At 43.0% G+C, this 144,179-nt stretch overlaps 2 protein-coding genes, 1 long non-coding RNA gene and 2 pseudogenes across 7 annotated transcripts; 2 read left to right on the forward strand and 3 right to left on the reverse strand.

The window, feature by feature from the left end:
* The first annotated feature begins 277 nt into the window (after positions 1–277).
* RBL2 (RB transcriptional corepressor like 2) lies at positions 278–56,847 on the forward strand. The gene is made up of 22 exons (XM_043599204.1): positions 278–646; positions 2,827–2,957; positions 5,572–5,772; positions 8,954–9,018; positions 12,554–12,682; positions 17,355–17,515; positions 17,608–17,672; positions 18,309–18,495; positions 22,417–22,583; positions 26,105–26,214; positions 26,913–27,016; positions 29,477–29,614; positions 30,833–30,997; positions 31,519–31,630; positions 34,269–34,538; positions 34,726–35,006; positions 35,097–35,273; positions 43,408–43,479; positions 44,140–44,245; positions 44,847–45,052; positions 46,138–46,302; positions 55,378–56,847. The coding sequence occupies exons 1-22, from the start codon at positions 407–409 to the stop codon at positions 55,546–55,548; spliced, it is 3,423 nt and encodes a 1,140-aa protein (XP_043455139.1). The 5' UTR covers positions 278–406; the 3' UTR covers positions 55,549–56,847.
* Positions 14,507–16,054, reverse strand: LOC122494203 (annotated as a pseudogene).
* Positions 22,962–25,285, forward strand: LOC122495191 (annotated as a pseudogene).
* On the reverse strand, positions 52,084–53,165 carry LOC122494204. Its single transcript, XR_006300120.1, has 2 exons — positions 53,087–53,165; positions 52,084–52,843 (listed from the first exon to the last, which is right to left on the reverse strand). It is a non-coding gene; the product is annotated as an uncharacterized LOC122494204 (long non-coding RNA).
* A 59-nt stretch (positions 56,848–56,906) lies between the features above and the next one.
* Positions 56,907–66,946, reverse strand: LOC122494202 (AKT interacting protein). 5 transcript variants are annotated; one of them, XM_043599208.1, is made up of 10 exons: positions 66,825–66,946; positions 63,888–64,002; positions 62,150–62,355; positions 59,887–59,951; positions 59,699–59,799; positions 59,120–59,208; positions 58,944–59,042; positions 58,744–58,851; positions 57,863–57,923; positions 56,907–57,711 (listed from the first exon to the last, which is right to left on the reverse strand). In XM_043599208.1, the coding sequence occupies exons 2-10, from the start codon at positions 63,927–63,929 to the stop codon at positions 57,604–57,606; spliced, it is 879 nt and encodes a 292-aa protein (XP_043455143.1). In that variant the 5' UTR covers positions 63,930–64,002; positions 66,825–66,946; the 3' UTR covers positions 56,907–57,603. The 5 variants fall into 5 exon arrangements, with proteins under 5 accessions (XP_043455143.1, XP_043455144.1, XP_043455142.1 ...); XM_043599209.1 differs by lacking the exon at positions 66,825–66,946 and adding an exon at positions 66,630–66,768; XM_043599207.1 differs by lacking the exon at positions 66,825–66,946 and adding an exon at positions 66,630–66,768 and having other exon boundaries at positions 56,907–57,714.
* Positions 66,947–144,179: the final 77,233 nt, after the last annotated feature.

Consider the following 144,179-nt stretch of genomic DNA (forward strand, 5'->3'; position numbering starts at 1 on the left):
TCCTTATTTTTGAGATAAGGACACCCAGATATTGAGTATTCATTTTGGAGACACCTTGAACACTAAATCGTCACGAGTCCATTTTTTTTCTCTTCAATACGGTCCTGCTGAATGGCCCCAACATGGGGGCCTACTTAAAACGTAGCGAAGCCTGTTTTATTTTAGCCCAAGGAACACTACAGGAGTTTCTTTTTTAAATATGATTTTTGACCTCCGTGGGCTTCCGGCCCGAACTACATTTCCCAGCAGGCCGTGCTCAGAACTACGGGTGCCTACTTGAGGTCTAGCTTTCCTGGTGGCGGCGCAGTCGCCGTGCGGACGGCCGACGGGCGGGCGCTTCGCGGTTTGAATGGCTGCGGGCCCGGGCCCTCAGCTCACCTGAGGACCGGCCGCCCAGGGGTGCGCTATGCCGTCGGGAGGCGACCAGTCGCCGCCGCCCCCGCCTCCTCCTCCGGCGGCGGCAGCCTCGGATGAGGAGGAGGAAGACGACGGCGAGGCGGAGGACGCCGCGCAGCCGGCCCGCTCGCCGGCCCCTCAAACCCTGCAGCGGTTCGAAGAGCTGTGCAGCCGCCTCAACATGGACGAGGCGGCGCGGGCCGAGGCCTGGGACAGCTACCGGAACATGAGCGAGAGCTACACGCTGGAGGTGCGCCTCGGGGGAGGAGGCGAGGGGCTTCCCGGGCCTAGTCGCCGCGCCCCGCCGCGGGAATGGGCCCCTCCCCTCCCCGGGTCGGGCGCCCGGCGGGGACCCTGGGGCCGGCCCCGGGTCTCCGGTCCCCAGCCTGGAGGGCGGCGGGGATTCTCCCTGCGCGCCTTAGTCCTGGGGACCTGGCTGACGGCCGGCTCCTAGCGGCCCAGAAAGTGAACCCCGTCTCGCAGCTGTTCCCTTTCGGGTTCCGAGTGGGGGCCATTTCTTGCCCTAAAGTGGCATCGCGAGGCCGAGGTCGTGCCGGGGTCACGATCGCAAAGATACAACCACCTCGTCGGCCGAATGAACAGGTGCAGTTGTTACGACCGTCAGGAGAAGGGGAGGGGACTTGGCTGTGCTCCCACGGAGACTAACCCGCGTTTAGCGCCGGGGCCGCTAGGCTTCTCTCTCAGTTCTTTTCCTGCTGTGCCCACTGCCTTTGTCCCGGCATTGCATCCGTGGAGTAAACGCGTTGTTAAGTTTCGGGCTGTGCTTGTGTGTCTGCTGTGTTCCTTTCCCTCGGGCAAATGAAACGGGCTTTCTGCCCCCCTGGATATAGACACACGCCCGCATTTGTCCCTAGGAAGCTGGCACTGCGACGACCTTGAGGACCTTTCGGTCACCCCAGACGTTGCCCAGGACCCCGTAGCCGCTGTGATTTCGGCTTGTTGTGTCCCTTTCTTCGGATGGGGCTTGCAGATGAGAAAAATGGCCATTCCAGCCAGTGAGGCTCAACCCTGTAGGCACCTCCCCTTTATGGACCAATGGGAAGTGACGCGGAAGTCGGGATTGTTTATCAGCTGTTTGCTTGTGTGTGGCGTTGAACTGGAGGCCATAGGATTTTCTTAAGCTGTTTTACGGTTTGTGGAAAGAGTAGGGCAGATAGGCTCAAACTGGGAAGGCCTAACCGAAGTATCTTGAATTATAATAGTAGGGTGTTTCTGAGTACATGTGACTCACTGAGGTTACTTTGTATTCTTGCCTTAACAGGATTGTATTTCAGTTCTTCCCGCGTAGTTATGTGTGCAGGGGCGTGGGGGACAGGCCTAGTAATCTAGTGTCCATAGAACCTGACAGACCTAGGTGACATTGGACAATTTACCTAACCACTCCAGCGCTCGATTTTGTGATACGTGAATTTGAGATTCTTTGTACCTGCGTCACAGAGTTGTCTTGAAGGTTTAATGAGGGAATGTGGAGTTTCTGTTGTGGACAGTGCTTGTGCCCCGGAGTTTGCAGAGCTCTTTCCTATACGTAGGTGATGTGGCCGCACAGGCCACGTTCCTATTTATTTTTCAGTGGTTCTGTGGTCAGTGGTTCCTGTGGTTCTTTGGTTATGGGCAGAAGTGCTTCCAAATAAGCTTTTATTTTATCCTCACGATAATCTTTTAAGTTACATAGAACACGTACTACCACCATTCGGTTGAGGTGTCTCAACTCATGGGATTAAGTTGGATGAAGTCCAGTGTTAGGTAAGCAAGCGGCTAATAATGGTTAGTAAATTGTTTTTGAAAACACGTTTGATTAGCTCAGTTTACCCAGTTAGTGAATGAATATTCATTTATCAATTTTTTTTTTCCGCCTCTTTTTGGCCAGATACTGTTGTAGATGGCAATGAGCAAAACTTAAAAACCCCCACCCTCATGGAGCTTGTTGTCAGGGATGATGTGAAATAATGGAGGATGTCAGGCTCGTGGAAAATAAAGCTCATATGATATTTAATACAGAGTATCGGTTATAGAATTTTATCTTCTGATTTCTTGTGTTTTCTCACAGCCCTCAGATAAGGAAGTTGAGGCTCTCTGTTCATTTGTCCCACATGGGGACCCCCAAAGCACATGTCCTGAGAGAGTGAGGCAGGTGGAATCTTTATTGCCTTTTAGGATCTTACAAGTTACCTAGCATCATCTGCACCTCGGTTGAGATAGTTCAAAACGAGGGCATAGAACACAGATTCCTGTCTCCCAGTGTGAAAATGTCAGTGTCACAGTATGAGAACACTCGGGATGGAGCCATCATTGAAAACACAGCTTCCCACAGACATAAAAAATTAAACTTTGTTTAATCATAAAAGTTTTTTCATATTGAAATGTATATATAGCTCATTAGGTAAAAATCATTATTCCTTTATTTTACAGGGGAATGATCTTCACTGGTTAGCATGTGCCTTATATGTGGCTTGCAGAAAATCTGTGCCGACTGTAAGCAAAGGGACTGTTGAAGGAAACTATGTATCTTTAACTAGAATCCTGCGATGTTCCGAACAGAGGTAACTATGTCAGAGTTGGAAAAGTAGAGTGTGACAAATGTAAAAAGTCAAAAATCATAGTGATAGAATTCTCTGTTTATCATTTCCAGGGCATTTTTGTACCTATAGAGTGCTGAATTTAGAGACTAGGTCATGGCTTTCCTTTACCGCATCTAAGTTGGTAGCCATTATATTTTACTTCTTTTGTGAAAAGTATTGAAATTTTAATGTATTAAGACTCGTATGGGAGCACCTGGGTGGCTCGCTCAGCCGAGCGTCCAACTCTTCATTTCAGCTCAGGTCATGATCTCACAGTTCATGAGTTTGAGCCCCACATCGGGCTCTGTGCTGGCCTGCTTGGCCTGTGTGGTGCCTGCTTGGGATTCTTGCTCTCTTTCCCTCTCTCTCTGCCCCTTCCCTGCTCACTCTCTCTAAAATAAATAAATAAACTAAAAAAAAAAAAAAAAAAAGACTTGTTTGTATGAAGAGTAGTATTAAAGGTTAGGACTTATTATTATGTGATATTGGAGGAATTCTAAATAAGGATATTAGAGAAACTTTAGGAAATACTCTAAATTGTAAAGGTAAATAAAATATGGTATTAAACTTAGAACTACATGCCCAGGATTTGTATCTTTATATATAAATATATGGAATGTGTAAATACTTCTCCATTTGCTGCTTGGGGGGATATGCAACACTATCACAATCAGTTTCTGAAAGGGTCAAATAATGTTTTAAAGAAGAGGCAGAAATTTCTTTTTCTATCTGTTGTGTAATTGAATTGATTATATTTATTTGTGCCTTTTGGGTGAATTTTCTCTTATGGCTTATTAAAGATTGGTGGGAAAAAGGATATTTGGCAGTTTGTAGGGGGAATACCACTGTCAAAATTTATGTACCTAACGGTTTAAAAAATCACTTACTATTAAAATAATTAACAAGAAATGTAATATTCTATCTGTAGCCTATTTATTAACCTTGAACTCCATCCTGAGTTATATTTAGGCCTAAGGACAAGAGGCAGTGCATAAAGAGTTGAAAACCTGCAGAAATGGACTTAAATAAGGTGCAAAAGTAGAATCGTTACGGAAAAGCAAAGTGGAGACAGAGTAATCCAGTTAAGTGACAGACAAGGAACTTTAGAAGCAAAGGTCAAATTATGGAATTACCATAAACCATAGTAAATTGAATTCATCCAACATTTTAATGCAAGTAATCTAGTTCTAGGCTTCAGTTGTGTTTCCATTTCAAAAACTCAGTTTCTATCTTTAAATTTTACCTCTGGGCTCAGATTATTTATTTTATGCCATAATGGGCTAAAAGGGGTAAAAACGAAGAGTATGTTGGGAGAAGATATTTACAACGTGTATAAATAACAAAAGATCAGTGTCCAGAAGTATATAGAGAACGGCTAACAAATGGTTGCATGATTGACAATGGGTCCTAAAAATGGGTAAAGAGTATGATTTCACAAAGCTCAAAACTCACATAGCTAATAGATGTATGTAAAGAAGTTCAGTCTCACTGGTAATAAGGAAGTTCAAAGTAAAAACAAGGTAACTGTCATTCTCATCAGATTGGGGAAGTTTGAAGGCTGATAAAACCTGCTCTAGTCACTAGGTAGGGAAACAGGAAGTCTGTATTGCTGGTGTGCATTGGTGAGAGTATAAATTGACACGGCCACTCGAGTGGCAAATTTGGCAGTCTCTAGTAAAGTTGGAGATGCACCTTCTCTGACTCGGCAATTCTTCATCTTGGCCTAGTCCGTAAAGAAGCTCTTACATACAGGTGCAAGAATGTGTTCATTACAGCCTTTTCGTGTTATAATGTAAAATTGGAAACCTCAGTTTGCACTGGTTGGGGAATGAATGCAAAAAATCATGGTAGTTCATATGCAGGAATATTTTTAACATTAAAATTAATGAATTAGATCTGTACATATTAATGTTAATCTCAGAAACATTGAATGAAAAAGCATGTTGCTGAATGCTACTTACAGTGTGATACTATTAATATAAAATCTTAAAACCACACATAAAGATGATACTACTTACTGTTTATGGATACATATAGATCCATATATGTGTAGATACAAATGTATAGATACATATAGATTCGTATATGTATAGATTCATATAGATGCCATATAGTAAGGGTATTAAGTAGTAAGTATATAAAAGCAAGGATGGGAAGGATTCGGACTCACTTGAGAATGGTGGTCATCTTTGGGGAAGAAGAGGGGGCCATGGGTTTGGGGAGGAGTACAAATGAGAATTTGGCTGTTTCTGTTGTACCTGAAGCAAACATGGCAAAATTTATTTATTTATTTATTCATATTTATTCAATATGTTTATTTATTCAATAAGTCTTGGTTACGTTACTCTGGCTGATTGTTTTATATTTTTATATATTTCATAATTAAAAAAGTCAGGTCATCTCAGAAAAAAGGTAGATTAGGAAAATCAGAGAAATTCACCAATCTGTAAGACAGGAAGCTAGTCAGAGGCATGAGTTGTGATTTTATATCACTGTCTAAAAGTAATTTAACAAGTTCATTTTGATTTAATTATATTTGTGTTCTCTCCCTTTGTGTTAATTTTGAAAATGTCTCATTGTTTATTTTTAATATCAGCTTACTTGAATTTTTTCACAAGATGAAGAAGTGGGAAGACATGGCAAACCTCCCTCCACATTTCAGAGAACGTACTGAGAGACTAGAAAGAAACTTCACTGTGTCGGCAGTAATTTTTAAGAAATATGAACCCATTTTTCAGGACATTTTTAAATATCCTCAAGAGGAGCAGCCTCGTCAACAGAGAGGAAGAAAACAGCGGTATATACATATACATATTTTAAAAATTTTTAGTGTTTTGTTCATTTTCTGAGAGAGAGAGAGAGCAGGGGAGGGGCAGAGAGAGAGGGAGACACAGAATCCGAAGCAGGCTCCGCGGCCCGGAGCCTGATGGGGGCTCAAACTCACGAACCATGAGATCATGACCTGAGCTGTAGTCAGACATTTAACTGACTGAGCCACCCAGGCGCCCCGCAGTATGTTTTTTTTTATATTTGTTAGTCAGGACTACACATTTTTAAAATCTGTGCTGCAGTTTTGATCCCTCGGTTTGTGTCACTTAGCTTATTTTGCTAGTCTTAAAAAAACAAATGTGATTTCATAAGTAATCTTTCTTTCCGATGGCTCTCTCTTAACAATAATTTCTTGCTTTTCATTGTATGTTAGCCATAAAGAATTTGGCTTCCTTCATATTGCAAAGTGTATGGGATTATTGTTTCTGTAAACTTTCCCTTTTTATTTAAGCAACCCAAATGCAAAAGTCAGAACTTATGTATTTTCACCAGTTAGCCACCTGGGTATCGAATTTGACTCCTTAATTTTCTGTTATTGGCTATGTTGACTATTACTATTATTTTCTGTATATTATAATATCAACTATTTCTCTTATTTGACTTCTGTGTCCGACTTAGAAATCGATAATCCCCTCTGAGCTGGCTTCTGTATGTATTTTGATGTTTATAACTAATCAAGAGTAGACAAACTGGATGGAGGGAGAATAAGGGGACAGAAACTATTATGAATTTGTGCTTTCTGATCATGTCTTCAAAATCTGTAACCTGACTCTGGCTCAGTGTTTTCCATCTTTCCTGATAGATAAAGGCAGTCATGGGATACACATTCTCTACCTTTATCATGAACACTTTTTCATAAAGTAGAAATGGAAATTGTTTTTAAGATAGAACTAGAAAAATGTTGACAAGAAAAGTGGGGGGAAAGGAGTTACTACAATTGAATGAATAATGGGTGCTTCTCTTTCAATATAAAAATTTTTCCCAAATTGTGAAGGATGTTTATAGTAAGTGAGCAGCTTTTAAAAATCAAACAAACTATGTATTTTCTTGGATAGTTGACCCCACTGTTATGGAAGCAGCTGGTCCAGTTTGCTTGTAATTTGGGGGGAATTGACTATGTACAATTAAATAAAGTTTGGATAGATGCTTTGTTGTAAGTCTGAGCGAGGCTGATGTGATCATTCACAGGAAGATATAGAATATCTTCTTTCTTTGGAGAGTTGTAGGAAATGATTTTAGGTTGTGCTTGCATTGATATTTATTAGGGTATGTATATTACCTAATATTAAGAAAATTGTAAGATAATTTTAATTTTAAAAGCTTAAAATATACTGTATACTTTTATTAGTACTTTTGGCTAATAGTAATAATCATGTATACCATTTACTGAGCATTGTTATGGAGCAGGAACTGTCCAAGATTTAAACCTGTATAACTTGAATGAATCCCTATGACAACTATATTAAGGTTGATGCTGTTGTTACAGGCGGGGGAACATAACCCCTTGAGAGGTTAAGTAATTTGGTCACAGTCACATAGTAAGCGTGGAGCTATTATTGACACTGGTAGTCTGCTTGCAGAACCCATGTCCCTTACCACTTCTCTGTACTGTACCCCACACGTACCAGTCTCTGAAAGTTTGTCACTGGGTATTTATTGAGAACTTACTGTGTGAAGTATGTTAGGTATTTTATATAGGACACAAATATTAAAAAAAAAAAAAAAAGCCCATAGCCTCTGTCTTTTGAGAGCTTACAGTATAGTTGTGGAGAGGAGGCATGTATAAATGCAAAAGATAACAAAAATATACAACTTCTGAGGCAAAATTAAACCACTGGGCGTGAGCCAGTCAGGTACGGTTCCATGAAGTAAGGAACGATGGGTAGGATTTTGATGGGTGAATTTGGAGATGTAGATAGAGCCTTCTTTGTACAGGATGTGTACGCGAAAGTAGCAAAGAGGCGATTGGCTGAGTAGGTTCAGTAGGTCAAGTTCTAGGGTTCTCAAGTCATAGATTCACTGTTGAGAGTGGCTTGAGTTCTAAGCTAAAAAGCTTGACTTTAAAATAATTAAATAAATTAATTTAAAAAGAGGCATGTCTGGGAGGCACGTTGGTTGAGTGTCTGACTCTTGACTTCGGCTCAGGTCGTGATCTCAGGGTTGGGGAGATGGAACCCCCATCGGGCTCTGTGCTGAGTGTGGAGCCTGCCTGGGATTCTGTCTCTTTCCTTCTGCCCCTTTCCCCAACTCTCGCACTCTCTCTCTCTAAAATTAAGAAAAAAACGTTTAAAAAAAAAAGTTTGACTTTTATCTTGGTAGGCATCAAAACTGGATAGTTATCATGTGCCTAGGGTAGGGAGGCCACTTCTAAAAGCAGGGCACTGACATTTAATCCTTGCCACGGACTGGTGAATTAAGTACAAAACTCTACCCAGGAGACTAATTGTTCAGCAGATAAAGAGACTGGGGCACATGGGGGGCAAGTGTGTGTAGCTAAGGACGGTGGGGGAGCTAAACCCTAGTCTCCCGATCTTCCTTCAGAGCTCCTTGTTGGGATGTGGAGACAACAGATGTCTTATCTGAATATTGGCAGAGGTTTTGGTAGAAAAGCCAAGGGCGTAAAACAGGTCTGAAACTCCCTTTAGCAGACAACTTGGCAAAGTATAATGGATAGTCTTAATGATAAAGAATAAGGAATTATAGCAAACCCAGAATTTACCTTAAGTAGTCCTTTTGTGACTTGATACAATCTGGAATATCTTTGGGGAGGGAGTGTTTACAGTTCCTTAGCTATGATGAAGGGAAAAAAATAGAGAAATACCTGATTGCATACATGGGTCCAAAAGCAGCATGAGCCTTGCTGGTGTCATCAAAACATCTATGGTCACTCATTTTCTACCTTACCTGTCTTGACCTTGAAAGCCTTTTATAGTTCTTCAGAATTTTCTTCTTTCTGAGGTGAACTCTTTCACTGGCTTTGTCCTTGCCAGTGTTTGGTTGGAGCAGAACTTCTTGTACATTTTCCACGTGAAATGAATCTGCTGTCACTCCCTTCAACTGTGGGTTTTGTTTCTCACCTGATTTATAGTCATTTGTGATGTCTTTTTCAAATTCTTCTGTTATCTCATGACTTTCTTTCTCCCCTGAAGGCGACAGCCCTGTACCGTGTCCGAAGTTTTCCATTTTTGTTGGGTGCTTTTTATATATGCAAAAGGTAAGACAGCATTATTTATCTAGATGTTAGCTTATGTAAATGTCCAGGTACTACTTTTGTCAATCTGTATTGTGTATCAGGAAAAGATTCTCAACTGAGAACTTTCTCAATGACTTTAATCTCAGATTCATTTTTAAGTATTGCCTTTTTGTAAGTCTTTTGAATGTCTATAATGTCCAAATCTTATATTAAATGGAAGATCCTTTTATTTTGTTCTTCCATAACATGTTTTCCATCCAGAGCTATTCTTCTGAATTATGGACCAAAAACACATTAGTGGTTTGTATTGGTGTCTTGAGCTGTATTTCTCGTGAGCCGTGTCTTATTTTGTTGAGGGTGACTGCTCATCCTCAGTGTAGTTCAGATGACTTTTTGCATCTTGTTCAGATAAATACATTTGCTCAAATGCCTTTGGATACAATTTATTTTCTCTCCCTTCTCATCTCCCTTAACTTACCCAAGGTCTGTATTCAGGGAAATACGTTACTATTTTTTTGTGTCCTGTCTATATTTCTATGTAGAAATGATTCTTAGTAATCTAAAGAAGAAGAAAAAATACAATTACATTAATTACATAAGCTATGTAGAATGCCTTTGCTATTAAGAAAGCCCAATCAAATGCAAAGTTATCATCAAAGAGTCATAGAGCTGGAAGGAATTTCATAAATGTAAGAGATTTTCATTATTAGATCTAGTAGCCCAAATTATTTACTTTCAAGATTAGGTAACTGAGGCCCTAAAATTAGCTGCTAGAAACAGAGCTAGGATTTGAACCCAGATCTGGCTCTTGGTTTCATGCCAGATGTGAGGGCCCTTTAGCAAGGATGTATCACTCCATTGGTCTCTGGGTTTGGTGTGTCGGATTATAGCTGGTTCTTTCTAGCTGTTTAGGTGAGAACTCATCCTTCCTCCCTGAGCTGTGTGGTTGATTGAAAAGAAAAGTCTTTCTTCTGCCAAAAATAAACTGTTAGTTATTTTGCTGCCCATCACACTGGTGTGTTTCTTTAGTGGAGATAAAGGTAATATGATAAATGGCACAAAATGGAGGTGTAGGAGCATATAAACGGCTCTCATAGTAGCCAGTAACCCCTGCTGCCGCTTTTAGCTTGCTGTGGCTGGTATTATTTATGACACTAATCTTGTCATTGGATTGTGGGCAAGGGTGTCTGACTTCTGGGATTTTATCTGTTCTTATGCTTTTTATGGTGTATATATATCTGGGAATGAATGTGTTTGATACTGTAGAAATTATTTAAAAATTTTATTGTCCTTATTTACATTTTGGTCTCTCGATCAACTGGGTGGCATATTTTTTGTCTCTGCAGTTAACTCGGTGTTGGAGTTGTATTATTAATTCAGTCTGTAATTATTTAATCTGAAGAGTCTTTGTTTCCTGACAGTCCAAAACCGTGATCTTTTATGATTCAGTAAGATCTTTTCTGATAAAGTTGTTTAATTACTTTTATTCAGTTCTTGATTTAGTTATTTGGGGAGAGTTGTATTGTACTCTTTTATAGCCACCTTTGTCATGACTTCCTCTGCAGCATACGGGCATCCCAGATTATGTTGTTCCTGATAGATAAGCCATTTTTTTTGCCTGTTATCTTTGTTGACTTCCTATGGCAAGTACACCCTCGTGACAAGTTTGGGCTTGTCATCCTGAAGGGCTTTGTGGCCCCAAGACCAATTTGGTGCCACTTCCTGTTTTACAATCTCCAGTCTCTTCATTCCTGATAAATCAGCCAATTTTGGAGTTTCAACAAGTTATCTTTGTTGTTGGAAAGATAACCTACCTCACAAAGTGAGATTTCTTTCTAAAGTCAGGATTTGAAACTCGAAGTCTGTCACGTTGGGACAGTCCTGGAGTTTAAATTAGATTCTGACCTGTGGGGCATTTTTTGTTAGAAGTTACTGTGCTGCTCTTCTTTTCCTTTATGGCAAGTACACACCAGTGACAAGTTGAGGCTTGTCAGTGTGATGGGCTTTGTAGCTTGAAGCCGTAGGTGCCACTTCCTGTTTTACATTTGAGAAACCGTCTGCTTTAATATTAAACATCTTTATAGTGGAGCCAGGCAGGTTAGTTTGGTTCTATCAGTGCAGAACTTAACCACCTATTCTCATTCGCCTTTCTGGCAACAGAAAAGCATTTTTTCTCTTTAACTCATTTAAATTGATTTGTTGAATCATCTGTACGAAAAGAGAATTATCCTGCTATGCAGAGGTAAGTGGTAACTTTCTTTGGAGGAAAGGAGAAAAAGGGGGGGAAAAGCCTGAAACAAAGCAGTATGAGAGAGAGAGAGAGAGAGGGAGAGAGAGAGAGAGAGAGAGTGTGTGTGTGTGCGCGTGCGCTTGTGTGTTTGCATGCATTTGGGTAGGCATTAAGTGCAAACATGTTGAGGTTTAGAAATAATTCCTCAGATGTATGTTAGCTGTTTAAATTGAATTCATGTGATATAAAATCACTAGGAAGACTTTACATGCTGTGTTTCATGAGAAAAGAGATATGCTCAAAGTTATTTAAAAAATCTAGAAATATTTCTTAATTTCCAAGAATAAAACTGTTCAACTGCCTATAAAAACTGATTTCAGTGTTAGACTTAAACTAGCATTGCAGAAATGGCATGTTTCTCTAGGTTTGAGCCTGGGTTTCTTTTTTCTTTGTTTACTAAGCATCAACATTATTCCCAGGATATTGGCTCTAGACTTAAATATCTTTCATTGTGGTCCTGTTGTTAATTTGTATGAGTTTATATTATTATTAGAAAATATTTCAAATGTTACCGTTAGCAGCCTGATTATATGTTCTGGTCTTTTTAAACTATATACATGAAAAAATCATTGTTCAGCTATTCCTAAGTATATCTACTAATCTTTTTTTTTTTTTTTTTTAATAAATTTCCCTTCTAGAACTGCTTTTTGTACATCCTAAAGATGTTGGACCACTGTGTTTTCATTTTCATTTGTCTCCATGTATTGTGATTTTTTTATTTTTTTGGTTTTTAATTAATTAAATTTTAACTAATAGTTTAATAGTTTAATTAGTTAAATTTTAATTTCAATATAGTTACCATGCTGTTAATATTAGTTTTTGGTATGTAATATCTACTAATTTTCTTTTTTTATTTAATTTATTTTTTAATTTATCTACTAATTTTCTTAACAGAAAAATATTTTCACATGAAAGAATTTGCTGCAGTTTGAGATAATTTATGAAGTTGTTTAGAATTTTCAAAGAAAAAAAACAGTGATAAAATTTTAGTCAGCTACTGGGGAATTAATGCTTATTTAATGAATATTGATTGAGTGAATGAATGCCATTTTTTGTAAAGTTTTGGTTTTAATTACACTCTCAGAAATTTATAAGACTTTAAGAGTAATATTTCAAAATGTAGGTTTGCCAGAACACTTTATGTAGCTTTTGAGTCAGGTTTGGTACAGTGTTTGTGTAATGTCATTTTAATTAAAAAGAGAAATTATGTCTAAAATATTGTAACATGGATGCAGATTTACTTGATAACTGTTTGTATTCCTGTAGGTAATTTCCCCATGATTAGTGATGATTTGGTCAATTCTTACCATCTTCTGCTGTGTGCTTTGGACTTGGTTTATGGAAATGCGCTTCAATGTTCCAACCGTAAAGAACTTGTAAACCCTAATTTTAAAGGTAAGTGTGTAAATCAAAGATTATTGGACAACTCACATTTCTACCATATGCTTATTCTTGGGAGCTGTACACATGCCACAGGTTTCCTAGCATCAGAGAGCGTTAAGTGCTTTGAAAAGCTCCATCATCATAATCCAGAATACTTGTAATTACTTAAACCCAGGAGTTGAGCTCTCTGTAAAAATATTTATGGAAAGTGCAATCGCAAATATTACAAAGTGTGAAGTCTTACATGACAACTGTAGAAGTTTCTGAAACAACCAGAAGGAATTTAAAAACCTATAGTAGCAAAGTCGCATTAAACTGATGTTGTTTTCTGCGTTGCCAAGCTTTGTGCCTGACACACAGTAGGAGCTCAAAATGGATTTATTGAAATAATCTTCATTCAGGTTTTTTCCTACAGAAGAGGAGTAGTTATGGTTGTAAATAAGTAAAATGAATTTTTAGCTCTTAAACTAAAAGATGGATAGAAATGATTATTTTGGCAATGCATTTAAGCAGGCTTTAAGGCCATGCTATTTCTATGAATGATATACAGTAAGAGACCAAATTATAACTCACAGACAATATTATAAATATTAAACAGTCTTTATAGAGGTAGTATATAAACTGTTGACATTTGAATAATACCATGGTAGGATTCTGAGTGATTTTCAGTTTTGGGGTGGTTATCGTTAAAATTTTAGCTTGTCTGACTCTGAAGTTTTTGTGTTTTTTTTTTTTTTAATTTTTATTAAAAAAAATTTTTTTTTTTCAACGTTTATTTATTTTTGGGACAGAGAGAGACAGAGCATGAACGAGGGAGGGGCAGAGAGAGAGGGAGACACAGAATCGGAAACAGGCTCCAGGCTCTGAGCCATCAGCCCAGAGCCTGACGCGGGGCTCGAACCCGCGGACCGCGAGATCGTGACCTGGCTGAAGTCGGACGCCCAACCGACTGCGCCACCCAGGCGCCCCTGAAGTTTTTTTTTTTAATGTTTATTTATTTTGAGAGAGAGCATAAGCACACGTTTACACGTAAGCGGGGCGGGGTGGGGAAGTGCAGACAGAAAGGTAGAGAGAGAATCCCAAGCAGGCTCCTCACTGTCAGCACAGAACCTGACACTGGGCTTGATCCCACAAACCATGAGACTGTGACTTGAGCCAAGATCAAGAGTCAGAAGCTCAACTGACTGAGCCACCCAGGTGCCCCTCAAGGTAGATTTTTAAAGTTACTGAAGTTACTTAGTTGTTCCTGCTTCAGTACATTTAATGTTCTTCATATTCTCTCCTTTCCTTCCTAACTCCCTTTATATTTCTATGTAGTAGCCGCTTTTCATTTTTCTCCTCTTATTTATTTATCCATTTTGTTTGATTTTAGTTTATTTATTTACTTTTGAGGAAGAGACAGAGAGACAGAGAGAGAGAGAGAGAAAATCCCCAAGCGGGCTCCGTGCTGTCAGTGCAGAGCCTAGCATAGGACTCGAACACACGAACTGTGAGGTCATGACCTGAAGCTGAAATCAAGAGTAGGACGCTTAACCAACTGAGCCACCCAGGCCCCGCTTATTTATTTATTCTTATACTGAGTCTTGGGTAAGAATAAGCTGTAAATCAATATGTTACCTACATCCAGTATGATGAAATGGAAATATATAAACAGTATATACTTTGAATAGTAATTTTTTTCAAAGTTGTATTTTTTATTTGAATGTCAGACTTATTTGCAAAGTTTTATTTTTTTATGTTTTTTAGATCTTATTGCAGTATACTAAAATTGTTACCTCAGCTTTTTTTTCTTTATTTCCAGATAAATAATTAACCGAAATCTTTTGAGTAGTGATGTACTTTATCTGTATTTGCTGTATATTTATTTTATTTAAGTATAATTAACATACAGTGTCATATTAGTCTCAAGTGTGCAACATAGTGAGTTGACGACTCTGTACATTACTCAGCGCTCACCACAGTAAGTGTAGTCACCATCTGTCGCCATGCAGTGTTATGACAATACTATTAACTATGTTCCTTACGTTGTACTTTTCATCTCCTTGCCTTATGTATTTTATTTTATTTTAATTTATTTATTTATGTTAGCTACTTGGTCGATAAGTTTGTTATTGTCTTTGTCTGAAAAATCTTCATAAAAATTGTGGTTTGATTTAGCTCTCAGTGGCCCACTCCTGAGCTCTAAAGAAGCTTGCCTTCTTCTGAGCTGCCCAATCTTTCTTCTGGGCAAGAGACATTTTGGGATAGTTCCACCTCTTTTTAACTTCTTTCTTAGGCTTCTTCTTCTAGACTGGATTCTCTCCTAGAGCAGTGTGAGCTGTGAGCTTTACACATCTCCTCCACCATGTCTGGAGTTATTTTGTTCATTTTTTTTTTTTTTTAATTTTTAAAAATTTTTATTTACTTTTGAGAGAGAAGGAGAGAGACAGAGGTGCAAACAGGGTAGGGGCAGAGAGAAAGGGAGACACAGAATCCGAACCGGGCTCCAGGCTCCAAGCTGTCAGAGCAGAGCCTGACGTGGGGCTTGAACTCATGGGCTGTGAGATCATGACCTGAGCCGAAGTTGGACACTTAACCAGCTGAGCCACCCAGGTGCCCCCTGGAGATACTTTGTTCTCTATGTATTAAGAGAATTGTTTCTTGTAAGCGTCTTCATCTTCTTCCATTAGGTAATGCATACAATCTGCAACTTTTTGACCCATGATGTACTGCCCGTGTCCTTCTGCACTCAATTACTCGCTTTCCAAATCATAACCAGGGAATCATTTGGTACCATTAGGGACAGAGAAGGCACCATCTACCGCTCTCTTGAGGGCCCCCAAAACTTTATTTTGAGGAGTGGTTGCATCCAAATAGTAGGTGAAGGTACCAGGTTGACCCTCAGTGCTTTCCACAGTATTCATCCCCTGTCACCTCCACTTGGCCTTCTTAGATCTTGTCCAGGCCTGCTACAGTACGCTGCAGCATAATTTGTCACGCCAGCCATCACACCTCTCTTTGGGAGTTCATAAGCACGCGCTGCACAAACCGTCGCATTTCCTCTGTACGGGCATTAGCAGTCTGACAGGTGATCTCTCTGGTCTCTCTCTGGACTATCATCCTGTATTTAGATGTGTTCTACTTATTTTTATCCTGAATTACCAAGCGTTCCCAAGCATAGTAATTAGTTTTGCCCTCTTGTCTTCTAAATTTCACTTGGTATCTCTTGATGCAAGCCTTATTCTTGACAAACTTAACAAACCCCATCCTGTAGAACAGAGACTGGTGTCCATGGCTCACCACAGACAAGCAGGCCCAGAAATACTCCATTGGGGGGGCGGGGTGGGGTGGCAACTTACTATTTTATAATTGGAAGTTTGTACCTCTTAATCCCTTTTATCCATATTGCCCATTCCCCCATCCACCTCTCCCCTGGCAACCACCAGTTTGTTTTCCATACTTAAGAGTCTGGTTTTTTTTCATTTGCTTTTTAAATTTCACATGTAAGTGAAATCATATGGTATCTATCAACTGTTTGACTTATTTCACCTGGCATAATACCATCTAAGTCCATCCATGTTGTTGTAAATGGCAAGATTTCATTTTTTTTTTTATGGCTGAATAGTATTCCTGTGTGTGTGTGTGTGTGTGTGTGTGTGTGTGTGTGTGTCTGTGTGTCTGTGTGTGTCTGTGTGAGAGAGAGAGAGAGAGACAGAGAGAGACAGAGAGAGAGAGAGAAAGGGAATATGAGAAAATGAGAGAGAGGTCTATTCATATATTGATGGACACTTGGGTTGCTTCCATATCTTGGCTATTGTAAATAATGCTGCAGTAAACATGGTGGTGTGCAAGTGTTTCCAAATCAGTGTTTTCATTTTCTTTGGGTAAATACCCAGTGGAATTATGGGATCATATGGTATTTCTGTTGTAAATTTTTGGAGGAAATGCCACACTTTTCCAAAGTTGTTGCACCAATTTACCATCCCACCAATAGTGTATGAGGATTCCCTTTTCTCCACAGCCTCCCTAATGCTTGTTATTTCTTGTCTTTTTGATTGATAATGGCCATTCTGACTGGTATGAGGTCATATCTCATGGTTTTGATTTGCATTTCCCTGGTGATTAGTGATGTTGAGCTTCTTTTCATGTGTCTGTTGGACATCTAGATGTCTTCTTTGGGAAAATGTCTATTAAGGTCCTCTGCTCATTTTTTTATTGAACTGCTTGGATTTTTTTGGTGTTGTGTTGTATAAATTCTTTATATATTTTGAATATTAGCCCCTTATTGGATAAATCATTTGCATATATCTTCTCCCATTCATTAGGTTGCCTTTTTGTTTTGTTGATGGTTTCCTTTGCTGTGCAAAAAAGCTTTTTATTTTGGTATAATCCCAGTAGTTGATTTTGTCTTTGTCTCCCTTGCCTGAGGAGACATAGCCATAAATATGTTGCTATTGAATGATAGCAACATTCAATATTGAATGATATTGAAGAGGATGATATTGAAGAGATTACTGCCTATGTTTTCTTTTGTCTTTGCTATCTTAGAGGTATATTTAGAGTCAAATTATGCCCCTCTACACTCTTTCCTATGTGCTTATACACTAACTCATAGGCTGATTAGATTATTTGTATTTTGGTTTATTACAGTTTGATTTATTGAATGCTACCTGATCTCTCTGTTCTGTGATTCTGTTCATTATAGGCCTGTCAGAGGATTTTCATGCTAAGGATTCTAAACCTTCCTCGGACCCGCCTTGTGTCATTGAGAAACTCTGTTCCTTACATGATGGCCTCGTTTTGGAAGCAAAGGGAATAAAGGAACATTTCTGGAAACCCTATATTAGGAAACTTTATGAAAAAAAGGTTTGTAAGTAGTAAAGAAGTAATGTGAAAATATTTTCTGTGGAAAGATTTATTTTAATATGATGACTTAAGGATCTTTTCTTTCATCATAGCTCCTTAAGGGAAAAGAAGAAAATCTTACAGGGTTTTTAGAACCTGGGAACTTTGCAGAGAGTTTGTGAGTATTTGTATTATCAGCCATTTTAATATTTTGTAAACTATGTGCTTAGGAAACCTCAGAGTTTAGTGTCTTTATTGTTTGTACCCTGGAAACTTAGAATATATTTTGTGGGAGAACATCAGAAAGCAATCAAAAGTTGTGTCAGCTGTTACTGTAAGCACACAGGTTAAAATGTATTGGAAATTGTATGGCTGTTCTTTAAAGTTTTAATAGTTAAGCTTTTGGATCATAATTTTTGAGATAAAAGAAGTTCTTTGGGAACTGTATGGGTTCAAATGATGATGTAGAAGTAGCGAGGTCTTCAAAGGTGCCTAGAGCAACTGGGAAAGATAATTAAGCATCTCACCAGAAACTGCACCTCCCAGGTAGATCGGTAGAGGGTTCCTCCCCTCCAATCCCCGCCAAAATACTGTCAGCAAGATACACTCGCTGTATGACGGGTGAGCCTAGTGTAGCAAGCTTGCATTTTATACAGCTCAGATGTAAGTAACCGTGATCTGAAATTTAACTTTCACAAAATTATTAGAACTTGGAGTAAATAAAAAAATGACCTAATTAGGTGGCTTAAAATACTAACAGAAACGGCAGTCCTGTGAGTGTACATTTTGCCTGTCTTTTTTTTTTTTCCTATAGTAAAGCCATCAATAAGGCCTATGAGGAGTATGTTTTATCTGTTGGGAATTTAGATGAAAGGATATTTCTTGGAGAGGATGCTGAAGAGGAAATTGGGACTCTGTCACGGTGTCTGAACACTGGTTCGGGAGCAGAGGCTGCTGACCGGGTGCAGATGAAAGCCATCCTCCAGCAGCATTTCGACAAGGTGAGCTGGCCAGTGCCAGGAAAGCAGACATACCGGAGTCTCTGTGTTATTGTGGTAATTGTGTGTGTTTGTGTGTGTGTGTGTGTGTGTGTGTGTGTGTGTGTGTGTTGTACTTCTTCCAGTATGAAAAGGGAAATTCTTGTCCTACTTAATTGAAAAAATGGTCTCTGTCTTTACTGACTTAATTTTTGTTAACATCAACTTTCCGAGTTTTTGGTTGGATGTGAGAGGAAGAGCCTTTGATATAAATTTAAATGAATGTATCATGCTGATATAACTGTCGGTTTTTAAAAAAAAAATGGGCCAGTAATATACAGTCTTTACATATTGAACGTAGTAAGCATTTTAGAAAATGTCAGTTGACCTGAATGGTACCTTCATCTAGACACTAGAGAAACTGATCATCTGTAGTCTTTAGGAAAATTCCGTTAAATTGACATTCAGGATCATTGAATTTCAGGTGTTATTTCATGCATACAGTTAGGATGATGGAGACTAAGAGTTTCTCTTCTATTGTGTGATGTTCACAGAAAATACACAGCTTCTGACAAGTGCTTCCAAAAGCAGTGTGTATATTTCCAAGGGGTAACTCACCTGTAAGACCAGACTTAAGCCTGGTTTGCTTATTCATTCAGTAAATATTCTAAAGGTATTTCACACGCCAGATTGTGTCCTGCATACTGGTGATACAGCAGTGAACACAATAGCCATGAATACCTTGTTTTATATTTCAGTGTGGGGAGATGGACAATAGATAACCAAACAAGTGAATATATTGGACGTCGGATGATAGTGTATAAAGAGAAGTCAAATAAGGTAGTAGTTCAGAGCGTGGGGGAGAAGGGAGAACGGTGGGCCTTGGGCTGCTATAGATAGGGCGGTGAGGAAAGACATCTCCGAGGGGGTAACATCAACAGAGACCTGAAGTGAGGAAGCAAATCATGTGACTAGCCGAGGAATGTGTTTGAAGCCCAGAGAATAGCATGTGCCAAGGCTTGTGGTAGGAGCTCGACTGGCTTTTTGGAGGAATGATGAGAGAGCACTGTGGTAGGAATTGAGTGAGAGAGTGGTTGAAAAGTGAGGTGGGGGTGAGGGCAGGGCAGACCTTGTAAGGCTTTGGAAGCTCTGGTAAGAATGTTTGCTTTTGCTCTGATAGGAAAGCCATTAGGAAGGTGTTATGGAAAACAGTGACTGAATTAGTTTGATCTGCATTTTTCAAGGTCTTGTAGGGGGTGTTTGGCAGGGGCCAGGGTAGAAGCAGGGAATTAAGAGGCTGTAGCACTGGTTCTGGTGATAGCTCATGGTGGTTTGGATCAGAGCAATGGTGGTATTGGGGCAGTGTTTTGGAGACAGGACCCACAGGATTTCCTGCTGGCTTGGATCCAGGGTGTGAGAGAAAGATAATGGCGATGACTGCAGTTGCATAAATGGTATAAAAGCTGAAGTTCTTCCAAAGGCCTCTGAGGTCTTTAGTGATGTAGCCCGCTGCCTCTCTGAATTCATCTCCTACCACTCTCCTCCTCACCCATTGTGCTCGTCACATTAACCTGTGTTCTCCTTCTTCAGATATGCCGAGCATACCCCAACTCAAAGCCTTTGCTCTTGCTGTTTTCTCTGCCTAGAACATGTTTCTTCAGGATATTCATGTGGTTTATTTCCTCACTACATTCAGGTCTCCGATAGACTGACCACTGCATAGAATGATAACCACTGACATCCTCCCCAACCTTCAGCACTTCCTTCCCCTTTTACTCTGTGATTAGTGTTCCTCTTAGTATTTGTCACTGTCTTAAGGTAAGTGGGTGGGTAGAAAGAATTGTTTGTCTGACAGTAAGTAGATAGATAAATACAAAGATGGGAAAAAAGAATTGTTTGTTATGGGTCTCCTGCATTAAAACATAAACTTCATGAGGGCTGTGACCAGTGCTGTGTTCAGTGCCTGGCACATAGTAGGCATTCCATGAACATTTATTATTGACATTTATTCAGGGAAAAAACTCAGAGATGGGGTTATGATGGTATGTTATTTGAGATACCTTTTTAGGCATCCTCGTAGACAAGTGGAGTCGGCAGTTTGGACGTACAAGATTGGTGTTCATAGCAGAAGTTAGGGCTGTGTGTGTCTACTCTGGAGACATCAGGATATAGATGGCTTTTAAAGCCATGAAGAGTGACTGTGTGAGTTGATAGAGAATGGAAGAGGTCTAAGGACAGAGCTCTGGGGCACTCCAAAGTTTAGAAGTGTTTACTTGGAGAAGGAAAGTTCTCAAGTTTCAAAAATAGCAATATTTATACCTGAGTCAGAGAAAGACTCCTCTTGATCAGAATGCCCGGGAAGCTTTAAGCCAAGAGCTAAACAGTGCTGCCGAGAAGCTGTATGCTGACCTTGAGAACTGTGGGCAGAAAGCTGTTTGTGGCAGTCATACCGCGTTCCCTGTGTGGAAGCATTGATGTCTGTGGGCAGTGGGAGATGCTGCTGTTGCTTTTGCTGTGCACGTGCAAGGTGTTTTTCCCTCCCAGCAAAGCACTGGTTTATATACAGGGAAGAAGCTGGCTGTAGGAGAAGCCGTGTAGATCAGGGAATAGTCTTCTGAATGAAGTTAATCCACCCAGATTGTCTCATTGACCTAAAAAAATTGTAGAATTAATTTCTTTGAAACCAAGTGGAAGTCTTGGCTCTCTCCTGTTTAAGTCACAGAACATATAGATTTATATCTGTATGTGTAGAGTTGTATCTGTATGGCAAATTCCTCTGCATATCTGTATCTCCTTAAACTTGAGTAGTCTGTTTTGCCAGGTGAAAATTTTGCTAGGTGTTTTTATAGCTATCTCTAGAATTAATATACTTAGCTATGTGGGGAAACACAGTTTATCTTAATATTAAAAAACACCCCTGGGGCACCTGGATGGCTTAGTTGGTTAAAGTGTCTGGCTCTTGGTTTCAGCTCTGGTCATGATCTCATGGTTCCTGAGTTTGAGCCCTGCATTGGGCTCTGTGCTGACGGTGCAGAGCTTGCTTGAGATTCTCTGTCTCCCTCTCTCTCTGCCCCTCCCCTGCTTGCGCTCTCTCTCTCTCTCTCTCTCTCTCTCTGTGTCTGTCTGTCTCTCTCTCAAAATAAATAAATAAACATTAAAAAAATAATAAAATAAAAGACACTCTTAAGCTCTCTTAACCTTTCAGAGTTTATTAGAAGAAATAGAAAAGATGTTTTATTAGCATATGTAGTCATGCTTAAATTCTCAGATATTAAGTCCTATCTTTTTCATATTTATATTCAGGAATGTTGACTTAAATTTATTTCCCTGAAGATCTATAGACTTGGGTGCAGGGGGGAACTGATAGATTCTAGTAACTATAGGTAAAGGAGGGGCAAGAAGACTGAAGGCTATTCTGTGTCAGGCTGTTTTCGCATCTAGGAATGTTTGTTTTGTTCCATGTCTCTGAAGCAGATCTGATGATTTAGATGGGCTTTTGTTAAATCATGGAATTCATTTGGGCCAGGGTTAGTTCACAGCTTTCCTTTGTCAATCTTTGAGTAGTTACAAAAAAGTGGTGGGTGGCAGCTGTGAAATTCTGTTTCTCAGCGATGCTCTTTACTGTATATTCCTTGTTTGTGCCTTCAGGTTTAGGCCTAAAGTAGGGATGACAGGGAAGTACGGGAAGTATGCCTTGTCTTAGGGTTTAATTTTTAAGAGACAGACTTTCTAGTTGGCTAAAATACAAATTGTCCTTTCACACGTCTTCACATGGAGGGTGGTGGCTCCTAGTGGTGTTATGTTCAGATTCCAAGAATGGAGATATTTGAATCATTAAAATTTATTGATGAAGTCTGATTGGTTTGAATTCTCATTTGTGAAGTAACTGAAAGTCATTCTAATCTAAAATAGTCTTCTTCCCCCCCCCCCCCCGCCCCCATTTAGTCTAAAGCACTTAGGATCTCCACACCACTGACTGGTGTGAGGTACGTTAAGGATAACAGCCCTTGTGTGACCCCAGTTTCTACAGCAACACACAGCTTGAGTCGTCTTCACACCATGCTCACAGGCCTCAAGAATGCTCCAAGTGAGAAATTGGAACAGATTCTAAGGTGGGTTTGAGCCCTTCTTGCCTTCTAAGATTTGATTGTTGACCATTTTCTATTTAAAATTTTTTTTTTTTACTTTTTAGTGGCTTAATTCACCCATTATTAATTTTATACCAGTTGCATGCTCAGACGTGTTATTAGTCTGTAGAGGACATAGGTCACCGTCTATGTTGGTGATCATTTTTCCTCAGTGTGTTCCTCAGTATCTCAGTGTGTTCCAGCTGTTATCACAGAATACCATAGACTGGTGGCTTATAAACAACAGTAATTAATTTCTTACAGTTCTAGAGGCTGGAAGTCCAAGATCAAGGTTCCAAGATTCAGTGTCTGGTGAGAACTGCTTCCTGGTTCATAGACAGCTGTCTTTTTGCTGTCCTCACAATGAGCGAGGAGGCAAGGAAGCTCTCTAGGGCCTCTTTTATAAGGGCACTAATCCCATTCATGAGGGCTCCACTTCCATGACCTGATCAGCTCCCACATGCCCCACAGCCAAACACCATCACATTGGGCATTAGGTTTCAACATAGGAATTTGGAGGCGGAGCACAAATATTCAGTCCGTAGCACTCAGATTTCTTCTGTGTAGTAGAGGAGACAGTAATTAACAACACTAGACACTGTAGAATAAGGCACCAAACTGTTACCTAATGTTCTATCTTAAGATTTCAGGAAGCAGGGTCGGGGGGCGGGGGGCGGGGATCAATAAAAATAGCAGTTGTCAAAGGACTTCATGAAGAAGATTGGACCTGAGCAAATTTCTGAGGGGTAGGTCAGATTTTAAAAGATAAAACAGTTACATTCATAATCAGTGTCAGACCACCATAACTTTTGTAAGTTGTGTAAAATACCCTTAGTGTGAAAAGGAAGTTAACTGCTTTTAGTCCTTTGATCTGCCGGAGACTGGTAGAAATATCAGTGAGCCCTAGTGAAAAGCCTGATAGACTGGAATTTATTACCTGTGCACATTTTTTTGCAAGTTTATTTGAAAATACTACCTCCAAGGCCCCTCTGTCCTAAAAAGTATCGGATTTGATGACATAGATCCTATAGGAGCCTATTTTATTTCTGGTGGTGTAGTATAAGGAGGCCCAGTATACACTAGTAATTTCCTACTCACAGCTAGACTTATTAAATACCAAGGTTGACTAATTTCCCTTCACATTTTCATGAAGTCTGCTTTATTCATAACTTGACTGTGATTAATACCCAACAGGCTGAGTCTATATGGCCTCTTCCACAGATGGACCTTGTTGGCCTAGAATACAGAAGCATTTTATAAATACATTTTAGAAGGCTGACTTTATAGCGTCTTTCCAGGTGTAGGAGCTTCTTTAATCTTAGACACCATTAGTGGGGTTGAATATTTCCAGTAAACGCTAAGTAAAACCAAAGACTCCTATTTTCTGTAAAAAAGGTACCTGTGAGTGTGTTCATAAATAAAATTCTGTTTGTGTATGGTAGTCAGTAGCTACCTCTAGCAGGATTATAACTGATTTTTATTTTCTTTAGAATTTTCTAAACTTGCTACAATTTTACAATGAATATTTATATTTGTGATCAAAATAAAAGCACAGTTGCTTCTACATAGCACCCACACCTGGAATTGGACCGGGCCACAGCCTCTGGCCTATGGACCCCCTGCAAAGTGAACGAACTTCAGGCCTTCATGAAAATGTGTAAGCAGGACCTGAGTGTTCTGCACACCAAGGAAATGCACTTCCTGAGAATGGGTGGTGAGCGTGGCGGCTTAAATACCACCTGCTACAGTGAAGAAAAAACAGCTAGTAAGAAGGTGGAGGAAAACATAAGACAGATGAACCATCAAGCAAGGAAAGTGGTCTAGAAATTGACAGTGAAGGTGTGATTGAACCAGATAACAATGCCCCTCAAGAAATGGGAGATGAAAATATAGAGATGAGTGGGGAAATGATGGATCCAGCAAATGATGAAATAGTGGCTGTCATTGGATGCCCTAAATGATGATGAGTTGCAAAAGGCCATTGATTTGTACCCAGATGCCATCAAGCTGAATCCTCGCTTGGCCATTCTGTGTGCCAGGAAAGCCAGTGTCTTCATTAAATTACAGATGCCAAACACTGCCATCCAAGACTGTGACAGAGCTATGGAAATAAATCCTGACTCAGCTCAGCATTACAAGTGGCATGGGAAAGCCCAGACTTCTGGGCCATTGAGAAGAAGCAGCACGTGACCTTGCCCTTGCTTGTAAACTGGACTATGATGAAGATGCTAGTGCGATGCTGAGAGAAGATCAGTGAGGGCCCAGAAAATTGCCAAACATCAGAGAAGGTATGAGTGAAAAAGTGGAGAGTGAAAACACGAAGAGCGAGAGATCAAAGAAAGAATAGAAAGTAGGGTTGAGAAGGCTTGGGAAGAACACGAGAGAACCTGGAGAGAGGAAGAAGCTAGATGACAGAAGCTCAAACTGGCTCTTTTCTAGGTGCTTTCCTGGGGGCAAGCCTGGAATGGCAGGAATGCCTGGGCTCAGTGAAGTTCATAGTGATCCAAAGGTTCTTACAGCCGTGCAGGATCCAGAAGCTCCGGTGGCCTTCCAGGATATGGCCCAGAATCCAGCAAATGTGTCAGATATCAGAGCAACCCAAAGGTTATGAATCTCCTCGGTAAATTGTCAAATTTGGAGGTCAAGCATAATGCCTTTCTGACAAGTAAAACCCTTGCTGAAGGAAATGCAACTTAGATCACCTCATGGGCGTCACAGTAGTACAGACCTGTGTACTGACCTCGTGGAGCTGGGGTGCTATGAAGATGGTCTCTACCCCTCTGCCCCACATGCAACCAAAACATTTTATAGTGGTTTGCCACTGGGTATTTATTCAGGTGGGGTTTTCCTAGTAGCAATTACTAGGAATCCCTACTAGGAATTTTACGCCTTAAACATATTTAAAAACAAGTTTTAAAAGGATATGTTAATTCCTAACAACAACAACAAAAAGACAGAAACATAGTTGTTAACAACTGCTGATAATTTGTTTACTGCTTCTGCATTGAATATGTATTGCCTTTCAAGTTAAAAAAAAAAAATCAATGAAATACACCTAGCTTTGGAGGAAAAAATGAAAAGTGCCAGTAATGGTTTCTATGAGTCTGTAGTATAGTTTATACACCCCTTCATTCTGTTTTCTTCCAGGAGTTCCTAATGGGACTTGTATTGCCCTCTGAGGAACCAACTGAAGGCAGTTTTGTTTGTTACCAGTGATTTCAGATGTGTAGGGTAGAGGGGGGCCAGTCAAGAATGCTAAATTTAACTGCATGCAGCTCCACACAAGATACATTTTTTTCATGCAAAACAGTAGGACCAGCACCTGCGATAAGGAAGTATGGCATCTCCTAGAATACTTTGGGAGGTGTAGTTTCTGTTCAAAGTATTTTATATTTATAGGTTAGTAAAACTACAGAATTATACACAGTTTATTTGTGACTCAGCAAGACCTTTAAGTTGGATACTTTTTTTTTTTTTAATTAAAAAAATTTTTTTTTTAATTTTAGGACATGTTCCAGGGATCCAACACAGGCTATTGCCAACAGATTGAAAGAAATGTATGAAATATATTCTCAGCATTCCCAGCCAGATGAGGATTTCAGTAATTCAACTAAAGGTACAGCTTAATATTGTCTGTATTGTTCATTTTTGAAGTTTAACTACAGCGTCCTTTCTTGGTAACTAAATCAGAAAGATGAAGAAAAGATTTATGACTTTAGATTGAGGTTTGAGATATGGATATCCAATTTTTTTTGTCAACCAAGTAGTTTCTGGGCCTTTCTCCATAAGAGAAATTTTAGACTGGTTGGACTTCTGGTACTTTGTTTGCAAAATCTTTAGTTTCACTTGTAGACTAGATACTATTAAATATAGAAGTATAGTGATTCTTTAAAATACTAAGAATAAGTTCAGAAGATATAACTGTTTCATGCTCAGACCTGTTCTAGAAGTTGTTTGATGTTATGAATTAGAACCAAGTATGAGTAGAATAGCAAACCAATTGTATACCTCCTAGCATACAGCTGTTCAATTCAAACTTACAAAAAAAAAATATGACTCTTAATGGAATGCTATTACAGTTTTCTCAGTGCAAATTTCATTTCATAATTTTAGAAAATTTTGAGCGTTAGTATGGTTACCATGAAGAAAATTAAGAAATCTTAGGAATGATGGGAACAGCAGGTGTAAGAAGTGCATGTATATGAAGTAATTGGTTGGTTTTTATATTTTATTTCGTGGGCAGGGGATGGGATAAACTCTCACTTTCTACAATAATTTCTTAGCATGTGACTGTTTCTTTTATTATTTATGCAGAAATTGCCAGCAAACATTTTCGTTTTGCAGAAATGCTCTACTATAAAGTATTAGAATCAGTTATTGAGCAGGAACAGAAAAGACTGGGAGACATGGATTTATCTGTGAGTAAATGACCAGTGTATTGATCAGCACAATAAAATTTAATTCCCTTTTGGCCCTACCCATACAGAACCCAAACTAAACAAAACAAAGACAAAACCATGGCTCTGAGGGAGTGATTGGCACCTAAGGAAACTTGTGTTCTGAGTCTCCTTACCCCACTTAGTGTTTCTCAGTGCAGCAGGCCATGTGCTATAACTCATGGTTTCTATGGGCCGTAAGACTCTGTAGTCAAGGATTAAAACATTCAGGAGCTTCTGGGTGGCTCAGTCAGTTAAGCGTCCCGACTATTGATTTTGGCTCAGCTCATGATTTCACAGTTCGTGGGTTTGAACGCTGTGTTAACCTCTGGGCTGACAGTGGGGAGCCTGCTTGGGATTCTCTCTCTCTCTCTCTCTCTCTCTCTCTCTCTCTCTCTCTCTGCCCCTATTCCCCAGTAAATAAATAAACATTTTTTAAAAAGGATCGAAACATTCAGACTTAACCTGAATTGAGTTTTTAGAATACATGCCTTGTGTAGCAAGAATAAGTTGAGTATTGACTCGATAGGACTTTAGCATCAACATTCAACCAGTGCTCTTTGATGAAGGTGATTACTTTTTGTAGATTTTACTAGCCAAATATAAATTGATTTTGAAATAAGTGGTATTTACTTAAATGACATCAATAAAAATTTTTAAAAACTTTTTTTTTTTCCATAAAGTATTTATTTATTTTGAGGGAGAGAGAGCAGAAGGGGCAGAGAGAGAGGAAGAGAGAGAATCCCAGGCAGGCTCTGCATTATCAGTGCAGAGCCTGAGGCAGGGCTCCATCTCACAAACCTTGAGATCATGACCTGAACCAACATCAAGAGTTGGACACTCAACTGACTGAGCCACCCAGGCGCCCTAAAAACTATTTTTTAAAGTAACATTTTAGGAAAATTTTAAAATTGATAATTGTTCTGATTTCTTGTAACTATTTACATTTCTTTTTTATATGTAAAATTATGACTGTTGGAATTTAAAAGTTGTTAATGACAGAGTTTTAAACTTTGAAATATACAGAAGGGTGTATAAAACATAGCTGCAGTTTAGGGGGTGATAATAATTATTGGATACATGTATACTCAAGAAACTTATTAAAACAACTTTTTTATTGTAAAATATACATAACATTTAACATTTTAAGCATTTTTAAATGTATAATTCAACAGCATTAAGTACATTCATGGTGTTATGCAACCCTTACCACTAGCCATCTTTAAAACTTTTTCATTATTCCAAACTGGAAGTCTGTACCCATTAAACAGTGACTCCCCATTCACTTCTCTCTCCAGCTCCTGGTAATCTCTACTTTGTCTCCACGAATTTACCTATTCTAGGTATAATCATACAATATTTATTCTTTTGTGTCTCATTTATTTTACTTGGCATCATGTTTTCAAGGTTCATCCATGTTTTAATATGTGTCAGAACTTTATTCCTTTTTAAGACTAAATAATATTTAGAATATTATCCATAATATTCAGTAGTATTGTCTGCCTTTTGTCAAGTTGTAGGAGTTCTTTATATAGTCTGGATATTAATCCCTTATCAGATACACGATTTGCAAATATTTTCTCCCGTTCTGTGGGTTGTGTTTTTACTTCATTGATGGTGTCCTTTGATACAAAAAAGGTTTTAATATTTTTAAAAATGTTTATTTTTGAGAGAGCGAGTGAGTGTGCACAAGCAGGGGAGTGGTAGAGAGGGAGAGGGAGACACAGAATCTGAAGCAGGTTCCAGGCTCCATGCTGTTAGCACAGAGCCCAACGTGGGGCTCCAACTCATGAACCATGAGATCATGATCTGAGCTGAGGTTGGATGCTCAACCAATTGAACCACACAGTCACCCCCAAAAGATTTTAATTTTGATGAAGGCCAGTTTATCTGTTTTTTTCTCCTGTTACCTATGTTTTTGGTGTCTAAATAACTTTTTAATTCAAAAATAGTAAATGTTTATGTATAGGGTTGGAAAATTAATAAGCAAAAACAAAAAGGAAAATGTGATTATGTGTCCTGAGATAAACGTGTTGACTTTTGGTCCATGACGATCTAGCCAGTCACCTCCCTTCCTTCTAGCTGTCCTTTTATGAGAGTGGCCTCTAACTATAAATACTGTTTTGTAACATCTTTCCATATTATTATTCCTCTAAGCAGCAGGGTGTATGTATATTTTTATTAGGGATGTAATTTTTTATTACCTATATTTTACAATATGTAAGATTTTTAAAAGTTCATATACATTCTTTTAATACTTGTTTTTGCTAAAACATGGTCTTATTTATAAAGTTAAGAAACGTTTTATAAGGAAGTTAAGCACATACTTCTCACTAACTCAAAAAATGACATGCTTTGGTATTTTTATTTAACTTGACTGGGGAAGAAATGTCTTGTTAGAGTAGGCTTATGTTTCTAAATGTTAATAACTTTGTTTTGTAGGGCATTCTGGAACAAGATGCATTCCATAGATCACTTTTGGCCTGCTGCCTTGAGGTCGTCACTTTTTCTTATAAGCCTCCTGGGAATTTTCCATTTATTACTGAAATATTTGATGTGCCACTTTATCATTTTTATAAGGTATTTAAAAAAATCTGACACTTATGAAGAAATTATAGATGAGATGAACTTCCTGTTGTTCAGCAGCTAATTCATTTTGCTACCTACGTACATTTCTTCTCTTTTCTTTTTTTTTTTCTTCAATTTTTTGAGAGGGAGTTTGAGCAGGGGAGAGCGGTAGAGGGAGAGAGAGGGACAGACAGAGAGAGAGAGGGAGAATCTTAAGTAGGTTCCATGCTCAGCATGGAGCCTGACCCAGGGCTCAATCCCACAATCCTGGGACCATGACCTGAGCTAAAGTCAAGAGTGCAGCACTCAACTGACTGAGCCATCCAGGCACTCCTTTCTCTTCTCTTTTTAATTACATATTTAGTAAGTTCTGCTCTATTTGGAGAGAAGAAGAAATAGAACAGTCTTAAGAGCTATTTAAATTCTTTTAAGATGGTATGAAGACTTGTTTTTGGGCAAAACCTTCATTTGATTCTTCCTTTTATCTGATAAAAGCTTTTAGAACGCTTTCATTTTATTAGCTAAGTAGCCTTCAAAAAAAGTGGCAAACATATCAGTAGCTAATCTTATATAGCAACCTTTTTTATTTTATGGAAATAACAATGAAAGTGTCCTTCAGAAGAAAATAAAAATTATCATTCACATGTTATATACAGGTGCAGAGTGATAGCATTGATTTGGTACTTGTTTCTGTCTTAATACTGATTCAGTATATGAATTTATCTTAATTCTTTCTAATGTAGTAGTCAAAATCAGCTTTTATAATGGTGTGGATTGAATGTTTAGAGTTTTTATTTGGTTATTTTTTTAAGTAATCTCTACCACTCAACGTGGGGCTCGAACTCATAACCCTGAGATCAAGAGTCAGATGGTCTACGACTGAGCCAGCCAGCCAGCCCTAGAGTTTTTAAACATGAAGTTTTGAGAGTAGTATTTTTCAACTTCAATAAATAGGCATCTTTTTTCTTAGAAAATTGTTTAAAATATACTGTTATACCAAAGATTTTATATAATTCCCGCATGCATTTTATATAATAATTATTTATAAAGACAGTGAAAGGAAGACCAGCTATTTCAAAATAGTACTATTCTTTAGGCTTCGAATATTGATGAATTAATGTATCTATAAACATGTATAAAGCAGCATCTGAATAAATATATCCATTTTACTTCACACTTAAGTTTGTGGTGAAAAAAATTATTAAACCAGAACATTTTTTGTTATTTCAGGTGATAGAAGTATTCATTAGAGCTGAAGATGGTCTTTGTAGAGAGGTGGTAAAACACCTTAATCAGATTGAAGAACAGATCTTGGATCATTTGGCATGGAAACCAGAGTCTCCACTCTGGGACAGAATTCGAGACAATGAAAACAGGGTTCCGACTTGCGAAGAGGTTTGTGAAAATACCTTCGCATCTTTCTAGAAGAAAAGGATATCAGTATCTAGTCTATTTATATTCCTGTTTCACCTAGAGCAATTAAACTTAATGTCTTTCTTATTTATGGGAAGTGGGAGGGTGGCATTTAAGTTTGATATGGTATAGTCACCCCTGTATCTAAGAAGAAACTTCTAAAGCTCTATGACTCAGAAATAATTTGTGATTGTGCCAAGGTTTCAGTGACAGAGTAAGAATGCAGTATTCTCTCTTAATTTTCTGTACATTAGAGTGATTGATATTCTAATTCTCTAAATTGGTAATGAAGATGGATTCGTATTTAGTATTGTTATTAGTTTTGAATTTTTTAAGCCTGCCAGAATTTTTGTCCACTTCAGTATGAAAATGAAAAAGACAACTGATTTTATTTAGGTTGAATAACTGATGAGCCAAGTTTTCTTTTGCCTCAGATTGTTACTGTATTCTAATTAAAATGCTTTTTTTGAATAATGATATTCTGTGCATATAATTCTTTATAGGTTATGCCACCTCAGAACCTGGAAAGAGCAGATGATATTTGTATCACTGGCTCTCCTTTGACTCCCAGAAGGGTGAGTGAAGTTCGTGCTGATACTGGAGGACTTGGAAGAAGTAAGTTTAAAATACTAGGGGAGAGGGGTGCCTGGGTGGCTCAGTTGGTCGGTTCGGGTCATGATCTCACAGCTCTGTGAGTTCGAGCCCCACATCGGACTCTGTGCTGACGACTTGGAGCCTGGAGCCTGCTTCGGATTCTGTGTCTCCCTTTCTCTCTGCCCCTAACCCACTTGCATTCTGTCTCTGTCTCTCTCAAAAATGAATGCTAAAAAAAAATTTAAAAATAAAAATAAAATAAAATATTAGGGGGGAGCATTTGGGAGCCTCATATCTGGGAATTGAAATTCTGTAAAACTACAAGTGAAGTTAATAGGGTTTATATAGAAGATAATATTCTGTGCATTATAGTACCACATGGATCACTTAAAAGTTAATGCTCTTGAAGAATATTTAGGAACACAGTAAGATGCATGAAATAACGAATGGCTTTACAAAGAGAATACAGTATATTAATGTGATTACTGTATTTTAAGTGTGTGTTTATATATAAGCATACAAAAGGGCTGAAACGGAAAAACCAAACTATTAAGAATGATTATTATTGGATGATAGAATTCCAGGTGCTTTCTGTAAATTTTTTAAGATGAATATGTATTACTTTCAAAATCAGAAGAAACAGCAAAGCTTCTTAAAGATAGAGCTGTATGGTGCAATTAGGTGTAGGCAAGCCAGTGAGTTAAAAGTACTGAATGGCCCGAGTGTGTTCAGCTTTGACTCTTGTCAGTTGAGCTGTGCTACACTGGTTAATACGACAGCAGTGCTGGCCCAGGAAGTACAGAAAAGAGAAGTTTTGCTATTCATAAGGTTGTATTTAGGCAGCTTTTTTGGTTTTTAAGTAACTTCTTCACCCATTGTGAGGCTTGAACTCACAACCCCAAGATCAAGATTGCATGCTCTACTAACCAAGCCACTCAGGCTGCCCCACCAGGAAGTCCTTTGTAACATCTTCCAGGTGCAAGCTTTAAACTTATGTTCAGAGAGTTCTAAATCCTTGGATGCCATTAGAAGGATATTATTGTTTCTAGGTCAACCTTTTAATATAATTGATAAGAAGAAAGATCAGTTTTAAAATTAGACATCATTGGATGCCTGGGTGGCTCAGTCGGTTAAGCATCTGACTTTAGCTCAGGTCATGATCTCATGGTTCATGAGTTCAGGCCCCATTAGAGCTCTGCACTGACAGGAGCCTGCTTGGGATTCTCTCTCTCCCTCTCTCTCTGCCCCTCCCCCATTTGCTCACATTCTCTCTCTCTGTCTCTCTCTCTCTCTCTCTCTCTCTCTCTCTCTCTTTCTCTCTCTCTCAAGATAAATAAGCTTTAACAGAAAAATAATAAAGAATAAAATCAGGAATAACTTTATATCAGTGCATACTCAATAAATAAGGATGATCTCTATGGAAGTTTCCTTGTGTTTTGGAAGAGGAATCATAATGGCTTAACTGTTTTTCTGCTTCCCTGATCTATGGGTTAGGACTTGCCTTTAAACTTCATTTTCTTTATACTTACCACTTCTCCATTTTCATGACGTTTCTTAATACTTTACAAGATAATGATCATAATGCATTCCTTCCAACTGCACTTTGTTCCAAATACAAATCTGGTAAGTTTGTTCGCTTCTGTGCCATTAGAAATTGAAATGTTAAGCTATGGTCTGTCAGGACTGCTCCTGTCACTCCCCTTATGGCACTCCCTACAATATATTTTTAAATTTAAAAACCCACTGATGTGCAGATTTTATAGCCAGACATGGAAGAGGGTGGGATTGCTGCATAAACATTAAGCCACTAGTGTGAATATTTAACAACAGACTGAGCCATAATAGTTCAAGTTTGTTTCTATTTGGGATGATGAAGCTTCAGAAAGAGACAGTGGTGATGGTTGCACAACATTGTGAATGTAATTAATGCCACTGAATTGTATACTTAAAATGGTTAAAATGGCAAATTATACATTATATATATTTCTGTTAAAAATGAATTAACATAATATACCAAAAACCATTGAATTGTACAGTTTAAGTGATTAAAATGTATGTGAATTACATCTCATTCAAGTTTTAAAAATAAACTAAGCTTGAGTCCAACTCACATATATCTGTTCTTGCTGAAGAACATTATTGAGTCCTAGTAATTTTCTATATGTGGAAAAACACAAAGATGAAAATTTATAAAACTGGGGGAAATGCTCCCAGATGATACCACAGTAATATCAAGTCCATCATGTCCCCTTATCGAGTAGTGGCTTCACAGTGAAATCACAGTGCACTTGAGTGGCAGGTAAACATTGAATATAGTCAAAAGTATCCTAGGAAAATAGAGTAATTCTTTAAACTGCCCCTAAATCATCAAGGCCCTCTAGCAGTGGAGGGCAAAGTTTGGTTTCGATGCAGCAGAAGGTGGAATGTAGGAGGGAGCACTGTGGAACAAATAGAGAAGAATTCCTGTGTTTAAATTTTGTTCTTAATAGTGTTCGGTTGAACTTTCCTTAGTTGAACAGAGCTATGATATGACCCCTGTGATGTTTGTTTATGAAGTATTTCAAACACTGATTAGTTTTGAACATAACAGGTTGGATGTATGTCAGATCTCAGTTTCCTTGAGTTAAACTGTTTGATTTTTTTTTTTTTTTGACTCTAGGCATGACATCTCCAGCCACATTATATGACAGATATAGCTCCCCGACAGCCAGCTCCACCAGAAGGCGGTTATTTGTCGAGAATGATAGCCCCTCTGATGGAGGGACACCTGGGCGCATTCCCCCACAGCCCCTAGTCAATGCTGTCCCTGTGCAGAATGTATCGGGGGAGGCTGTTTCTGTCACTCCAGTTCCTGGGCAGACTTTGGTCACCATGGCAACAGCCACTGTCACAGCCAACAATGGACAAACAGTGACCATTCCTGTACAAGGTGAGGAAGGCAGAGTTGGATGTTGAGTTCTTTGTCGGTGGCCTTTATTGGAAAGTTACCTGAGACTTGGCTGGAATGACCATATGAGATAAGAGTGGAGAGGGGAAGGAGGTTGGGAGGGGAGAAATTGGAAACCCGTGCTTGGAGAACCTTTCATCATCATCATTTTCTTCCTAACAAATTATAGGTATTGCGAATGAAAATGGAGGGATAACATTCTTCCCAGTCCAGGTCAATGTTGGAGGGCAGGCCCAAGCTGTGACTGGCTCCATCCAGCCCCTTAGTGCTCAGGCCCTGACTGGAAGTTTGAGCTCTCCACAGGTGACAGGAACAACTTTGCAAGTCCCTGGTCAGGTGGCCATTCAGCAGATCTCCCCAGGTGGACACCAGCAGAAACAAGGCCCACCTTTAACTGGCAACAGTATTAGGCCCAGGAAGACCAGCTCTTTATCGCTTTTCTTTAGAAAGGTAATTTTTCATGTACCCTTCCCAGGGCAGAGCTTGGTAAATAGAAGTGTTAGGTAAACAAAGTTTGAAATGTTTTTGTTTATCTACCAGGTGTACCACTTGGCAGGTGTCCGCCTTCGGGATCTTTGTGCTAAACTGGATATTTCAGATGAACTGAGGAAAAAAATCTGGACCTGTTTTGAGTTCTCCATAATTCAGTGTCCTGAGCTTATGATGGACAGACATCTGGACCAGTTGTTAATGTGTGCTATTTATGTGATGGCAAAGGTGAGTACCATTTGGAGTATAAGAGGGAAAAGTAAAGAAGCTACTTCCTTACTCTCAGAACACTTTTAACAGTTTTATTGGGATAGAATTCACCTACCATATATTCGCTCATTTAAAATGTACAGCTCAGTGGTTTTTAGTATATTTACAGAAATGCGCAACCATCCCTACAAAATATTCTATTGTATGAATATATGATATTTTGTTTATCCATCAATGGCCACCTGGGTGTTTGCACTTTTTGGCTATTTGAATAATGCTGCTGTGAACATTTGTGTACAAGTTTTTGCATGGACACGTTTTTCATTTCTCTTTGGTATATACCTAAGAGTGGATTGCTGGGTACATACTGTGTTTAACCATTTGAGGAACTGCCAGACTGTTTTTCCAGAGTCACTGCACCATTTTATATTTCCACCTCCAGTATGCAAACATCCTGATTTCTCTACATTTTTGTCAACACTTTTTGTTATCAGACTTTGTTTTTCAAAATAACTTATTGAGGTGAAATTCACATAATGTAAATTAGCCATTTTTAAATGAACAGTTCAGTAGCATTTAGTACTTTCCCAGTATTGTACACTCAATCTTTATCTTGTTCCAAAACATTTCTATCCCTGCAGAATAAAACTGCTTTTTTTATTAAGTAGGTTCTCTCTATTCCCCATCCCCCTAGCTCCTGGCACCCACCATTCTACTTTCTGTCTGTGACTATTGTACACTATTTGTCTTTTTGTGACTTCATCTGTGTCATCGCATGAGTTGTAACTTCCTTCCTTTTTAAGGCTGCACAATATCCCATCATATGGACATACCACATTTTGTATATCCACTCATCCATTGATGGCCCCTTGGGTAGCTGCTACTTTTTAGCTGTCACTCCTGTGGACATGAGGGTACGAATATCTCTTCGAGTTTTTGGTTTCATTCTTTTGTGTATATGCCCAAGAGGGGAATTGCTGGGTCATATGGTAATTTTGTGTTTAATTTTTTGAGAAACTTGCCATATTTTACACAAGAGCTGTATAATTTTACATTCCCACCAGCAGTGCAGGAGAATTCTAGTTTCTCTACATCCTTACCAACTTATTTTCTATTTTTTATTATAGTCATCCCAGTGAGTATTGATTGATATATTATAGTGGTTTTGATATGCATTTCCCTAATGACTGATGATGTTGAGTGCCTTTTATTGTGCTTTATTGATCGTTATTTGAGTTTTTAATTCTGGCCATCCCAGTCAGTCATTCGCTTACTGGTCATTTGTGTATCTTCTTTGGTGAAATACCAGTTTAAATCCTTTGCCTATCTTTGAATTGGGTTGTTTGCTTTTTGTTTGTGGTTGAGCTGTAGGAGTTCTTTATATATTCTGGATGCAAATGTCTTGTCAGATATTTGCAAATATTTTCACTCATCTGTGTGTTTTTTTTTTTCACTTACTTGATAGTGTTATTTAAAGCATAATTTTAATTTTTAAAAAAAATTTTTTTTTTAACGTTTATTTTTTTTGAGGCAGGGAGAGACAGAGCATGAACGGGGGAGGGTCAGAGAGAGAGGGAGACACAGAATCTGAAACAGGCTCCAGGCTCCGAGCTGTCAGCACAGAGCCCGACGCGGGGCTCGAACTCACAGAGTGCGAGATCGTGACCTGAGCCGAAGTCAGCCGCTTAACCGACTGAGCCACCCAGGCGCCCCATCATAATTTTAATTTTGATGAAGTCAGTTTATCTATTTTTTCTTTGTTGCTTATACTTTTGGTGTCCTACGAATACATTGCCAAATCCAAAGTCATGAATATTTATCTCTGTTTTCTTCTAAGAGTTTTATAGTTTTATCTCTTACATTTAAGTCTTTGATCCATTTCTAGTAATTTTTATATGTGGTATGAGGTAGGAGTCCAACTTTATTCTTTTGCATGGGGCTATCCAGTTGTTGTCCCAGTACTACTGTTGAAGAGAACATTCTTTCTCCACTGATAGTCTCAGCACCCTTGTCAAAAAAAAGTCAGATGACTATAGACACATGGGCTTATTTCTGGACTCTTAATTCTATCCTTGATTACTATCTATTGTAGATCTCTCCCCCCGCCCCTCCCCCCTCGATTACTATTACTGTTAATTTGACCTAAGTTTTAAAATCAGGAAATGAGAGTCCTTCCTCTTATTTCTTCTTTTTCAGGTTTAGTTTGGCTAGTCTAAATCCCTTGACATTCTTTATGAATTTTAGAATCAGCTTGTCAATTCTGACTTCTTGTCTCAAAGAAGTCAGCTAGCATTCTGATAGGATTGTGTTGAATCTGTAAATCAATTTGGGGAGTATTGCCATCTTAACAAATTTTCACCGTCCATCTGTGAATATAGGTTATTATGGCCTTTATTTAGATCATCTTTAATTTCTTTCAACAGTGTTTTACAGTTTTCATAGTATAACTTTTACACTTTTTTTGTTGACTTTATTCCTGTATGTTCTTTTTGATGCTATTACAAATGCAGATGTTTAAATTTGATGTGCTCATTGCAAGTATAGAGAAATACAGTTGATTTTTGTGTCCTGCAACCTTGCTGAACTCATTTATGAGTTCTAATTGGTAGATTCCTTAGGATTTTCTATGTATAAGGTCATGTAATCTGCTTACAGAAAGAATTTTACTTGTCATTCATACTGCATGCCTTTTCTTTTTCTTTCCTAATTGTTCTGGCTAGAACCTCCAGTATAATGTTGAATCGAAGTGTTGAGAGCAGAAATTCTTTTGTTTCTCATCTTAGGAGGAAAGCATCTAGATTACACCATTAAATATGATAGTAGCTGTGATTTTGTTCATGACTGAAAAAACTTTATCAGGTTGAGGAAGTTCTGATATTTTTTTTTAAGTGTTTTTATTGTGAAGTGTGTTGGAAATTGTCAGATACTTTTTCTGAATCTATTGAGAAGATTGTGTTTTTTTTATTCTACTGGTATTTAGATATCAATATTAGATATAAATATTATAGATATAATTTGGGTATATTAAATATTTACTAATACTTAAATGTGTATTATATTTATTTTCGTACATTACCAACCTTGCATTTCAGAGGTAAATACCACTTGGTCATGGTGTATAATTCTTTTTTTATGTTACTAGGTTCACTTTGCTGGTATTTTTGTTTAGGAGTTCTGTCCTATTTATTTAACAAAATATTTTTTAACATTTTTGAGAGACAGAGCGTATGTGGGGGAAGGGCAGAGAGCCAGAGAGAGGAAGGCAAGAATCTGAAGCAGGCTCCAGGCTCCATGCTATCAGCACAGAGCCTGACGCAGGGCTCAAGCTCACGAACCGTGAGGTCATGACTTGAGCTGAAGTTGAACACTTAACCAACTGAGCCACCAGGAGCCCCAACATTTTTTTTTTTAAGTTTGTTTTGAGAGAGACAGAAACAGCAGGAGTGGGAAAGGGACAGAGAGAGAGGGAGACAGAGAACCTCAAGCAGGCTCTGCACTGTTAGCACGGAGCCCAGTGCAGGGCTCAAACTCATGAAATCGTGAGATCATGACCTGAGCTGAAACCAAGAGTCGGACAGGAAACTTAACTGACTGAGCCACCCAAGTGCCCCTGTCCTATTCATGAGAGATACAATGTTTTTTTGTCATGGTTTTGTTATCAGGGAAATATTAGAGTCATATAATGCATAGGGAAGTTTTCCTTTTCTGTTTTTTTGGAAGAGTCTGTGAAGAATTGATACTAATTCTTCTTGAAATGTTGTATGGACTTCAGCAGTGAAGCCATGGGAGTGGGCCCATATTTTGCTCTGTGGGTGGTTTATTGATGAATAATTCTTGTATAACTCTATTCAGATCATCTATTTCTTCTAGAATCAGTCTTTGCAGTATGTGTCTTAGGAATCTGCCTATTTCATTCATGCTGTGTAATTTGTTGGCACACAGTTCATAATATTCCCTTGTAGTCCTTTTTATTCTTTGTCACTAGTAACTTGAATCTTCTTTCTGTTTATCTTGGTTTGTCTAGCTAAAAGTTTGTCAATTTTGTTGACTGTGTCAAAGAACCAGCTTTTGGTCTCATTTATTGATATATATTCAGATCTTTATTTCCTCCTTTCTGTTTGCTTTAGGCTTAGTTTTTATCTTTTTTCAGCGTCTTAAGATGGTTAGGTTATTGATTTAGTATCTTTATTAATGTAAGCATTAATTAAGCTGTAAGTTTCCCACTAAGCCTCCCTTTAGCTGCATCTCATTAGTTTTGGTATGTTATATCTTCATTTCACTCAGTGTTTTCTAATTTCTCTTTTGGCTTAAGACATTGGTTATCTAGGTGTGTTAATTTATTTCAATCCTTTAAAATTTATCAAGGTTTGAGTTTTTTGTTTGTTTTTTGAGAGCATGAGCAGGGAGGGGCAGAGGGAGAGGGTGAAAGAGAAATGTCAAGCAGGCTTCAAGGAGCCTCATTTGGGGCTCGATCTCACAACTGTGAGATCATGACCTGAGCCAAAAATCAAGACTTGGAAGCTTAACTGACTGAGCCACCTAGGTGCCCCTACCAAGGTTTGTTTCCTAGCCTAGGATATGATCTGTCCTGATGAATAGTCAGTGTGCCCTTGAGAATGTATATTGCTTGTCCTTGGGTAGAGTGTTCTGTAGATGTCTGTTAGGTCTAGTTGTTATATAGTGTTGTTAAAGTCACATCTGTGTTGATCTTCTAGGAGTTGTTCTGTCCACTGTTGTAAGTGGGGTATTGAACTCTCCAAATATTATTGAATTATCTGTTTCTCCCTTTATTTCTGTTTTTATTTCATATATTTTGATGCTGTCATTAGGTGCATTAATGTTTACAATTGTTATAGCTTCCTGATGGATTGACCCTTTTATCATTTATGAAATGTTGCTCTATATCTCTAGGAACTTTTACTTTTTGTTCTAAAGTCTGTAGTGTAATATTTGCATAGCCACCCAGCTTTTTGGAAGTTGCTGTTTATATATAATATAGCTCTCCCCATCCTTCTTTCAAATGTATTTGTATTTTTTTAAGTTCATTTATTTTTGAGAGAGAGCAGGGGAGGGGCAGAGAGTGAGGGAGAGAGAGAATCCCAAACAGGCTCTGTGCTATCAGCACAGATCCCAATGCAGGGCTTGATCCCACAAACCATGAGATTATGACTGAGCTGAAATCAAGTCAGATGCTTAACCGACTGAGCCAGCCGGGCGCCTCAGGTATATTTGTACAAGGTATATTTCTTGTACAGAGTATAGTTGGATCTCTTTATTTTATTTATTTATTTATTTTATTATTATTAAAAAAATTTTTTTTTCAACGTTTTTTATTTATTTTTGGGACAGAGAGAGACAGAGCATGAATGGGGGAGGGCAGAGAGAGAGGAAGACACAGAATCGGAAACAGGCTCCAGGCTCCGAGCCATCCGCCCAGAGCCTGACATGGGGCTCGAACTCACGGACCGCGAGACCGTGACCTGGCTGAAGTCAGACGCTTAACCGACTGCGCCACCCAGGCGCCCCTATTTTATTTATTTTTTAAGTTTATGTATTTATTTTGAGAGAGAGAGAGAGAGAGAATCCCAAGCATATGGAGCTCAAGTTCACAAACCATGAGATGATGACGTAAGCCGAAGTTGGACACTTAACAGACTGAGCCACCCAAGCGCCCCTAGATATCTTTTTTAATCCAGTCTGACAGTGTCTGCTTTTTGATTGTGTTGTTTAATCCAGTCACACTTAGTGTTATTGTTATAACTGTCATTTTACTTTTTATATGTGTCTTTTTGGTCCTCTGTTCCTCCTTTACTACTTTCATTGCATTAGATGAATATTTTGTGATACAGCATTTTTTTCAGTAGTGACTTTTTCCATTTTTAAAAATTATTTTCTTAGTGGTTACTTTCTTTAAATTTTTTTTAATGTTTATTTATTTTTGAGAGACAGTGTGAGTGGGGGAGGAGCAGAGAGAGAGGGAGACACAGAATCTGAAGCAGGGCTTGAACTCACGAACCGTGAGATCATGACCTTAGCTGAAGTCAGACGCTTACCGACTGAGCCACCCAGGAGCCCCTCTTAGTGGTTACTTTAGAGCTTACCATATACATCTCTTTTCTCTCTCTCCCTCCCTCCTTCTCCCCCTAGTTTTATTGAGATAAGTGTTGTACACCATAGAGTGTACAATGTAATGATTTGATACATGTATATGTAATTGCATTTCAGTTACCATAAAGTTAACATCCATCACCTCACATTTAAGATCAACTGTTACCCATTTTCAAGTATATAAATACAGTATTGTTAACTATAGTCACCATGCTTCATTTTAGATCCCCAGAACTTACTCATCTTATAACTGGAAGCTTGTACTCTTTGACCAGCATCTCCCCAATTTCCCCACTCCTACATATGCATCTTAACTATATCAAAATCAGCTTTAGATTTATACTAACTTAACTCTGGTGAGATACAGAGGTGTTATTTTTGTTTTTTAATTTTTTTTGAATGTTTATTTTTGAGAGAGAGAGAGACAGAGAGACAGAGACAGAGCATGAGCAGGGAAGGGGCAGAGAGAGAGGGAGACACAGAATCCAAAGCAGACTCCAGGCTCCGAGCTGTCAGTACAAAGCCCGACACGGGGCTCGAACCCACAAACTGTGAGATCATGACCCGAGCTGAAGTCGGACGCCCAACGGACTGAGCTACCCAGGCGCCCCACAGAGGTGTTATTTGTATATAGCTGTTTCCTTTTAATCTTTTGTGATAAATTGTGATACATATTACATCCATAAATGTTACAAATCCAACAATTACATTGTCATTTTAGAATTCTATGACTTTTAAGGAACTGAGAGAAGAAAGGAGTATACTTAATTTATAGGTTTTGTTATATTCATCTTATTTCTGATTCTGTTTATTCGTTCCTGTGGTTTCAAGGTGTCATCTGGAGTCATTTCCTTAGCCCAGTACAGCTTTCCTCCTCCTCTTGTGCTGGTTTTGGCAGATGTATCACATCTTGGTATGCTTTAGGTCCAATAATACATTAATTATGTATTGCTTTATACAGTGGCTTTTTAAATTAGTGGAGAAATATATATGGATTTTATCCTGTCTTTACAGTCACATAATTATCTTTACCTGTGATTTTTTTTAAAATGTGTGTTTGAGTTACTGAAGTCACTTTTTATTTTTGTTTTTCGAGATTTTATTTTTGTATCTTCACCCAATGTGGAACTCAAACTCACAACCTTGAGATCAAGAGCTGTGTGCTGTACCAACGAGCCACTAGGCTTCGCATGGGGTCATTTGCTTTTAGTTTAAAGAACTGTTAGTATTTCACGTAAGATAAGTCTGTTAGCAGACCTAATACTGCTGTTGTTTGATCTGAGATTATTTTTCATACATTTTTGAAAGATAACTTTGCTGGACACTGAATTCTTAGTTTTTTACTTTAAGCACATTCCACTGTCTCTCAGCTTCCATAGTTTCTGATGAGAAGTTGCCTGTTATTTTATTGGGGCTTCCCAGTAAGCAAGAAGTTGTTTTTTGTCTTGATGCCTTCGAGATTTTCTCCCTTTGGCTTTCAGCATTTTCACCATATGTCTGGGTATGGATCTCTTTGCATTTATCCTACACTTGGAATTCTTAGAACTTGTTGGATATATAGGTTACTATTTTTTAAATAAATTAGGGAAGGATTGAGCCTTTCTTTCTTTTAACCTTTTTTCTGCTTCTCTCCTGTGTATGTTTGCTGAATGTAACAGCTCCCTGAAGCTCTGTTCATTTTTCCTCCTTCCTTTTTCTCTGTTCTTCAGATAGCACAGCCTATCTCAAGTTTGCTAATTCTTTTTTCTTTGCCAGTTTAAATCTGTTTTGTCCCTGTGGTTAATTCTTCATTTGTTAACTGTACTTTTTTAGTACAGGTCTTTGTTCAGATACTACTCCCTGTCTTGGTATTGAATTTTAATAGGTTTTCTTGAATAGTAGTTCTTCATTTTTTATATGCCCTTAGGACCATTTCCAGAGACTTGAAATGGCTGTTTGTTTATATGACTGTCACCACTTTCACTGGGGAGCAGATTCACAGAGCTCTTCAAAATATTTTGCTTGAAGTCAATTTCTCTCTCAGGATACTCTCATTATTTGCCAGGTCACAAAAGAAGACAAGTCCTTCCAGAACATTATGCGTTGTTATAGGACTCAGCCACAAGCCCGGAGCCAGGTAACTATATTTTCTCTCAGGGCTGAAAATAAAGCTTAAAGTGTTTGATAAGTATAAAAAACTAACCACAGTTTATTCTAAGGCCTTTTTTTCCAGAATAAAAACTAAGATTCTACTTTAAGAAAGTCTTTTCTTTAATCTTCTTTAATTATGGACAGACAACTTCCCATCTTGATTAGTTTATGCCCTCTTTTCTCCAAACGATGAAGTGAAATATTTGATTTCTTCTTAGTTTGGATAATCACAGGATAGATGTCAGTTGAGGAAATTGTTTAGCTTCTGTGTCACCTTGGAGGCTGGTTTAGCTCCACTAAAGGTAAAGCTCACTTTACCTTTAATGCTGCTCGTTTATTTCAAAGGATAGGTATGTAGGATCTTTGTATTTGACTTAGAATAACTTGATTTCATGGTTGGGTGCTAGCACTGCTCTTTATATTATCCTTTTATAGGCCTGTATTTGGAATTTGAGGCCAAACAGGCCCTAATGTAAGTCCTGGACCTGTTATTTAATAGATCTTTGATCTTAGCTGCATTTATTAACCTCCCTGAAGAGGACAACTATACCAAATGGAGTTGTTGTGAGATTTAAAGAACAGGTCAAGGTCATATCATCTAGGATATGCTCAATGAATCTGTCTCCTTCTTGTGGTCTCTCTAAAGGTGTATAGAAGTGTTTTGATAAAAGGGAAAAGGAAAAGAAGAAATTCTGGCAGCAGTGACAGCAGAAGCCATCAGAATTCTCCAACAGAACTAAACAAAGACAGAAGTAGGTGTTTAAGATCTTTATGAACACTTACAAAGACAAAATTAGGAGCTTCTCACTTTTTAGGCCTAGAGACTGAGGCTTACTAAATGGAATTATGACTAGAGAAACTGAAAATATTGGCAAAAAACTTAACAATAAACAGAGTTCTGAATTTAGTGGCAAAGTTGTTTGTCCTTCATCCCATAGCCTGGAGGCACATTGTGTGTAACATTTTTCTCCAGGGAAATTAGACAAGGTTTCCGGCAGGAATTTGTTGGCCTGAGTTCCAGAAACATCTGGCATGCTAACTGAAACCATGCTATGGAAATACCACCCTTAATTGTTGATTTGTATCACTGAATGAAGGGCACAGGTCCTAGAAAATTTGGTGTAACTTATTAACGAAAACTACCCCGGAAGCCTTTACTACATTCATGGCAGGGGGTCAAGTTACTACTTAATATTCTGTGCTTTCTCCCTGGGATGAAGAAGAGAGTGCCCATGGGCTGCCATTAAACAAGTACAGAGGGTAGCTGTTCGCCTTTATCTTCCTGAATTTTCTTTTTAAAAACAAGCTGCATGAGCAGTGTCTGTTTATCATCCTGTGCTCTACCCGCTGCAGCCAGCAGAGACTCCAGTCCCGTCATGCGGTCCAGCAGCACCTTGCCCGTTCCACAGCCCAGCAGCGCTCCTCCTACACCTACTCGCCTCACAGGCGCCAACAGTGACATGGAAGAGGAGGAGAGGGGAGACCTCATTCAGTTCTACAACAATATCTACATAAAGCAAATTAAGACATTTGCCATGAAGTACTCACAAGCAAACGTAGTAAGTGTGACGGATTATTTCATACTTTCTTCACCTGTGAGGGAGGAGGAATCACATAGGTTGAGCTGCTCTGTATGTAAAATGGTCTTACAAATCATTCATTTGTTAAATAAAACTGAGGAAATCTCTAACAGAAATCATATGCCTAACCAACAGAATTTCTTTTATTGTGAAGCATTAAACAAGAATTAGATGGTATTTGGATTCCCTACAAAGTACTGTAATACAAGAGAGAAACTGCATGCATTCGTATTGTCCAAAACCGATCAGCTCTGGTGCCCTTCCAAGTTACTTAGCTTTCTTGTTTTAAAAAAAATGTTTGATGTTTATTTTTGAGAGACAGAGGCAGAGTGCAAGAGGGGGAAGAGCAGAGAGAAAGGGAGACACAGAATCCAAAGCAGGCTCCAGGCTCTGAGCTGTCAGCGCAGAGCCCAATGTGGGGCTTGAACTCAGGGACCAAGAGAACATGACCTGAGCTGAAGTCCCATGCTCAACTGACAGAGCCACCCAGGCGCCCAACCTACTTAGCTTTCTCTCTGCCTTTTGTTTCCTCATATATAAAATGGCAATAGGAGTAATCCCTAGTTTATAGGGTTGCTCTGGGGATTAAATGCTATAATGTATTCAAAAATGCTTTAAACAGTGACTGGCACAAAGCCAGCACTTACATGTTATTTGGGTGGTTTTCTTTAGGTGTAATTGTTGCTGCTAATAATTACTGTTTGCCATTCATAAAGCTACTGGCTTATTATATCTCTCTACTCTTTCAGTAAAAATGACCATTTTTAGGGGCATTTCAGTGGCTCAGTTGGTTAAACGTCCAACTTCAGTTCAGGTCATGATCTCTCATTTCGTGAGTTTCAAGCCTGCGTTGGGCTCTGTGCTGAAAGCTCAGAGCCTGCTTCAGATTCTGTCTCCCCCTCCCCCCTCTAACCCTCCCTTGTTTGCTCTCTCTCAAAAAAAAAAAAAAAAAAAATTAAAAAAATTGTTTTAAATAAAAAATGTTTTAAGTTTTTCATAAAAAATACCTGATTAGAAATTTCATTACCTTTCTTAGGAATGCTGACTTTTTCTCCCCCAAACAGATGGATGCTCCTCCTCTCTCTCCATATCCATTTGTCAGGACAGGCTCTCCTCGCCGAATACAGCTATCTCAAAATCATCCTATCTACATTTCACCACATAAAAATGAAACGATGCTTTCTCCTCGAGAAAAGATTTTCTATTACTTCAGCAACAGTCCTTCAAAGGTGAGCCTAACATAAATCTTGGCCTTTACTAACCCCAGAATGCCTAGGATGCTAGAACTGGGGTTGATGGAAAACACTCAGCACTCCCATGAGTGATGGGAGCTACCAGGGAAAAGTCGGTCCCAGCAAAGCAGAAATCAGGGGTTTGGGGGACACGTTAAGGCTGGAAATAGAGTAAAGGATTTAGATTTATCTTCATTCCTTCCTTTTCCTGTTTGTGTATTTACAGTTCACTCTGCTATAGATCTGGAATTGGGGATTTTTACTCCATTTAAAATTCCAAATCTTTGTTAAGAAAACTTGAATTTCTAAACTGATTATTGATTATCTATTTCTGGGACAGGTAGCATCTCTGTCTAAGGGGAGCAGTGGACGTTTTGTTCAGTGTGGTGAGCTAGTCCTGTTAGTGCCGATTTGTGCGGCCGCATCTGCCTCTGTCTGCGATGGGGAGAGAAGCTTGCATCAGACCTTGATGGAAGAAAAGTTAGCAAGGTGCTGACGTGTGGAAGGAAGGGGTATCCAGGAAGCAGGAGAACAGGGAAAGAACACAGTGTCCTTGAGGCACCGGGAATCACGTGTACTGGGTTTAGGAGGACAGTTCATTCCTAAAGGCCCGGATGCAATACTCTTATTCATAAAGATTGCTTAGAAAGAAACACACACAAAAAAGGGCCTCGACTCTTCAAAAAAACATGTCAGTATAATGAAGAGAGAGAGTAGATGGGGGAGGGTAGTGTTCTAGAGTGAAGAGGATTAAAGAGACAGGACACTCAATTTTAGTATATGTGCTGCCGAAGCGAGCACGAGACAGGACACTCAAATGCAGTACATGATCTTTGGATTCTGCACAGAAAAGCACAGTAAAAAGGACATTTTGGGGACAAGTGGGAAAACTTAATGGGGGAGTTGAATGTTAAATTCCTTTGGTATTGATGATAGTACTGGATTATGTAGGAGAGTATGTTTAAAGTAGGCACAGGTGAACTGCCTCGGTGTGAGCAACTTATTTTCAGATAGTTCAACTAAAAAAAAATTATACAGAGAGAACAAATGTGGTAAAGTGTTAATGATTGATGATAGGGTGTTCAATGTATTATTCTTCCAACTTTTCTTTTAAAATAAAAAGTTGGAGGGGGGCGTGTGGGTGGTTCTGGTCATGATCTCACAGTTCATGGGTTTGAGCCCCATGTTGGGTTCTGTACTGGCAGCATGGAGCCTGCTTGGGCTTCTGTCTCCCTCTCTCTCTGCCTTTCCCCCACTCACATTCCCTCTCTCTCTCTTCCTCAAAAATAAATTAAACAAACATTAAAAAAATAAAAATAAGTTAGAGAAAACAAGAAAGATAGCAGCAAAAATCTTAGAAAATGAAAAAACTTTTACTACAGTATTAGCATACCTTGGAATAATCTTATCCCTTGTAGAAAAATCAGTTAACTTTGAATAACAAAGACACACTAATGTTTAGTAGACCAAATATTTAAAAGATAAAGTTTCCTCCAGCCATTGTATAAGTTTGATCTAATTCCAGTGATATTGCCAATGGGATTGTGAATGCTGGAAACATAAATCAGCAAAGCCCTAAAAGCAGTTGAAGGGATACACAGCTCAGACATACTGTGGGTTCAGTTCCAGACCACTACAGTAAAGCCAGTCAGATGAATTTTTTGGTTTCCCAGTGCATATACAAGTTATGTTTATACCACAGTCTATTAAGTGTGCAATAGCATTATATCTTAAAAAAAAATGTTCATACCTTAATTTAAAGATGCAAACCAAAGATTCATTTATCTGAGCAGTGAGTCATAATCACTGATCAAAGATCACCATAATAATGAAAAAGTTTGAAATATTTAGAGATTTACTAAAATTTGGTAGAGACACAAAGTGAGCAAATTCTGTTGGAAAATGGCACTGATACACTTGCTCAACTCAGGGTTGCCACAAAAGACACATTACCTGCAAAGCACAATAAAGCAAAGTATGCCTGTGTTAGATTTTCACCCTCTAACCAAATAAATTCCATTTAGATTAGAATTAACTGAAACAAAATGAGTAGAAGTCAGAATACCCAATTCAAAAGGCCAAAATAACAAACAAATAGCAATTAAATGTAAATGGTCTAGGGGCACCTGGGTGGCTTGGTTGTTAAGCGGTCCACTTCATCTCAGGTCATGATCTCTTGGTTTATGAGTTCAAGCCCCACGTCGGGCTCTGTGCTAACAGCTCAGAGCCTGGAGCCTGCTTTGAATTCTGTGTCTCCCTCTCTCTCTTTTCCTGTTCCCAGCTTGCTCTCTGTCTCTCTCTGCCTCTCTCAAAAATAAACATTAAACAAATTTTTTTTTAATGTAAATGGTCTAAATACACCAATTAAAAGGCAAAAATTTTAAGACTGGACAAAACAAGACCCAGCTATTTACTGCTTATAAGTAACCCATTTTAAATATAAAGTCACAAACAGTTTAAAGTAAAAGGATGATAACTGAGATATCCAATTAACTGACGAATAAAAAAAAATGCATGTCCATACCATACCATGGAATATTACTCCAATAAAAAGGAAGTACCACACAGGCTACAACAGGGATAGACCTTGAAAACATTATGGTAAGTGAAAGCAGACACAGGATAAGTAAATACTATACGATACCATTTCTATGAAATGTCCAGAATGGGCAAATTTATAGAAGCACAGAGTGGATTAGTGATTGCCTAGCTTCGGGAGGGATGGAGGGCTTCTGTCACTGGGCACACATGGAAATGACCACACAATGAACTGCACGATGAAATGTGATAATGACTGCACAACTCTAGGAGCACAGGGAAAGCCATAGATCTGTGTACCTCGAGGGGTTGAACTGTATGGTATGGAAACTATGTCCCAATGAAGTGGTTTTTAAAAAAAGTAAAAGGATAGAAAAAGTTATCTGTACTCTACTGACACTAATTAATGCAGCCACGCCAGCTTTCATGTCATTATCAGCAATAAAGTCATTTCCCAGCACAGGACATAAAATCCTTAAATAGAAAAAAAAGATTTTGCGACGATTGACAGAACAAGTAGACAGAAGTGAACAACCAGACTGGCTGACATTTCTAGAACACTCTAATAGCATCAAGTGCACATGGAACATTTACCAAGAGAGACCACGTTCAGGACCATAAAACAAGTCTCAGTAAATTTTAAAGGATTCAAATAATGTATTTACTCTTACCACAACAGAATTAAATCAGAAATCAGTAACAGAGATACCTGGAAAACCCCCAAATATTTGCAACTAAATTGCATATTTCTATGAGTCACAGAAGAAATTTTAAAAATTACAAAGTATTTTGAAAATGAAAACTTGACTTACCAAAATTTGTGGGATGCAGCAGCAAAAGCAGTATTAAGAGAGGGAAATTTATAGGACTAAAATACTCATATTAGAAAAGAAGAAAGGTCTCAAATTAGTGACCTGTGATTTCACCCCACACAACTAAAAGCAGGAATCAATGAAATAGATGACTTTGTATATTTTAAGACCACTAAAAACTAGGGTTTTTTTGAGAAGATTAAAAAAACTGATCCGTCTGTGCTAATGAGGATAAAAGAAATGATAGATTACTAATATCAGAAATGAGAGCTACCAGTACAGTTCTTACAGATATTGAGAATATAATGAAGGTTAAAAAATAACTTTTTGCCGATAAATGCATGATGCAGATGAAATAGACCAATTCTTTGAAAGACGTAAACTTCCAGAGCACAGTCAACAAGTAGTCTCAATGGCCCTCTATCTATTAAACTGAATTTGTAACATAAAAACTTCTTCTCAAAGGAAACTATAGACCCAGATGACTTCAGTGGTAAATTCTACCAAATATTTAAGGAAGAAATACAGTTGACCTTTGAACAACATGGGGGGTTAGGACATCCTATCCCTGTGCAGTGGAACATCTGTGTATAACTTTTGACTCCCCCAAAATGTACCTACTAATAGTCTACTGTTGACGGGAATCCTTACCAACAACATAAAAACAGCTGATTTACACAGATTTTGTATATATACTACATACTGTATTATAATAAACTAGAGAAAATATTAAAATCGTAAGGAAAAGAAAATGTACTTTATTGAAAAAAAGCCATGTGTACGTGGACCCATTTCAAACCCATGTTCAGAAGTCAATTGTACGCCAGTTCTATACAAACTCTTCTAAAAAGTGAAGATGATAAATCATCTCAGTAGTTGAAGAAAAAACATTTGGCAAAATACAACATTCATTCATGATAAAACCTCTCAGGGAACTTAATCGGATAAAGAATACATACTAAAAAATCTATAGCTACCAATACACTTAGAAGGCATTCAGTCTTCCACTATTTTTTTTAAATTACTTTTTAATTATTTATTTATTTATGTATTTTGAAAGAATGTGGGAGGGGCAGAGAGGGATAGAGAATCCCAAGCAGGCTCTGCACTGTCAGCACGGAGCCTGATGTGGGGCTCAATCCAATGAACCTTGAGATGATGACCTGAGCCGAAACCAAGAGTCAGTTGCTTAACCAACTGAGCCACCCAGGCACCCCAGTTGTCCACTATTAAGATCAGGGACAAGGATATCTACTTTCACTATTCCTATTCAACATTATAACCATATGCAAGGTCATATATGATAAGGCAAGATAAATAAGGCATACAGACTGAAAAGAAAGAGATAAAGCTGTCTTCCATATACAACGTGATTTTCTTCATAGAAAAATCACAAAATCTAAAAAACGTTAGTGGAATTAGTAAGATTAACAAGGTTCTAGGGCTAATATACAAAAATCAAATTTACTTCTGTATACTAGCAACAAGTGAGAAGTAGAAATTTTCTAAAGCACTGTAACATTAAAAACTGCTTTGGGTAAGTCTTGACAAAAGATGTACAAGATTCATATCCTTTAAACTACAGAACAGTGGTTAAAGAAGGATGGAGAAAATGGAGAAATATCATGTTTATGAATTGGATGACATTTTCAAGATATGTTTTCTTTCACTTGATCTATAAATTCAACCCAATTCCTGTCAAAATCCCAGAATTATTTGTGTAAGGTAGCAAACTGGTTCCAAAATGTGTATGAAAATGCAACTAAAATAATTAAAACAATTCTGAAAAATTTGGAAGACTTACATTCTCTGATTTCAAGACTTAACTATAAAGCTGTGGTTACCAAGACAATGTGATATTGGTAAAAGGAGAGACATACAGAGCGACAGAACAGAATAAAACCCAGAAATAGACCATACGTACATGGTGAGTGGATTGTCAACAAGGTGCAATAGTAATTTAGCGGAGGAAGAACAGCCTTTTCAGCAGATGGTGCTAAACAACTGGGTAACCACATACAATAATAATAGTAAACCTACATCCATACTGTGCATCCGGATCCAAAAATGAATCAAAATGGACCACAGACCTAAATGTAAAACTTATGAAACTCCTAGGAGAAACCATAGGAGAACAAAATCTTTGTGAACATGGTATAAACAAAGATTTCTTAGATAACAGCATCAAAAGCACAATCCATAAACGACTGGTAAATTGGACTACATCAAAATTAAAAATATCTGCTCTTTTAAAAGATAGAAAAAAGCCACAAGCTGGGAGAAAATTTTACATACCTCTTATCTGTATCTACAAAACAAAGGATTTTCAAAATTCAGAAGGAAACCAACCAGATTTAAAACTAGGCAAAAGACTTGAACATGCTTTATCCATTAGCCCAAATCTAAAAAATAACATGAATTCTGGCAATGATGTGGAACTGAAACTTTTATGTATTGCTGGTGAGAGTGTGAAACGATACAACATAGCTGTTACACCTAGAAAATAGTTTGGCATTTTCTTATAAACATCCCCTTACCATATAACCAGTAATTTCACTTTTGGGTGTTTACCTAAGGCTCATACAAAAACATGTACATGAATGTTTAGGGCTATTCCTAATTGCCCAAAAGTGGAAAACAACCCCCGTGTCCTCCAGCTGGCTAATGGATAAACAAACCTGTGGTACACCCAATAAGGGGCAACTCCTTTGCCTGCCATAAAGGGGAATAAACTGATTAACTCAGCAATATAAATGAACCTCGGATGCATTAGTGCTTAAGTGAAAAGTCCTAGATTCAGTAGGCCACTTACTATAGGGTTTCACTTCTGTGACGTTCTGGAAAAGGCAAAACTATAGGGACAGGGAACATCATCAGTGTTTGGGGGTAGTTTAGCAGTGTGGGAACTTTTTGGAACAAAGAAACTTATTGTACATACGTTTGTCAAAACATGCAGAAGTGTACGCTTAAGGATGAATTTTACTATATGTAAAGCTTTAAAAAATGACATTTTGTGAAAAAAAATGTTAAGCACTTAGATCAGTGACTGTCCTATCACCACCTGGGAAGTTTAAAAAAAAAAAAATTTTAGCACTGAATTAGTTTCTCCATTAAATAGCAAAATTAGTCTTGGTTAAAGAAACATTTGTCATGATGACTTGATAGACAAGAGCTGAGATCAGAAGTACCTTGGGGCGCCTGGGTGGTGCAGTCGGTTAAGCGTCCGACTTCAGCCAGGTCACGATCTTGCGGTCCGTGAGTTCGAGCCCCGCGTCAGGCTCTGGGCTGATGGCTCAGAGCCTGGAGCCTACTTCTGATTCTGTGTCTCCCTCTCTCTCTGCCCCTCCCCCGTTCATGCTCTGTCTCTCTCTGTCCCAAAAATAAATAAACGTTGAAAAAAAAAAAATTAAAAAAAAAAAAAAAAGAAGTACCTTGAGTCGGGGTGCCTGGGTGGCTCAGTTAAGCATCAGACTTCGGCTCAGGTCACCATCTCATGGTGTGAGTTTGAGCCACACATTGGGCTCCGTGCTGATGGTGTGGAGCTTTGCTTGGGATTCATTATCATTCTCTCTCCACCCTCCCCCTCCCCCCCGGCCCTCCCCCCCCCCCCCCCCCGCCAAAATAAACTAAAAAAAAAAAAAAGAAAAAAGTACCTTGAGTCTAGAACCAACCTGTACTATCCTAACGTTTACACGACCATGAGAAAAGAATTCTAGAATACCACACAAGATAATTAGAATGATTAGGAATCAGTGACACCTGTCAGGGCAGTTTCAGTGGATTGGTACAGCCTGTTGAATATTATTACGTTGCTTACATTTTTAAACAGTTGGGAGGAAATAATACATCAATAGGGGATTAAACTAGGATACAGACATACTGTAAAATACTGTATAGCAGTTAAAGAGATGTGATGCATATATACTGATATGGGAAGATCAAAGACAAAATGTTCACTGAATATTCCAAACAGCACATAAGATATACCATTTCATTTTTTTTTCCCAAAAAACCACGTAATAATTGTATTGAGAGCATTCCTAAAGAGCTGAAGACTATACAGTTCCCTGATCAGTGAATGAAAGATAATAGTAGTTATCCTGGGGATTGGGTGAGGACAAGAAATCTAGGCATATGCTGTATGAATTTTTTGTAATCAGTATTTGTGTTTTAAATATGTACATATTGTATAAAATTGTGATTGTGAGATACTGGGTATCATATATAAATTATATGTAATATATTTAACACTAGTATATAATATAAATGTATGGTATGTATTGTCTTATGTGTATTAAGTTATACAGTTGTACACTGTGTAATATATATCCTATAATGTATTCATTATATACAAATAACATTTATACAATTAACAATTTAAGGAATATTCAGGGAAACGGTAGACTAGAGATTAGGAACATAAGAGGGTAGAAGTCAAAAGAAAGCTTTCTTAAGATGGATAAGATTTGAGAAGGTGAGAAGGTGCACACGCTAATAAAGAACATGTGATTTTAAAGCGTCAGAAAAATTTGTTCAAAATAAAATCTTATGAATGAAATATGTCTAGGATTAGCTTTAAAAAAGTGTGGGGACTGGGAAATGAATGAGGGTATGTAGATCAAGTCAGACTGGCCAGAACTGGTCAAGTGGGTTGATGGCCATGGGAGGATTTCATTACACTCTTCTCCCTACTTTCCTGTTTGAGGTTTCCTGTAACAAACACAGGTGAATAACCAGAGTATATTTTCCATAAGGAAACATGGACAATGAAGTAACACGAGAAAAAAGAATCTGTAACCAAGAAACTACCAGAAAATGACGTGGTAACTGACTTTTGGGCCTTTGGAGAAACAATGCTGAAGGCACTCTATGTCGGTCCAGTCTCTCTGGCATCCTGGTAGGTCCTCTCAATCAGGGTTCCTCATGATCACCACATAGCACAGAAAATAATTTGCCTAACTTTTCTCTATTCTCCCAGGGATGGGAGTACCTTCTAGATCATACTAATAAATTACCTACAATGGATGCCTTAGGGAAGTAAGGCTTACTTGTCCTGTGAAATTCCAGTTGAGAACAGCTGCTAAATGCATAACACTGGACTGAAAAGCATAATACAGTGTAAAATTACACTATTTTTTTAAAAAGGACAATGGAGAAGGGCGCCTGAGTGGTTCAGTTAAGCGACCGACTTCAGCTCAGGTCATGATCTCGCGGTTTCTGAGTTCGAGCCCCGCATCAGGCTCTGTGCTGACAGCTCAGAGCCTGGAGCCTGCTTCCGATTCTGTGTCTCCCTCTCTCTCTCTGCCCCTCACGTTCTGTCTCTGTTGCTTGATAACAAACTTAAAAAAAAAAAAAAGCCTTAGGACAATGGAGATGTAGGGAGTTGACTAAATATGGCATAGCAAGGTGGTGCTCCCTATTGTAAAAAAAAAACAAAACAAAAAACCCCACAAATTTGCAATCTCTTACTTTTGGAAAAGTGTACATCAGAATCACCCCTGGAGCTTGTCCACAATAGAAACACTCTGCCCTCCAACCCAGGTAGTCAGGAGAGTCAGCCAGCTGAGGGGTGAAATCGGAAGGATATACGGCTTAGTTCTTTTCTTTATAAAGAGGTTCATCCTCTTGAAGGTAAGCTCTTCATTCAAAGGTTCTTGGACTGAACACCGAACTATGTTTATTAGCATTTTAAAGTTTTGTTATCTATTTTTCCCCACTCTAGAGACTGAGAGAAATTAACAGTATGATACGGACAGGAGAAACTCCAACCAAAAAGAGAGGGATACTTTTAGAAGATGGAAGTGAATCACCCGCAAAAAGAATTTGCCCAGAAAATCACTCTGCCTTATTACGCCGTCTCCAAGATGTAGCTAATGACCGAGGTTCTCACTGAGGTTAGTCTGTTGTATTGAAATTATCTTTTCACAAACCCTGTCCAGCAGCACCATTTAATGCATGCTTGAGTATGGGGCTCTTTTCCTAATCTTCCAGTATCCTCTTTGGATATTTCTACTCATCCCAGCTGCCTTTTTCCTACCACTCAGTGCTTGCCATCAAGACTGCTTAGAATCCAAGTGTGGATTTTTTTTTAACTCTTCGGCAAAGCTTTTACAAGAGCTGCAGAGAACAGAGCGTGCTCACCTCTGTGTAAGAGGTCTCTGTGGATGTGCTCCAGCAGAGGGACTGTATTTCGGTTCATTCCCACCTGATTCATGGTCAGCTTCTGGCCCTCACGAAAAGCAAAACAAAAACTTAGGTGTTTGTCCCAAAACGCCTGGTAGGAGTGGGAGGTTTTGGCATTCCTGCAACAGAGGGCAAGAGCCCCGATCCGGAGGCCCTAGATTCTTACCCCAGTCTCCTGTTCCCGTGGTGTAACTGTTCCCTCTCCCCTTTAGGTGTGGTGGTGTGGGAAGTGCTGGGTTGTTTGGTGTGCAATGTGTGAGTGAACTTGTATAAGAAGTGGCACTTTAGGGCTGTAAAAAGCATGGTTTTGTAACCCAGATTTTGCTGTATATTTGCGATGGCACTTTCTATAATGTGAACTTTATTAAGTACAAAACTTCCAGGCTAAACATGCAATATCATCTTTGATGCTTTTGTACTTTTTTTAAACTGTTAAAGCCCCAGTAGCTGCCTTTGGGCACGTGTTTTTAATTCTCCAGTGTTTTGTTGTTAATAGGGATCAGTTGGCTAAGTAAAGATTTTAAATCAAGTTGAATTTTAAATCAAGGGAATATGAAAAATTCTGACCTCTTCCTTAAGAGGTAGTTATCCTGAAAGACACGTGTCTATTAAGGTGATAAACTTAAAAGATCTTTGGGTGTGTTCCTGGCAGTTTAAAAAATAGGCTGGAGAATTTAGGTTTTTATTAGTACATAGTACCATTTATAAAAATTAGAAATGTTATTTAACAGCTGTTGAATTATCTCTATATACCTTTATTAATCACTATCGTTCCAGCAGTTTTAAAGTTGAATGAATAATCTTATTAGGGAGAAAATTCAATTGTAAATTGAATCAGTATAAACCAAGTTACTGGGTAACTTCATATTGCTCTGAAAGAAATATGGAACTTACACTGTTCAGTTAGAATAGTGGTCTGCAAAAATATTTATAAAACCTCTTCAAGATACTGCTACTGTAATTTTATATGAAAATAAGTGTATTTTTCAATAAAGCATTTATAAATTAATCTTTGTTTAGTTATATTGAGAAAGGGGTAGCTAGTTTCCTGCATAAATGACAAAGAGCAATCATTTATTGGTTTATTTTGTCTCTACAAAACACATTAGTCATTCATCATTTAAATATCTGACTTCATTAGAAACCGTTTTAACACTTTCTCTCCCTCCTGCCATAAAAATACAGTAAGTAATTTGCTTAAAAAAAAAAAACAAAAAACAAACAAACCACTATGAACAAGTGTTCTGGTTTCCTCTCCCTCACCTAACATGTACCTCAGTGATGACAGGGGCTGGTAAATCAGGGAGACAGTAGTTGAAGACTGAGGTTCAGATGATCTTCCACTTACAAGTGCTAATAAGCTACGGAACCTGCTCTCTCTCTACCTTTCCCGCGTCCTAACATATGTACAACTGAAACCATGGGGGTAAAGCCACTGGATAGCACGCCCAACTGTCTACTCTATTAGTGTAAATGAATGTAACTTACCTTTAGCATTATATTCAGAAAAATACTTAAGCCTCGAGGTCCCCAATAATTTGGAGTACTGAACTAGTTAACCACCCTAAAAACACTTCTGACAGAAGTAATGCATTACTTAAAGAGAGGTTTCCAAAACTTGCTGTTAGAACCTAAGCATCCATGGACACAGATAGCAGTCCTTGTTCGCACAGTTTTACTCTTCTGGCGGCCCTCTGCCACCGGTCAGCTCTCACCAGGCCCGCATCCGGCAGGAAAGTGCACGGGGCACCGGATTCGCCAGCGCTTAAGTTGCTACCGTTTTCTCTTCTTTACTGAAAGGCTGCACCGAACCAGGCTTTACCCATGACAGGCCAGCAACGTGAACACTCTTATTGTGCTGTTCTTCCGGCTTCTTCTAGGCATAATCAAGAACAGACATTAAAAATACACCTGAGGAGTTTGTACCGTGCCAAAATCTCCATTTCCCAAAACGTTATCTGTATTTAGGATAAGTAGTCTCCAATGAAGACAATTCACTATTTCAAAAATGGTTATGTACTTACTTTCTGAGTCAGCATCTTCTCTCTGGCCTCATCATGTACAGAAGGATTCCACGGAGAAAAGCTTAAGGAAGAGAAAAATATTAAACCGCTCTGATTTACTAAATATGTATAACATCCATTTTTTAATACTGAAGCCAGTCCCCTTAACAAAACTTAAGGAACGATAACCCGTGTCGAACAAGTTTTAGATGTTCATCCAAACGCTTCTCTCACAGGATGACTATCCCTTATAGAGCCCTTTACATGGGTTAGCTCATCTCAGTCTCTCAGCCACCTCTGAAGTACTGCTGTTTACAGATGAAGAAAGCGCAGGAGTAAAACTAAGTAATTGCCCTGGGTCACCCAAGCCAGTAAGCACAAATACCAAGCACGCGGTCTGCAGAACACAAGCCCTTAACCACTGTGCCACGTGACCTTCCCAGCAATATCTGTTGCCAAAGAGCTAAATCACGAGCTCCTCAGTTCTCAATACTTCAGACGCTTCCAAGATTAAATATCATCGTGCTAAAGGAACACACGATTTACACTATTCAGTTTCCCTCCTTTCCCCAAACCTGAATGTCAGTGGGGATACGGCAGCTGGGCTCCAGCTAAAACCGCCAACGGAAAGGAAAGTCTGGATTTGAACGTGCACATTACAAACATCCTTAGGAAATCAAAGTCACTAAATAGCTTGCTATTGGCACGATATGCCAGTCGATATAAAGCTTTCTATTTAAGGGAAAGCCCAAGAGGTATCAGAAATCGAGTTGCCAACAAATTATAAAGGTTGTAGGCTAACAGATTATACACTTTCCCTTCAAATCCTCATTCTACAACCACCTGGAAAATGGAAGTACAAGATGGCAAAGTGCAGTTTATCTAGATCACGTCCCACTTACCTGATTGCATAGGGGTCTTCTATTTTAGGTTGGTCGAACAGACGAGCAGTGCACATCTTAACACTGTCAACCACTTTACTTTTGAAAAGCTGAACATCTTTTTCATACCTGTGTTAAAAGTTTCAATCAGAAAGTTACCAACATAGTCTACTTAGCTGTTTTTTCAAATTTATCTGAAATAACAAAGCAGAGTAACATACAGGACTGCAGCCTCTGGGTTTAGGGGGCTTGCTGTATCAATCTTGTAGAAAACTCTTCGTGCGTACATTAAAACTTGCCAAATATGATTATGGTTCCGCCTGAAGAGAGACATGTATGATTACTGAAGCACCTTCTTGCTGACCTAGATCACCAAAGCAAACACTTCTTTACTAACCTCCATTTGGCAAATGCTCTCTTCACATCCAATTCACCTGAGGTGGGATCGACGAGTGGGTGAAAGACGGGAATATCAAACACCAAGTGCTGTATTTAAAGAGAGAGGTGTCCTTTAATGGAAGCAAGGAGCTTATTAGACCCATACAGACAGCTGTAAAGGGAACTTCAGGCAAGGCGGTCCTGCTGTTTTAAGGCAGAGAGCTGCCTCAAGAGGCGTACCTAACAACCTCCACCATTTTCCTATAAAACTCTATTTTGCAAGCAAGGGGGTAAAAAGTCACTGTGCTACAGCACAATGGTCACCATGCACACAGTCGGTGCTGTAGCACAGCTCCCAGCCTCCCTTGCACACCCTGAGCAGAGAAACAAGGAAAGCTCATGGCAGGGGCTGGCACAGCAAAAGATAACAACAAAGCACAAAAATTCCCTTGAAAGTTGACGGAGTAGACGAAACATTTTAGGAAAGTGAAATCATAAAATCACGAGCTCAGGAAAAGAACCAAGAAATCTTGCAAGTCCTTAAAGTCCCCCCCATCTCAGACCCAACAAATGAAGCCAGACTTGATTTCTTACTTACTGGACAGTCACCATCTGGGTAGTTATCAGGGATGTAAACTGTAAACTTAAATACACCATCCTGATAAAGTCCATGCCGTATGAATATTACTCCAAACCACACTGTAGGAAAAAATAAAAAACAGTTGAGGCCTAAGTTTCTGTCAGAGGAACCAAAAACGCTACGTATTAAGAGTGAATCCTTCTTACTTAATGCAGAGCGGTAAGATGGCTGCACGTAGACCCCCGGGAGCTTCTGCTTCACAACCAAGGTACTAAGACAGAAGCAGAACAATGAAATTGTACGGAAGGAAACGACACACACATATCAAACAACCCTACATTCACTTTTCGAGAGAAGGAATAGTCCCTCGAGGGGCAGCTGACACCTGTCACACAAGCCACGTCACCACGATCTCACGTAGCCCACACTGTGGCCCATTCCCCAGCTTTATAACTCAAGCTCACAGAGAAACAAGGAGTCAGAGAGGGCCCTGGACTAAGAACGTCAAGCCAAACAAGGTTACACAAAGATTCAAGTTTTCCTCCCAGAAGTCAACGTTTCCAAAACATCATCTTGGAAACCAGCTGGTAGGTAATTCTGAACGAGACAACCTGGTTTCAGTTCTGGACATTAAATTTTCGGTAAATGAGAGAGTACAGTTCTTGCTTTTGTGACTGTGGACGACAGATTTCACCCACACGCATTCAAAAGCCATTTGAAACACGGTTTTAGGTAATTAAAAAGAAAAATCGCACAGGCTTGCCGTCACTGAGGCCTCAACCCCAGTCTTCGTGGCAGAGGGCCGTGCTTACATGTGCAGTGTCCTCGGGGAAGGCAGGCATCGATACCAGGTGCTCATGCTATCCTCTACTCCTACACTGACCCCACCACGCAGACACCTGAATCCCATAGGCGCTGTGGCAAGGGAACACCAGTGCATGGACAGTGCTGGTACTGGCTCTCCTGGGAGCCTAAGAAAGGAAGGCAGGGACCAGACCCTGAATGATGCTGACCGAGGGCCTTAAAATGTGTTTCACCCGCCAAGCCTGAATTTTGTTACAGAAATAACTTTGGGACCTCAGTCGACTGTTCTTATTGCCTACTTGCCATCACGCTTCTTTTTTAACATTTTTGAGTAGTTACTCCATTTTTAAGTCACTAAAATTTCAACGTGTCAACAGCAGTAGGGCCGGCAGATGCGTGTACCACAGTGAGGCCGCGCTGTGTTCTAATACAGACAGCAGATCTGAGGCCACAATGGAGGCCTGTCCGACTCGCTCCAGCCTCAAACACAAGGCCTCCATTATAAAGCTGAAGGGACCACTGCCACCAAATCACACTCCGCCAACTGTGCTGGGGCCTCAGACCCTCTGACCGTGACACAACATGAGTACAGTGAGGGAATGTGTGGGGATGCTGTACAAACGGACTTAAAAATGACAGAAGTGAAGAATTCATTCTCCATACTTTGGCTCCAGGAACAAATGAGCAGACCCAACGCTGTGTGAGCCCCTGTGGCGGGCCAGGCGCGGCCAGTGCTCCCGGCCCTCTGTGGCCGCGCTCCTCTCCGCCTGTGACAGACGTGCAACCTCAGTCAGGTTCTTACCTGCACGAAGCCCAAATCTTTCGAACTCCCCTGTAACTGTCTACTTCTGTCTTTGTGGGTCACAGAGCAGAACTCAAACCCCCTTTCTAACGACAGGCCTTCAAATACACGAAGGCAGTGCTAACGAGGACTTCCTAAGTTTTCTCTAAGGTAGTGGTTCCAGTTCCTTCAATTGTTGACTCCTAAGGTCTGATTCCCTGACCCTCTGACTGGGACCCTCGCCTCAGCCAGTCAGGATGCCTCTTACGAGGTGGCCACCACAGTGAAGCACACGCCTCCAGCCGGAACTGACCCAAGGAAGAACAGATTGCTGCCCTCCCGCTGCCCCGCTCTCTACAAGCACCTGTGCAGGAGGGGCCTTCCTCACTTCATATAAAGGAACACCAAAATTAAATTACTCAGTTCCTGACCTGCTTATTAATCTTAGTCTCTTCCTCTTGCTCTCCAAAACAGACATGGAAACACAAGCCCACGTTTGCCTTTGCCTTTGTTTATTTAAAAATTTTTTTTTAATGTTTTATTTTTTTTTGAGAGAGAGAAAGCATGAGCAGGGGAGGAGCAGAGAGAGATGGAGACAGAATCAGGAGGCTCCAGACTCTGAGCTGTCAGCACAGAGCCTGATGCAGGGCTTGAACTCAAGAGCCATGAGATCATGACCTGAGCCAAAGTCGGATGGTTAACTGACTGAGCCACCCAGGCGCCCCCCACGCTTGCCTTTAAATCTTATTTACCTGATATTGGAGGGTAATGCATTTGAGCTTTAAGGTTCAACGACGCAGCCATTTATAGAGTGCACCAGAATAATTTTCATTTTCATCCTCAAAGGTCATTCAAAATTTAACCGAATAGTTTTAAGTACTTACAATTCTGCAAGAAGGGAGTATTCCAGGTAGAAGGGTCCATAAGAAGCATGTGTGCCATTTGTGGACTGTGCTGCTGGCGCGGGGGATGTAGGCTTAGTAATGGGCAAAGCGTTTTTGGGAATACAAGGTAGCTGTTTCTTTGGAGCGGCGCGTGGAGGGCTGGTTACCACGTCCCCTGTTAATGCCTTCTCTTCACCATCTGATCGCTATTCAAGATGAAGTGGTGAGAACATTTGTTAGCGTGATTCTTTTTTTAAATGTTTATTTATTTTGAGAGAGAGAAAGAGAACATGCACAAGTTAGGGTGGGGCAGCGAGAGAGGGGGAGAAAATCCCAAGCAGGCTCTGTGCTGTCAGCGTAGAGCCCAGTGTGGGGCTCGAACTCACGAACCGTGAGATCATGACGTGAGCCGAAATCAAGAGTCAGACACTTAATCAACTGAGTCAACCAGGCACCCCTGTTAGTATGATTCTTAAACCATGAGAGTACATGTGATGCACTTTTATCCTTGACTTAAAAGCTGGAATGGCTCTTTCACAAGGACGTTCCAGCACCATGATCAAGGTGACTTGAAAGTCCTCTGAGCAGGCCAACCATTAGAGAACAAAACTGAAGGAAGACTAAAGCAACAGAAAACTTTTTTAAAGCTGTACATCCTATAAAAACAATAAAGCCAATATTTATTTACAGGATTTATGTGAAACAGGAAGAAATGGTTTCTTCTGGGGACCCCAAAAACAGGGCAAGGGGTTACTTAGCCAACAGACAACTGTACAAGACTAGAAAGTCCCCTGGCTCTTAGGTGCTGTAGAAGGTCAGGTGCAAAGCAGCTCAATAGTAGTAGGAAACCAGTCACCACCTGATGTTAGCACCTCACTGCAAAACAACGAGTGACTCTATGCTCTCACTTGTGCTGCTCTGATTCTGATCTTGTCTCTGATGGATGTGAACCACGTGTGCACTATCCCCTGTCAGCATACACTGTCAGCCGGTCAAAGACATAGGTCTAAATGAATCAGAGATTAAACCATCACCTCATAGGCACTTCCTTGGCTCAAGTACAGCCAGAGGCTTTTTAATTAGCTTCATTAAAAATGGATATTGTGTCCAAAAAAAAAAAGATGATTAATGGTGGTGTCTCCTAAAGGTGGAATTATGGCTTATATTCATTCTCTTTTTGTCTGCATTAAGCTTTCATAAAACGTACTGTTCTTGCAATTTAAAAATAGACATTCTGTTTGGAAAAATTAAACCAGTGCCCGCAAGTCTGAGTTGAGCACGGTGAACAGGTCTTTCTCAAGGCTTCTCTAATGGAATCCTGCAGATTAAGTAAAAAGACTACCATAATGTGTCACAAATTTCATCATGTGTAAATATAACCGAAGTCAAAATAATCTTAGAATTCCGATTACGAGAATGGTCTTCTATTTGAGCCATGATCTCAGTCTCAGAAACTGACTTTAATCAGCTAACTACTTATTTCTCAAAGTAAAACCTAGTGGTGTCTGACTGGCTGGGCCAGAAAAACATGTGACTCCTGATCTTAGGGTTGTGAGTTCGAGCCCCACCTTGGGTGTAGAGATTACTAAAAATAAATAAACTTAAAAAAAAAAAGTACAACCTAAAACCAGGAAAGCAGGTAATTTTGTTAAGATTATAGACAACCTTAGTACGAACTATTTTGACTTCTACTTTGACTCGAATAGGTTTCCTCACTACATTTATCAACTACACCTACTTTGCGGACAGAGCTTGCAGACATGCTCCAGAAAGGGTTCATAACGTGGACTCCAAACAAAGAAATTCAGTGGTCTTGTGTCATCAAACTCTTCGGTCCTCAGAAGTCACTTTACCTAAAGATGAGATGGGAAAACACAGAAACATACCAACACCAACAGTTAAGACTTCCAGAATAGTTAAGAACTAAATCTGACACTCTAAATAGAAGCTCAACCTAACATCACGTAATAGTTATAAAAATTTAAGGGAACAAAGTCTTCAGAAAGTTTCCTTCAATACCCTCCTCACTCTTCTGACTCCAATTTCTTTCCCAGTTTTATTATTATTATTATTATTATTTTTGACAGAGAGTGCACGTGCACTCAAGGCTGGGGAGAGGGGCAGAGGGAGAGAGAGAGAATCTGAAGCAGGCTCACACTGATCCCATGACCCTGGGATCATGACTCGAGCCAAAATCAAGAGTTGGGACACTTGACTGAGCCACTTCTTCCCACCTGTAAATGCCTACAGGTATCTGTGTACCGAGTCCTTGGCCAGGATTCAGAATATTCAGTGATACAGTTGAGCTTTGGTGCCAGAAACGCAGAATGTATGGCTGGACCACAACAGCTGCTGCCGGCATCACTTGTGGGCATCGGGCTACAGGGAGAGCCAGGTGTGGAGTGCTGTACCCACGTACACACAAGGCCTGTCACTACAGTTACGGAAGCTAAAGAGCCAAGGGGGCTGATTTAAGTGCCTTATAGGAGTTGTTTTAAGTACAAAATGATTCTCCCCAGCAAAACTAGTCGCCAAAGACATAACAGAGAGAAGACAGAGCGTCTAAGAGAGGGATAACTGGGTCCTGTCAGGACCATCCTCAAGAAATGGTCTCTTTCAGCTATTTCCAGTAATAAACACGCAAGAGAGGACTGCAAAACGTCTCCTGAACAAATCTTCCAGCAAAGCTTCAAGTAACGGACAAGAAAGTATGCCTCAAAGGTCACAAAGTCAGTGGGTCATCTACTAAAAATACAGAGGAAGAGGCAGAGGAAAAGCAGTGAGCCAGGCTGGAAGAACAGCAACTCCTCAGCTCTGGTGATCTGCCCCAGGCGCGGTTATGTTCAGTGCAGATCTCCTTCTGTGGGCACAGGCTTACCCGCACCAATCAAAAAGGCTGAAGGTTAAAAGGGACAGAACTGTGCAACACTCGACTAGATTCATAAGAAGCAAATCATTAGAGAATCCCGTACCAAATGTCCCTGACAGCAAACATTTGTTTAACGACAAGCCGGCGATATCCACGGGTGGGTACCAAGTCTCCCATATCTCCTGGGTGCCAATTACTGCTGTTTTCCTTTCCAGGGCATAATGCCACCCAGTAATTAAATCACAGGAATGAGGATCCTGGTTCTTCCACTCACCTGTTGACTTACATCCAGTAAATAACAATATTGCTGAGGTCTCTCCACAAATCTGCCTTATTTAAAGGTGACTAGGACACAGATGAAAATGGTTGGGACATTAAAAATGTGTGCTGGCGTGTTCCTGTTTGACCCCACGAAAACAACAGTGGTTTCCAGATCCAGAGTAATGTACAGCACCCCGCTGTCATCTAGGACAGATCTGACTTAACAGGGGACCCCCTCCCCTTGGGACAACAGTGCTCACTACCATATAAATTTATTGAGGTGAATCATTCACCTGTATGGTCTCTTCTAAGTTTAACATGTAATGATTCTATGACTTTGCCTCTAAGAATCGAAACTTGCTGCCAGTGTCTCCTGTCCTTAAGCTGAAGGGATTTTCTACTGCTGCCAATATTTCCAATAGCACCATAATCACCTGGAAAAATTGTCACCTTTAGAGAATACCTACACCGTTTATTAGATGTCTAGTCTACCCAGGCACGGTACAGCATTTTCCAACAGGAGTGACACAAATGAAAGGAAGCCCTAGGACACAATTTGAAAATTTCTGCTGGTTCGTATGCTGGCCATACGAACCAAACACACTGTCTTTCTTCCTTTACGTCACGAGCTGAGAAATCAGTATCTCGAAGCTGTACGAATGATCTGAACATGACATGAGTCAAAACTTAGAAAAAGGTGCTGCTTTCCTACGTGCCTTAGTCCCTAAATAGGCACTCACTTAACACATCACCCGAACAGCTTTAAATTCCACGTTAAGAGGAGTCGAAAACAGCCCCGGCCCTGGCCCGGCTGCCCGGCTTCCTGCGGACAGCCGGGACGGGCACCCTCGCCCAGGGCGGAAATCCAACTCGGCACGCTCACGGAATCTGGACAAACCTGTCTCGAGGTGATGCAAGGCAGGGGCTGTGTCCCAGCCTCCAAGGTAGCTCGAGGCCGGCCCCGGCCCGCGAGCCCCTCCGGTGGGGAGCTGAGGGCCTCCAGGGCTTGGGGACACCCCCCCCCCACCCCCGCCCTCAACCAGGGCGCAGGACCGAGGCGGGGAGGGCGGGACGCGGACCGGGCGAGCCGGTGGGGCCTGCCTCCCTGCCTCAGGCCGCCCGGCCAGGCACCCGGACAGCCCCGAGGCCCGCGGCAGCCGGCGCAGCAGGTGCCTGCAAACGCGGACAGGTGCCCGGCCCCGCCCCCGTGTCCCAGCGCGGCCGCCGTCGCTACGAAGTCCAGAGAACCGGGTAGGACAGACAAATACCCGGCCGAGGACGCTAGCGGCCCAGGTTGAAGGACTCCACGGCCCTCACAGCCCTCCCAGCTGGCTCAGCAGTGCACCTCACCTCGCCGTTTTCAACGTAGTGCTCCCAGCTGCTGGGTGCCGTCGCGGCCCCACAGCATCTCTGGCCGCAGCACCAGCCCGGCCCCTGCCTACCCCCCGCCCCGCCCTGCTCTCGGTGTCAGGCCCCGCCCCCTGCCCCACGCCCCTGAGCCCGGACGCTTCCGCCCAGCTTCCCGGTGCCAACTGGTTCCCATACCTGTCCGTCAAGGACGTTCTTCCGGGGGCGTTAGGATGACAGCACTCCGTCCTACCAGTCAAATCTGCTCCTCTCGGGTGGGGCAGCGCCTGACCCTCCCCTTACGTAACAGCGCCGGGAGTGAACTGTGCTTCACGGAAGTGTCGGCCCCTTGGGAGGGAGGGGGGAGGAAACAAATGAGCGCCTGAACGTAATTGGCCACGGCATGCGCCAGTCATAATAAAGACCTGCCCACAGGTTAGTGCGTGGCCACTGCCTCCTTTTAGGGAGGCTGTTGTGATTGCTGCCTTTCGAAGCTGGGGCTGGGGCGGGGCCGGGGTGGGGCCGGCGCGGGGCCGGGGTGGGGCCGGCGTCCCTGAAAGTGCGACCTGCGGACGGGCGGGGCCCGCGGCGTGAACATGCCGCTTTCAGGGAGCCGCGAGCCCCTCGTCGTGCCCTCTTGGTCCGCGGGGAGTGGCTATCAGGTCGGGGGAATCTGCGGGAACGTTTTATGTAACGTTGACAGACGCCCGTGTTCTCTCAAAGTAGGAGGAGCCCATGGTGGGAACTAAACTCCCCGGTCATCGCTTGGCAGTAGCTTCTGCCAGAAGAGCTTTTAAAAAATGTGCCAATCAGACTGAGCCCATAGAATCCGCATGGGAGGGGGGGGGGGTGGTGAGCAGCAGGAAAGTACATTTGTCACAACCACCTCTGGTGATCTGGCTCAAAGTGAAGTTTGAGGACCTCTTTCTGGCCCCTTGACTCGATTTCTTTTTACCTCCCAAACCCTCCCTTCGATCCGGAACACCTTTACACATCCGACCCTTTACTGCTCAGAAGTTTTCCACGGAAGCCCTTTCGGGCTGAATAAAGCTGAACTCGGCCGAACTTAGAGGGCACACCCCATGCTGCCCTCCTTCCCATATTCCCATCTTATTTCCCACGTCTGTCTCCAGCCGTATTCCGTGATGGCTGCCCTTGGCTTTCACACCGCCAAGCCTTTTCTTACAATGGTGCCTTCTCCTGGGTTGCCGTTCCAATCTCCACCTGACTCAGTTATCTTACACTCAGAAGAGGAGAAATACTGTCTGACTAGGCTGTATCATTTTTGGTGGCCTTTGAAATTCTGGTAAAATGACCTTCTTGAGTGGCAGGCAGCCACTCTTGTTAATCCCCTGGGCTGGTTCTGAAATCCAACTTCCTCCCCTAGTTGAAAACACTCTTCAGCCACTTCCTTTGGTCCAGGCCGAATACCCTTAGGAATGCTGTCATGTCCTTAATATTAGTCTCACTCAATATAAAGAGGAAGGCAAGCAGGAAATCCTTTCCTCTGGCCACAGGTGGCCTCCCTTGGCACCTCTCTGGCCCAATCCCTCCCAACCTTGTTTGCAGGTTCATCATCCTCTCCCAAACTTCTTTTCCTGGAGTCGCCCTCCTTGGCGAGCTCCTTCCTTCCCCCAGGCTTCACCCAGGACTCCCATGTGTTGCTCCAGCTCAGACCGCTTCACTGAGCTTCAGTTGCTCATGTACAAGTGTCAGCTTCGCACTGGATGCCTCAGACACGCCATCAGTTAGAATCCTTATGGTGGCCTATGCCAGAAAACCCAGGTCAAACTGGCTTATATAGCAAGGGGATTCATCTCACAAGGTAGGGCAGGCTCCGGGGGTGGCACCCTGGGCTTCAGACACTGCTTCCCAACAGTCCCTGGAATTGTACTTTCAGGCTGGAAGCAAGAGGGCTGCTGCCATCCCAGGCACACCCAAATGTTACAGTGTCCAGAAAAATAAAGAGGATCCTTTTCTTCCAACGGTCTTTTCCAAAGAGCAAGAATATCTTTCCCAGAAGCCCTTCAGAAGCAATGCCCGAGTTCCAATGAGCAGAAATGAGTCACTGGGACTCTGTCCACATCGAAACCAATCAAGGGCAAGTGGAAGGAGTCTGCCATGATGGGCTAGGGCCAATCAAGATTTACCCTGTATCCCTCCCTAGAGGGAGGATACTGACATAATCAGATTTGTATTTTGAAAAGGCCACCAGAGTAGGAGAGCATTTGGGAAACCATTGCAGTCACTGAGCCGGAGATGGCTGCATGAATGTAATGGTGGGGATCGAGAAGTGAATGCATTGCAGAGATATTTAGAAGGTGGATTGGACAGGACTTGGCCATGGATAGGACCTGGGGAGTAGGAGTGCAAAGACAAAAGGGTGTTATGGATGCCACCTAGACTTTTGGCCCGAGCTACTGGATAGATGGTGAGAACATTCACTAAGATGAGAAACAATAAATCATGCTGTTTATGGGAGGGTGGGAAATGGGAGGTTTCTGTTTCAGATCGTGTTTGGGGTGTTTCTAGGAGTACTGTCACTTGTGTAGTTGATATCCGTGTCTTTCTTCTGCATTGCTGACAGGGCTTCAATTTTTGTTGAGGAGTCCAACCCTTCAGTGGTTTCCCACAGCTCTTAGGACAAAGACCAATGGTGTGGCGGGAAAACACCTACCTGTCCAGCCGCATTTGCCCCAGACTGCAGTCACTTGCATTCCTCTGAGGTATGAGGCACTCCCACTTCATTTCATTGCAAGGTGGGGCCTTTGAACGGGTTGTTCTCGTTGCCTGGAACATTCTTATTTCTCCCCTCCACAGATCTCAGCTGAAACACCACTTCCTCAGAGCGATGTTCCATTGCTTTGGGAGAGGACTTATTAGTGTCTTTGTCCCACGCTGTACGTAAGTGCCATGAGGCAGGGACCATGTGTTTCTCTCTTCATGGTCTCCCCGACAGCCAGTCCAATGCCTGGATGTAGTAGGTATGCGCCATGTATTTGACAAATGAAGGACGGAAGCAGCTAAAATAAATTAAAAACACCTACCAACCTGTACGCCCCCAGCTCTGCAGTAAGAAAGTAGTTCATTATGAAAACAAAGATGATGGACTCCAAGGGAAATGAGGCAGCCTCAAGGCACTTTAAGATGAAAATAGATGCTCTTCAACGTGATGTTGGGAAAACTGGACAGCAGTATGCAAAAGACTGAAAATGCTCTACTTTATTTCACTGTACACAAAAATAAACTCAAAATGGATTAAAGACCTAAACGTGAGACCTGAAACCATCAAAATCCCTAGAAGAGAACACAGGCAGTAATCTCTCTGACATCGGCCATAGAAACATTTTTCTAGATATGTCTCCCGAGGCAAGGGAAACAAAAGCAAAAATAAACTGTTGGGACTACACCAAAATAAAAAGCTTCTGCACAACGAAGGAAACAATCAACAAAACTAAAAGACAGCCTACTGAATGGGAAAAGATATTTGCAAGTGGCATATCCGATGAAGGGTTAGAATCCAAAATAGATAAAGAACTTATAAAACTCAACACCCAAAAACCCCAATAATCCAATTAAAAAAGAAAAGAGTAGAAAACATGAACATTTTTCCAAAGTAGACATCCACATGGCACACAAGACACATGCAAAGATGCTCAACATCCCTTATCAACAGGAAAATGCAAATCAAAACTACATTGAGGTATCACCTCACACCTGTCAGAATGGCTAAAATCAAAACCATACACAAGTATTGGTAAGGATGTGGAGAAAGGGGAGCCCTTACACTGTTGGTGGGAACGCAAACTGGAGAACGGTGGGTTCTTCAGTGCAGGTTCTTCTAAAAGTTACCAATAGAACTGCCCTACGATCCAGTAATTTTACTACTGGGTGTTTCTCCCCAAACTACAAAAACACTAATTCAAAGGGATACATGCACCCCGATGTTTATGGCAGCATTATTGACAATAGCCAAACTACGGAGGGAGTGCAAGTGTCCATCCATAGGTGAAAGGATAAAGAGGTGGTATAGATACACAATGGAATATTATTCAGCCATAAAAAGGAATGAGATCTTGCCATTTGCGACAACATGGATGGAGCTAGAGAGTATCATGCTAAGCGAAATAAGCCAGAGAAAGACAAGTACCATATGATTTCATTCTTATGTGGAATTTAAGAAACAAATGAGCAAAGGCAAATAGAGAGACAAACCAAGAAACAGACTGTTAACTATAGAGAGAGCAAACTGATTGTTCCCAGAGGGGAGGTGGAGGGATGGAAAAATAAAATAAAAATCGTGATAACCACATTAGCACTCAGAATAATACTTAATGTTCTTGTCTGTGTTATAAGGCTTTGGTCTAGTGCATTTTTGATTTATGTGTAAATCAAGGAAACATAAGGAGACATGAAAAGAAAAATAAAATATATAGGGGCCTCTGGCTGGCTCAGTCGGTTAAATGTCCGACTTAGCTCAGGTCAAGATCTCACAGTTCATGAGTTCAAGCCCCACGTCGGGCTTTGTGCTGACAGGTCAGAAGCTGGAGCCTGCTTCAGATTCTGTGTCTCCCTCTCTCTTTGCCCCTCCTCCGGTAGTGCTCTGTCTCTGTCTCTCTCTCTCTCAAAAATAAATAAACATTAAAAAAATATTTTTAAAAATAAAAACATCTGTAAAGTACTGAGGAAAAAACCCAACTGATTCTTAAACCTTACCTATAGGACATTTTCAATTACTTCATTATTCTAAATTTTTAGAGCATATCTGATATTTGTATCAAAACATGAATTATTCTTGCATCAGGACTTAATAGATACGTGATCTCTACAAGTACTTGGGGTTCCTGCTCATATTCCAATCAGCAGAATAGCCACTGAATCTATTCTTCTCTTGGTCCTTGGGAAATTAATTGTACAAAGCCTTTAGGCCACTGATGTACTACTAAAGGAGGGCCTTAACAGAAGGAAGGGGTAAAATAACGAAGCTTGGTTGAAATATGTATGTGTTTCATACAGGTGCACGCACGAGCCAGTTTTTAGCTCAACCCATTTGCCCCTAAATCCTTTTCTGAAAGGTGGATTCCTGTTTAGGGTACTACATGTATCACTGATTGTGTAGGTTATTCACGACATAGGAGATGATTATCTAACTATACATTTTATTTTTGGTTTTTATTTTTTTAATGTTTATTTTTGAGAGAGTGCAAGCAGTGGGGGTGGGGGGGAGCAGAGAGAAGTGGACAGAGGATCTGAAACAGGCTCTGTGCTGACAGCAGAGCCTGATGTGGGGCTCGAACTCATGAACTGTGAGATCATGACTGGAGCCGAAGTCAGATGCTCAACTGACTGAGCCACCCAGGCACCCCCATAGCTATACATTTTAAATAGGCCTGCAAAAACATATAGTCAACACATCATAAGTATGATTTTATGAATAGTAACGTTTAGTATGAAACATTTTTTATTTTAGTTATTATTTATTTAGAGAGCGCACAAGTGGGGGAGAGGGGCAGAGGCAGAAAGAATCTTAAGCAGGCTCCACACTCAGGGCAGAGCCTGATGCAGGGCTCAATCCCATACGCTGGGATCATGACCTGAGGGAAAATCAAGAGTCCCACACTCAACCACCTGAGCCACCCAGGTGCTCCAGGCATTTTTTTTTAAGTTTTGTTTATTTAGGTAATCTCCATACCCAACATAGGGCTCGAACTCACAACCCTGAGATCAAGAGTTGCACACTCTTCTGACTGAGCCCTCCAGATGCCCCCAGAGTAGGCATTTTTTTTAAGTAAATGGATTCAAGGGAGGATATTAATAATACTATAATTCATAATGATCCTTAGATATGGCAGAAATCATGAATTTTTGGCAATTATTGAAGTTTGACAAACACTGCTAGGGAGGGATGTTTTTGTCTCCCTGTCTTTTGTCCTAGGTCTTCACTGATCATCACAATTGTTGCTATAACATCACAAATGTGCTTCTGGTTTTTGCTTACACCATATCTTGTTCCCTGCCCTGGTCCCCATAACTCCTTCCCCCATAAGTTACTGAGCGGCTGGATGGATAGGTGGACGGATGGCTGGATGGCCGGTAGATAGATGTAGGGTGAATTTTACAAACAGACTACAACATATTAAAATGAAAATCAGAGCAGCCAATGGATCACTCTGAATATTGACGCTTCAAGGAAAAGCCGGCTACATACAACACCGCAGCTCACGGAAGGCTGGAAAAGAATAGATTTCCTCTTATAATCAAACAGCGTTTTGAACATGGCATCACACTGCAAATAACCACCCACTCTCTTCACTTGCTGCCAAGCTTACCGCCAGCCACAAGAGCAATCTTCTCTTTGATTGGCGTTATCTTTGCAAAACCACCTTACTCTCTGGTTTCAAAGTATTTGGAAAGATGATAAAGGCTTAAGCTTAGTTTAGCTAGAGTGGCAGATTCAGACAAAAAAGAGAGAGAGAGGAGAGAGAAAGCAATATTCCTCCACTGGTAAATAATTCAGGGTCGACTGTGGGCAGGGTACTGTTCCAGAAAAGACACCCTCCTTTCCTACATTAGGTAAATAGGGATTCATGAAGGACACCTTATGAATCTTGGTGATTGTGAGAGTTTGCCACTCAAAGAAATGACACTGTCACCATCTCCACCTTCTTTATTACTAAAAGTTTATGACCATCGTTCTGTTCATCACCTAGATTCAACAGTGGTCAATGGCTTGCTGTATTTTTCCTTTTTTTCCCCTCTCAGATCACTTAAAAATAAGTGGCAGTCATCATGACGGCCACTCCTAGATACTTCAGCATGTATGTCCTAAGGACAGGGCATTTCCCTGCAGAACTATAGTGCCGGAATCACACTAGAGAAAATTCTCTCAATCCCTTGCCTCAGTCCATGCCCACACCTATTTAAATCACCCTGATTGCCAGACATCATTAAAAAAAGCTTTTACATAAAGTTTTTATTTTCCTAAGCCAGGATTCGGACAAGATTCACTCATCACATCTGATTGGTAGGTCTCTTTACTCATTTATTCTAGAAGTCCTTCCACATCCCCCCTCCCCTGCCGTGACATGAACAATCTGAACACAGACTAGGATGTTTTACATTCTGGATCTCTTGTGATGTTGTTTAGCTTGGTCCTCTCTCTCTGTATTTCTTGTAAACAGTAGGTCTGAAGACTTGATTAGATTCACCATTTCTGGCATGGTGTTTCATGCCAGAGAAGCTCACAGGACTCCACAAACTACTGATTTAGTAGAATTGCAACCTAGTGATTACACATGAAGGACTAAAAACAGAAAGATGTTCTGTGCTAACACAAGTGGCTCAAATATCTGATGCTGAACTACCAACAGTAGCCAAAGTATGGAAAGAGCCCAAATGTCCATCGATGGATGAATGGATGAAGAAGATGTGGTATCTATATACAACGGAGTATTACTTGGCAATCAAAAAGAAGGAAACCTTGCCATTTGCAACTACATGGATGGAACTGGAGGGTATTATGCTAAGTGAAATTAGTCAGAGAAAGACAAATATCATATGACTTCACTCATATCAGGACTTCAAGACACAGAACAGATGAACACAAAGGAAGGGAAGCAAAAATAATATAAAAACAAGGAGGGGGACAAAACCTAGGAGATTCTTAAATATGGAGAACAAACTGAGGCTTACTGGAGGGGTTGTGGGAGGGGGACGGGCTAAATGGGTGAGGGGCATTAAGGAATCTACTCCTGAAACCATTGTTGCACTATATGCTAACGGGTGTAAATTTAAAAAAGAAATAAAATAAAAATAAAAAATAAATATCTGATGCTGAAAATACTAGTAAATTTTGAAGTTTTCAGTTGGGTATTTTGGCCATCCCTACACTTCCCGCTCTTAAGGCTGACTTAACGTTGATGACTTTGTTCTCACCAATACCTACGGGTCCGTAAATCAGACTTGCTCTTATGGCCTCTTGCTGGGTACCTAATGCTAGTGAAGCTGAATCCATTTGAAAAAGAAACTGAGCGTGGTTCAGAAGACGCTAGGTGGAAAGCTGTCTGTGCCAGCCAACGGTAGTGAGGGCAAGCAGGACCCATGTTTATGGATTTCCCACTTAAACATTTACCATCCTTCCTGTAGCCAAACTCAGGTCTCAGGTCCCCGCTAACTGGCACACTGTAAGCTTTGAAAATACTCACTTTTCTTGCTCTCTCTGATGTGACAAGGCACCAACTATTCTCTCACGGTGAAGAAGAGAAAATAAAGGCTGCTAGAAGGAATATTAAACCCAGGGACACCAGAGCTTTCTCCGGGAATGGGAATCCACACAAATGTGACAGCAGAGGTGGTTACTGAATATCCCAATGGGTTCATATCAATGGATTTTTATTTTCCCTAGTAACAGGCAGCAGTTTCTCCTGATACCATACATGGCCCTTCCCTTTCAACTGACACTAAAAAGCAAGCCGTCCCTGTTCTAACTTGGCTCTCAGCCTGGCAAGGCGCTGGGTGAGTTTAAATAACCCGAGGGGAAGGACCTTCACTCCTCCTAGAGGATGGTCGAGTGCCCTCTGGTGGGCAGTGGGAAGAATGCATGCAGCAATGCGGAATTAATTTACCTTTGTCTCAGAGTATATTGAACCTTCTCACCAAACACATTTCTTAAAAACAAAAACAAAAACCTGCATCTATATTTGCATTCCTGAAAAAAAACATTCATACCTAAAAGAGTTATATTTCCCATAGACAAAGTACTTATTAGTCTCCAGCAGGGTAGTATCCCTGTCAGGGGTTCAAGTACACAGAAAAGAAGGGTGGAGTCAAAAGGAACATTCTTACCGACGCCTTCATCCAAGATACCTTGAACGCCCTGTAAGTATTATCTCAGAAACCATTCCTCAGGGCTGCCCCGCCTATGAAAGCTCATGCCTTTAGTCCCCAGAGTCTCTCCTTGGACCCCCTCCTCACAATTGGCTTTACCTCTCTGCACCCATGCTCCCACCCCCACCCCACCCTAAAATGGAAACGGCTAGCCACAATTTAACACTTCCGCACATACTCGGGGCTCATAGTCTGAAAGAAGATGAAGGGCTGACGGTAATTTCCAGCATTGAACCAGAGCGCAGGGAGAAGTCTGTCCTCCATGGGGAGATGGTCTGGGGCGTGAGGGGACAGGGATGGGACTAGGAGGAGTTGAGGGCTGGGACTGAGAAGGCAATCACTGTCACCCCCTCCCCAAGGCTCCACACTCACGCCATGCCGCTGCCCAGTGGGAGGCCAGCCCCGAAAGTGCCCACTAAGGACCAGGTTGGTAAAGTGCAGTATGGGGTCCCTGACCACGTATTCAGGTTGGCGTCCCCAGGCAGCACTCTTAGTGATCCAAGTTACTCAAGAGTCTGGCCGTTACCCGAGGGTCATGGGATCGATCCAGCCTTGCAGGACACTTACTTTAATCACGGATCAAGTCGAAGCTGCAGGGGTTGCACCAGGCTGGTGGTGTCAGCAGGCTCCTTCCAGACGGCAGATTAGCCCTGGTGATGAGCCCTGGGGTTAGCTGGGAGATCCTTGCTACCAAGAAGGTTCGGGAGAAGATCTGCAGCCCCCAGCCACCATCCGTCCGGATCCTCACAACCAGCATCCCCGTGCACTGGGATCTTTCTACCTTAAATCACACAGCAGGGGGACGGGGCCCTATCTACTACCACCTGGGGGGTCCTCCTCTTCCTCTTCCCTTCTGGACAGCCACAGGCGCTAAACATGGCCATTCGGGCCCAGTGCAGCTCTTCAGAGCTGTTCGAGCTGACACACCTGTTCGAGGGTGTGTCACTATTGCTTTGAGCTAAGACGGCATGTAAATATCGGCTGGCTGACCGAGACCTTCAGGCCTCAAATGGCTGCCCTTGTCACAGCTGTGGATGGGCATCTTTATTTCTCTCCCTCCCATATTGAGTGTCCACTATGCAGCCCTCATTCCTAGAGGTGGGGCACAAGCCATCACTTAGCATCAATCAACGGATGCCAAGAAAACAGGAAATGATAAAATGAAGGTCCAAGCTTCTGATGGTCACCACCTCTCCGTGGGTAAAAGTGGGCCCCAACATCTCTCTCCCTGGATTCTGGGACCCCCCCCCCATTTTGCCAACAACATGTTAACAGAATTCTCTAAGCCTCTGGCCCAGCAAATATCCCGGTTAGGTTGCTTCTAAACCAATACGGGCCAAAGAACAAATGACCAAAAATGGCCCCAGGCTGCCAGTTTGAAACCCCTGAAAATAGCAGCTAAATATTGACCATTTGAGCTAGATGCATATGTTCCTAGAAGAATTCTGGGCACCTGATCATCATCAATCTCTATGTATTTGGGCGGTGGCACCAAGGAAACAGAGGCCTAGAAAATACGTCCTTTTTACGCAATGGATAAAGAGTAGATAGAGCATTTGACTTCAAAAAGCATGCAACCTAGTCAAAGAGAGGTGACAAATCCAAGAGAAAGTGGTCAACGCAGCCTCCTTGGTTGGGCCCCATCTAGGTTCTATCAAAGGTACAAGGGGTACCAGAGGCGGGTGGCCACAGTGGCCACTTTAATAATGTGAGGGGACACCTGGGTGGCTCAATCGGCTGAGCATCTGACTTCGGCTCAGGTCATGATCTCTAGTTTGTGGGTTCAAGCCCCGTGTCAGGCTCTGTGCTGACAGCTCAGAGTCTGGAACCTGCTTCGGATCCTACGTCTCCTTCTCTCTCTCTGCCCATCCCCTGCTCACACTCTCTCTCAATAATGAATAAATGTTAAAATAATCATCATCATCATCATCATCATCTGACACATGAATCTCACACTGGTGAGCAACCCGGGGCAGGACAGGAGAGAGATTATGATTATGAAAACACAGCCTCCCACAGTCCTCTTGCTTTGGCTGAGTGGCCCCTCAAGGAATCCATGACCTCTCTATTCAGGAGAAGGACACATTTTACTGCCACGTAGTACTCTGCAAACCCGTGGGCAGAGTGCCATCACCAGTATTTACAGCACAAGTTATACAAATGAGAGAGGGGCACCTGGATGGCTCAGTCAGTTAAGCGTCTGACTCGGGCTCATGTCATGATCTCGTGGTCCGTGAGTTCGAGCCCCATGTCAGGCTCTGTGCTGACAGCTCAGAGCCTGGATCCTGCTTCAGATTCTGTGTCTCCCTCTCTCTCTGTCCCTCCCCTGCTCATGCTCCATCTCTCAAAAATAAACATTAAAATAAATTTTTTAAGTAAATGAGCCCAAGCTACATGGAGAGAGACGGCAGGGGGATGTGGTCCAGGAACCCATCTCAGTCCCCCTCCTGACATGATTGCCACTACTAGCCGAGACCTGGGTCCCAACTTTTTTTAAATTATATTTTTTTAAATGTTTAGTTTTGAGACAGAGAACACTAGTGGGGGAGGGACAGAGAGAGAGGGAGCCAGCATCTGAAGTGGGCTCTGTGCTTACAGCAGAGAGCCCAATGCAGGGCTGGAACTCACGAGCCATGAGATCATGACCTGAGCTGAAGCTGGACGCTTAACCCACTGAGCCACCCAGGTGCCCTGTGGGTCCCACCTCTTGTAGAAGAAGCCTCAGCTTCCCAAACTGTGAAATGAGGAGATAGGTTTTGATTTCCTCATCCCTTCCAGCTTTCAACCCTTTGATTCTAAAGATCTCAAGTCAGAAAGGACTTGAGGGAGAAAATAGTGCAAGCCTCCAATGTTGCAGTGGGAACAGAAGCCCGGGAAGGTGGGGGGGGGGGGGGGCGGCGGCTTACAGTCTTATGGCTCATTAGCTGCATGTGTGGTAGTGTGGGAGGTATGTGTGCGGGTCTGAGTGTGTGTGCACACACGTGTGTGGTGTGCATGTGTGTGCCCGTATGAAGGGTCAGAGAGCGGGGGGGAGGTGGTGAGCAAGGCAGAGAGAGAGTGCCTCTCTCCTTTCACAGATCACCCCAGAGATTTTCCTGACTTTACAGGTGGAACTGAAGATAAATGGATTAGCCAGGTGAATAAACCTGTATTAAAAAACCTTCTGAAAGAAATCAATTTGTGAGAGAAGATTTGGGAAAATAAAATATGATCAACTGTGTCAGATAGCTTGAATAAATCGATGCCTGCAAGTCTGGTAAACAATTTCTGATCTACGGCTCCCACGGTATCCTCACTGGTGGTAGTTACCTCAGTAATTGGACCGTGGGATGAGGCCAGGCCAGAATGAAAGGCATTAAAAATGATGTTTCTTCAAGTGAAAATTAATTTACTTGCTGACCAACAAAGACCAAGGTAATTTCAGAATTTTAAGGATGGCAAGACATCATAACATTGTTTACACTTTTCACCCCCCCCTCCTTAAATCAGGCACGGAACCAGATTGGAAACGAAGAAGAAACCAGCCTCTTGGGCCCCACGCAAGATATTCCGAGCACAGAGGTCATCGGCGGACGCAGAGAGGGCACAGTTGCCTAGCAGCTTTGGGGGCAGGGGGAAGGAGGGACAGGCGGGACCCCGCACCGTGCTCCGGAGAGCCGTGTCCATGCCTGCGGCAGGAGGGAAATCAGAACAACACGGGAAGCCAGAGGGGGTTTGCTTTTCTGCCCTGGACCTTCTCCACACAAGCGCAGAAGTTAACGCAGGACCTCTTGGTACCGGCATGAGTCAGTGTCAGAGAAAGCTAAGTCCGTCGTTGAAACAAAAGCAAGACGTAAGGCAGAAAAGGAAGGCGAGCTGTGAGGAGGAAACGTGCAGATGGCCCCGCAGGGAAGGTGGGGTGGGCATGTGTGTCTTGTGGGGCTCCGAGAGGCCCCCGCGGCGGCCAGCATGATCTTCTTAGCGTGCAATCAAGGTGGACCTCGTTCCAGCCTGAACCGCTGGGACGCGCCAATTAGCGGCTCGTTAAGTTCTGCTTCCTAAGATGCTAAGGGTGGAGAGCGGAATGCTTGCCATAGAACAAGTCCTGAGGAGCACGGGGCTCGTCTTCACCCACTGGATCTTCTATCTGTGGTCAGCTCTTTCCAATTCCACGTCCAGTGGCTCACTGCAGTAGTGTTTTTGAAATAGGTGCCGGTGGGAGTATTCACAGCATCGAAACGCAAGCCAATCTGTAGTGTTTGGCCAGTGTGGTTGAACACTTACCAGCTCACCGTTGCCCTCCCGGGGCTCAGACTGCAGTCATCGAAGACTGTCTCCTCCCACACTATGGCTGCCACCGTCCAGATTTCTCCCTATCGCCCACTCTGCACCAGCTCGGGCGCCTCACCGTGCTCCTCGGATGTTCCCTTGGACAGCCTATTCCTCCTGCCGGGAAGGCTTCTTTTCCAGATCTTTGTGTGACCATCACCCCCTCTGTTAGGCCTCGGCTGAAAGGTCACCTCCTCGGAGGGCTTCTCTGACCTCATCCTCTTCAGTCACTGTCACATTGGCCTATTTTATTTTCTTCGCAGGACTCACTATGCCCTGAAATCCTCACATTGTTTCCCTGGTCTGGCCTCCTGCTAGACATAAGCTTCCTAAACGTGGCCATCTGAACTCACACACTCCTCAGTGTCCAACCCAATGCTCGGCAGTCAATAGCTGTTGAATTGAATAAATGAATGTGTGGGTGGGTGAATGAGCAGATGAGCGGGTAAGTGGGTGAATGAGCGGGTAAGTGGGTGAATGAGCAGGTAAGTGGGTGAATGAGCGGGTAAGTGGGTGAATGAGCGGGTAAGTGGGCGAATGAGCGGGTAAGTGGGCGAATGAGCGGGTAAGTGGGCGAATGAGCGGGAGAATGGGCGGGTGGATGAGCGCGAGAATGGGGGGGGTGGATGAGCGCGAGAATGGGGGGGTGGATGAGCGCGAGAATGGGGGGGTGGATGAGCGCGAGAATGGGGGGGGTGGATGAGCGCGAGAATGGGGGGGTGGATGAGCGGGAGAATGGGCGGGTGGATGAGCTAGTGGCTGAATGAGCGGGTGAATGGGCGAATGAGCGGGTGAATGGGCGAATGAGCGGGTGAATGGGCGAATGAGCGGGTGAATGGGCGAATGAGCGGGTGAATGGGCGAATGAGCGAATGAGCGGGCGGATGAGCGAATGAGCGGGCGGATGAGCGAATGAGCGGGCGGATGAGCGAATGAGCGGGCGGATGAGCGAATGAGCGGGCGGATGAGCGGGTGAGCAGGCGGATGAGCGGGTGAGCAGGCGGATGAGCTAGTGGCTGAATGAGGGGGTGCGTGGGCGAATGAGGGGGTGCGTGGGCGAATGAGCGGGTGCGTGGGCGAATGAGCGGGTGCGTGGGCGAATGAGCGGGTGCGTGGGCGAATGAGCTGGTGGCTAAATGAGCGGGTGAATGAGCGGGTGGTTAAATGAGTGGGTAAAATGAATGCGTGGGAGAATGAGCAGGTAAATGAAAATGAGCTGGTGACTGAATGAGCGGGTGAGTGGGCGGATGAGCTAGTGGGCGGATGAGCTAGTGGGCGGATGAGCTAGTGGGCGGATGAGCTAGTGGGCGGATGAGCTAGTGGCTGAATGAGCGGGTGACTGGCTGAATGAGCGGGCGAATCAATGAGCGGGCGAATCAATGAGCGGGCGAATCAATGAGCGGGCGAATCAATGAGCGGGCGAATCAATGAGCGGGCGAATCAATGAGCGGGCGAATCAATGAGCGGGCGAATCAATGAGCGGGCGAATCAATGAGCGGGCGAATCAATGAGCGGGCGAATCAATGAGCGGGCGAATCAATGAGCGGGCGAATCAATGAGCGGGCGAATCAATGAGCGGGCGAGTGGGCGAATCAATGAGCGGGCGAGTGGGCGAATCAATGAGCGGGCGAGTGGGCGAATCAATGAGCGGGCGAGTGGGCGAATCAATGAGCCGGCGAGTGGGCGAATCAATGAGCCGGCGAGTGGGCGAATCAATGAGCCGGCGAGTGGGCGAATCAATGAGCCGGCGAGTGGGCGAATCAATGAGCCGGCGAGTGGGCGAATCAATGAGCCGGCGAGTGGGCGAATCAATGAGCCGGCGAGTGGGCGAATCAATGAGCCGGCGAGTGGGCGAATCAATGAGCCGGCGAGTGGGCGAATCAATGAGCCGGCGAGTGGGCGAATCAATGAGCCGGCGAGTGGGCGAATCAATGAGCCGGCGAGTGGGCGAATCAATGAGCCGGCGAGTGGGCGAATCAATGAGCCGGCGAGTGGGCGAATCAATGAGCCGGCGAGTGGGCGAATCAATGAGCCGGCGAGTGGGCGAATCAATGAGCCGGCGAGTGGGCGAATGAATGAGCCGGCGAGTGGGCGAATGAATGAGCCGGCGAGTGGGCGAATGAATGAGCCGGCGAGTGGGCGAATGAATGAGCCGGCGAGTGGGCGAATGAATGAGCCGGCGAGTGGGCGAATGAATGAGCCGGCGAGTGGGCGAATGAGCGAGTGCGTGGTGGGTGCGCGAGTCATAGCCTCAAATACCACCATGGACTAGTCACCTTTTTTGGTAAGTATTGCTCCTCCATTTCTGTTCTGAAAGTAAATAATTCCATTTTTAAATTTTTATGTATTTACTTTTTCAATAAGCTCTATGCCCAACATGGGGCTTGAACTCCTGGCCCTGAGATCCAGAATCACACACCCTACCAACTAACTCAGCCACGCGGCCCTGTCAGTAAACAATTTCAGAGACAATCCCACTTCCAATGATTAAGGTAAGTTTCTCTTTCCTCCAGGCAAAGGAGGCCAGAAGAGCCTGGACCAGTGGAAGAGGTCAAGCACAGAAAAGCCCACCAAGTACAGACTTTGCTCATCTAATTCTGCCGAGTGACATTTCTGGATGCCGTGTGGAGAACTACAGGCAATCCCACCTATAATAAGAAAAATACAAACTAAAACTCCTTCTAAAGAAGTCTCCCTGGGCACCTGGGTGGCTTAGTCAGTTGAGCATCTAACTTTGGCTCAGGTCATGATCTTGGATTTCATGAGTTCCAGCCCTGTGTCGGGCTCTGTGCTGACAGCTCAGAGGCCTGGAGCCTGCTTCAGATTCTGTGTCTCCCTCTCTCTCTGCCCCTCCCCACCTTGTGCTCAGTCTCTCTCAAAAAATAAAAAAATAAAAAAATAAAAAAAAAAATTAAAATAAAGAACTCTCAGATGGATAAAATCAAACAATTTGGTAACAGACTCTGTTTGAAATTTGTCAGAATAGACACTCCCATGTATGGCTTGCGGGTACCTCCTTTGACACTATTAAAAATCCAAATGCCGTGCCCTTTGACCTAACAATTCCACATCTAAAAAACTGATGCAGCAGACTTCTGTTCATACAGGTACAAAATTTCGAGGTTACCAGTTTAGTAATTGTGGCAAAAGATTAGCAACAATGTAAAAGTCCCTCAGTGAGGGGCTAGTTAAGCGAATTACAGCATGTTCAGAAAATGAAATATTCCAGAAAAGGTACAAGGCAGCTTTTTATGCACAGGTATGGAATGTTCTTCAAGGTATATTAGCTGAACCATAGGTATATGCTACCGTCCTTGTAAGATGGGCAAAGTGCTTTGAAACAAGGCCAAGAAACAAGAGGAAGAAGAGGTCTTTTTACTGTGTTGTGAATTTCAACCACGTGAATTGAGAAAGGCCATCTCTTACACACACACACACACACACACACACACACACACACACGTCAAAAAAAAAAAAAAAAAAACAACAAACCTAAGTGATAGATACGGCACCAGAGCACTTTAGAGAAAATTCTGTGTTTAAGTCCCGTTGCTAAGTCAGCAGAACTTTCCCACCCAACTTTCCTTGCTATGAAAGATGAACTAGATGGGGAACAACTTCTAGTCTGGGGGGCAACTGACCAGCTGTCTTTCCCGAGTGTCCCTGGCCTCAGGCTCGGACCTCTTCCGCTCTGTCTACACTCGCACCCTTCGTGAACCCGTCCCGTCTACACACCAAAGATTCCCAGCCCGTGTCTGCCGCATAGACCTCTCTCCTGAGCTCCAGATTCATGTTACCAGCTGCTGACTCCACGTCTACGCTCAGACACTGTCACCTCAAACACCACGGTATCAGCCACAGCACATGGGCCCTCCACGGGCCCCCATGTCGTAAATGGTCACAGCCTTAGGGTTATCCCTCTTCTCAACCCCCCCCCCCCCACAGTTAACCTGTCAGCAAACCTGGGTCACCCCTACACCAACCATAACCCGAATCCACCCATGTGTCATCATCTGGTCTCCGCTACCCTCACTGCTCACCCGGACTGTTGTCAAAGCCTCTTCCGTGGTCTTCCCCTGACAGCCCTCCAAATACAGCCAATTGGACCCTGTGAAAACCTAACTCAGAACATGTCTCTCTTCTGCTCAAAACTCCCAATGTTTTCCCATCTCAGAGTAAAACCCAAAGTCTTTGCAGTGTTCCCTAAGACCCCCTATAATCCCTTGTCCTCACCCGTCACTCTGGCCTCATCTCCTACCACGCTCCCTGTCATTTGTGCTGTTCCATCTACACCAGCCTCCTTGCCCTTCCTCAAATAAGCCAACCACAGGGACTTTGCACTTGCCTTTCCATCTGCCTGGTAATTTCTTCTGCCAGACAACAACGTGGTTCACCTCCTCTCTTCCTTTGGCCCTTTACTCAGACATCATCTTCTAGCTGGGGTCTACCTTGGCCACTCCATCTCTAGTTGCAACCCTCCTCCCTCCATCTCCACTAACAACCCCCCCCCCTTCCCTTGCTCCGTCCGCTCCCTTCTAATAAATCATGTATTTTACTTATATATCTTGTACATTACCTATTTCTCCCTCTTGAATGTCCACTCCACTAGGGCAGGGATGGTTGTTTCCTTTGTGGCTGTGTCCCCGGAATTTACCACAGTGCCTAACACATAGTAGATACTCGGGAAATATCTGCTGGACAAATGAACCATGTACGTGCTTGGCTCTGGGCAGTGTTTGTCAACCTCCTGGAGTCTGGGTGATATTGCATAAGGACAGAATTCTCAGCAACTGCTTGGATGGACTCAAATAGCACCTCCGCTTATCATGTTGGTTTCCCATACATCACCTTCAGCAGAGAAACATCTGTTGCCCCGACCGTACTCACCATGCAGAGGCCTGTGTATTCCTAATCCCTGCTTTTTGGTGCTACATTGACCTTACCATAGACCATGGGCCAGAAATCCAAACGCCCACAGATGCCCAACAGGACATGGAAGTGAGGGACGTGGGCCAGGCCTGGGCTGGGGGGAGGTGTAGGCCCAGCCAAAGGGACAACCTCTGTCTAGCTCTGGCCGGCCAGGGCCAGGCCAGGATGTGGCTCACCGCTGTCAGGTCTTCTGGTCTTTCCAGGGAAACTGGAAATTTGGTGTTTTCAGTGGGAGGCCTCCTAGAAAATGCTCAAGTGCTGAAGGTTTGATCAAACCTATCCTAAGAGTCACTAGGTGGAGACCTATGCACGGGCCCTGGACCAGCAGAGACCTGAAAAGGAGAAGTCCCTGGGACAAGTCCTATCTTCAGCTGTAATGCGCTGCGGAAAGTTGTATTTCTTCTCCATTGTTCTCTAAGGAGGGTGGGTTCCCGCAACCGAAGGATCTGGTTTACAGACTTCAGCTGTATCCCCCTCGCCGTGCGGCCTTCAACGGCCTTGGCTCTGCTTGAAGAGGGTGTTCGCAAGTTTATGTGGGCACGCAAACTGAAAGGATGGGCGACTCTGCTCAAGTGCCAAGCGCATCAGAAAGGAGCAAAATGAGGGGAGAAGACAGAGGTGGGGGGAGGAGAGGCTGGAGGGGCCGACAGAGAACAAGGAGGCCAAACGCGGTGTTAATTCATCAGGAACTGTTCATCGTGGACTCCTTCCTTGGTCTGTATATAAGATCTTTACTCAGTACATCTGTGCTAGTGGAGTTTGTCTCTGCCGGGAGGAGTTTGAAGGAGGAGGAAAGGAGTGAATGGACGCGAGTCCCTGTGGCCAAAATTAGGTGGGTTTTTTTTCCCCCATATATTTATCTATTTTGACAGAGAGCGAGCACGTGCATGTGAGTGGGGACGGGGAGGAAGAGAATCCCAAGCAGTCTCCACCATAGGGTGTCAGCACGGAGCCCAACATGGGGCTCGATCCCATGAACCATGAGATCATGGCCTGAGCCAAAATCAAGAGTGGGCCAAATCAACCGACTGAGCCACCCAGGCATCCCCCCCCCCGCACCTCCCAAATTCGCTTTAAATATCAATCAAAAGTTGGTGGCAAGGACCCAGGGGATTCTACTCGTAGCAATATGTGCATATATACACAAGAGAATGAAAAACAGACGTTCCAGTAAAAACTCGCACCCAAATGTTCATAGCAGCGGTATTCACAGAATGCAAAGGTGGAAACAACCCAAATGCCCATGAACGAAAGGATGGATAAAACAGGCACGGCACACTCCTGCAACGGAGTGTCATTTAGGCATAAATACGAACGGCGCTCAGGTCAGGCTGCAACACGGACGCGCCTTGACAACATTCCGCCGAGCGGAAGAAGCCAGTCGCAGGAGACCACATATTACCTGACTCCGTTCATCTAAAATAACCAGGACAGGCAACCCCATAGAAACAAAGTAAATTGTGGTTGCTCAGGACTGAGCTGGGTGGTGGGGAGGGAGTGACGGGGCTGATAGCTAAAGAAGGCGATGACGGTGTTCTAACATTGATTGGTAATGTTTGCACAACTCTGAACATGCTAACATCCGTTGGGTCGTACACCTTAAGTGGGAGGATTCTATTGGTATGTGAATTACATCTTTAAAAAGTTATTTAAAAATAAAAAAGTTGGGGTGCCCAGGTGGCTCAGTAGGTTAAACGTCCAACTCTAGATTTCGGCTCAAGTCATGATCTCACGGGTCGTGAGTTCGAGCCCTGCATCAGGCTCTGTGCTGACCATGTGGATTCTTTCTCTCCCCCTCTGCCTCTCCCCTGCTTAGGCTCTCTTCCTTTCTCTCTCTCAAATAAGCTTACACAAAATAAAATTTAAAAACTAAAAATTAAAAAGTTGGTGCCACACTAGTGGAAGATTCACAATCCACCAGGTGCCATGACTCACCCACCAAAAACTACAGCCAGAGACGTGCTTGGGCAGAAGGGGAATATGGACTATGGGGCCGGACTGGGTGGGCTTGGAGTAGAAGCCCCCTTAAAGTAACCCCATCAACACAACAAACCCAACCTGAGAAAAGAACACCAGCCTGCTTGCGACGCCCAAGTCAGAAAGGAACCGAGGACCATTCGCAACTACGTGGGTGGAACTGGAGGGTATTATGCTAAGTGAAATTAGTCAGAGAAAGACACATATCACATGACTTCACTCATATGAGGACTTAAGACACAGAACAGATGAACACAAGGCAAGGGCAACAAAAATAATATCAAAACAGGGAGGGGGACAAAACAGAAGAGACTCCTAAATATGGAGAACTGAGGGTTACGGGAGGGGGTGTGGGAGGGGGGATGGGCTCAATGGGGAAGGGGCACTAAGGAATCTACTCCTGAAATCATTGTTGCACTATATGCTGACTAATTTGGGTGTAAATTAAAAAAAATAATAATAACGTTAAAACAAAAAAGAAAGGAACCGAGGAACAAAGAAGTCATCAACTTCCCTTCCAGCCGGGGACAATCCCCTGAGCCTTCCATCAATACTACAGTGGCTGTGCCCCCTGAGAACAAGTTTATTTCATAAACTCAAGCCGGCACCCAAGACAAAGCGTGCACATTAGAATTAAGGCCCTTTTAATACTAGAGATTAAGGGGATCAACCAAAGGAAAAGGAGGAGGGGCCCGAGCGCTCCGTCTTCTCGCCTTGCAGAGTGGCTTGAAACCTGGGGACGGCATCAGAGCAGCCGTGGGGGCTGTCTCAGCAGGGACCGCGACGGGAGGGGCACAAGAGTTGGCATCTTCCCGGTTTGTTTCCAAGCACTGACGCTTTCTGAGGGCCCAGAATGCATGTGAAATGGACTGACAAGGGCAGGGACACGAGCTCTCCTTGGGCTCTATCTGCAACGGGCTTCCTTGAACACTGGGCCTTCTTGGAAGGCAAAGGAAGCCCAGGGCCTTGATGACACATGGCGACATGACTGTGGTCCCCAAGCTGCTGGTGGCAGCCACCTCTCTCCCCCAGCACAGGCTTCCTCTTGAGCCTCCTCCTGGCGAAGCCTCTTCCTTCTCCCCACCTTGGGCTAGATCTGGTGCTTCCAGATCCTTCTTTGTCGTGGCCTCCTTCCAACTCAGCATCGTCATTTTTCATCAGCAGGACAGGCATGATACTGACCCCAGATGGCGTCTTCACGGCTGCTTAATGAGCAGATTCCCGTCAAGCACATTTTTGTTTCCCCTCATACTGGATGTGAGCATGTGCAGTGGGGGACACGGTCCCCGGTGTGTAGATGCCCACAAGCCCAGGCTTTCTAGCTGAGCCAGCAAGGTAAAGTCCCACAGCCGGTAAGATAAAACTAACAAACGTTTGTTTGTGTTACACACACACACACACACACACACAGCATCCTTTGTGGGAATACCCAAGCAAAACCATAGACAACTCTAAAATGAACTGTGGCTTCTCCCCAGCCACCCTCTGGGAGAGCCGAGCCTCCTGGGGGGGGTTGCTTACACAGCAGCCCCCAGGCCCAACGTCAGTTCATTCTCTACAAACCTGCCTTAGCCGGCCACGCAGGCTCCACCTGCCTCACCCCAAGACGCCGCAGACCCTCAAGCGCAGCTTGCAGAGGGGCTCCCGGTGCAGCCGGGGCCTCCGCACACCCCTCTCCCTCCACGTGCGCGCCTCGCTGTCCGGCCACCATCAAGGTGATCGCCAAGTACTAAAGCCATGCGCTTCCCTTCCCACAAAAATAATCACCGGGAGCCCCTTTGATTTGCAGGGAAATCGGGATTTCTTGCTGCACTTCCTGTCAGGCCGGCCCTTTGAACAGGCTCCCTCCATAATTTAGAGTTGGAATCTCGTTTTAAATGGCAGTTAAAAATTGTATGTGGCAGTTCACAATGAAATTTAGCTTGACAGCTTGGACATAAAACTAAAAATAAATGACTCCACATCCAAATAATAAGTAATAACAATGTTAGCCTGCATAAGAATAGCAGGGCTGGATTCAAATACAATATTAATTTTAGGAATATGAGTGACTGGGGAGAGACAGAGGCAAAGAAACAAATCCTTCATATAGCAACGGTCTCCTCTTATCCCCCAGGCAACTGGCTTCCCTCGCACCTCGGCGGCACAGCAATTATGTGGTGTAATGGAGCCAGCGCAAATAAGCAGAAAGATTTTATTAAACCAAATGAGCAAATCATCTGCGTATTATTGCGATTTGATTGACACTGACAAGTGTCGAGCAGACGCGGATGCGAATATGATAAAGAAGCTTGCAGAAAAGCTGTTGATAATGTTACTCTTGATAAAGTTCCCCGGCCACCCTCTCTAGGTAAATAGAAGGGCGAGGGAGAGGACGCATATTAATTCACCTAGTTGGCAGCCCACTGGAGGGGCGGAAGGGGGGGGGGGAGTTGCCAAGGGTTCAGCGTATGGCATTTTATATGAATACCAAAATTGCATTCATGATTCGCGCAGACTTTACGATAATATATTAATATTAAAACTAAAGGTCATTCCACATAACGCTTAAGCTGCCTGAGCTTCAACCTTTATGCCAATAACAGACTCTGGAAAGTAAGTGAGAAATATTTGAATACTCAAAAAAAAAAAAAATTTTTTTTTTTTTTTTTCCTTTGGGAGGCTTGCTGGCTAACGCCAGCTCAGGTGGCCCCTCACCCACCTGCCTTCTCCGGGGACAATTACAGGGCTACCTGGAGGATGAGACAGCTGGTGCTGCCAGGGCGGAGAGAGGACTAATTACCACAAGCCTCGGGCCCTCCACACTGCTGCGTTGCACTAATGACTCCCTTATGAACTGGAGCGTGCTGCCACCGACGCTGCTCCACGGAGTCAGCACAAAACTTCACGCGGCTGCTCGGGGCGCTCGGAGCAAACGGGCCAGCACGAGGCGGGCTCTGTCGAGGACGATTTAAGGGGAGACCCGCCTGGAGGCAGGGGGCCGGCCGTGATGACCTCTGGAGCTCCCTCCAGGGGGCGCTTTGCTCTGATTCTGTCGGTAGGGCTGGCTGGCGCAAGAGAGTGTCGTGGCCGGCCCCGGCCGGCTTGGCGGGTGGGTGGGCTCTGAAGTTTTGCTAGAAGAGAAGCTGAGAGGAGAAAACCAGGGATTGGGAGACCTGCTGAACTGAGGGGAGGTCCAAGTTGAACGGGCGTCCAGAGAAGGGGATTCTCAGGGCTGGAAGGCTGATCCGGCCCTGGGTCTCCGTCTGGTGGGCAGACTGACAAGGGTGGTCTCCTAACTCAAGGTGGACAGAGGGCCTGACGTGTTGGAGGCAGCCGGGTCAGGCTGGTCGGCTTCCTAACTCCGCCTGTGGCCTCCCTGGCTGCTTGAGATTGACCGCCCCCCCAGGAAGATTTCCCCCACGGAAATTGGCAAATGCTTTAGATCAGGGCTCCCCTTCCACCAGCCAGTTTTAAAACACTTCACTGACTGGCGCAGGGCAACATATGGGAGAGATTCCACTTCCCACGAGCCCCTGGGCTGTGATCACTGCTTATCTAGCAAATATCTGGTCTTCACAGATCCTCATTTGGTGCAAAGCAAGAGGAAGAAAAAAAAAAAAAGGCTAAATTAAATCCAACCTAATACGATAATTCTGGCAACTTCTCTAGATCCTTTTCTACCTTTCCTGGGAAAAGAAATCAGACTCCTGCCTGCCCGGCCAGCTCCATTGTGAGGCAGCCCTGGAGTGAACGGGACGGGCTGTGCTAGGATGTGTGTCTTGAAGGGTCTGCCTCTCCCGGAAGGTGTCCCTCGACCACTGGCTACGCGCTCACCTTGCTGACATTTTGGTGTTGGAATTAGCGATCTGGGCCCCCTGGGCCTGGCCAGCCTCCTCTTTGGCAGGTAGGTGCCCCTCCCACCTACAACATCCTGGCCTAGGCAGGCCAGTCGTCTTCTGCCGTGGAGCATCCTTGCCCCTCCTAGACGGGGGAAGCTCCTGACTGAGTCTACTCCATGACAGAATGGAATGGAAGGCTGCTGTGGAAAGCGGTGTTCCTCTGCCTGACCACATACCCCCCACTTCACTTCGCTGTGGCCTCATGCAGGTCCCTCCAGGGGCAGGCAGGTGGGTCTTCGGGGGAACTGGGGCAGAAATCGCTCTTCCTTTGGCCTCCCCCTCGTCCTTTTTGCCACGTTCTTTCCCTCTCAAGGCTAAAGTCTGGAGCAGGAAGATAGAGACGCATAGACTGCCTCCTTCTTTCTCTCCCTCCTCGCACTTCCAAAACCTGCCAAGGCCAATTCCTCTGCCTTAGTGTTTTTCAAATGGGGAGTCATAACCCATTGGCGGGGGATGACATAAAGTCAGTGGGTCATGACCAGCATTAATTAAAAAAAAAAAGACAATTTTAAATTAAAAAGATGTTTTGATGTTTATTTTTGAGTGAGAACACAAGCGGCGGAGGGGTAGAGAGAGACAGAGACAGGATCTGAAGCAGGCTCCAGGCTCCAAGCTGTCAGCACAGAGTCTGATGCAGGGCTCCAACTCAAGAACCTGAGCCGAAGTCAGATGCTTAACCAACTGAGTCACCCAGGCACCCCAGGAAAAGACAGTTTTATTTTTTTTTTTATATTTTTTTCAATGTTTATTTATTTTTGGGACAGAGAGAGACAGAGCATGAACGGGGGAGGGGCAGAGAGAGAGGGAGACACAGAATCGGAAACAGGCTCCAGGCTCTGAGCCATCAGCCCAGAGCCCGACGTGGGGCTCGAACTCACGGACCGCGAGATCGTGACCTGGCTGAAGTCGGACGCTTAACCGACTGCGCCACCCAGGCGCCCCAAAAGACAGTTTTAAAAGTGAGAAAATACCACATATTATAAGGCTAAGAATTGTTCTGTGAAATGTATTTTGCTTGTGTGTGTGTGTGTGTGTGTGTGTGTGTGTTTTCTGGTTACAAATGTAAAATGAGGGGGCACCTGGGTGGCTCAGCTGGTTAAGCGTCCGACTTCGGCCCAGGTCATGATCTCACGTTCATGGGTTTGAGCTCCGTGTCAGGCTCTGTGCTGACAGCTCGGAGCCTGGAGCCTGCTTTGGACTCTGTCTCCCTCTCTCTCCCCCCACCCCCAACTTGTGCACGCACGCTCTCTCTCAAATAAATAAACATTAAAAAAATTGATATTTTAACTGTTCGGTAATGTTAAATACCATTCTAATCTTAAAAACAGGCGAGGGACCAGATTTGGCCCAAGGTTTGCAGACCATGCTATATACAAATTTTAACTTGAAATAATAAAAACATCATTGAAAATAGTCACAACAGGGGCACCTGGGTGACTCAGTCTGTTAAGCATCTGACTTCGGCTCAGGTCATGATCTCAGGGGTTCGTGAGTTCAAGCCCCGTGTCGGGCTCTGTGCTCACAGCTCGGAGCCTGGAGCCTGCTTCGGATTCTGTGTCTCCCTCTCTCTCTCTGCCCCTCCTCAGCTCGTGCTCTGTTCTCGCTCAGTCGCTCAAAAAATAAAATGTTAAAAAAAAATAAAATCTTTTAAAAAAAGTAAAATGAATTTCTTACTGGCATCACAGAAACCATGTTTGAAAGTCGCAATTCTGCCTCATCTCTCATCCCAGAGCAACAGGCTGAGGGCCACAGGGATATCACCCCCACACTGGAGGCCCCCGACACTGCTGCTTCCAGGCCTCGCTCTTGCTATGCTCACCAAGGAGGCAAAATAACCCAGAAAATCTCTCCAAGACAAGCCTGGCTTGCCACACAAAACCAACTGTGAATATCGAACATTGGGCGTGACTCCGGTTTCTTGCATCTTTTCCGTAAACAATTGTGACCGTCCTGAGTAGGACTGATGCCTCCCTCCAACTCCTCCTCCAGAGCATCCCATTCACAAAGGCCAAAGAAAAAAAGGTGATTCATATTTTTAAAGATACTTCTTCTGTTACACATTAATTGTCTAAGAGACTGTTTTGCCCGCCCTGCTTCGGGGCCCTCCACTCAGCCAGCTGCCCGTGGACAGCGGTAGGCCCTGAACCTCACACTTTCTCAAGAGTTACTCTGAACTAGGGGCATCTGGGTGCCTCAGTTGGTTAAGCATCTGACTCTTGGCTGCCTCTCAGGTCATGACCTCACGGTTTGTGAGATCGAGCCCCTCATCAGCCCCTCTCTCTCTGCTCACACTGTCTCAGAATGAATACATACATACATACATAGACAGATAAATAAATAGACTTTAAATAATAGGATCCACCAGGACCAGGTTGGCACGGTCTGTACTTTAGACTGCAAACTTTAGGAGGGCAGAGAACACATCTGTTTTATGCCCAGCGTGTCCTCAATCCTAGCAGACTATCCGGGGCATGGGGTGGGTAGGCCCTTGCTAAAATTGTGTAGAGTAAGTATGGGACTTATGTGGGAGAAAGGCCACACTTCCCATGTTTCTTTGAAATAGCTTCGTAACGGAGTGCCTGGGTGGCTCAGTTGGTGGAGCATCCAACTTCGGCTCAGGTCATGATCTCACGGTTTGGGAGTTTGAGCCCCACGTGGGGCTTGGCGCTGAGAGCTTCGAGTTTGCTTTGGATTCTGTCTCCTCTCTCTACCGCTCTCCCACTCATGCGTGCTCTTTCTCTCTCAAAAATAAATAAACATAAAAAAAAAATCTTTGTAATGGGTTACAGGGAATACCATTAAATGGGATACTCCAAACAGGTCACATCACTGTATTAAAATAAAAAAGTAAGTAAAAAACACCTTCTCTGTATTCTTTTTGCAGATTTGCTAACAGGCAGAAATCTAAGATGAATTAAGTGATTTCTGCTTTGTCTATTAATCATTGAACAAAACATTTTTGATTGCTATTGTTCTCGAAGAGTCTATATTAAGAGCCCATCATTTAAAATAAATTCATGGTTTACGGGGGGATACGCCAGAGTGTTGCATGCTGTTTGTGTCTTTACACACACACCCTTACTGCTAATAAAAGTGAGATACACACCCATCAGTGTATTTTATGCCCTTCTGTTCCAGAATACACTCAACGATAATATCATTCCCTATTTAATTTTGAATACTGGTCAGAGGGAAAAATAAACAAGGCTATATATTTTTTGGAATAATAGGTCTTTAAATTCTCAGAAATTTCGAGGGATAAAATCAGTCAGATATATCTTAAATGTTAACATAAGAACACAGGGAAATGGCAGTTAACGGAATTGGAAACCACATTGTAGGCTATTCAGTGTCTGTAAGATATATGTATACTAATCCTTGCTTTCTTTATAGCCCTCTGTAACCAAAACTATTTTGAATGAAGCAAGTTTTCTCAAGATACCATTTTCAACCCCATTCTTCCATTGCCTGCGCTCAGAGCAAACTTTGTAATCGGGCGCTCAAGACCTCTAGAAGGTAAGCCTACACTACTTTTCCGGTTTCATTTATTCATTCATCCAGTCATTCCATCAGTAAATATCTATTGGATACCAGAATATGTGCTAAGACCTTGGAAAGGCATACAGGGCCTCTCCCCTCCTAGAATTTATATTCCAGAAGAGGAGAGCAAGACGTAAACCGGCAAATGATTACAGATGGTGATAATGGGCTGTGAAGGAAGCACAGGTGAGGTGATGAAAAGCACCTGCTGGGGAGGGTGACTTTGGGTCCAGGTGTCAGGCAAGGGCCCTGAGCAGGCGTGGAGAGCCAGCCACGGGAAGTGCCAGGTCAAAGGGAAACACCCGGGCCACTGACAGAGTAGGGGAGGGTTGAGGGGAGCCCTAATGGAAGTCCGGGTGCCCCACGTCAGGGGTCAGCCCACATAAGGCCTTGAGGATCACGGGGAGAAACCTGTTTCACGCTAAGAGCAATCTGAGTGCAAAGATCTGCTACCACATGATGGCTTCATTCATAAGTACCAAAAAAATCAGGAAAAACTCAAATGTTCCTCAACTGCTAATGGGTAAAGAAATGGTGGCACATCCATCTAGGGCTCCACTACTCAGCAACAAAAAGGAACAAGCAGCTGGTACCAGGTGGATGCACTGCAGATACATTATCCTGCAAGAAAAGAGCCAGACTTTGTATCAGGTACCCATTGCTGGGTAACAAATTATCCCCAAGCCGAGCAGGGGCAGGGAAGTACAGTCTTCCATGTGTCCGAAAGGAACACTGGCAATATCTAATAAGCAGAACCGCGAGTTACAGAAGTGACGATCTTGTCTTCTAGAGAGAGGAGAACTTTCTATCCTTCCTCACAAGTGATCCTCCTCCGCGGAGCTTTGTCAAGTGGTAGAGACAGAACCGTATGATTCGCAGGGCTCGTTCGTCACATTCCTGGAAGCCCAACGTACGATTTTATCCGATCGGCTGGGAAAAGAGAATGTCCTAGGACCTGACCTAGCCACGATATGCCTGGGCCAGCACATGACTCCTATGACCTGTGGCAGCGGACACACCGCCCCAGAGCCCAGGGCTGCCTCCCTGTGGACACCAGAGTGACCCCAGACCCTCCAAGCTTCGAAGCCTCAGTTTCCCCCCCTGTAGAAGTTGTGGCTGGGACCTAATCTCTAAGGCCGCTTCCACCTCTAGGTTCTTAGCAATCGTTCTTTGATTTTTTTTTAATTTTTTTTTCTTTTTCTTTTTTTCTTCTTTTTCTTTTTCTTTTCAACTTTTTAAAATTTATTTTTGGGACAGAGAGAGACAGAGCATGAACGGGGGAGGGGCAGAGAGAGAGGGAGACACAGAATTGGAAACAGGCTCCAGGCTCCGAGCCATCAGCCCAGAGCCTGACGCGGGGCTCGAACTCACGGACTGCGAGATCGTGACCTGGCTGAAGTCGGACGCTTCACCGACTGCGCCACCCAGGCGCCCCTATCGTTCTTTGATTTAATGGCACACTACTTGTTTGCAGTGAGGGCTGGGGGCTCCCTCAGCAATTTGAGCACACCCGTGCGTATTCCCCAGGGCCATTGGGACGCCACCTTCAGGATTTCTGCCACATCTCCTGGCCACCTGCTCTACTGTTGACTTCATCTTTTCCTTCAAATGAACTCACTTTTTATAAACTCAAACTTAAGTATATTTATTTTAAAAGCAAACTTTATGTCGTGATGGTGGACAGAAAAAAAAAAAAAAGAGGTCCAAACTTTTCCACCAATGGAAAAATAAAATCAGTGAGACTAGTCAATTGGAAGCCAACGACGAAATAAATACAGTGAAAGCCGTGTTTCCAGTTTCTGGTTCAATAGCATTAGGGCTGGAGACTTGGGTCTAGGTCTGTTTTTATTTTATTTTTTTTTTAATTTTTTTTTTCAACGTTTATTTATTTTTGGGACAGAGAGAGACAGAGCATGAACGGGGGAGGGGCAGAGAGAGAGGGAGACACAGAATCGGAAACAGGCTCCAGGCTCTGAGCTGTCAGCACAGAGCCCGACGCGGGGCTCGAACTCACGGACCGCGAGATCGTGACCTGGCTGAAGTCGGACGCTTAACCGACTGCGCCACCCAGGCGCCCCTGTTTTTATTTTTTTAAGAGGCAGGATTGAAGAGAGGTGTTGCAGCACCGAACCGAGCCATTCTCCTTGCTTTATCTGAAGGCTTAAAAGAGGATTGAAAAGGCAACAGCTTTGTCCATTGCCAAGTGCATTATTTAATGCTGTATCTGCCCATGACGGCACCTGATGCCATTCCCATCTCGCACCGACGCGCCTTCCAGACTTTGGGAAACGTTGAATTTGACGTGCGTTCTATTTGTTTCAGCTTTGGTTCCCTTTCTTCCCCTAAGTTCCCAGAGACCAGCTGGCTTCCGGTTTCTCCGTCTCTGCACCCCTGCCAGACATGCCTTGTTGCCCCCTCCAGACGGCTTGGTGGCTCTGGCACGGGTCATGCCTCAAGGAGGGGTAAGAGTGAGCAAGGGGGAGACATGAGGGCAGCGGCCAACACGGTTACTGTCATCCCATCAATGAGCTTTGTGTGAAGTTGTGATGGGAAAGGAACACACCACAGGGAAGAGTTGGGCTAAGTATGGTCTTGAGACGATTTTGAGAGATTCAGAGCCTCCAGCAGTCAAAATTTTGGAGAGGATTTTTTCTTGTTTGTTTTTAAATTTAAAGACATGGGAGGTGCGCCTGGGTGGCTCAGTCAGTTAGGTGTCCGACTTTGGCTCAGGTCATGATCTCACAGTTTGTGAGTTCGAGCCCCGCGTCGGGTTCTGTGCTCCTGGAGCCTGCTTCAGATTCTGTCTCTCTGTCTCTCTCTGCCCCTCCCCCACTCATTCATTCTCTCTCGCTCTCAAAAATAAATACACATTAAAAAAATAAAGACATGGGATTTAGGATCTCCAGTTTTTTTTTTTTCCTTAAAGAATTAGAGCTACAGTAAAGAAAGAGGTACCTTAGAAGGCTGGAAGGTCCACACAAAAACTTGTACAGGGGTGTTTGTCACAGCAGCATTCACAACAGCCAAAAAGTGGAAACACAAATGACCACCAAATGATAACTGGGTAAATTAAGAAGTGGCACATCCGTATTCTAGAACATTAGCCATACAAGGGAATAAAGCACCGACGCATGCTACAGCAGACCTGGAAACACTACACAGAGTGAAAGAAGCCACACACAAAAGGCCACATCTTAGGACTCATTCATAGCTCCAGAACAGGCAAATTCATGGAGACAGAAAGCAGGTCAATGGCAGTCAGAGGATGGGAGGAGGATAGGACCGGGGAGGGGATGGCTAACAGGCTTGGGGTTTTCTTCCTGGGTGATGAAAATGTTCTAGAATTGATGTGGTAGGTGGGTGATAATCCAGTAAACCTGTCTCTCTCCCTCCCTCCCTCTCTCTCTCTCTCTCTCTCTCTCTCTCTCTCTCTCTCTCTCACACACACACACACACACACACACACACACAGCTTGGAGGAGGGCAGTTTTGTGAACCAGTGGAGAGAGCGACAGGTGATGCCTGCTGAGGAAGTTTGCTTAGAGCAGTGGCTGCTCATGAGAATCACCTGGGGAGCTTCGGGAACCTCTGATGCCAGCCCCACCCAGACTGCCCAGGTTAGAAGAGCTGGGGGGTGTGACAGGTCTTCATAGTTTAAAAGTCTCCTCAGGTGATTCTGAGGGGCAGCTGAGGCTGAGTACAGCGGTTCAGAAAATTCAGAAATGAAGAGGTAGACTTGGCCTAGATGTATGCCTTTGCTCATCACCACAGCGCCCCCCCCCCCTTTCCCCAGATAACTTTCTGTCCTGCAAAACACCCCTCTCTTCTGCATTTTGTGACCTTTAAGAATAAGTCAGCTGTTGGGCGCCTGGGTGGCTCAGTGGGTTAAGCGTTTGACTTTTGATTTCGACTCAGGTCATGATCTCATGGTTGGTGGGATCGAGCCCCACGTTGGGCTCTGTGCTGATGGTGCAGAGCCTGCTTGGGATTCTCTCTCTCCCTCTCTGCCCCTCCCCTGCTCAGGCTCGCTCTCTCTCTCAAAATAAAGAAATAAACTGAAAAACTAAGCCAGCCTCGTGAGAACTACGTGCTCAACATCGTTAGTTATGAGGAAAACACACATTGAAAACCACAGGAAAACACAGATCAAAACTGGAAAGTCAGTGTTGGCGAGGATGTGGAGAAATTGGAACCCTTGCACCTACACGGTTGGCAGAAATGTAAAATGCTGCAGCCAGTGTGGAAAACAGCATGGCAACTCCTCCAAAAATTAAACATAGACTACTATATGACCCACAGTCCCACCCCGAAGTACATGCCCAACAGAATTAAAAACAGGTACTCAAGCAAGAACATACAGATGTGTTCATAGCAGCACCATTCACGAGAGTCAAGAGGCAGAAATGACCCAGTTGCCTATCGACGATGAATAAACAAAAATGTAGCATATCCACACGATGAAATATTATTCAGCCTTAAAAAGGAATGCAGTTCTGACTCCTGCTACAACATGGATGAACCTTGAGGATACTATGCTCAGTGAAACAAGCCAGACACGGAAGGACAAATATCGTATGATTCCACATTACAGGAGACGCTGAGAAGAAGCGATTTCACGGAGACAAAGTAGAATAATAGGTTACCGAGGGCTGGGGGAAGGAGCGAACAAGGAGTTATTTTTGAATGAGTACAGAGTTTCTATTTGGGAAGATGAAAAAGTTCTTCAGATGGATAGTGGTGACGGCTGCCCAACACTATGAATATATACTGAATTCCACTGAATTGTATACTCGGTGGTCGAAACGATCAATTTGGCGTTGCGCATAGTTTACCACAACTGAAAAAATTGAGAACGAAGAAAAAGCAAAAAAAGCTACAATGGCAGAGCATGGGGAGATCTTTCCATACCTCACAGGGAAAAGACCGATTAGAAGCAGTGGAGGGGAAGACCCCCACGCTGCCCTAGGATCCAATCTCACGATGATGGGCCACTCGCTCCCTCTCTCTCCGCACCTCAGTTTCCCCACGAACAAAAGGCGGATAGCATGGCCCACCCGCCTGGGGTGTGATGTAGATTGAATGAAATCCATAAAGCACCACGCACAGTAGCCGGTATACAGTAAGCACTCAATGAGAGCAGGGAACACCATCATCACCCACACTCACAGCGTGTGTCTACTCTGATCTCCATTCAAAAGGTAAGGGTGCATTTTGGGATCATGAAAATGTTCTGGAATTAGCGGTGATGGTTGCACAACATTGTGAATAGACCCCCACTAAATTGGACACTGTAAAATATAAATATTTATAATAGTATGTATTTATAATTTTTATTTTACTTATGTATTTTATTTATATAAATAAAATATATTTTATTTATATAAAAATATATTTTATTTACATATATTTTATTTTATTTACATATATAAATATATATATATTTTAAAGGCAGGCGTATAGTCATGTGGTTGTCTTTATGCGGACGCACAATTGCGTGGAGCTGCACACATTAGCTAAGCGGCAAAGTCATGACCACCAAAGCGCAGAAAGGTCTGAGAGCCATTTTGTAAGGGTCTCCTCGCCCCATGGTATGAGTGACCAACTGGGGCTGCGCCCCCTGGGAACTTCGGTCACCTCTGTTCTCTCGGGATAATGAGAGGCCACAGCACGGACCCACCGTCTCGGAGCACCTGTGACAACCTGCTCAGAAGTGGGGCCGGACCTCCAAGTCTACCACAGAAGATGTCATGCCTCTTTAGCCACCCGGGGCGGGGGGAGGGGGGGGGGCCAGTACCTGCTACAGCTGGCAGGGAGCGTGGTCCTGTGAGATGGAAGCCTCCCCCCAAAGAGGAGACCTGAGCACTTGCTACCCCCCGAGATGGCGACACCCACTCCTCAGCAGGCACCGTGCAGGGCAGGTGACCCCTTCTAAGGACAAATCCAGAGACCTGGGACCAGCCATCTCCTGCCGGGAGCCACCTGCGCCAAAGTCTTGGGGCCAGCCTGATTTGGCCCTTGAGGGACACACGGGGCAGGAAAGAAGTCTGCACCTACCAGAGGCAAAACCAAGGCAAACCCCCTGGCTTCCCCCTGGGGAACGGGGCTGGGGCTGAAACAGACTCCGGTTCACAAACATCCCAGAGTCCACTGTCTCCCCACCCCCTTCCAGGCTCACACTTACCGCCTGCAGCTTTCACGTCGTCTCCTTCTTGGAAACTCTCTCTGCCTGGGTCTCGGGACAGGCCTGCAGGGCCAGAGGGAGGGAGGAAGGTGGACGGCCACTCACCAGCAAACCGCCAGGAGAGGGCCTGCAAAGCACCAACAAATGCTCACGGTGACACCTGCTTCCACGTTAACAATCATGGGCAGCACCTGCCTGGGGGGGTCGGTGCTCTCTGGGCTCAGTGCCCGCCCTCGGCAGCAGCGGCCCCACGCAGCACCAGGAAGGAGATCCCCCCCCCCCCCCCAGGACTCAGCAGCCCACGCCTGGGACCCAGCTGGGGGGAGGATGCGGAATCAAGCACTTGGCGGTGTGGTGGGAAGAGAGGAGCTGGGAGCCAAGGGCTGATTCTAAGATTTCTTGAAAGAAACTTGGAGCCTCTGGAATTCTGGGAATGGGCTTGAACAATTTCCTTCCGGGGCCGCGAGACAATCTTGCCCACGATGATCGTGTGACAAGGTGGAAACCTGGCAGCGGCCGCCCTGAGCCCATCGACGGTGGATGGAAAACGCGCAAACTGTAGCGGCAAAGTGCACGTGTGGGCTCTCGGGAAAGAACAAGACAGAGAACCGCCAATATTCCAGGCTGGAGGATGGCTCCTGAGGCCCACAGATAGGAATCCGGGGGGAAACTGTCCAAAATAATGAAGAGTTCAGCGCTAACGATTATTTAGGGAAAACAGAATATACTTTGAGTATCTCAAGGCATTTGAACTTAAAAGGCGAGCCATGATACATCACCTGACCCTAATAGATGACGTATCAGGTTTCCTTTCCTTCTCGAAACAAGGAGAAAGGGCAGGCATTGGCTACATCTGAGGGGGCTGAGGCTTATGGTATGCAGGTGATTTGTTGGGGGCCAGGCAGCCAGAGTGGTAGCACTGGGCCTCTGATTGCAGCCCCTGTGAACTTTCCACACACTTTTCGTGGGCTGGATGGGGGCGGGGGGGAGAAATGTCAGAAAAAATTATAGGGAGTGTTTCCATGTGGGACTTGCCTTCAACTTGCTGTGTAACCCAGACCCGCTGACTTTTCTCTGAGCCTGGGTCTGAAAGACCCTCTTTTGCTCTGGGAATCCAGCAATGATTTGTGAATAGTTTTTCTAATTTCAGAAGCAATGGAGCTTCTCCTTCCCACCAGCGTATTGGAAAGAGAGACTCACCCTTTTCCTAAGCTAAGCGGCACATTTTTCCTTCCAAATGTAACTTCGATTTTGTTCCAAAATCAGCTTCCTACTTCTCTTACTCAGGACCCCCCAAATTAGGAGTTTCCTAATTCCAATATATTAGCGAATTCTGTTTATATGAATCACGGTGTGCTTTTTTGGCTTTGAGACTAAAAGGTTTAAATATCTGTGTGTTTTTTTTTTTTTTTTTTTCAGAAAAATGACGGATATCAGCCCTTAGAAAAATCAGCTCACTTCGAGACCTCCGTGGCATTATTGCCTCCTTTAATATTGCTGACAGTCTCTTGCAAATGTATCACAAGTTGGCATTTATTAGTGCGAGGCACAAGTAAGGGGCATGTTATTTGATTTGAATAACAGCTCGGAGCTACAGTTTGAGTCCAGAAATATATTAGTCAGAAACAATCTCATTTAATAACACAGAAACTAATAAAAGAAAAGTATTCCAACTGATTCAGAATTGAATTTATGAATATTGCTTTAGCAGGATTAATGATCAAAACCTCAACCTGTTTGTCACGTTATAACTGACTTTTCCATTTAAATGCAAAACCAGAAGTCAATGAGTCCAAAGGATTGTATATTGCTTTGAAGAAAACCAGTTCATTTTACATGTAAGCTTCCAAATTGGCAATAAACTTTAATTACAGGGTCAGATAATCAAATTATAATCAAATAGCCTCCCATAAAAATCTATGTTTGAAATTAATGAGATACAAGGCGGACGCTTGGTATCTCTGCACCCCTGTAACTTACTAACAGACATTTCATTTTCAGTTAAAAGTCACCTTAAGGACTTTCTCCTCAATTTCCACTATGTAGCTTAATTTGATTTAGAAAACATTTCATTCTTAGACCACACAGCCCTTCGGATTTTCATACTCCTCTCTGCATTCTCCCTCCTCTCAGCGCAGGGTAGGGGCAGGGGTGGAGGTCTGTTTTACAATTGACGGTGGGATTTCCAGATTGGCCCTGTGTCAGTGCCACGTACGTATCCATCCGTGCCTGGGAGGAGCCTTCAACCTGGTGTCGGGTGTCATCAGACAGAGGCACGTCCACACCGTGGGGCTGAGTGGCCAGGGCATTTTGCCAGGGGGGACAAATGTGTACAGCTTAAAATTACTGAAATTATTTTGAAATCAACAAATACACCGGCCAGTGAACGGCGTTAATGCACAGATGGCCCTTGACTTGTGATGGTTCCACCGAGGATTTTCCGACTCTAAGGTTTTGCAAAAACCGTATGCGTTCAGTAGAGCCTGGACTTGGGATTTTTAATTTGGGTCCTTTCCCGGGGCTGGCGGTATGTGGTAGGATCCTCTCTCGCGATGGCGGCAGTCCCGCCACCATGAGGGCAAACAACCGCTATGCTTTCAGCCCCTCTGTTCCCCTACAACCATTATATTGAACACCTTATGGGAAAATAGGCTTTGTGTGAGATGATTTTGCCCAACTGTGGGCTAACGTGGGTGTTCTGAGCACGACTAAGGTGGGCTGGGCTGAGCTGTGATGCTCTGTAGACTGGGTGTATCACATGCATGTTCAACTTACGGTATTTTCAACTTACCGTGGGTTTATCAGTGTGAGTTGGAAAGATCCGTACCCGCTCCAGGTACAAGAAGAATGCTAAGTTGTTTAATACAGAGTTACAATCTTTGCATTTTATCTTTAAAAGCAGTTTCTTTGTCTTCTTCAGTGACAGTAGCTCTTTCTTTTCTTCCTTTCTCTTTCTTCTTCCTTCCTTTCTCTCTTCCTCCCTCCTTCCCCCTTTCTCTCTTTCTTTCTTTTTCTTTTTTTCTCTCTCCCTTCCTCCCTCTCCTTCCTTTCTTTCTTTTTCTCTTTCTCTTTGCCCTTTCTCCCTTTTTCTTTCTCTTTCTTTTCTTTTCTTTTTCTTTCTCTCTCCCTTCCTCCCTCTCCTTCCTTCCTTTCTCTTTCTCTTTCTCTCTTTGCCCTTTCTCCCTTTTTCTTTCTTTCTTTCTTTCTTTCTTTCTTTCTTTCTTTCTTTCTTTCTTTTTCTTTTTCTCTCTCCCTTCCTCCCTCTCCTTCCTTTCTTTCTTTTTCTTTCTTTCTCTTTGCCCTTTCTCCCTTTTTCTTTCTCTTTCTTTTCTTTTCTTTTTCTTTCTCTCTCCCTTCCTCCCTCTCCTTCCTTCCTTTCTCTTTCTCTTTCTCTCTTTGCCCTTTCTCCCTTTTTCTTTCTTTCTTTCTTTCTTTCTTTCTTTTCTTTCTTTCTTTTTCTTTTTCTCTCTCCCTTCCTCCCTCTCCTTCCTTCCTTTCTCTTTCTCTTTCTCTCTTTGCCCTTTCTCCCTTTTTCTTTCTTTTTCTTTCTCTTTCTCCCTTTCCTTTCTTCCCTCTCCTTCCTTCCTTTCTTCTTCTTTCTTTCTTTCTTTCTTTCTTTCTTTCTTTCTTTCTCTCTCTCTTCAAAATGATGAAGAGCCAGAGACCAGGGCACCCTCTTGCTGGCAAGCAGGAGAGCTGGGTAAAAGACTGAGAGGTTTAGAGACTGGAATGTGAAATGGACACTCTTCTATTACTGACATGCTATCTTTTGCTAACCGTTAGATTTTTCTTACGCTTTTCCAGATTACACAATAATGAGACACATAGCATCTGACAGAGTTGCCAGATCAAAATAATTTTTTAGTATAAGTATACTCGAAATATTACATGGGATATACTTATACTAAAAAAAAAATCCTTCCTTGTTTATCTGAAATTCACATTTAACTGCACATCCTGTGTTTTCATTTGTTAAAGCTGGTAATCCTAGTCTGAAATAATAGCAGTGATAAATGCACCTTTGAGTGCTCAGAGCTTGGTGCCTTGAAACACTAAAGGATTTCGTGGTGATTACCTCAGTGTTTCCCAAGCTTGCCTGAACACACACTCAGAAGCTCTTTACAACTATAGATGCCCAGGCCCAGGCCCAGGCTGGAACCACTGACTTTGTAAATTCAGGATTTGGCCTGGGAGTTTGTATCTTGACATGTTTTCCAGGTGATTCTTGGCATAGGACAAGTTTGGAAAACACTGCAACTATCTCTTGTCACTACATCTCTGAGAAGCAGGGATGATGGAGTATGGGAGTTAAAGCGAAAATGATTAACCTTCATTTCCTACTGGGGAAATTGTGGCCCAGAAAAGCATGGGGGAGTTGCTCAGCCGTTTTCAGGACCTCGGACCTATTGAAATGTCAGCCCCAAAATATTTTATTTCACTGTTGCATGAAGTGAAAGGGCCACTTAGTTTGGAGACGGACAGGTAGAAGGTATGTGACCATGTAAGTTATTTCTGTCAGTGTAATTAGATCTTTGCTGTTTTGTCTGGCATTACCCAGGGTCTCCCTGTGAGCTGCTGAAGTGTGGGGTATTGATCACTTCTGTTTCGGGTTTGTTATCAGTAATAAGGAGATCCTCTCTGCTTCAAGCCTTCCCCCTGGTTTTACCTTTGGGAGCAGAAACAGACAGATGAACGGAAGCCGAGGAGAAGTCTCAGCCATCAGGGGCCTGCCCTCAACGCGAGGAGGAGGGAGGGTGCCAGGCGGAGACGCAGTGTCACCTCCCAGGTGCCACGCCGGCCCCTGCTCCCCCGCCTGCCCGGGGCCCCCGGGACACTCGGAAGGTGCTGGCCCACATGCCGGAGCAGGTAGGAAAGCACCATTTCGGTGAAGCACAGCCCGGGCCTCACCTACACTCTCAGCAGGACACAAGTGCAGTAAAGGGCATTGCCGGGATGTCAAGGTGGTGAGAGCATTCAGGAAAAACAGGCCCTTGGGTGACGCCCTCGCGGCCCTGCTCTGCGCGGTCACTGCCACAGAGGGCAGGCACCATGGGCTGGAAGTCAACCGTCCAGCTCCTCCTAAGAGAGGAAGTGTGACTCAGACAAAAAAAAAGAGCAAGATCAAGGTCGGGTTCCTCGGGCTCCCCTTTTGGGTGTCTTCTTACTCCCTAATGACTAAGTATCCTCTTTGGCTCACACAGAATGATGACCCGGTGAGCGGCTGAAAGTCAGGGCTCCGTCCCATCCCTCCCCCTCACCCAGCCCCTGACCTCGGGCAACCTGGTTTCCGCATCCCCTTCCACTCAGAGGTGATGTACATCAGGCTGTAACGTTCTGGAGTTCTCTGCTACATTCTTCCCTTTTTTTCCCGACTGATGAGAGACGGTCAATTAGGCACCCTGTAAGATCAAAGAAATACAATTTAATTTCTGCTTTTCACCTGAAGCTCGTTCTTTCTGCCCCTTCTCTTTCCAAAATTAGGCCCCAAATGAGATTTGCTGGGCAGCCCTCGGGTACGGCCTGCCTTCCACCATCCCTCAAGTTGTTTCTACCCTCTATGAACCCAACCACTGGAGGGATGATATGGAAAAATGTTTCAATTCTCAAGAAAATGGTCTGCAACTGTTCCCTAAGGCGGTGTATCGATTCCTTAGACCACACCTCACGTTCGAAAGGTGCCAGGATGTTTTTTAAAGACCTATTGAATGTAGCCGCCTCCAGAGGAACCCCGCTCAACCTTATAAGACATGCAGGGCAAGGCAGAGCGTCTGTGGACACAAACTGTGGAGAGGATGTGGAAGAAGGGAGAAGGAACCAGGGGTGACATTAGTCATGGCGGGTGGTGAGGTATGGGCGATGAAGAATACAGCATTATCCTGTCGCCCCGAATCTGCTGAGCTCGTGGTCATGTCCTATGGACTAAATCCTACCCAGGTCCCAAACGCGTCTTGCTGCCTGTTTTCCAGAGGCATTCCAGTCGGAATCACCTACGAGGTAGAGAATTTATGAAAAAACATTCTGAACTGCCCTCGCTGTCTCCGGCTGCGGTGCCCTGCAAAGGTCCCCTCCACACGCCATTCCCCATCACACTGAACTCTTTCCAAAGTGGACACTCAGGCCTCCTAAAGGGAGATTTGGGCCCCGACGTGATGGGAAATTCCAGGAGATCCGCCCCAGATGGCAATTTGATATATTGTCTCAGAGGCCTCAAAGCGGATGCGCCCTGCTGACCCAGAAGTCCATGGCTCAAGGTTCATCTTCAGGAATATCGTCTGTACAGAGCTTTCCACTGTGAAAAATTGGGGGGGGGGGGCGCCTGGGTGGCTCAGTCGGTGAAGGGTCTGACTCTTGGTCTCGGCTCCGGTCATGATCTCACGGTTCGTGAGTTCGAGCCCCACATTGGGCTCTGCGCTGACAGCGTGGGGCCTGCTTGGGATTCTCTCTCTCCCTCTCTCTCTGCCCCTCCCCTGCCCCCCCCACTCGATGTCTCTGTCTCTCTAAATAAATAACTAAATAAAAAATAAACGTAAAATATTGTGAAAAATTGGGCATCTTGCATGGGGTAAATAAATTATGGTTCATTGATATGAAAGTCGTTTAAGATCACGCAGAAGCACATGCAGTGACGTGGAAGAATGTTTCTCTCCTGTGGGTTTGAGAATATACGGTACCGTTGCTGGAAAGACAAAGTTAGTGTAGGGCCATGTTAAGCTGTGGATGGTCATCTTTGGCTGATAGGGTTATGAACGTCTTAGACTTGTTATTCCTTTTCGTCCTGTTTTTCCAAGTTTTCTGCACAAAGCAAATAGTTATTTTTGTATTACTCAAAAATTTTTTTCACGTTTATTTCTTTATTTTGAGAGAGAGAGACAGAGAGTGCACAAGCCAGGTTGGGGGAGGGGGCAGAGAAAGAGGGAGAGAGAGAGAGAGAGAGAGAGAGAGAGAGAGAGAGAATCCTGAGCGGGCTCCATGCTGCCACCGCAGAGCCCGACGTGGGGCTCGATCTCTCGAAGCGTGAGATCGTGACCTGAGTTGAAATCAAGAGCCGGACGCTTAACCTACTGAGCCACCTAGACGCCCCTGTATTACTTTTTTTTTTTTAATAGGAAAAAGCTAATTACACTTCTGAGGAAAAAAAATAGAAAAGGACAAAAATCTTACCCTTACGCAACTGACTTCCAGCTTCCATTTTGTTATGAGTCAAAGGATTTTTCTGTCGCTATGTTTCAAAGTCCTTCCAAGCCCCGGATACACTGGTGACCTTGGTCTTTGTCCTTGCTTTTTTCTTGACCAATGTGGGGGGTTCCTGCCAACAAGAGAAAGTAGTAGACGTTCTCTGATGAGTCAATTACGGAATGTATTCAGACCTGACTAATCACTGTGCTGATCACAGAGACCCACACAGGGAAGGTGCTAATTAAATGTTTGTTCAGTGTATGAAAGAGAATGTGATCTTGCTATTTTAAGGGCTTTGATTTGTTCTGTTGTTAGAAAAGAAAAGAGAAAAAAAGGTGGGAAGCAACCCCATTTAATTCAATTCATTACAAACAGTGGTTGAAAATAGAAACTCCAAACCAATTTTGGCTAAAAGGGTTTCTAGTATATTCTGAACAGCTGCTGTCGTAGACACGGTCTGAAATAAATAACTTCCAGCACAGTTCCAAATCTGCACTGAATAAAGGGTGCAGTAGGGAGGGGAAAGGGCTTTATTAGCATTAATTGCAATGAAACTGTGACACTCAGAAGGCCTGGCTGCTGCTCTTTGAGAAATCTAGCAACCAGGTCCCTCCTCAGGCTGTAGATGGAGCCATAACATCACTAAATGGCGCCCCAGCAGGCGCGGTGGGGGTTTTGTGCTGTAAAAGCCAGATGTTTGCAAGTTACTTAGGCTTTAGTTTCTGAGTGTGAACAACCAGAAAACTCAGACCTTCTTATTCTCCAAAGCAGACTGGGCTCCTAGAAGCCAAGATACTGGCTGGGTGGATGCTGCTTTCCTTCCCCCCACAATTATCACCTGCTCTCACCTCCTTCTCTGACAATTTCTCTGCTTGAGGGCATCCCGGGGCTGTCGGTCCCACCTCGCCCGGTGAATTCATTTAGAAAATCAGCCCTCCTCACAGGAGCCCGGAACTCACCTGGCGTCCTGGCCTGAATGAAGCTCGGTGGGTTTCACCCCCACAAACGGGGGGGGGGTGCTCGGAGAGTTGCACAGGAGGGGGGACCCCTCCTGTTCCCACTGAAAGGTTGGCGGAGGATCCCTAAATGGTCTGGTTTAGGAAGCCTCCCCGACTGGGCACATCCCTCATTTTTCTTTCTCTTGTCTCTCCTGCCTTCTCTGCCACGGTGTTTCCACACACAGATCCCTGAAGCTAGAGTCTGGTGGCAAAGGCCATCTCACATCCCACTGGGCCACCACAACTTACCACATCACTCCTCCCCTTCTGAATATGGCTACCTCCCTGCCATCTTTCTCGGGATGTCATTCTGGGAAGTCCCACCTCGGCCTGACATTGCAGGGGTATATAGATCACCTCTGTCCCTGCCCAGTCCGAGTGCCTTAAGTGCAGGCCCAGGTAGGTGAGGCTCCCGCTTCTTTCCTGCAGGCTTCCTTGCTTGCCTCCAGAGGGAATTTCTCTCCGTCTCCCGTGGAAGGACTTGACAATGGCACATACTATATTCACCCTGGATTCTGGCTACTTGGGTGCACATCTGTGTGATAGGAATCGTTTGAAGGGTTTCCTGTGTTTCCTGGTACACAGCGGCCTTTCCCATTCACTCCAGACACTCTCCCTAGGCTCACGGTAGCGAGAGAAGGGGGTGGGTGTGAGGCGTCTGGGTGGCTCAGTCAGTTAAGCGTCCGACTTTGGCCTAGGTCATGATCTCATAGTTTGTGGGTTCGAGCCTCGCACTGGGCTCTGTGCTGACAGCTGGGAGCCTGGAGCCTGCTTTGGATTCTCTGTCTCTCTCCCTCTCTGCACTCCGCCCCCCCCCCCCCCCCCGCCAATAAATAAACATTAAAAAAAGAGAGAGAAGGGAGGGTATATCCAGGGACAATGAGCTGCCAATGTGACTTCCTATCCTTTTGGGGACAGGAAGGTCCCCGGCAAAAACAAAAGCTCCAGGTCGCCTTGTGCTGGGGCTGGAGGACGTCTCAGGCAGGGTGGGGGGAGGGCAGAAGGAAAGTTGAAGAAGAGGGGGGTGCAGATGCCCGTGTTTCCTCAGAAGGGGCAGCATCTCTGCCCCATGGACCTAACCCCGACCCCCAGACAGCTTTTCCATCTGAGAACAGAGGGTCCCTGTGCCATGCTTCCTGGGTAGGACTTGGAGGGGTGAAAGGAGCCTGGCGGCAGCCCAGCTCAGGATGGGTCTGGGCCGAAGAGGCTTTCGTCAGCCTTGTAGAGTCTCCAGTCTCCCAGCCTGGCATGGGCAGCCCTCGGGGACGCACAGAGTCAGGCCCTGCCGCAGAAGCCAGGGCTCACCCCACCCCTGCGGCCCCTGGACGGCACCTGCCTGTCGGTGGCGGGGGGGGGGGGGGGAGCGGATTTCTGTAGCCGCTCTGCCCTCGCACGTGGCAGGCCAGAGTGCTGGGACACTGGTGTCAGGGCAGCCCTCACCTCAGGACTGACAGCTGGGGGATCAAGACCCCAGATCCCTCGCCCCTGACACGGAGTCACTGTACACGGCTTCCGGGGAGACTGAGCTCCAGTCGCCCCCTGGGTCACATGGAATGCACTCTCGCTCTCATTCCTCTCCTCCCCTGCTGGTTTTGTGGGATCACCTCCAAATAAAGGATCTCGTGGCCTGATCTGGGGGAACCCAAACTCCAAAGGGGCTCTGGGGAAGAACGAAGCCATAGGAAGCCACGGAGACTGACACCTGCCTGGGAGTGAAACTCTCTCTGCTGCTTTCATCACAGACAGACGGCAACAGGGACCAGATCTGCAGCCCCTTCCCAGAGCCTGTCTCCTAAGCCCCACCCTCCCTCGAAACACCTGACAACAACCAGGGAGAAAGGGGAGGGGGGGATTGTGCTTTAAATTATGTTGATTTTTGAAGGAGGAAAATTGAACGATGTCTTCATCTGAGTTTGTGGGTGCATCCTCACTGGTGTTCCTGTTCGTCTGCCCCCCTCTCTGTCTTAGCTGTCTGAGGGCAGGGAATGCGCCTTGCTCGGCCTGTGGCCTCCCGCGCACCAGTATGTCCTACAAGGCTGCCTTGATGAGCCAGATTCAGTCCCCCTGGGAACGTGACAAGAAATGCAGATGGCCTTCGAGCGGCCCCCAGCTGACAGCCAGCAAGGAGCCAGGGACTTCAGCCGCCAGCCCTGAACTCTGCCAACAGTTGGGATGAGCCTCGAAGCAGATTCTCCTCTGGGTCTCTAGATAAGAAGCCAGGCCAGCCGACACCTTGATTTGGGCCTTGGGAGACCCTGAGCAGAGGGACAAGTGAATCCTACTGGGGAATTGTGACCTAACTGACCACGAGACCATGAACTTGGGCTGTTTTAAGCCACCGGGTGTGAAGTAATTTGTTACAGCAGCAACGGGAAACTGGCAAATGGGTGCTTATGGCCAGTGAGGGCCTAGTTAAAGAAAAAGAAAGAAAAAGAAAGGTATCTTTCTGTGATCGCACGCTTGCTCCCCCTGCCCCGCTGTCTCAAAAATGCGAAATTGCAATCTCTCTAGAAATGCCCTTTAGGGCTTCTGTCCATCCTACAAAGCACACAGGTCAGAAGTGGAGAATGAAGAAAGCCATAAGCTCCTTCAAGCCCTACGTGGTGAGACACAGCTTCATATCCAGGGTGGCTCTGGGTGGCTTTGGTATGATGCGGAGGAGAGGTGGGACATGAGGCGACCTCTGGGGAGGCCTTTGCATCTTAGAGCTTGATGATCCCTCCTCACCCAAGCAAAGGGTAGTTGGAATCCAGGGTTGGACTTTGCTTTTCTTTCCCGATTAAACTTCTCTGCTTCCCCAGATTTTCAAGCCAAGGGTGGCTGTAGCTGCCAACTGGAGCCGTTCATTTCTGTCCTGGGGTTGCGGCTGGGACAGGAGTTCACACTGTGATCTCTGCAGAGGGTGGGGAGCGTCTTCCAGCCCCCAGAATGAAGGAAGTGGGGGGTGGTTTCCTGCCTGCATCACGGAGCCCTGCGGGATCCACTTCTCGTCTTGGGTAAAAAGCCCTCACGCTTTGGGATTGACTTTCATGTCTCTCACTGGTCAATATAGAAAGACTGGAAGGGCGCCCGGGTGGCTCAGTCAGTTAAGGGTCTAACTCTTGATCTCGGCTCAGGTCATAACCTCACGGTTCGTGAGATCGAGCCCCGCATCAGGCTCTGCGCTGACATGGCAGAGCCTGCTTGGGATTCTCTCTCTCTGCACCTCTCCTGCTCTCTCTCTCTCTCTCTCTCTTTCTCAAAACCAACAAACATTAAACAAAGAAAGAAAGACTGGAACAAGGGAGGTAAACAAGTGTGCATTTTGGAAAACCACCTCCCCTGAAGGGTTCAGAGGGGACTGTGGGGCAGTGGGATGTGGTCACCCATCTCGTCCCTGGCCCTCAGCTCCCTCACGAGTGAAGACACTAGACCTCCTTAGATAGCTTCCGAGGTTCTTTTTGGCTTTAGAAAGCTAGGATAAAAAAAAAAAAATCAGACACCAGTTGTTTGTGGCTGTCGCCTCTGGTGGGAGGGAGGGGAAAGGCTTGTAGAAGACTTATTGTCCAGGTCAAATATTTTTTATAGATTTTAGATATGATGCAGTGAAAACATATTAATTTTTTTAAAGCGATCTTACTGTTTTCCTTTCCTAAATGAATACATCCTGTTATGGAAAATTGCAAACACGTACCAGTACAGACTATGGGATATGAACTCCCATGTGCCCATCACTCAGCTTCCACAATAATTAGCTTTTAGCCAGTCTCATTTCATCTGTATCCCTCCCTGGTCTCCCACCTTCTGTAGTATTTTATAGCAAATCCGAGACATTACATCATTTCATTCAGTAAAGCGTTTCACTTTTGTAATTAGAAATAAAAAGAATTACCCGAGTCCTTCTGAAACTAAATGCCCCATTCTCTCCTGTAGAACAGAAAAGGCTGGAAAGGAGGTGTAACTCTTAGTGTCCGGGTGCTTTGGAAGACATGTTCTCCTTTCATGATTGTTGAGAATGTTTAATCCAAAGGAAAGAATCTCTAAGAGTGGCACTTGGGGGAGAGGCTATGTTTTGAGGCCGGGGATGAGAGAATATCGTCATCTACTCTACTGTAGGATTGCTGGTCCTGGTAGGGAAACTGCTGTCCGTCATCTTCCCCATCCTTTTTTGCACTTTTTATATCAAATTTGTCAGTAAGCACTGAGAAAATTGTCTTAAATGATCTCTCCGAACTTCACCAGCCTCTTTCCTCTCATCAAACGATGGCAAGTTTGGAATTCCTGCGACGATAGCACGCTATCGTCCTCATCAAATTGTGTTTTATTAAATGTCCACTTGCACTCACAGCCCCACCTGTTACCCACTGGGATCTCTCTTTGACTCAATTTCAGGGGTGAACTGTTCTGCTTTGTTCATTTGGATTAGAGACCCCATGACGTTCAACCTGGCTCACAGTTTTCCCTTTTCTTTTTTCAAAGCCATAAAACTGTTTTGGAGGGATTCTGGACTACATTAGGTGATCATTTTCAATTTTCATGCAAGACATATGGAAAGACTCACCTCCACTTACAGCTTATTCCCTGAGACTGGCTGACCCGCGGTCGACACTCCAAAATGGAAAAGACCTTCCAGGCAGTCAGCCTTGAAGCACATTTCCCTTGTCCCGCACTGACCTCAGCTCCAGTCAAAACTCACAGAAATGCAGGACGTTGACGATCCGGGCCATGGACACGTTCCGTGCAGGGGTGCCCCCCTCCCCACTGATGCTGGGGCTCCCAAAACTCCGTGAGGTGGCACAGGTGTTTCTGTTCTTTGTTTTCTTTGGTGGAGCGAGAAGGACCAGAGGGAATAGCTCTATCTGGCAGCCGTGCTTCCTTTTTGCCTACTTGCGTTGATGGAGAAAAGCCATAAAATGCTGTCTACCGGCCTCGTTACGTGTTCCTTGCAAGTATGAATGTAAATGACTCTAACACAGGGAATTTTAATGGCTGAGTAAATGTTTGACCTTCAGTGAGTTTCCAGAATTGAGGTGTTTAGGTCTTTGCATCCCTAGAAAGCACGTGCCTGCACATGACAAGGGGTGACAGAAGCAAAGACAGACAGACAAGATCGCCTAAGGGGGGACGAGAGGTCTACAGGGTGCACGGAGAGGAGGAAGGGGAGGCCTAAGGCTGCCCTGGGGTGTGGGGGCTGGGGGAGGACGGGGAGGGGACATTTCACCGTGGATATGCCGGAATCTCTCCGGCCATTACCCTGGAGCCTCTGATGAACGGTTTACTTTCTTCTCCGTTGCTCGGGGTTGTTGCATGGGAGAGACCCCAACGATGGGTTGGTTGTGTCACTGCTGGAAGCATGGGGCCTGAGATGATGCAGAGAGATTTGGGGTATCGATGTTGTGATGGCGCCCCCTTCAGCAAGAAGGGGGGAAAGCAGAGTGCAGCCCTGCGAGACGGCGGTTTTGCCCTGAGAAATGAATTATGGCCTGTGGTTGGAAGGCTAGACCCCTCCTTCCTTTTGGCCAAGGAGAGGGTCAGGGCACCGCTGCCTCCGGCCCACCTCCTGGCACATGGATCCAGGACTGTTGTGGGTATTCCCAGCAGTGTGTGGAAAACGGGCCCTGCAGAAAACCACTGACCAGCTGGGGCTGGTTTTCCCAGCCTTGTGCTGGGAGCCCAGGGCACCCAGCTGGCTGTGCTCCACCAGGGTGCACTGTGGGGTGGGGCGGTGGGGGAGCCGAGCCATGAAGGACAAAGGCACATGTCAACAAGTCCTCTATCCCTCAGTCTGGGGGACTTGGCGGGCCAGCCAGAGTTTCCTGGCATTTGGTTCTGTAGTAGGTAAGGCCAGCTGGCTCCAGAGAATTTTGTAAAGCTTATGTCAGCCTGTGTCTTGGGGTCTTGCTTGCTGCCTGGGAGGCGATGGTGCTGGCTGGCTGGCTGAGTCCCAGCCGTTCCTTTGGGGGCCCACGTGGAGGCTCTGGACTCCGATAGGATCTTTCAAGCCAGTAAAGGATGGGGGACAGGAGGATAGGGCGGGGGGTGGAACTTGGGGCAGGTCTAACAGCCAGGGCTGGTCTCCAGGGCTCAAGCGAGCCGTCATCCCTGGAAGGGAAGAATTCTTAGGGGCCTGGAGGACCCACGGGGAGTGTTGCTTCTTCCCTCCTACTGTGAAGTATTCTGTATGAACCCAGCCCTCCCTGGGGTGTGAGACATGCTTTGAAAAGGCATTCTTGACCTGCTAGATCCACAAAGGCTTCTTCTCTGGAAACAAACAAACAAACAAACAAATGCTCTAAAGCTCAAGTTTTATGCAAGCTTAAGAAGGCAGTCTTCCTGCCTCTTTACATCACTATCACCAGACACACTCCATTCCAGGCCCCGCCTGGGTCAGGGGAAGTTTGGGGGGTTGCCTCTGAAGCCAGGGATGGGTGCGCCCTCCTGACTCCCACTGTTCCAGCCTTCAAGGTCATTTACACTTAAAAACCTTAAGTTTCTTGGGGCGTCTGACTTTTGGTTTTGGCTCAGGTCATGATCTCAGGGTTTGTGGGTTTAAGCCCCGCGTCCGGATTCTGGGCTTCTGTCTCCCTCTTTCTCTGCCCTTCCCCCACTTGTGTGTGCGCACGCACTCTCTCTCAAAATAAATAAATAAACTTCAAACAAACAAACAAACAAACAAACACTTAAGTTTCTTCCTCTTTGGAGCAAAGGGATCTTTTTCCAGGGGCTTCCCAATCCCTCCAGTGCTTTGGGAATGAAAGGGTCCGGGGCAGCCTAGAGTGAGTCTGAGAACGTCCTCTGCCCAGTGTCTCGGGCACACTGAGATGACCATGACTGCTCTGTCTGCCTTCTCCACCCCGAAGACTAAACTCCCCCCAGGCCAGGAGGTAGTAAGAGTGGCTGATGGCCACTGAGTGCTTAGCATGTGCCAGACCCTCTTCTAAGTGCTTAGCGTGGAATAGCTCATATGTATGACCCTCACTCTGCAGAGGGAGAAACAGACCTGGCACATACACAGGGGCCTGTGCTCACCAGGGAGCACCGGAGAACTGGGATTCAAACCTTTCTCTCCTCACCTATATACACTCAGGGGCTTTGGGCTTGTGCTGTGGAATCAGGAGCTAAGCACATTTTGGGGAGGGGTCTTGGCAATACTCAGGGAAGAGGGGGTGGAACCAGATGCTTCCCAGAAGCCCCTGGGGCTCTGGAACCAGAAACTTAGGTGGCTGTGGCAGCTTTGAGCATCCCTGCCCAGCGTTTGCTCCATGCCAGGCCCAGTGCTCAGAGCCGAGGACAGGGATGAAGGCAACAGGTGAGCCGGACCTTGCACAGGCCACCGAATCCCACATATGACGTGGGGTGGGGGAAAAAGGCTACTGGGAAAGTCGGCCCCTTAGCAGAACCGCACACAGAGGGAAAACACTTCTGGTATTTGGAGAGGCCTCCTCCGTGCGTCTGCTGACTGAGAAAGGCGTCTGCCCCATGGGCATGACCTAGAGGAAGAGGTTTGGCAAAGGCGAGCCCAACTGTGCGTCATGGAAAAGAGAGGGACTTTGGCCTTATCTGTGAGACCTTGAGAAGGAGTTTGGGGTCCTGGGAAAAAGGTGGCATTGAAGGACCCCCCCCAGTACTGTCTTATGTTGGCAGTTCCTGCCAGGGCCTGAGGCAGGCTGCCTCTGGCAAGGACTAGAAACTACCGATTTAAAGTTGTTTCCTGCCAGCGCAGTAATTACTGTGGCCCCATCCTCTCTCCGCAAGACCAGAAGTAAGACTGGGCCCCGCACAGTAGCACATGGGCAGCGATGGTGCACGTCAGGGCAGTAACCTGCAGCAGAGGCCAGAGGCGGGCTGGCAAGACGTCGAGAGAGGGACAGGCTGAGTGCCCGCTGACCCAGGAACAGATTCCTAACAAACCCGGTCTCCCCTCACCACCCGGGAAGGTGAATCTTGAAAGTGTGGGAGGGCGGCTAGGGGGCTGGGTCCTGTGAGTTCCCAGCACAAGGATCAGGGTTGGGATGGGGTAAGGCGGGTGAGCATGCTGTTAAGCGTGGTGCCCAACGTGGGGCTCGAACTCAGAAACCGTGAGATCGTGACCTAAGCCGAAGTCGAATGCTCAACTGACTGCGCCACCCAGGCGTCCCAAGAGAAATCATATTCCAATGCAACATTAAAAAAACCAAAATACAAAAACCTGTGATGAACGAAACACCAAAATTTTAAATAAAGACAGGGAATCAGTACATGACTGATTTTTCCTTTTGCCTTCGGCTCTGATACAGCTGAGCAATGCACTGTTCTGGATCCTGCCTTTATTTGTAACATTGGGAATTTACTCATGGTGGATTTTCTGCATGAATTTTGATTCTTAAAATTCTGCATCAACGTCTGATTCCTCTGACGGCTGAGCTTTTGGCACACCCTGAACTGTTGTGACCGGGCTAGTGTCTCCTGGCCTTGGCTGGGGGCTCGAGACATTTCATTTGGCTTTAAAGAGTAACCCATGAACCTGCAGGAAGGACAACTGGGCCATTCTCACTCTTGCGGAAGACCTTCAGAGACTCCTGAGTCGGCAGGCACGCACGGACAAATGTCTCTCCTCCAGCCTGCCAGTGCTGACCAATGACAGAAATAAAACAAGTTAGTAATGACTTTGATGTCCTCTATTCACGAGCAAACAATCCACACAGCGGGGGAGCACCGTGCCTCACAGGCAGCGAGGTGCTCTGCCCGAGGGGTCTTGAGCAACGGGGAGCTTTTTGGAAGGTGCAGGAGGAAACGCAGAAGCGGGGCAAGATGGGCTGTTTCCTTACAAAGCTGGCAGGTCCGCCTTTTCTAGGATAAGGTAAGCACGCTGAGCTGGAGGACTGCGATTGGGGTCTGTCAGGTTTCCTCAGCAGTGAGGCATTTCCCACGCGTGCTGGCTGACTTAGGTTTGGACCCGTAGTGGTGTGGGCCAGGCCACTGGGGCCGCCTCTGTTCTGTGGGTCCCGATATATGAATCGCCTTTATCAGCGCCCTGACTGTGACAAACCCGTGTTCACACATCACTGCTGGCAGCAAGGCTGAGGCCTCCCTGGGCACAGATGGTGGGCCCAGAGCCAAGGGGCCTCCTGATCCAAGAGGGAAGTGTTTGGGGTGGGGGGGGCGGTGGGTTGATTTGATTTTGTCTCAACGGGAACTTTCTTTGGATCTCTTTCCCTAACTTCACTGCACATTTCAAAACAACATTCTTTTATGAACAAGCACCAGGACATCAAATACTTCCACACCCTATGCTAGAAGTGCTTCAGGCCATGTTGTTCTTTTCCTTTTAAATAGTTCCATGTAAAATCAGATGTTAACTCTCTCTGAATAAACCCAAGTGGAAAGCGGGTTTTTTTCCCCCTTTAATAACACCAATGACAATCAGAACAGGTGGAAAGAATATGTGCCCTTTAACGCACAGAGCACAGTGGTTTAGAAGGAAAACACTAAGTTGTTACATATGTAACAAACAATTCTTATTTATTGATGGTGAGAAGAAGGAACAACAAAGCTCAGAGGGAAAGTTCGGCAGGAAATGTATTCCCAGGAAGGATGATTTATGTCTTTGAAAGGGGCCTGCTTCTTTCACAAATGGGTTTTGCTTTTGCATCTTGGGCAACACCAGCTTTGCCCCATTTTTCAATTAGCGAGGCTTGTTTGGGGTCCATCATTTATCACGGCTTTTTGAAACCCCTCTTCAGCCAACAAACCGTGAGACGGGCAGTATTTCCAGGATTCGGGACTCAGGTTCTATAATGTTGGAGCCTGGCAGGGTTTTGGAGGTTGAGAAGTCCCACATTACAGGCCCCACCTTGGCCCACCCCTGCACAGGGAATGAGTCTGTGAGAGAGAGGAGTTCAGGCAGGATGCCACAGTTGGCTGATGGTGGAAATAGATCATTTGTAAGAGATGCTTTGTAAGGGGGACTCAGGACCGGGAATTCTACACTTGGTTTCTTTGTCTCATTTTTTTTTTTTTTTCCTAATGTGCTGCATGGAAGGACAGCTTCATTAATTGACGTCGAGTATGATGTGGGTGGTTTTGACTATAACTCATAAAATACCCCGGAGCGTTCACATTTTTGTTTCGTGCAGAACCTTGAAAATTTCATGCTAGCCAACTGGCAGTAACACATCCTCTTCTCTTGGTAAATTCGCAGGACCAGGGAAGGAAAAGTCCCTGCCTGCATACTTACAGAATTCTCTCTGCGTTCACGTTCAACGTCTGTGTCCGCCAGGCCACTCTGCGTAATACTGGCCTTGTTGCCTTTCCCCTAGATGTTGATCATTTGATTCCTGACTTTTCTGACTTGTTCTCTCCCAAAGTTTTGTGTTTGTGGTTGTCGCATTTGCATTATGGTTTTTTTTTAAGTTTTTATTTCACAAATACTGCATTCATTTTAGAAGAATGAGCACATACAGGTGAAGAAAAGAGGAATGGAGGTCACCTCTAATCCTAGGGGTAGTTAACTGTTGACGTTTTGGGATAGAAATTTCTAGACTTTTTTCTTTTTAATGTTTATTTATTTTGAGAGAGAGTGAGGGAGGGAGAGAATCCAAAGGAGGCTCTGCACGGTCGGCACAGAGCCCGACATGGGGCTTAATCGCATGAGCTGTGAGATTATGACCTGAGCCAAAATCAAGAGTTGGACGCTTCACTGACTGAGCCATCCAGGTGCTCCGGACATTTCTAGACTTTTTGTATAAATGGGTACACACTGAAGTATATCTTCTTAACAACAAAGATGGGATCACACAGTATATAACTATATACTGTTATACTCCCTGGGCTTTCATTGTTTTAGAACCTGCCAATATTAGCAATGACTCTTTCTCTGGGACTAGACTTTTATTTGAATTCTTTTCAATAAACAGAGAGAATTGGCAGGGTGTCAGAGTTGGGAACCCACCAAGTGGATATTCCTCTGCCCTTCACTCTTTGTCTAGAATAACCCTAAGCATAGATTTCAGGCTTTTGCTAGAAGTAGGAATATTTTCCATTTATAAGTAGCCATAGATGTTCCCACAGTCCTGGATCGTCCACCTGCTTGTGCTCCATTGGTGAAAACAGAGTGGTTTGCCTGCCAACCACGGCCATACCCCATGAGCATGACTGGGGGCATGGTGGTGGCACATTTTGTTATCCGTTAAAATGGGTTGACTTCTGTTACAAAAACAAACTTCCAAATCTCAAGGTCTTTAAAAAAAAAAAGGTCATTTCTCATGTCCACACTATTCCATATATCCTCACTTTGGGACAAATGCTGACAGCATATCCACTCTCTTGAACATTGTCCGCTGGATTCCTTGTCAGAAAGAAAGAGTTTTGATTGGACAAATTGCCTACCTTCCAAGTTATCACAGGGATGGTTTAATCACGTTTTGCCATTGCAAGCCTGAATCATACACCTTCCAGGCACCAACAGAGCAGTCTCTCTGCAGTTGAATGCTTGCCCCCTAAGCCGTGCCATATATTTTCCTTTGTGGTGGTGTTACCATTTCTAGGTACTGCTTTCTGTATCAGGCAGGATAGGCTAGGTTATGCTGTGGTAACAAACAACCCCCAAAAATCTCACTCATATTCTATTATCCATCGAAGATTGCCCAGGGTCTATACCATCCCTGTGGTTGCATGATTATTAAGGCCAGAAAAAGGAAATGAGACAAAATGTACACTCTAATACATTTTCTGCCCCATTGCATTGACTAAAGCAAATCATACGGCCACACCCAACCCCCAAAAGTAGAATTGGCAATTCTATCATATGCCTAAAATGAAGAAAACCAGAAATACTTTGTAAACCGCACTAATGATTACCTAATATTTTATACCTCCATTGGGAGAGAAATGGGTTCCTGGTGATATTTGGTCATAACTGTTTTACAATGTTAGTGGCAGGTTTAATGGGGAGTTCCTAGCCAGTATGGTTTCCCTTCAGCCTGAAGAATTTCCTTTAGGATTCCTTGTAGTGCAGGTCTGCTGGTGATATTTTCTTACCTTTTGTTTATAGAAAATGTTTTCATTTTGCCTCATTCTTGAAGGATATTTTTGTTGGATATACAATGATGAGTTGACAATGTTATTTCCTCTCAGCATTTGAAAGATGTGGTTCCACTGGCCTCTGTCTTTTTCAAGTGGTAAGCCAGAGGTCATTTGTAGCCTTGCCCCTGGACATGTATTATGTAATTTCTCTTTGATCAAGATTTTCTCTGCATTTTTAGTTTTCAGCAGTTTGAGTATGATATGCCTAGGTACACTTTACTTTCTATATATTCTGTCTTGGTTCATTAAAATATTTTTTTCCAGTTTCTCTCTCTTCTCCTGGCTTTTTCACATTTTCCCACAGACCACTGAGGCTGTGTTTACTTCTGTAATCTTTTTTCCTTTGTGCTCCCTATTTATTGATACATTTTAAACTCAATAACTCTTTTGTTATGTACAATCGGCTATGTATTTTTTACTTCAGACTTTAATTTTTGGTTCTAGAATTTCCTCTTGGTTCTTTTAAATTGTTTTTTTTTTTTTCAACATTTATTTATTTTTGGGACAGAGAGAGACAGAGCATGAACGGGGGAGGGGCAGAGAGAGAGGGAGACACAGAATCGGAAGCAGGCTCCAGGCTCCGAGCCATCAGCCCAGAGCCTGACGCGGGGCTCGAACTCACGGACCGCGAGATCGTGACCTGGCTGAAGTCGGACGCTTAACCGACTGCGCCACCCAGGCGCCCCAAATTGTTTTTATTTCACTGCTCAGATTTCCTATGTGTTAGTTTATTACAAACATATTTTTCTTTACATTATTAATCATGGTTATAATAGTCACTTTAAAATTCTGTTTGCCAATCCCAATATCTGGGTCTTCTTGGGGTTAATGTTTCTGTTGGTTACCTTCTCTCTTGAGTGTGGATTACATTTTCTTGTGTCTTTGTATGTCTAGTAATTTTGGATGATATCCTGGATTTTGTGAATGAGATGTCGTAAAGACCTTGGATTCATTATATTTCTCTGAAGATTCTTGATTTTTTTTTTTATACTCTTTATTAGCAGTGAATTAAGTGAATTCAAACCCTGGGACGCCTGGGTGGCTCAGTCAGGTAAGCATCAGACCTTGGCTCAAGTCATGATCTCACCGTTCGTGAGTTTGAGCCCTATGTCAGGCTCTGTGCTGACAGCTCAGAGCCTGGAGCCTGCTTCAGATTCTGTGTCGCTCCCCCTCTCTCTGCCCTTCCCCCAGTCTCAAAAATAAGCAAACATTAAAAAAATTTAAGTGAATTCAAACTCCAAATCCTATCTCCTCTGTGGCAGGCAGCAACTGAAATCTTAGCTGTGTTGTTTTATTCTTCATTGGACTGATTAAAATCTGCTCCGTGAAACCATAGGTCAGCGACAGCCAGAGATTAAGCAGAGTTTATGTAGATGTAGGGCTCTCCCTCTCTGGATCTCTTGTTTTCATGATGTCCCTGCCTCCACCCTGTTTTTCAACTGCTTGGTCACCCTAAACTCCTCGTATTCATGCCTCCTAGATTGAGGTTTTCTGAGTTATCACTGCTTGCGTGGTGGCTGACTAAGGCCTGCCCTCAGGCAAAAAGTTGTGTGTGTGTGCATGTGTGTGTGTGTGTGTGTGTGTGTGTGTGTGTGAGAGAGAGAGAGAGAGAGAGAAAGCGAGAGGGAGAGAGAGATTGAGATATTACAGAAAGAGAACATTTTTGTCATTGTTGTTAGAAAGAGAACATTTAGGGCGCCTGGGTGGCTCAGTCGGTTAAGCGTCTGACTTCAGCTCAGGTCACCATCTCGCGGTCCCTGAGTTGGAGCCCCGCGTCGGGCTCTGGGCTGATGGCTCGGAGCCTGGAGCCTGCTTCGGATTCTGTGTCTCCCTCTCTCTCTGACCCTCCCCTGTTCATGCTCTGTCTCTCTGTCTCAAAAATAAATAAACATTAAAAAAATTAAAAAAAATAAGAAAGAGAACATTTAAAAAAAATTTTTAATGTTTATTTATTTTTGAGAGTTGGGAGAGGCAGACGTGAGGTGGGGGGGAGGGAGAGGGGACAGAGAGAGAGAGGGAGACATAGAATCTGAAGCAGGCTCCAGGCTCCGAGCTGTCAGCACAGAGCCTGACGTGGGGCTCAAACTCACAAACAGTGAGAAGTTGGATGCTTAACCAACTAAGCCACCCAGGCGCCCCCAAAGAGAACATTTTTTAAGTTTCTTCCTGCTTTGGGACTTTCTCCAGCGCGTCCAAGTATTTGGTTTTTTAGATTTTATCCAGAGGTTTTAGTTGTTATTCTGCCATTACCACAAGTGTAATCCTCTCTTTGAAAACTGAAGTATAATTAACAGAGTGTTGGATTAGTTGCAGGTGTACAATATAATGACTCAACAATTCTATATGTCACTCAGCGCTCATTAAGATAAGTCCTCTTGATCTCCTTTATTATTTTTTTTTTAATTTTTTTTTTCAACGTTTATTTATTTTTGGGACAGAGAGAGACAGAGCATGAACGGGGGAGGGGCAGAGAGAGAGGGAGACACAGAATCGGAAACAGGCTCCAGGCTCCGAGCCATCAGCCCAGAGCCTGACGTGGGGCTCGAACTCCTGGACCGCGAGATCGTGACCTGGCTGAAGTCGGACGCTTAACCGACTGCGCCACCCAGGCGCCCCTCTCCTTTATTTTTTTAACCTATCCTCCCATCCACCCCACCTCTGGCAATCACCGATTTGTTCTCTGTATTTAAAAGTTAATTTTTGTGTTTGTCTCTTTTCCTTTGTTTGTGTCTTAAATTCCACATACGAGTGAAATCATAAGGTGTTTGTCTTTCTCTGATTGACTTATTTCACTAAGCATTATGCCCCCTAGGTCCGTTCATATTGTACAAATGGCAAGATCTCATTCTTTTTTATGGCCGAGTGGTATGCCATTGTGTATATGCACCATAACGTCTTGACCCATTCATCTCTGGGTGGAAATTTGGGTTGCCTTCATATCTTGACTACCATAAGTAATGCAGCAATAAACATAGGGGTGCACATGTCTTTTCAAATTTGTGTTTTCATTTCCCTTGGGTAACTACCCAGTAGTGAAATTACTGGATCATAGGGTAATTCTATTTGTAAGTTTTTGAGGACTCTCCATACTGTTTTCCACAGTGGGTGCACTAACTTGCATTTCCACCAACAATGCACATGTGTTCCTTTTCTTCCACATCCTTACCAACACTTGTTGTTTCATGTTTTTTTTTGATTCTATCCATTCTGACAGCTGTAAGGTAATATCTCATTGTGCTTTTGATTTGCATTTTTCTGATGATTAGTGATGTTGAGCATCTTTTCACGTGTCTGTGGGCCATCTGTAGGTCTTCTTTGGAAATACATCTATTCATGTCCTCTGCCCATTTTTAATTGGATTTTTTTTGGTGTTGAGTTGTATCTTTTTTTAAATGTTTATTTTATTTTGAGAGAGAGAGAGAGAGAGCAAGGGAGGGGCAAAGAGAGAAGGAGAGAGAGAATCCCAAGTGGGCTACATGCTGCCAGCACAGAGCATGTTAAGGGGCTCGAACTCACAAACCATGAGATCATGACTTGAGCTGAAATCAAGAGCTGGGTGCTTAACTGACTGAGTCAGCCAGGAGCCCCTGTATGAGTTCTTTATACATTTTGGATATTAACCTCTTATTGTATAAATAACTTGCAAATATCTTCTCCCATTTAGTAGGTTGTCTTTTAATTTTGCTGATGGCTTCCATTGTTGTGCAAAAGCTTTTTATTCTGGAGTAGTCCCAATAATTTAATTTTGCTTTTGTTTCCCTTGCCTGAGGAGACATATCTAGAAAAATGTTTCTATGGCCAATGTCAAAGAAATTAATGTTTATTTTTTCTAGGAGTTTTGTGGTTTCAGGTCTCACGTTTAGGCCTTTAATCCATTTTGAGTTTATTTCTGTGTATAGTGTAAGAAAGTGCTCATTTCATTCTTTTGCATGTAACTATCCAGTTTTCCCAGCACCATTTGTTGAAGAGACTGTCTTTTCTCCATTGTATGTTCTTGCCTCCTTTGTTGTAGATTAATTGACCATATAAGCATGGGTTTATTTCTAGACTCCCTATTCTGTTCTATTGTTCTATGTATCTATTTTTGTGCCAATACCATACTGTTTTGATCACTACAGCTTTGTACTATATCTTAAAATCTAAGATTGTGATACCTCTATCTTTGTTCTTCTTTCTCAAGATTGCTTTGGCTATTTGGGGTCTTCTGTGGTTCCATACAAATTATTTGTTCTAGTTTTGTGAAAAATGTTGCTGGTATTTTGATTTGATAAGGATTGCATTAAATCTGTAGACTGCGTTGAGTAGTATGGACATTTTAACAATATTGATTTTTCCAATCCATGAGAATGGAATGTCTTTCCATTTGTTTGTGTCATCTTCCATTTCTTCATCAGTGTTTTATAGTTTTCAGAGTACAAGGCTTTCACCTCCTTGGTTAATTTTATTCCTAGGTATTTTACTATTTTGGGTACTACTGTAAATGAGACTGTTTTCTTAATTTCTTTAAAAACATTTTTTTTTAAATCTTTATTTACTTTTTAAAAGAGAGAGAGACAGAGTGCGAGCAGGGGAGGGACAGAGAGAGGGAGACACAGGATCCGGAGCAGGCTTCAGGCTCTGAGCTGTCAGCACAGAGCCCGATGTGGGGCTTGAATTCACAAACTGTGAGATCATGACCTGAGCTGAAGTCGGATGCTTAACTGACTGAGCCACCCAGGCACCCTATGTTTCCTTAACTTCTTTCTCTCCTACTTAATTATTAGCATATGGAAATGCAACAAAATTTTGTATACTAATTTTGTAATCTGCGACTTTACTGAATTCATTGATCAGTTCTAGCAGGTTTTTTTTTTTTTTTTTTTTTTTTTGGTAGAGTCTTTAGGGTTTTCTATATATAGTATCATGTCACTTGCAAATAGTGGAAGTTTTATTTCTTCCTTACCAATTTGGATGCTTTTTATTTCTTTTTGTTGTCTGATTGCTGTGGCTAAGACTTCTAGTACTATGTTGAATAAAAGTGAGAGTGGACATCCTTGTCTTATTTCTGATCCTAGAGGAAAAGCTCTCAGTTTTTCATGATTAAGTATGATGTTAGCTGTGGGTTTTTCATACATGGCCTTTATTATGTTGAGGTATGTTCCCTTTAAATCTACTTTGTTGAGTGGTTGTTTTTTTTTTTTTTTGTCATGACTGGATGTTGTACTTTGTCAAATGCTTTTTCTGCCTCTATTGGGATGATCATTTGGTTTTTTAATGCTTTCTTTTATTAATGTGATGTATCACATTGATTTGTTAATACCGAGCCACTCTTGCATTCCTGGAATAACTCCCACTTGATTGTAGCAAATGATTTTTTTAAACGAATTGTTGGATTTGGCTTGCTAATATTTTCTTGAGGATTTTTGTATCTATGTTCATCAGAGATATTGGCCTCTAGTTTTTTTCTTTTTGTAGTGTCTTCAACTGGTTTTGGTATCATGATAATGCTGGCCTTGTAGAATGAATTTGGTAGCTTTCCTACCTCTTTTATTTTTGGAATCCTTTGACAAGAATAGGTATTAACTCCTCTTTAAATGTTTGGTAGAATTCACTTAGGAAGCCATCTGGTCCTGGGCTTTTATTTTTTGGGAGTTTTTGATTCCTGATTCATTGATTTAATTGCTAGGAATCAGTCTGTTCAAATGTTCTATTTCTTCCTGATTCAGTTTTGGAAGGTTATATGTCTGGGAATTTATCCATTACTTCTAGGTTGTCCAATTTGTTGGCAGGTAACTTTTCACGGTATTCTCGTATAATCCTTTGTATTCCTGTTGTTTGGTTGTTATTTCTCCTCCTTCATTTCTGATTTTATTTATTTGAGTCATCTCTCTTTTTTTCCTGATGAATCAGGTTCATTTGTTTATCTTTTCAAAGTATAATCCTCTTTTCACCTCTTAAGAATATAAAATCTGGTAAGTGTCCACAGCTCTTTTTCATTCCATCTCATAAATATCTTTTCCACGTGTCTTCTGTTACAACCATGTCCCTTCAGACTGAATCATTTGATTCTTCCCATACTGGGGGGAAATCTGTCCTTGAGAACCTCTCTGGGTGAATCACAATGGATGCTTCATCAGCTCTGGATCTTTCCTCTGTGAAGGACAGAGTAGTGCCAAATTTGCTGGGTAATGTCTCTTGGATCATTACACATTTGTTAAAAACGTAAGTCTCTAGTCCTGCAACATCTTTCCTCGTATTTACCTAATATAAGCAGCTGCCTGGCTTCCAAAGTACATTCTCTCTAGAGTTATTGGGTCCAGTGTGACAGTGGCCCTGAAACCATACCACATTTTCTCTGGATGTAAAAAATGGAAAATGAAAATAAAAGAATCACAATTTTGAAATGCGGCTGATTTTAGAACTGTGTAGCCCAATATGCTCACATCAGGTTAAGGTGAAAGATGCAAGGAAGTTGGTTTGATTATGGATATGCAGATGCAGTCAGGTAGTAGTAGAACTAGTCAGCCTTGGGCGCACCTGGGTGGCTCGGTTGGTTAAGCGTCCAACTTTGGCTCAGGTCATGATCTCACAGTTCGTGGGTTCAAGCCCCGCATTGGGCTCTGTGCTGACAACTCAGAGGCTGGAGCCTGCTTTGGATTCTGTGTCTCCCTCTCTCTCTGCCCCTCCCCTGCTTACACCTGTCTCTCTCCCTCTCTGTCTCTCAAAAATAAGTAAACATTAAAAATTTTTTTTAATAAAAAAATAATATTGTTTGAAAAATAAAAAGAACTAGTCAGCCTTGGTCAGTGGACTCAGCTGTCGCTGACTCTTTTCATATAGTTTGAAGCTCTATTTTTCTACTGTCACCCAAGAATCTTATATGAAAGAGCTTCTTAATATCTAAACAGCCCCAGGGCCTCAAAAAAGCAGGAATGTGAAGATAAAAATATAAGCCTCTTCTGCAGTTTTTTAAAAAAGACTTTATTTTTTTTTTTTTTAGAAAAGTTTTGGGTTCATAGCAAAATTGGGTGGAAAGTACAGAAAGTATATAAATCCCTTGCCTTCCCCCATCCCCCACTCACCTCACAGGCACAATCTCCCCCACTATCTACATCCTGCACCAGAGTGGTACATTTGTTACAACTGGTGAACTTACACTGACACATTATTATCATTCGAAGTCCATAGTTTACGTAGGGTTCACTCTTGGTGTTGGACATTTTATAGGTTTGGGCAAGTGTGTAACAACATGTGTCCACCATTACGGCACCTTACAGAATACTTTCACTGCCATCATTATCCTGTGTATTCTACCTATTCATCCCTCCCTCCTCCTAACCCTGGCAACCACTGACATTTTTCCTATCTCCATGGTTTTGTTTTTGTAGATTGTCATATAGTTGGAATCACGCAGCACGTAGCCTTTTCAGATTGGCTTCTGTCACTTAGTAATATGCACTTAAGTTTCTTTTGTATCTTTTCATGGCTTTTGTGCCGAGGGGTATTCCACTGTCTGAATGTAGCACGTGTCATTTATCCAGCCACATGTTGAAGGACATCTTGGTTGTTCCAAGTTTTGGCATTTATGAATACAGCTGCCATGAATGTCTGTATGCAGGCTTTTGTATGGACGTAAGTTTTCAGCTCATTAGGGTTAATATCAAGGAGCACAGTTGCTGGATTGCTTGGTAAGAATATGTTGAGCTTTGTAAGGAACTGCCAAACTGTCTTCCTAAGTGGCCATACCATTTTGCACTCCCATCACGAATGTCTGAAGAATGGCTATTGTGCTACATTCTCGCCAGCATTTGGTGCTATCCAAATGTTCCAGATTCGGGCCATTCTGGTAGATGTGTAGTGGTAGGTCATTGTTGTTTTAATATGTAATTCCTTCATGACATATGTTAAGCATCTTTTTCACTTGCTTCTTTTCCATCAGTGTATCTTCTTTGATGGGGTGTCCAGATCTTTGGCCCATGTTTTAAATTGGGTTGTTCATTTCCTTATTGTTGAGTTTTGAGCCCTTTGCATATTTTGGATACCAGTCCTTCATCAGATATTTTCTCCCAGCGTTCTTACTCCCTTGACAGTGTCTTCTGCACAGAAGTTGTAAGTTTTAATGAAGTCCAGCTTCTCAATCATTTCTTTCATGGATCCTGTCTTTGATTTTGGGTCATCAGTTTTAGTAACAAAAACAGGGACAATAACAAGACTAACCCAAAGCGGGATGTTAATTGCCATAAAAGCAATAATATAGTATTGACTAGAGCTGGATGGCGATGTTTTATTTTCCATTTAAGGATTCTTCCATGCAAATCATTCCCACATGTAATATGAAAAAATATATATATTTACAATTATTTTGTTTATCAGTGTAGCTATTTCAAGTGAAATGTCTGCAGTAGAAATAGAGCAGGCTGCACATGTCAATCCTGATTTGAGATTAGCAGGCAGCAACCACTCCCCAAGCTGCTGCTCCTGACACCTTGCTTGAACTCAAAGCCAACTATTATCAACAGAGGTGTTTTTCCATTCCCTGGGAAGTTAGTAATGGTGTTCCATAGAAGAATGCCTTCCTTCACTGTTCCCAGTAGCAGAAACCGCAGCTGCTAATGACTATAACTCTGTGGACATGTTAAACATCAGAATTTGTTAAACATCATGGCACAGGAATTGCTATGCTATGGCAAAAAATGATAATGATAGTAACGAGACAATCACAGTGCAAGGAGCTGGACTCCAATGAAATATGTATCAGGGAGATCTTTGGGGAATGATATTGGCAGTCCTGGTCTAAGAGATACCACAGCCTGTGTGTTTATCGGCCAATGAGCTCAGATGGATAGAGAACTGAAGAAGAGCTTAAAGGAAATAGGGGACTTCTTAAAGGGGATCTCAGGGGCTAACACAGAATCTCTTCCACTGTATTCTCTTGGTCAAAGTAGTTACAGGCACAGGCCGGATCCAAGGGGGAGGAAACAGAGATCCCACCTCTTGACGGGGGCAGTTTGGGCCATCATTAATTCACCACCTATAGTAATTTCTATTTTTCCCTTGCCCCTTAGTCAATTGGCATGAGGAGCGCAAAATGATGATGCACTAACTGTGGCTCCTGTGGAACTCTCACCATGTTCGCCTAGGTGAAATGGTTCCCCTCTTTGGAACAAGGACCTCACAGAACCTACAATTGTAAGGATGGGAAGCACATATTCTGTAAGCGTGTTACTGGGAGTGTGTGGAGGGCACTCCTACTTCTACCTTTTGGTTTCTGGACCCACATATTTTAGCTATGGGCGCAAAGTGCTTGCTGTATGAGCTATAGACTCAGGACATGAATTGCCTCCTGGAAGACAGCACTTCAAGTTGCTCAGTTGTCTCTGTGCAGGCACTTCAGCCGAGCCCACAGTAGGACATCCCACCATGTCTATGAGGATGGCGATCGATATTGGGCACTGCAGTATTTGGTAGAAGCAGTCATATCTCTTCTTCCATAAAAAGGGTCCCTTGATCTGAGGCAAAGTCATGGGGGATGTCATTTGGTAAATCAAACATGTTATCCATCTGATGGAAATATTGATGGGGCATTGTGGACGGGGCAGGCAAAGACATATCCAGAGGAGGTGTTCACTGCCGTAAGAAGGAATTCCTGCCTCTTCCAAAATAGAAGTGCAGTGTATCAACTTGCCATTAATGGCTGGCTGGTCTCCTTGAGGGATGGTACCATACTGAGGGCTCAGTGTTAGTCTGTGCTGCCATTAGGCTGCGAATTGAGCAGGGCAGGAGCTAGGACCCACCTTGGTGGGAGGGAGTCCAGCAATGGGCCCATGTATGACCTCCGTCCCCATCCTTTAGGGCCATCCTTAAGTGAAAGTACAGCGTGGCAGCCATCTGTTTTCAGCTCACACCAACAAACTGGGCCTACTGACCCATAAAGCAATCTAGAGACTTCTTTTTACTTCCTCCGGTCCCCAGTTGTAGTGGGTAGCCCACCTGTCCCATGGGACCACAGGGCTGAGTTTAGGAAGAGGCACTGGTATAACCCAGTCAGGTGGCATGGGAGTTTGGGCCACCGGTTTTGGAGTCTTACTGCTGCTCTCTGAATTGGTGTCTGGATAGGACTGTTGGGCCTGATCCCAAGTGTACCATTCTCTTATGCGATAAATTGCTATTGCTTGTCTACAGGCTAAGTAAACTCCTACTGGTACAGGCTAAGTAAACTCTTCCTTCTTTCTGGAGAAATTGCAGAGCTGAAAGCAAAGAACACAATACGCCCCTCGGGCAAGATGCTGTTAGAGTGAAGCGAAGTGAAGCTATCACAGAACTGGCCACCAATGCCACAGCTGGAATCTGACATGTGGCAGAAAGGACATGAGGTGGGGTCCTACAGGCATCCCGATGCACCCCATCGGCGTTAGTTCTATTATTCCAAACTGGTTTAGAGTCTCTGGCCCTGTCTCTGTCACCATGGGGAGAAAACACAATGATCAGACTTGGGAGACATCTCTGAGCAAGCCATGTTGGAGGATCTGCAGTCTCTGCGAAAACATGTGACACCATTGTACATTCCCCCGGTTAAAACACTTCATTCCCAGTTTTATTGTGTTGCCTGTGGCCCCTTACTTTTGAGGCTTTTCTTTTTGTATATATGCCATGTTTCCCCCCCTCCGTATTCCTGTAAGATGGTTTTGGAGCTCCAAAGGGTCCTTTTTGTAGTTCCTACTCAAGTTTTTAAAAGGGGAACTCTGTTCCATTTACTGTAGATCATGACACGGATATAGACTCAAAGACATTCAATGGGTTCCTGACATCAGTCTCTGAGTCTCCAGTTCCTCATTTTTGAGAAACTGATAGTAACTCCAGTGTGTTTCACATTGGCCTTGTTCTACTCAGTGCATGCTAGAATGTGTCCTGCTTTCTAGGCTTAGTTTCTGAGTCCTTCGCTGTTGTTTTAATGACTGCATCGCCATTTTATTGCCACCCCTCCCCCACTCAGCCTTGTCTTCTTCCACCCTTCCAAAGCCTTGTTAGCACAGGGATGTGCGCCCTTCCATATGCTTCCTCCTGCTCATATAATTATCTTTCATTTGCATGTACAGAGTGTCAGACAGTGGTCCCATTCTTCCTTGCTAGGGGAATCTTGACTTTATTTGCAATGCAGTATACTTAGTCCTGGCAGTGGGTCATGATTGGTCCAAGCCAATAATGAGAATCCTTTCTCTGTGTTTCCCAGCCTACCCTGCAGCTAGAGGTGGCCACGTGACCCAGTTTGGGCCAAGGAGATGTTAGCTACGGGTGGGGCTTCCAGGAAAACTTTTGATGACTCATTTAGAGCCCTTCTTCCTGCCCAGAATGCGCATAAGATGTCTGTAGGTGCTGTAGGCATCTTATGGCTGTGCGATGATAAAGATGAAGAGTAGAAATATAGAAAGGGTCTAGGTCTTTCAGAGCCCTACTGAGCTGCTGAAATGAGCTAGAAACTGTCTCTATTAACACCACTACTCACAGAGGAAAAACAAACTCCTTTGTTTACACCACTGCTAATCTGGTTTATTGTTATCTTGCCTCCAAAAGCATTTATAACTGATACGAGTTGCATATGCACCCGCACACACATTTTTTGGTCTTCAGTTTACAAAAGTATAATCATATTATACATATTTCTCTTCGTTTATGAAATTTGGCTTATATTATACAAATATGTATACATATACATATACATAATATGTATGCATATTATACATATTTTTCTTAGTTTATGAAGTTTAGGAAATTTATATCCTTCATCATACACAATGGAAATTTCTCCAAGTCAATGCGTACAACTCTAACTTATTTAAAAAATATTTTATTAATTGTTGTGGATAGGTACTACTAGCACATGGTCCAGAGTTCAAAATGCATAAATGGAAAATGGTGTGGTCGCTCTGAAACATTAGCAATTCCTTGGGGTGCCTGGGTGGCTCAGTTAAGCATCCGACTTCGGCTCAGGCCATGATCTCACAGTCCGTGAGTTTGAGCCCCGCGTTGGGCTCTGTGCTGACAGATTGGAGCCCGGAGCCTGCTTTGGATTCTGTGTCCCCCTCTCGACCTGCCCCTCCCCCACCTGTGTTCTGTCTCTCAAAAATGAATAAACAGTAAAAAATTTTATATAAAAAAAGAAACACCAGCAATTCTTCAAAAAGTTGAATATAGAGTTACTATAAGTTAAAAAATTCACTGCTAGGTATATACCCAAGAAAAATAAAAGCATACATCTACACAAAAACCTTTACATAACTGTTCATAGCAGGATTATTCATAATAGCCCCCAAATGCCTTTCAACTCATGAATGAACAAAAATGTAGTATATTCATATAATTGGAATATTATTCAGCAAAAAAAAAAAAAAAAAAGAAATACTGATGCATGCTACAATGTAAGTAAACTTTGAAAGCATTAATGCTAAATGAAAAAAAGCCAGTCCCAGCAAACACAATATTGTATGATGGAATTTATGTGAAATGTGCAGCATAGGCAAATCAATAGAGACGGAGAATAGATTAGTGGTTACCTGGGGCCAGGGGTGGGGAAGCTAGAAATGGGGAATGGTTGCTAACGTGTAGGTGGTTTCTTTCTGGAGTGCTAAGAAGGTTCTAAGTTTTCATTTTGGTGATAGTTGCAGGGCTGTGTGAATATAGCTGAACTGTACATTTCATTTTTTTTAAGTTTATTTATTTATTTTGAGAGAGAGAGAAAAAGAGAATGCATGTGCAAGTGAGTGGGGGAGGGGCAGAGAGACAGAGGGAGAGAGTCCCAAGCAGGTTCCACACTCTCAGCACAGAGCTCGACTCGGGGCTCAAACCCACAAACCGCGAGATCATGACTGGAGCCCAAACCAAGAGTCAGAGGCTTAACTGAATGAACCACCCAGGTGCCCCTGAATTGTACACTTTTAATGGCAGAATTTCACGGTGTGTGAAATGTATCTCAACATGGCTATTAAAAATATACAAACCGAAATACAGTAAAACATGAGTGTGTTTTTTTCTACTTCTTCCCCAGCTACCCAGTTCCTATTCCAAGAAGCTACCACTTACTGACTTCTTGGATGTACTTCCGAAAGTATTTTGTTTATACTCAAGCACAGGCACATGTTTTTACATAATTCATTGCATATACCACACACTATTATTTTACCTTTTCACTTAGAAATGTGTCTTGAAGGCACAGGCACAGAGAGGAGAACATCTTGCGAAGACAGAGGGAGCCTGGGGTTATGTGCCTAGAAGCCAAGGACTTACCAGCAACCACTAGAAGCTAGGAGACAGGCAGGGAACAGACCCTTCCCTAGAGACTTCAGATGGACTATGGCCCTGCACCTTGGTTTCGGACTTGTAGCTTCCAGAACTCTGAGAGCGTAAATTCCTATTGTTTTAAGGAAATAAATAAATAAATAAATAAATAATAATCAGACAAATACGTATCTTGTGGATTATTACATACAAGCACATCTAAGGTTAGCCCCTTCTTTTAAACAGTGGCATAGTATTCTATTTCATGACTGTAACATAATTTTTTAATGAGTTCCCTATTTGATATTTAGAGTATTTTCCATTTGCTTTTCCACACAATGATGAAATAAATAATCTTGCCTGTACATCATTTCCTATATTTGCAAGTGCATATATGGGGTGAAATCTTAGCGGTGGAATTGTTGGATTAAAGGATAAATGTATTGGGGCGCCTGGGTGGCTCAGTCAGCTGAGCATCCAACTCTTGGTTTTGGCTTAGGTCATAATCTCATGGTTCATGAGTTTGAACCTCGTGTTGGGCTCCGTGCTGACAGTGCGGATCCTGCTGGGGATTCTCTCTCTCTCTCTCTCTGTCTGCCTCTCCTCTGCTTGCATGCATACATGCACTCTTTTTCTCTCTCAAAATAAACCTTAAAAAAAAAGGATAAGTGTATTTTTTATTTTGATGGAATTGCCAAAGTGATCTGCACAGTGTTTGTGGGAAGCTACCCTTCCACTGGCAATGTGTGAGTGTGCCTGACTCCCATAGTCATGATAGCTCCACATATTATAACATTTTTGATCTTGCCAATCTGGTAGTCGAAAATTATATCTCACTGCAGTTGTAATGGGCATTTTTGTTATTATGAGCATGTTAAGCATCTTTTCCACATCTAATATCATCACATTCAATAAGTTTAATGTTATATTCATTAAATCATCTGAATTTTCTCTACATTGTTCACATCCTGTACCCACTTCTCCATGGATTGTTGGTCTTTTTCTTCTTGAGGAGCTCTTTATAGTAAGGAAATTAGCTGTTTGTTTCATTGCTAGCAAATATTTTCCCAAGATTTTCATTTTTCCTTTGATTTTATGATTTTTTTTTGCCATTAAGAAAAATTTACTTTTGTGTAGTCAACTTTATTACTATTTTCTTTCATAGTTTCTGGATTTTGTGAAATGGTAAAAATAATTATTTATTTCTAAAGCATTTGTGGTTTCATTTTTACATGTAAATATTTGTAGGATTTATTTTGCTTTAAGGAAGGAGTAGGGATCTAATTAGTTTTTTTTCTAGATGCTTTTTTAGCGGCTCTGGCATCATTTATGAGTAGTCTGTTTCTCTCCACTAACTCGATATGCCACCTTCGATGTTCCAACTTCTTCTTTGTTTTTGGCTGTGTTTCTAGACCTTCTGAGCCATGTTGCATTCTTGGAATAAAAACCTCTTGATCATGACTTGTTATAGTGTTTTTTAAATGTTTCTTTATTTTTGAGAGAGAGAGAGAGAGAGAGAGAGAGAGAGAGAAGGGGAGGAGTAGAGAGAAAGGGAGACACAGAATCTCAAGCAGGCTCCAGGCTCTGAGCTGTCAGCACAGAGCCCCACGCGGGGCTCAAACACACAAATCCCAAGATCATGACCTGAGCGGAAGTTGGACGCTTAACTGACTGAGCCATTCAGGCACCCCGATATATACAGTTCGTTCTTTCTTTTTCTTTCTTTCTTTCTTTCTTTCTTTCTTTCTTTCTTTCTTTCTTTCTTTCTTAATATGAAATTTATTGTCAAATTGGTTTCCATACAACACCCAGTGCTCATCCCAACAGGTGCCCTCCTCAATTCCCATCACTCACTTTCCCCTTCCTCCCACCCCCCACCAACACCCAGTTTATTCTCAGTTTTTAGAGTCTCTTAGGTTTGCCTCCTTCCGTCTCCCTCTCTAACTTTTTTTTTTCCTTCCCCTCCCCCATGGTCTTCTGTTAAGTTTCTCAGGATCCATATAAGAGTGAAAACATATGGCATCTGTCTTTCTCTGTCTGACATTTCACTTAGCATAACTCTCTCCAAAAGGCCATATTTCATTCTTCTCATTGCCAAGTAGTATGCCATTCTGTATATAAACCACAATTTCTTTATCCATTCATCAGTTGATGGACATTTAGGCTCTTTCCATAATTTGGCTATTGTTGAAATTGGCTGCTATAAACATTGGGGTACAAATGCCCCTATGCATCAGCGCTCCTGTATCCCTTGGGTAAATTCCTAGCAGTGCTATTGCTGGGTCATAGGGTAGATATATTTTTAATTTTTTGAGGAACCTCCACACTGTTTTCCAGAGTGGCTCCACCAGTTTGCATTCCCACCAACAGTGCAAGAGGGTTCCTGTTTCTCCACATCCTCTCCAGCATCTATAGTTCCCTGATTTGTTCATTTTAGCCACTCTGACTGGCGTAAGGTGATATCTCAGTGTGGTTTTGATTTGTATTTCCCTGATGAGGAGTGATGTTGAGTATCTTTTCATGTGCCTGTTTGGCCATCTGGATGTGTTCTACAACAATCCAAATGCTTTGGGATGCAGCAAAGGCAGTCCTGAGAGGAAAATACATTGCAATCCAGGCCTATCTCAAGAAACAAGAAAAATCGCAAATACAAAATCTAACAGCACACCTAAAGGAAATAGAAGCAGAACACCAAAGACACCCCAAACCCAGCAGAAGAGAAATAATAAAGGTCAGAGCAGAAATAAACAATATAGAATCTAAAAAAACCTGTAGAGCAGATCAATGAAACCAAGAGTTGGTTTTTTGAAAAAATAAACAAAATTGATAAACTTCTAGCCAGGCTTCTCAAAAGGAAAAGGGAGATGACCCAAATAGATAAAATCATGAATGAAAATGGAATTATTACAACCAATCCCTCAGAAACACAAGCAATTATCAGGGAATACTATGAAAAACTATATGCCAACAAACTGGACAACCTGGAAGAAATGGACAAATTCCTAAGCACCCACACACTTCCAAAACTCAAACAGGAAGAAATAGAAAACTTGAACAGACCCATAACCAGCAAAGAAATTGAATCAGTTATCAAAAATCTCCCAATAAATAAGAGTTCAGGACCAGATAGCTTCCCTGGGGAATTCTACCAGACATTTAAAGCAGAGATAATACCTATCCTTCTCAAGCTGTTCCGATATATACAGTTCTTTAAAAGATTAGGGGATTTTTCCTTCTTTTTATATCTCTGGAACACTCTGAATAGCATTAAAATGATCTAGTCTTTGAAGGGTATTAGAATTCACTTGTAAAACCTTCTGAGCCTGGTGCTTTTTGGAATTAGTATTATAATACTTTATTTCTTCTGTGGAAATTGATCTTTCAAGCTTTCTTTCTTTCCCAGGCTCAATTTTGAAAAGCTGTATTTTTCAGAAAATTAGCTATATCATCTAGGTTTTCAAAGTATTTTCGAAGAATTATACAATTTAGACTCATGATGTTTAAAAATAACTCAATTAAATATCCAATCTCCCATTGTCCTATTTTCTTTTTAATATTTATTTATTTTTGAGACACACAGAGAGAGTAGAATAAAAGGGGGGGACAGAGAGAGAGGGAGACACAGAATCCAAAGCAGGCTTCAGGCTCTGAGCTGTCAGCACAGAGTCTGATGCAGGGCTTGAACTTATGAACCATGAGATCATGACCTGAGCTGAAGTTGGATGGTTAACCAACTGAGCCGCCCAGGCGCCCCATCCTATTTTCATTTGTACTCGTGTTTTCTCTCTTTTATAAATGATTAGGTCCACTTTGTTGATTATTTCATAGAAGTATTTTATTTATTAATTCTACTTTTGGTTTTTAACTCATTCATGCTTTTATTTTTACTATTTCCTTCTCTCTACTTTCATTAGAGTTACTTTTTGTCCCTTTTTTAACTTTTGAGATAGATATTTCATTTATTGTTACACTTTTGTTTTCATTCTTATGTTTAATCTATGCATTTTCTTTGCTTTAACTGTATCTCAAAGATTCGGATATGCAGGGTTTTTCATAATCATTATTTTTCTAAGAAACTGTTCAATTTCAATTTATATTTCTCCATTGACTAAGGGACTGCTTAATAACATTTTATTTCCAGATGGAAAAGAATTTGTGCCTTTTGATTTTATTTTCCATTTTATTACATTATGATAAGACAATGTTGTTGGTTTGCATTATTTTTATTTGAAAGAATTTATTGAAAATTTCTCGGTGATCTCACATATGGCCAATTTTCATGAATGTTCCACATGTATTTGAAAAGAAGAAATATTCTCTTTCATAAGGGTAAAGGGTTCAATATGTATTCATAAGATCTACCTTGGGATTATGTTGTTTAGATTATATATGTGTGTGTGAGTGTGTGTGTAAAATTTCTTTTCCAATCTGCCCTGTCTTGAACTGAGAGTTGATCTATAGTCTGTCCTAATTAATGTACTTCCGTGTGTTTCTCTTATCTCCTGTATTTATGCCTTATGAAGGTTGCTGCTGTGTTATTTGATGCACAGTTATTGATACCATTTGTATCTTCACGGTGAAGTACGGCCTTCACTATTATTAAAGTGTCCTTCTTTGTCTCATTAAGCACTTTTCCCTTCACGAATTTCGTCTTGTCAGATATCAAGTTCACAATCCTGGCTTGCTTTATGTGCACTTGTCTGGTCTAGTTTGGCCCATCATTTAAATTTGATTGCACTTTGTTTTCGAAGTATCTCTTATAGTATAGAGTTGAGTTTTGTCTTATAAGACAATCCGAAAATATTTTTCTTTTCACAAGTTTGTTCAGACCATTCACACTTATGGTTACAACTTAAATACTTGATCTTAGCCCTGTCTGATTATCTTGTGTTGCATTTACTATGGATATTTACCATGTGGTTTTCATTCTCTGGTTTGTTTTCTTTGCTTTTTAATAAAGAAAAAATGTTGGTGATTAAAATGACTTGTGTTTTTGTTTTAGTAGTTATCTAATATATTTATATAATGCTCATGTTTTCTTTATTTAGGTTTCTACTATGTGGTTTGTCTGCTTTACATGGTGTCTTTGGTCCTTACCTATAATCTATGTGAAGTTAATGAGTTTATGTTACTTTTCCATTTTTTCCCCTTTTTCTCTTACTAGAAAAAATTATCTACTTCATCAGAGCACATAACTTCTATATACTATTCTTGGTATATATATTGGTAGGTAGAAGATCTGTAGTAAAATATAGTTCATGCTTACCACTAGTTCTAAGAGTTTCTTCATTCACATCTTAATTGGATGAAGGTGGTCTTCTAATAGATTCCTCACAAAGAGCTCGAGTACAATATTCCCTGAATTCTTGCATGTCTGCAATTGTTTTTCTGTAACCAAGCACATGAAAAGATGCTCAATGTCATTAGGGAAATACAAATCAAAACCATGATGAGATACCAATTCAGACTCCTAAGAATGGCTATTAAAAATGGAAAGGGGAGAGTAACGCACGTTGCAAGGATGTGGAGAGATTAGAATCCTTGTATACTGCTAGTGTGAATGTAAAATGGTTCATTTGTTGTAGGAAACACATCCTCAAAAAGTTAAACATACGATTATCACATGACCCGCTTCGAACTACACCCAAAAGAGTTGAAAACAGGTACTCAAGCAAATCCTTGCACCAAAAAACGTTCACAGCGACACTATTCACAGTAGTCCAAAGGTAGAGACAACCCAAGTGTCCATCACTGGAGGAATGGGTAAACAAATTTTGATTATCCATCCAATGGAAGGTTATTCAGCCATAGATAGGAATGAAGTACTGATCCATGCTCCAATGGGGACGGACCTTGAAAACCAGTATGCTAAGTGAAAGAAGGCAAACAGGGTTACATATTGTATGACTCCATATTGTGTGGAATATGCAAAATAGGCAAGTACCTAGAAACAGAAAGCAGATTGGTGGTTGCCAAGGGCTGGGGAGGGGGCTGATAGGGTATACAGGGTATACTTAATGTATACAGGGTTTCATTTTGGAGTGATGAAGTGTTCTAGAACTAGATAGAACAACATTGTGAATATACTAAATGCCACTGAATTGTTCCCTTTAAAATAGTTACTTTTGTGTTATATGAATTTCACCATGATGAAAATTGTTCTTCTATAGCCTTGATATTTGAAAGATTAGCTGAGTTGAACTAAAAATCGTTGGTTCCCACTTTACCTTGGTAAGACTATTTCACCAAGGCATTGCTTCCTAAGTTGCTCTTGAGAAATCTAATGCCAACCTGACTTCATTTTCATTATAAAAGACTGTTCTGATTTGTTTTTCCCTGATAATGAGTGATGAGATACCACTTCACACCTGTCAGAATGGCTAAAATTAACAGCTCAGGAAACAACAAATGTTGGTGAGGATTCAGAGAAAGGGGAACACTTTTGCACTGTTGGTGGGAATGTAGACTGGTACAGTCACTCTGGAAAACAGTATGGAGTTTCCTCAAAAAATGAAAAAAAGAACTACCCTACAACCCAGCAATTGTACTACTAGGAATTTATCTAAAGGGTACAAAAACGCTGATTCAAAGGGGCACATGCACCCCAATGTTTATAGCAGTGCTATCAATAATAGCCAAATTATGGAAAGAGCCCACGTGTCCATTGATGGATGGATAAAGAAGATGTGGTGTATATATACACAATGGAATACTACTCAGCGATGAAAAAGCATGAATCTTGCCATCTACAACAATGTGGATGGAACCAGAGTGTATTAGGCTAAGCGAAAGAAGTCAAAGACAGATATCATATGATTTCACTCGTATGTGTGAAACTGTATGTGAGAAACACATTCACTGTATGTGAGAAACACAACAGATGAACAGAGGGGAAGGGAAGGAAAAATAAGATAAAAACAGAGAGGGAGGCAAACCATAAAAGACTCTTAAATACAAAGAATAAACTGGGGGTTGCTGGAGGGGCGGTGGGTGGGGGGATGGGTTGGGTGGGTGATGGGCATTGGGTAGAGCATTTTTTTGGATGAGCACTGTGTGTTATATGTAACAGATATATCACTGGGTTCTACTCCTGAAGCCAAGACTGCCCTGTATGTTGACTAACTTGAATTTAGGTTTAAATTAAATACATACATACATACATGCATACTTGTTCTTTTTGCCTAGAGGACCAGAAAGGATTATTTTTTCCTTATTTTGTCTTTAATGTCTAGTTGTTTTATTAAGATACGTTTCAGAGTTGACTATTTAGAAGCAATTTTCCTCCACGGTGGGCCCTTTCAATGTGTAGATTCAGGTCTACTTTTACTTCAGGAAAGCTTTCTTGAATTATAGTATTATATATTTGTCCTACTTCACTATTTTCTCATTGGCATCTGTAACTGCACTTATGTTTGCCTATTATCTATCTATCATTTTCTCCCGGGATCTTTTTGCCTCTTTCATTTTCTTGGCTCCTTCCATTTCTACTCATTACCTTCCGTCGTCGACTTTCAGCCATATTTATTTTCTCTCAGGTACCTTCTAGTTTAGTCATTTCGAGGTTAAGTTTTCGTTTCTTTCCTAACATCAGTTCCCATTAGTTCCAGTTTGTCAGTTTCTATTTTGGGTTTTTAAATCCCTGATCTACGTCTTCTCCCAGCATCTGCAATTGCTTGTTTAATGATAATTAATTCATGTTGGAATATGGTATTATATTTTCTTTTGCATCAGGGCTGGTTTTCTTTATGCCTTCTGGAGTTTGTCATTTACTGAAGTTTTTCTTAAGCTTAAAAAAAAGTTGAAGTAGCATGTAAATTTAGTGAAGTAGATAAGCTGATAACCTGATGCTTCACTTTCCCCTTGCTCTGACCTTAATCCACTGTCATCAACAATCTATCACATGCCAGAGCTTATCACACCATTTGCCATAAATACTGTCATCCTTTTTACCATCTGATTAGTCAGTGACCCCTTTTCAGAGTCCCATCCTAATGTTCTGCTTTCTAGGGCCACTCCTAGTACTTACTTTCAGCCTGGGTGCCCCCAAAGCAGGGCCCGAAACAAGGACTTGGCATGTGGGAATTTTATTTGGGAAATGACCCCAGAATTTAGGAGGGACTGGGAGAAATGAAACGGAAAAGCCAATGCAAAGTTGTATTGGCAAGCTGATCATTTCTGTGAGTGATGGGGCTTGTTCCTGCCGGAACCCTATAGGATGTACTTCAGGACTGTCTGCCAGAGGCATGGAGAGGGGGAGTATTTACCCACTGGTTCCTGGCTCCCATTGGTCAAGTCCCCTGGGGTGGTAACCAACTTGTTTGTGAATAAAGGAGGGAGAAGAGGTAGGGCCCAAGAAGGGTTTAATACCATTTTCTAATGGCTTCCACAGTCTCAGCTAAGTCAGCTCTCAGTCGTAGTGTTGTCTTAGGTCTCCGACTGCTTTTAAGACTTTTTTTCCCTTTGGTTTTCAGCAGTTTTTCTAGGATGTGTCTTCAGTGATTTTGTGTTTACCAAGCCTGGGCATACAGAATGAGGTCATTCTTGTATCTGTGCCTCATATGTATTCTGAAAAAGTCTTAGTCATTATCTCTTGGAATATTGATTCTAATCCTCTTTTTCCTCTCCTGGGACTTCAATTATGGGTACAACTTTCCATACATTCCTATGTCTTGTAATACCCACCCTCCCCTTTTTTGGTTACTTTCCATGCATCAGAATGGATTTTTTAAAAATTTCTTTTAATGTTTATTTATTTTTGAGAGAGAGAGACAGAGTGCGAGTAGGGGAGGGGCAGAGAGAGACAGAGGGAGACACAGAATCCGGAGCAGGCTCCAGGCTCTGAGCTGTCAGCACACAGCCTGACATGGGGCTTTAACTCGTGAACTGAGAGATCGTGACCTGAGCTGAAGTTGTACGCTTAACCGACTGAGCCACCCAGGCGCCCAAGAATGGATATTTTTTTAAAAAGATGAAATATCTGTATTTTTCTTCATGTTTATTTGTTTTGAGAGAGAGAGAGAGAGAGCGTGCACATGTGCACCTGTGGGGAGAGGCAGAGAGGGAGAGAGAATCCGAAGCAGGCTCTGTGCTCTTAGCACAGAGCCTGATACAGGGCTCGATTTCATGAACCATGAGATCAGGGCCTGAGGCAAAATCAAGAATCAGATGCTTAATTGACTGAGCCACCCATGTGCCCTGGAATAAATATTTTTTTTAAATAAATTTTTTCACAGTTCAATAAGTCATCTTTCAGTGTCTGATTTGCTGTTAGACTCACCTGGTGAATTTTTAATTTATTTGTAATTTTCGTTTATAAAATTTCCAGTTGGTTTTGTTCAAGAACATCCATTTCCATGTCAAATTTCTTAAGATTGTTTTTTAACTCTATTAACGTATTAAACATTTTTTTTTGAGGTTCATGGATGATGACTCCTTTTTCTGATTTACTTGAGGCAATTTCACTTGTTTGTTGTCTTAGTCTTCAGTCACATGATCTTGTCTCCTCACGTGCCTAGTTTTTTTTTTTTTTTTTTTTAATATGTACTAAACATTGTACGTAAAAAATGCAGGAAGGATTTGAGCCTGAAGGATTTACTGGGGGCTCTCAATTCTTGTCTTCGGTGGACTCTAAGTTTCCAATTTTTGTTCTTCAAAGTCCCATGAATCTGTTGAAAGCTCTGTTCAGCTTCTCACTCATGCTTTCAAATTGGCAGATGCCTCTAGAAGCAAATTGGCTTTAATGTCTGGCTCACCTTCTGGTTTTCCTCTGTTCCCACATCTTGTTCTTGTGAGTTCCTATAGCCTAGGTAGCTGGTGGCATTTTGATGTTTCCAAACACTTCATATATAATATGTGTGTGTGTGTATATAAAGTCAGATTTTCTACTTGTTCTCACAGGAAGGCTAATCCAAACCATCAAATTCATCATTACTAGGTAGAACTCCATCCTACTGAAAAGTTTTCTTTTTCTCTTCTCATGCAATATGGATACAGGGCAGTTTAAGTAAAACTGATTTGTTTTGGATTTTCCTGGACAGGCCAGAGAGGATAATCCTATAGACGGGGAAGAGGTTTGGGTAGCTTACAGGGTTTCTTAGCTCAAGACTATCCTCTTCTGTGGCTGCAGTGAAGCTTCTTTAATAAATTATTTCTTTTTAATAATACCATTTAGTGATACTATCTCGTTTCAGTGGGGCCCATAGTTTCAGCTGGTTCTTTCTTTCATTTCACTATCACGTCTCCAAGGATACCTCCCCATTTCAAAGTGCTTCCCTCTCTTCCAGGAGTCTTCCCAAGGTTACCACCTCTGGTCCTATGTACTTCTCAAGCGCCTTTCTTTCATTTTCCCAGTAGCTAATAACTGCCCCACCAGGCCTCGGACATGT

This window comes from Prionailurus bengalensis, chromosome E2, assembly GCF_016509475.1.
Source record: "Prionailurus bengalensis isolate Pbe53 chromosome E2, Fcat_Pben_1.1_paternal_pri, whole genome shotgun sequence".
Classification (NCBI taxonomy): Eukaryota; Metazoa; Chordata; class Mammalia; order Carnivora; family Felidae; genus Prionailurus; species Prionailurus bengalensis.

What these genes read in the sequence shown, in the direction of transcription:
- RBL2 (XM_043599204.1), top strand. Translation starts at nt 407, where the DNA reads ATGCCGTCGGGAGGCGACCAGTCGCCGCCGCCCCCGCCTCCTCCTCCG. An exon ending in TTTCAGTAATTCAACTAAAG is followed by an intron (nt 26,215 to 26,912) that starts GTACAGCTTAAT and finishes TTATTTATGCAG; the next exon opens with AAATTGCCAGCAAACATTTT. An exon ending in TGGGAGACATGGATTTATCT is followed by an intron (nt 27,017 to 29,476) that starts GTGAGTAAATGA and finishes TTTGTTTTGTAG; the next exon opens with GGCATTCTGGAACAAGATGC.
- LOC122494202 (XM_043599207.1), bottom strand. Translation starts at nt 63,929, where the DNA reads ATGAACCCTTTCTGGAGCATGTCTGCAAGCTCTGTCCGCAAA. An exon ending in AACCCAGAGGCTGCAGTCCT is followed by an intron (nt 58,852 to 58,943) that starts GTATGTTACTCT and finishes CTTTTAACACAG; the next exon opens with GTATGAAAAAGATGTTCAGC. An exon ending in GAAGACCCCTATGCAATCAG is followed by an intron (nt 57,924 to 58,743) that starts GTAAGTGGGACG and finishes CTCTTCCTTAAG; the next exon opens with CTTTTCTCCGTGGAATCCTT.